Here is a 121,896-nt window from a genome sequence, read left to right as displayed (position 1 = left end):
AGCATATAGTCTATAAATGTCACCTTTAGGTCTCCTGCAACATATTCTTCTCTCACATCAAGGCAGTCTAGATGTTCAAAGAACTCCACGTCATTGGCTGGAGCCGTTATTGTGACGTCTTTACTTCCAGTGCACGCTTTGAACACAATAGGGCAAGATCCCACTGGAGTATAGGCTATATAACATCAGAGAGCTTTAGAAGAATAGCCACATTTATGCTTCCATATCTAGATCCAGTTGCCAAATGAAACTTGATTTGTTGACCGCATCAAATGGTTTCTTGGAAGTTATCGCTGCCCAACTTTCCAGTTTAACTGTTGGATTGTGACACATTTTTCAGCAAGAACAAGATGTTCTTGGAGGATTTATTATTCCCGCTGTCATGCTGCACACCTCATCTGATCGCACAAATGACCGCAGGGCTGTTAAAATACACTGTAAGATTATTAAATGAAATGTGGGAGGATAGGAGTTGAGGACTCAACGCCAATGCTGGAGAGTCTTCTTCTTCTTCTTTTTTTTAAAGGGATCATTAAAGCTGAAATCTCAGCAACCAGAGAAAAAAAATTTACGGTACTTTTTGTGAAACACATTTTTAAGGTTTCCAAGACTAAACTTCAGATGTACAACCTTCTCTATATTTTTTAACATAAGCATTGGCAGTGAGTCTATGGCCCAAAGTTTTCCACATACAAAAGTTAGTTATGGAGTTCCACAGGGTTCTATAGTAGGGCCAGTATTTTTCAACAATTAACTTTAAAAAAAAAAAGAATATATTCATAATGATCACTGGATTTTTAAAGCAGTTTTTAATTACCACACCTAATTCTAATCATAAAATCATAATTTCATCCAACCCTGTGCTCACAGTCCCTGTCATCTTTACAGTCTCCATCAAATATCATGGTAGGAGCTCCCTGTTTAATACCTCCATCGCCCAGCATCTCTGCAGGTGACAGACATACACCGTACCCACTATAGAGGAATGGGCAAAAGCTTGCAAATAGGCAGACTGTCTGCAGGCGTTCTCTGATCTAATCTCCTCCACAATCTGGCATTTGGCTTCTGCTGGGATGCCAGGTATACCATTCAGATGTAGGCAAAAGCAGCTCTTTTTGGTTAAGAATGCACCCAGCACTGGACTGCAGGAGAAACATGGGCAGTACAGATGGCTGTAGACTGCCCTCTGGTGGAGAAATATAATCAGTACACTTGTATATGACGCTGCAACTCAAGTAGTGTTTGTTGGGTATATTATTCGGCAACTGGAAATTGTATCCTCATCACAAGGTTCAGTTTTTGTTTATGTTTCAATGGGAAACTCCGTAAGTATAATCTTTCTCAACTTCACTTAATGTATAAAAGCTTCTTTGTCTTGCAGTCTCAGCTGACTGTTCTGTCTAGTAGCTGGTGTTTTGCGCCTCTGGTATTCTTGCCAATCCCCGCTCATGTATTGACCCATGTGCCTGTTCATCTTAGCCGATATGATGCCTGACATGTACTACATTCCATGTAGTACTGAGGCAGGTTATTGGTCGGTAGTTGGATGGGACCGGTCCCTTCTTGGGGTCCTTGGGGATCAGGACCGTCCGACCTTCGGTTAGCCATTCCGGGTATCTCTCGTCAACTAGCAGCTGGTTCATTTGTGCTGCCAGACGCTCGTGGAGTGCAGTCAGCTTCTTCAGCCAATAGGCGTGAACTATGTCGGGGCCTGGTTCATGCTCTTCATACTAGAGACCCTTGCTTGGATGTCTGCCACCGTGATGGTTACTGGACCCTGTTCAGGGGGAGGAGGTTGCTATGGTCTGCCCTCAGATCCACTTGCCAACTTCTAGCCAAGCATCTCACTGCTGCCGTATTGTAGATCAGTCTCGGTAAGCGTGGCTGTAGATATCATCCGTAGTGCTGCATTAACATTATCGAGCAGACCTTCTGAGGCCACTTCTGCTACACTGCAGTAGTGATGTCGCGGTGGGAAAGCTCCACTTTACACAGTCTGCATTTGTTTACTGTGAAATGTTTTCACTTTTTAAAAAACCTGTTAACATTTCCTTCCTTCTTCGTTTTGCCGTTCGCGCTAGTTTCTTCTTTGTAGTATTGAGTGCAGTCTTAGCAGAATATAGCTTACTGCAGTGTACTGCAAGTACAAGAAACACACTTGTGGGTTGTTTTTTGTTTTTGTTTTTTTAGAATAGGACGTGTGGACAATAAAATTCCGCGTCGTCGATTATAACGACGAATTGTTGCAGCCTTAATGTCATATTTTACTTTTGTGCAAATGTTATATTGTAATGGCAAATTATGTCAAATCAAGGACAGATACAGGTAATTAAATAAAAATTATTTTATTCATTTTTTTAAATAAATGCATTTTTACAGTCAGAAAACAGAACAGCAGGACATGCACTGCTACTCTTGACACTGAAGGCAAACAAAAAGTCAGAGAAATTAAAAATTAACAGAACAGTTTTCGCTTACCTCTGTTCTTTTTTTCTTTTTTTTTGCTGATTTGTCTCTCCTTCATATGGACATTATTTAATTGCACACTTCAATTGTGTCAAATACCAGACAAATAGTAAGTAGTGAAGTAACCTAAAATGGCATAGAGTCAAACTTGCAGCAAAAAAAGCACATCAATGACAATGTCAGTTCTTTTTTTAAATGAGCTAAAAATGACAGAGCTACAAATGGAAATGTAGAAGAGAAAGCAAAAATGGGGGGAGACAGGGCACAGTGAAAAAGGCTTGTGTATCTGTATTTTAGAAAAATATATATACTCAACAGAACTTCTTAACCAAACCTGGAGTTTGAGACTAGTGTTATCTTCATATATATTCACATATATCTTCATCTGAAACTCAGTAAGACTACAACATGAGCAGGCACATTTACTACACGTGTTGACAGATGGCTTACCTGCAAACCCCCAAAATGCAGAAAAACAAAACAAAACTGTACAATTCTATAAAAATGTTTGTGTTTTTTTTTTACATTAGTTACAAAAAAAATACTTCATTTACTGATCCTTCATACTGAGGACAGAACAAAAAAAGTTTGCATATTTATTTTTTAAACTCTGTGACCTTTTGCTGGTGTGTACTGATAATAACGATAACAACAACAACAATAATAATAATAGTAATAATACTATATGGTGTGACAAACAAAACAGCGTTAATGTAAAAGCCAGTACAAGGGATATGTGATAATGTCCCTCCTGTTATGTAGTGTACATGCACTACGCTATGAGACATCAGTGGTTTCAGATCTGAGGATGCCGTTCAAAGCTGACCTAAAACTGTGGTCAGAAAAAGAGCCATAAACAGATGTGTTAATGCTCTCTGGCATAAAATCTGTGCACTTTAAGCTTTGTCTAAACAGAAGACTGCTTACAGTTTGGAAAATATAAAAAGACATCATGTTTTAAAGGCATGTTAATTACCTTAGTTGAACATTCTAACTGAAAATTTTTACACCTTACTTTAAAAAAAAACTAGTAGGCGGTTGTAGTCAGCGCTACACTCTATCAACATTTCTGCAGCAAGGACATTTACATCAGCCGGAAACCAGATAACTCAAACCCACTTGATGCTCATGCTGTTGCACTGAACTGTAGTGTGCTCTCATTTTTAGCGGTCTATTAAATACAGAGTACATCTCACAATGTCAAACCTGTCAGCTAAAACATAATCAACAGAGAGACTCAACAGGAAGGACACGAGTTGTGAGGCAACGACAGAAATCAGAAGCAAAAAAATAAACGGAAAGTTCAGGACAGCTTATTCATAAACAGGACTATATACTGCACAAGTGCACTTACACGTGACTTCAAAGAAAAACCTTTCACAGAGTGGACAGGATGGACATGCAGATCTGATCGACTGACCTCTGCTGTTATAGATACTCTTGATAACCACCTTTTAGGATGAGTAACTGTAGGTCCCTGAGGCACTACAATTACATTTTTATCTACGTTGTTATGTCAGCCTCTTTAGTCCAGTTCCAAAAGAGAGAGAAAAAAGGAAAGTGAAAAAGAATAAGTGGGGAAAAAAGATTCTTTGGGATTTATTCTGATGTTTGAATGGTGTTAAAGGGTCGTCATGGACGTAAGTTGGTGGCCAGTCCAGGAGGAGAGGAGACAGGTGGTTGTAGGACAACAGACAAACTTAGCTTTCTGCTCAACCACTGGAGTTCATCTGAACTGCATCCACCACAATATTAGTGTTGCAACAAATGACCTTGTCAGCATTAATGCAAAAAAACCTCCAAAAAACTATGACCTTAAAAATAGCGTCAACCATGGCAATAGTCATGCTGCTCTGGGCTTTTCAGCGCAGACCTAAACAATTAAAAAGAAAAAGTAAAATAAATTCATATATTGAGGTTTCCCCCCGACCTCCAGCCACTCCCCCTCCTGGCCCCTGACCTACAATCATTGAACCCTGGCAGCCTGGAACAGCTCAGACCCAGCCGCTTGTCAGCTTATAGAACATTTCCTCATCTAGAGACTCATTCTGGTCCTTGGCACGCGTGGACAGGAAGATGTAGCCACCAATGAACTCGTGGACCACCTTACAGTCCACTTCGGCGCAGATGAATGAAAGACTGGGCTCGTCTGCAAATTCCACAGTCACCTGTGCACACAGAGCACGTCACATCAGTCACATCAGTCGTTTTTTGGCTGACATAGTCGTTTTATATGTGTGATCAGCTAAGCTAACATCACAACAAGCAATGCAAAGAACTTTCACTGTTGACTTCCACCCTTTTTACTAGATTAATAGATCAACAAATTCAAGTCATTCACTTGATTATCAAACACAATTAAACAAACCAGCAAAATAAATCCAAGAAGGTTAAAAGGAAGCTAAATTTGCCTCTTCTGTTTTATAACACTGTGTTAATTTTGTATCTGATCGAATCAGTGTGCCTGTCATGTTCCAATAATGTTTTTAAGAAGGTAATACTAAAGGTAAAGCAGTTATGTGGGTTTCCTACCATCTTGATCTCCCAGTTGACGTTCCACTGTTTCATGTTACTAAAGCGCCATGTCTTGATGGCATCTCCGGTGCTGGCGTCCATCCGGATCAAACGATTATAAGTGATACCGATCAGCTCCTCCCGCTTTCCACCCTGGAACCTGCAAAGAAGAAAAGAGTTAGAATCTATTGTGGAATGAAAGTGTGTTGATACAATGACTAAATATGTGACTGTCAGTATGTATGATGAGTTTTTTTGGATGAAGACACATCTTTAGTCAGTTGTTACAAACATACTTTGCAAGGAAATGAGTGATCCCAAACTCAGGAAGGGACTGCCATGCCTGGATAAAGCGCATCTTGGCCTCAATGAGACTCATTTGGGCCACATTCTGGTGGGCTTCAAGAATCCGGGCTGAAATCTGACAGAAACAAAACCGCACTCATTACACACATGACTTTTTTTTTTTTTTTTTTTAATGTATTTTTTATTTACTCCCACCATTTAAAGTATTCACGAACATACACACTAATGACTGTAAACAAATGCATCCCACACACCACACTCTAACAACCCAATGCACCAATTTAACACACGCTTAAAGTGTAAACAAGCTGTGGTTAACCCCATAAAGCTTTCAGAGCAGGGTGTCAATAACCAGTGAACGTTCACAGTGAATGTCTACTACGTACAGCTAGAAAACAATTATGAATCCGAGTCTGCTTTAGAACCCAGACTGAGGTTAATGAGCCAACTTAAGGAAGCTTTCAGGGTGAACTGTGTGAATTGGCATGCATGTATTCACACATGTGTGCCTCCCTCCAGTGGTGCTACATGATTCTTAAGGCTGTAACCTAAACCTTACCATGAGCACAGGAGCAGAAAGTCAAAATGACCACATAGCCCAAAACAAGGATTCTACCATTTCTGTCAGTACACTTAGAGAATGAGTAGTAAACTCCCCTAAAGATAAGTAATCCATCATGGACTGATCATTTTATACATTAAAAAGGTTGCAGTGAAGCTGCCTGAACATCACAGCTTCTCTAATGCACTTGAAAAGCTTTAGTGGTCTCTGCCGGACTGCATTACAATAAAATACGTAAATTAGATTTACCGTGATGGATCACTTATCTTCAGCAGTCTGGGCTCTGCTTTACATATATTAGAAATACATGAACTAAAATAAGCATCTAACTAAAGGCTAAACATATTATTAAAAAAAAAAGAAAGAATAAAATACATTAAACTATTCATCAGTCTAAAAACATTTTCACAAGGGTCTGCTCTATTACATCAGTGAGGCTAACATTAAATGCTGCATATGGACTGTGTGTTAAATGAGCTAAAACATGCAAAAGACCTGCATGGTCCATTTGTTTCACTCAGTCTGTATATTTATAGCCCCACACCACACAGATGCTCACTTGATACAATTATGTGTTACTTTCTTATCTTGTACACCCCAAAGAACACTGTTAGAGTTAATAACAAGTGACATACAGAAACTATACCATCTACTATGGCGGCCACTATGACTTGCTATAGTTATTGTTAGGTTTGATAACCCAGATACATAAATTGTTCAGAGTTCAAACAATCATGCAAGTATCTAAAGCTTAAAACAGCAGCCAGTGGACACAACTTACCAAGTCCCTGATATAGCCTGGCTGAGGAGGAGAGGTAGGTATGGGAAGATAGATGGGAATGAAGGAGATGCATACAGATAGAAGGAATACAACGTTTGGACAAAGAGAAGAAGACAGTAAGATCACTGTTGAGAGAGGAAAGATTAAAAAAAACAACAACAACAATGCAGGACATGACTGTAATAACAGAAAGCGGGGAGGAAGGCTGTGGAGCTAAAGGGGCATGCAGCGTTCAGCCAGGAGGAGGAAAGTACAGCTGCAATCAAGGAAATCACACATTTTCACATAAAGGAAGTGGGCAGTGTAACTGCAGATTTTAGGTCAGATCATGTCTGCCTGTTCTTTGTAAACACAATGAGCCATTAAAAAAAACAAACCAAAAAACCCTGAAGTCAGTTTCTATGTAATATCTTTGTCAGCCACAAGATGGCGATGTGTGACAGCAGCAGTGAAAGGTGTTGGGCTTCTCCAAGCTGCAGGTCTTTATTTTCTGTTTAAAATAAACCCATTTATCCAGAAACCACCCTGACTCACGTAATCACAAAACTCCTGTGTGCGTGTATCTGGCTGGAGATGCAGCACAGAAGTCTACTCTGACAAATCTTGCAACAGGAAGTCCAGTTTAAGGGAGGTGGGGAGGGGCTGCAGCTGGCCAAAGAGTTAATGGGCTTATCCCAGACAGTTTTCCCGCGCAACATTCCCAAGCATGGCTCATTTCCGGATGTCCCACGCCCACTACATATGTGTGTGTGTGTGTGTGTGTGTGTGAACAAGGGACTGTACACCATTACGCTTTAATGTTATGCCCAGGGAGATCATCTATTAGACTGTGTTTGAGTGCGAGACTGGATCTGTGCCAGAAAGGACCACAGACAGACACACATCCTGTGCTATTACTACTAATACTCAAAAAACAAAAAGGGGAAAAAAACCTTCCTATTTAAGCTAGCCCCAGTTCCATGCAATTATTTTGCTACAGAGTGTTTCTTTTCTGTAACCCCCCCCCAACAAAAAAAAAACCCTTATCTATTTCTACACCCCTTTTTTGTCACTGGCCACAACTGCAGCTCTGATTAAGTTATACAGCAAGCATGTAAGAAAAATGTAAAGAACTCTAAAATAGTGCAGGAAAAGATGAGCCAAAGTGAGCTAGGACTCTTCTCTGTCTCTCAGTGACATCAGGTAAACTGTAGGTTGGGCAGTGACACACATTTATGGCATTTTTACCTGACACTAAATCAACTCTTTGATTTTATTTTTTTTATCAGTAGGTTTTGTTATAGATGTGGAAGTAATTTCATGTGGGTGACCCCAAATATATTTAAGGGATTTCCTGACTAAACTAAGAAGATAGCGAGTCAGGCTCAAAGACAGAACTGAAACTTTAAATTTGAGCTGTTGTAATTTGGGATTAACTGCTGACTTTTAGTACTGCTGTGTGTTTGATCTCTTAACATGCACATTTCCTCTATGAAAGGAGCATTAAAGAGAAACACTGCTTTGTACTGTGGTAACCTATAGGAAGTTTGCAGCACAGACTAACAAAGTCTAACTTCTCCTAGAGTGTCAATAATTTCTATTTCAACTGCTTTTAATAACATTCCTGGTTTCCTATGGTTCAAACCTGCCTAGATCCTTTCCTGTTCTACGTCCATTTTTACCCCTTTATTCCCTCATTTCTTTGAGCAATTTTTTTCCAGACATCAATGATACTTAAAGTTATGCTTCAGATAATATTTGAGTCGTCACCTGCTGTACCAGCAGCAGCTTCCCAACATCATTCTAGCCTCCTAGCACCACTGTATTTTCCTACTACGATAAGAACAAATCCAGATTGAGTGAATAAGCTACGAGAAGAGAACCCCCTCCCTCACCCATCCCTGACCATGGCAGCTGTGTACTCAGCTGTTCCAGGGTACACAAACACACAAATCTACATAACACTTGAGAACATTCATCGTTAATGATTAAATGTTACACCAGATTATAACGAGGTCCATAATAACGGGTTTTCTGATCCATTGCATCTGATATGTATCCATATGACTCTCTGCTCTTTAAGTCCTTTTGTCTACAATCACAGAGCTGAGAACGTGGTGGGTAGAAATGTAGAGAGGAGGAGTAGAGGAACAGGTATTTAAACAACTCAGATGTTAGGAGGACCCCACCTGGAATGAATCAGATGCTTTTCAACCTTTCAACCATGTAATCAGCTTTTCTAAAAACACACACTAGACTAGATGATAACCCTTTTTTTCCCCTTACCAAACATTTCTACCATTTTAACCTCCACATTGCTGTAAACAGATCCTAACCTGGACTACATGGCTTACCTGTTTGTTCTTGTACTTCTTCAGGTAGCGCGGAGACACCAGGCATTCTGGGTTGATATCAGTAGCAACTGGTTCAATGGGTAGGTCAGGGTTCATGTGCTGCATCTTAAGGAAGGACAGAATGTTCTGGACCTCCAGGTTGTATGAGCTATCCGCCATGGTCTTCCCCTTGGAGGCCAAGCGGCATGCAGCCATCCAGTGGGCGTACTGTTTCTCCTGGAGATGAAAAGTCATAATTAACCAACTCTAAAAAGGAATAAGACAGCGCATTAAAGGGTGCACCAACTTCAGCCTCACCGTGTCACACCGAAGCCAGATCTCATTCATGCCATCAGCCACAGGGATTAGCAACTTGATGTTGAATTTCTGACCAGAGATGTTAACATCTGGCGTTACCTCACAGCCTACAAATAGAAAAGCATGGTGCAGGCAGGAAAAAGAGGTCAAGTGTCAGAGCCTGTTCTTTAGACATGCAACCTCAGATTTTTTTTATTTGCAGGGAAAAAATAAATGGGCATGACATTGAGGGTTTTTTTTTTTTGTGTGTGTGTGTGTGTGTGTGTGTACTCTTATGCAACTAGGGATGTCTCTGCACCTCTAAGATTCATTTGATGGGAAGGTGTCCCATGTGCCTCCTCTTTACTCTTGTAACAGGAAATTGTGATATCCTTGAATGTGCACCAGTACTGCTTGTAGCCCTTCAACGTCAGTTTCTTGGGTCTAGAGAGAAAAAAAGCGGAAGACATGTCAGAGTTCAGGTGGGAGAAAAAAAGAAAAAAGGAAAAAACAACCATTTTCTTTATTGGTGGTGAGGAGGAACAGCGGGGGAGGGGAGATCATAAGTACAAAGGAGGGGGAGGAAAAGAAGTAGAGCTTCTCAAGTGCAAAGTCAGCGAGATGAATAGGAAAGAAGCCAGCACTGTGGAAAACCATTAAAAGAGGAAATGCCTCTTGATATCATACCCCCCATTTTATGAGACAACCACCCAAGGGGCCACCTGCCTGTCAGCAAAAGCTTCAAGCCAAAAATGAATATGATTCGAAAGCTTGGTCCAACTATAATCACTCTAGATTTTTTGCCAAAGAATATTTGCAGGCTGAGCTTTCAGGTTGCCTTTTAAGCTCATAAAAAAAATAGAAAAACAGGCTTATTTGGCCAGAGAATGGTCCCGCCATAGTCAACAGCTTTTGGATAAAATGTAATCTTGCATAGACTAACATGCAGTGTTTAGTGGTTTTGCTAATAGTAAAGGTGCATTTAACCTCATGGCACTGGACTTACTTGAAGACTTTAACATAGTCTGCTAGCTCAGGAATAGATGTGATGTCACCCTAGGAGAAAGGGGAAAGCTATTGTTAAAATAAGCCTGGAACACTTTAACATACATACATATATGTGAATAAAAGGAAAGAAAAAAAGGGAAAGGATTAAACACAAAACAATGACCTCACACTTGACTTTGTACATTTTCAATGTCATTGCTCAGCACAGTAAGCTGGCTTCTTATGTAATATCTCAGAGGTCAGTTTCCTCTGATAAGCTAAATACATGTTTCAAGAAGTTGTTGTAACAGTAGAGACATATTTTCAGTGGGGCCTTAGAACCCCCAGCTCTTTGTTAGATGCAGAGCTTTTGAATAACTGTGAAATTTTGCACTTCCAGCAAACTGTAGTGCATTGCATTGTCTTTGTGCGTTTCCTGTCATGTTTATGAGTGCTGATGAAAGGAGACTTCGTCACAAGTAGAAACAAAAGCACCTAACTGATGCCAAGATTTCACAATTGGGAAAAACAAATTCACATAATGACGCCCATTTGGACAAAAAGGATGCAGGCAAGCCCAGTGCACACTCAAGCACCAGTGGTTTTGTCTCATACCAGTGTGTTGGAAGTCTTCCCTCCCTCCAAGGTAATCTCCAGATCTGACAGGGCTGCATCCACTTCATCCACCTCCTTCTCACTATTATTCATGTGGTTGTCTGATGACATGATTGACAGCTTGTTGATGTGGTACTGAGAATGAAACAAAGAGCGATGCTCTGGTTAAAAGCATGAAACCTGCAATCTATTACTAAAGTGTCCATTCCCTTAAAGCTTCCAGGTCTAAAATAAAACACTTGAGACACGGGGATTTAAAGAAAGTGTGAGGTGGAGATAGACTGTTAGCAGCTTGTTATCTGTTGCACCAACATGGTCAACAGTATTGCTTTTTTCTATAAAGTTTTGCTGTGTGCTACCGGTGCATAAACGCTCCAGCTACATCTTATAAAAAGGAAAAACAATCTGTGATAATTGCCATATAAATACTTTAAGATGTGATGGCATTTGTGTTAGCAAGTGCTGCCAGCATACACCACTGAGTTTACCAGCTATGCCGTTTTTTTTGGAAGAAGCTGAAGATAAAGAAAGTTGTCTAAAGAAGAGAAGTGTGCTAAAGTTACTGGTAAAGATTCACTGAGGTCAGGCTGTTATAGGCAATGAAATTGTTTTTACCAAGTGTATACTGAATGTAGGACTGGTGCAAGACTGTAGTAAGAGATTGTTCTCTATTACAAACCCCCCACAAACAAACCCATCAGTGAGTCACAGATACCAAATTTAGCTTGTAGATAAATGGTATTTATAATGTCACCCCATCAGCAACCCCCACCAATATATGAATGAACAGCTGTCAAGAAAGTGAGCGATACAATGCAGCGTTTGATAGAGATTTAGCTGATTTAGCTAGGATTTAGCTGGCTAAGGCTTCATATTGTAGGACAAAGAGCTTGCCATGATGTCCAATCCTCTGGCTCATCTTTAAAAAATGCAACTCTGTGAAGGAGTGTTTCCCATTTTTCTGTTTGTTTGTGTGATCATCAGAGTTACTTCTTTATCTGCTGAAGTACTGACTACAACCTGTGTCCCAAGTCCATGACTATGAGGTCAATCACTAATCTTGACCACTGATTACCTCATATTTGAGAACTACCATAGTGATACATCCGGGTGACAGCATGCTAAGTCCAGCCAGCTGCATACCAGAGTTGGACAATCATTGCTCTTTATTTAGACCTTAGTATCTGTCAACAGTGAAACCTAAGCTAAAAGCCAAGACTGAAACGCAGTAGTAGCTACTAAAGTGCTAAAAGATAGGCAGCAACAGTCTACCTACCGGCCCAAACACCCAACTTAGATTAGCATCTCTCCCAGTGCAGTGTAAGAAGAAACCAGTGAAGTGTAATTACAACTGGTCAGACGAAACAAACCTAACACCTCAGAGTGAAAGAGTGGGAAAAGGAATGTGAACAGGTCTACAAGACCTTGTCTTTCTGGGGTGGGTGGTCTGAGGTATGGGGTCCTGTGCTCCAAGATGCCCTATAATTACCCTCAGGGTGAAGACAGGGTGGCGTCCTCAGGTCTTGGCACCCACAGTTTATGGGGGTCAGAAATAGAAGGAACACCACCCCAATGGTACATGAGGAAACCTAGGGGTGTAAAAGAGCTTCAAATCTGTACATCACTCCCATTCGAGCCAATATCCATTCTAGCGACTGTCATTTCTACTGATCTACTTTGAACTTGTCTCAAAACCCAATAATCCAATGCCACCAGTGCCTTTAAAGTCCACCCAGACCAAAATTGTGTTTCTGTTTTACCGAGAGTCACGTAATAATTCTTGGGTTCAAACTGTTTGACGAGTACACTTCAGTAATAAGAACCTCTCTTTAAATCTAAAAGCCTATTTACTTTGTTATTAGTATGAACTAAATAGGAAACAATACACAATAATCAAGATTTAGCCTGCATGCTGCAACAGGGCTTTCAGCATTACAGCTTCACTCTGAGCTGCAATCCTATCCAATTCATTACCTTGAAGCTGAGAAGAAAGCGTGCCTTCCACCCAATAAAAAAAGGTCAGCGTTTCTTTAAATTTCATACCTTGCCAACTTAAACTGTATCAGTACGCAAACACTCAACCTTCTTACCTGGAGGGCAGCAAACATCATCATTTCCTCCTCTGTGCATTCAATTTCCTCCAGGAGAATGGCCCACTTGGCCTGTTCATAGAGCTGGTTCACTCGAATGGCATCATACTGTGGGCACATCAAACCATATTATTGAGCAAACTGGACAACTTTGAATACAGTGATGTCAAAGGTAAAGGTTGTATGAGATTAATGATACAAAAGTATCAAATAACTAGTCTTTCAAACGCCCCATTCAGGTCATCGGTACCAGATATAGAACGTAAGCTCTACAGGCCAGTGTTAAACAAATATTTTTACCCAAATCATGGCAACTAATGGCTGGATGTATCCCTGCTTACTTTATGATTATAATAACTTATATCTGGTGCTTTTAGGTTATGATGATACAGAGCTATTCGGCATGGCAGGGTCTCAATAATTATCTCAACTGACTACAATGTGCTGTGCTTTTTCTGTATGATTTACCTTTGGATTGAGGTCAAAGAAGCTGTGATATTTAAACCTCAGCAGCAGCACCTCATTCTCCTTTACATCCTGCTCCATGAGAGACCTGGACGAGTCCAGCCACCTGTACAAACAGGGATTACAGCTAATTAGAATATGTTATTTTTTCACACAACATGAAAGCAGTCTCTTGTAAATGTTGTCTGTTAACGACCTTTTTTTAACTAAACCACTAGGCAAAGTTTAACTCACCCCTGATTGATTTTGGCTTTGTCCAGCAGGGACTGGGGCTTGTACAGTTTGACCAGAATGTCTGGTGAGGAGATTGGCTGGCTCACAGCAAGGATGCTGGGATTGCCCTCTGACAGGGGACTGTCTCCGAACCAGGCGGAAGTTGGTGACAAAGGGCTGCCGTCCCTTGAGTCATAGGTGGGGGTCATGGTCTTACTGTATAAGCCTGGACTAGAGTAGATGCTCCCTGAAAAAAGATAACCATCAGTTACCGTATTCCCTTGCGGAGCCAGAAATACAAACCTAACACAAAAAACTTCCAAATACTGACACTCACAATCAAGTTAAGTACACATAAGTCACTAACACAGCATTGAGGGGGAAGAGTGAAGACTTCTCAGCACACGCAAATGCAGCCTAGCCTGACCAGTTAGTGGTCAAAAACACCATGTGACTACCAGCACAAACTTTGCAGATGAGTGACTTCAACACCACCCTCCTGCTGATGGTGGGGTAGATGTTGATCAGCATGCAGGTGATGCACAACATGATCAGGTTTACCCATTTACTTACAGACCAAAAGAAAAACCAGCAGGAATGCACTGCACACAGCAAACTACAGCACAATTTACCCACGAGAAAGAGAGAGAGTACAAAAATATTGGAGGAGAATACATTGAATATCTTTTAAACATGTTAAAGGAATATAACTAAATAAAAAAAAACCTTTGATAAACTAAGTGTCTAAGCAACTTAAATGCTGAGTTATATGTATATTTGGTCTGCAGTGTTTTAATTTGGGAGTCTGGCTACAAACAAAAGCCCCCAAAGTGAAGTTATTTGCATTTCCTGTTAGTCCAAGTTCCAAAGTATTTTCATTCCCCTCCATTCCAACTCTCCCTCTGTAGGGTCAAGCAACACTGGCTAAACCATTAAACCCCTTCTGAAATGAGGAAGTGGGCTTGGTTTCTGTATGTGAGTGTGCATGTGGATGTTTATGTTTGCAAACTGAGGTCATGAGAACATGTTGCTGGCTATGGCCTCCCCTTCCTTGTGGGGGAGGGTGATCAGTGGTTCTTTCAAGGTTTTCCTCCCAATGCAAAGTTCATCAGGTCAAGAAGACTTATCCTATCACCCGTAGGGTCCCCTGGGGAATGCCAAATATCTAGGGAAAGTGTGTATAAATTGAAAGCTGGAGTTCCATTAATAACACAAAGGAGCCTCCTCCATCCTGTTTATTGAATCTCAAATGCTGGTGCAAAAACAAAGAATGCTAACATGACTTTACTCCCTAATACTCCCACACTAGTGATTCATAGAGGGCTTAGATGGAAGGAGCAGGACCACCATCAGCTGTTGAGACTACAAGTAAACCATGGGATGGTGGTCAATAAATGAACTGTCATGGATTTGGTTTTTACAGCGCTCCTGTGTGGGCTGCTATTTGAAGCATGCAGATAGGATTATAAGCATGTGATTTTAATTCTGAACACAAGTTTATGGGTAAAAACACAAATGTCCTACATATAACTTGCCCGATAACAACCATCTCATATCTGCATACTCAAGCAAGTGATTGGCTATCCTGCAGGCACAGTGAGCAGGCCCCTGGAGTAGCTTTAAGAAAAGTGAGCAATGAGCTAATTGCTAAAAGGGCGCAAAGCCTTTGTCATGACACCACCCGAATCAGCTGACTTCCTTAGGAGGACCAGTCAGGTGACTCGGTTGCTAGTCTCAAATGCTACATATGTCATGTGACCTTAACACACCAGCTGTGGGGTGTAGAGAGGAATAAGGAGGCAATGCTGAGGAAGCAGTGCTGAAAAGAAAGGACAGAGGAAGGGGAAAGCTTACCTTTCACAGGTCCGATGTATATTATCTCAGAGGCTAGGATGAAAAGAGAAAGAGTAAGAAGAAGAAAGACAGGAAAATGTAGAGGGAAGGAAACGGGTAGAAATCAACTCAAGTGGACAGATTTAAGACACAGAAAACTCTACAGGCATAGAAGGAAACAGAGGAAAAAAGACAACAGTTGAGGAATACAAGAATGGGGTATATCTTTGGCATTTCCACAGACACTGCCAACTGCTAGCCTCAGAGTGGATGACTCAGTTTACCCTCTTCACAGAGGGAGATCGCCCTGGCATGACTAGTGAAGTTCTGCAGTTTCCATCCACCCATTCATAACCATCCAACGCAGCATGACTGATTGAAAACCCAGGCAAGGCGTTGGTCAGAATGACCCAGCCTTGCATGTATAAAGTGCAGCACATTTTTACAAAGTAAAGGCCGTTCGAGGTCTGTCATTCTCAACACTGACAAGACAGACGATTACAAACAGCGGGCATGCCAAGGCGTAGCCGCTCCACTGGGAGCTGCTGAACTGGCATCACAGGCAGCGTCGTGTCTATGTTCGTGTAACAACAACAGCTGAGGATGGTTTTTCTACCAAAAATGACCAATTACGTGAGGCAGGTCAAATGAGTGTGGAGACATTTCCTAAATAGTAATTTTAAATATAGAGATTGAGGTTTTGGAAAAAGATTGCCAGTCTACAAGTGGAAATAAATGGTCATGTACCCATTATGGACTTGTTGTTTAGACAAACACCCATTTCATTTGCTTCTGAGATCAGTGTGGAGCTCACTGTACAGTACACATAGGCTATTTTGCATGTGTTTAGGTACTCTATAGGCACACATTTCTTGTATGTATTTCTTTTACCGTTCTCGGCAGTAATAAATCAGTTAAAAAGACATTGAGAAAAAGGCAAAATGATCTGTTTAAAGCTTGAGTATCTCCAAAACATTCAATCGGACTCAAATACTTCAGAAAAGTGTTAAAATAACTGTCGCGTTCTTATGAATGGTATTATAATCAAATGTGTTGTTTTATCAGCTTATTGAGAAAATATAATAATCGCATTTAAAAAGGTGGATTGTGAAAAGACTAATAAAACTGTTGCATATTAATTTCCTGTAGATTGAATAATTGGTTAACTAAGTATTGCAGTTCTAAATGTGATAAAGGTCGTTCTGTGGTACTGATTGCATCTTTTCAAAGCCTTGTGATTTCTATCAGGAGATCTGGGCCAAGAGGCCAGCCCTTCCTCACGAGGGGACGGAATAACATCTTACAACTTGGCCATAAAATGTACTTTGACTGTAGCATGTGATCTGCGATCTGATCTGTGTGTGTGCGCTCACATACACACACACACACACACACACACTCTCTCACACAAGGAGACTGGTGACAGTAAACAGATTCTCCACATTCCTACTGAAACTCTGTTTCTCCTCACCACCTAATACTCTGACCACATTCACCCACTGGGAACAAAATGTATCTAAACCAAAGGCGTAGAGGAGTGTGTAGCACACCCCTTAAAATGTGGTGATGCAACTCTGGGCATGGTCGATGTGTTGGGAAGTAACTGCTTTTTGCAGTTTCAATCACTCATTACGTTTAAATATATGAGTGAATAAATACACCGTTCACTCTGATCCACATAGGTTTGTAATGATACTAGAATTTTAAACTTGATACAAAGTAATGCTCAATAGCATTCTTAGTACCATGGGAGAAAAATAAAATAAGACACATGACTCTTTTCTACAAGATAAGAACTAAACCAACAATAACATCAATGTTATTTTATATATTTAACAATATCTTATATCATTTTAAGCAGTGCAAAATTTGAGGTTGTCTGATGTAGTGCTGTGCATCTGGTGAGTTGGCACCATCCTTTCATTGTTGATCAAATCGTACTGTTAGGGGGTAGAGCAACACACTTTTTAGACACAAATAATTGTGCTAGTCTAACACAATTTACACAGCCTATTAATGTCGGGCAGGTACTGATAACGATTCCTGCCTAGTTCCACCATTAGCATCATCATTAGCACCTTAATGATAACTTAACAGCAGGCTAATGTAGCTACCAGGTAAATGCTAATAGTTAAACAGCAAACTTTTATGAGTCCAGTAGCCAGGTTAATGTTTCTGATAACCGTTTAAAATGTCTTGAAATTCCTTGAAGTGTTGTCCAGTGTTGAACTTACTGTTCATGTGTTCAACTAGTGAGGGGAGGGGCTGTGTGCCTGCCTATCTGCAGCAGTGCTTTTTGAAGGTCTGTGTCAACTAGAGGAGGCAAAGACAGCACTGCCGGGTTGAGTATCTAATCTGAGAGCCATTTTTAGTATCAAATAGTATCCGAGTATCAATTTTTTTGACAACCCTAGATCCAAATCTGTATTTCAGGAGAATTTGTTTTTCACAATGAGTGTTCAGGCTGCTATCCCTGCAACTGGTGAGTCTATATAGTCATTCAGTGCACACAGAGCTGACTCTGCAGAGCAGAAAAGACTAATCGCACAAAGAGTCTCATTCACCCTGTCTGATGGTGTTAGCAGTTCTGCTTAATGCTAACTCTGTGACAGCAGTCTGTTTTGTTCTGCTCCTCCCTGCTCAGATGGTTGTAAGTCTCCCATCAGGAGGGAGGAGGGTCAGTATGACTGCACTCCTGTAGCCTGGTTTGGGTTTAAAATGGCAGCGTGACCAACTATGTGTGGAATCTCAGCCATTTTTAGTCCTCCCTGCCAAGGAATTGAGAGCGAGGGCTGTAGATCCCATGCAGGCCTCAAACTCACACATTCATATTTGGTCACGAGAAGCAGGGCGCACCAAACTCGGGTCATCTTAGTGTTTTGGGTGGGTGTTTTTTTTTTTTTTTTTTAAATCGCAAGTGCATGAAATACAAAAAAGAATCTAAGAAGCTTCATGGGGCCAGCACAACCTGCCATACAACCTGCTGTCCCAGGAAAATAGGAGCAATTGTTTTTCACAACAAAAGAAAGTGAAAATTCTTCCTGATTACCTAAAAACAGATCAGAATGTAAAAACCTAAATGGTTAGGTTTATACAAACTTTCAACTCATGGGTTGGGAATATGAACTCAAAAATACCCTGGCTTTATTCATCAAGAAATATTTTTGTTCCTAACAACTCCAAACTCAGTTGGAGTTCTTTAGGAAACATTGTTAACGAGCCATAGAAGCAGCTCACCTGATCCAGGTGTTAACATCGGACCCTCCAGTTCCAGATCATCTTCTTCTGTCTCCTCCAACTTTTTCTTCTTCTTTTTGGGATCACGGGGCTTGCGCAGTAGAGATAACTCCTCTGGGTGGCGGATATCTTTTGGGGAGAAACATTAAGAAGATCCATTCAATGTCACATAAGCATAAACCTTGACTAGCAACAAAGCCATTTGGACACAAAGACAGACAGGCTTGGATGTCATAGAGTCCCCAAAACCATACAGTAATTTGTGTTTTTTCAACTATAGGCTTGAAATAAAACCACATGACCTCAATGACTTTAAGCTGTATAGTAGGTGAAAATAGGGACACTAAACCAACCCAAATCTCAAAAAAAAAAAAAAAAGGTGAGAGGCAGATGGGGGGGGGGGGGGGGAAAGAAGGACAAAAAAGCAAAGGGAAACAGATGCAGACAGCTGTGCACGTAAAGGGTGGAATACTGTAAATCCCTTTTCTCAGGGCTCTAACAAATCTTGCTTTAACTTTAATCCCCAGCTGAGACTGAGCAGACATCCTCCATCGCCCTCCTACTCCTCTTCCTTAGACAATTCCTCCAACACACATTAATAACACAATTCAGCCGACATTGGAGAATAGTAAGGTAGCGTTACTTTTACCCCCCTGCCCGCCAAAAACCCTCCCAAAACTATTCACAACAAACAGGTAATAAAGATGAAATGAACCAAACTGTAACTGCATGTATGCAAATGGAAGAGAAGTGTGCAAGATCCAACTCGGACAGTAAGACACCCGCCATATTGAATATAATGACTAAAACAGAGCAGTCTTTATTCCCTGGCTTCTCGCTCTTTTCCCTCCTTCCCTTGGGCCTGGAGGCCAGGGAACCATCACTCAGCAGCAGCAGAAATGATGTTTTAGGATGGCTTGGGGCGGTTCTGATATAGGCGGTGAGACGGCCAGAATGTGTCAGGACTAGAATAGATGGAGCTCAGCTAGAAGCAACGCACATCTGGACCCACAGCTGGACTTGGTTTTCTCGAGGATTCCATATTAACTGACGAGCACGCAGATACTTGAGAGCAATATTTCATATTTTTATGTAATCAAGTGCATAGCTATCCATTTTCTCATATCTATTGAATCAAATCATTTTTTTCAAGTAACTGAAGAAGGTGTTGTGGAAAGCACAGGCAGAAGGGTTGAGAGAACGTCTTGGCTTGATGTGCAAGCTTGTTTGGTTTGTGTAACTAAAGCAAAAGCATTCCAGGAGTTTTAAGAACTACCAGATGGGAGCTCACCCTTTCTCTGCCTCCCTCCTCCCCCATTCTCACTCTGCTGTAACAGACGAGCACAGTCCCCGTGCCCTTATACAGCCATGTGAGTTCCAGGCCTGCTGCTGCGCTTTAGCCCCCGAGGAGGCAAATATACACAGTAAAGTGTGTATCAAACGGCAAGTAGATGGATAGGACTGTGTCTTTTTGTGAGACATTGCAGAACCATGTGGCATTTAATTACAACCTAACTCTGTTTAATTGTTATGAGCCTATCATCAACACTGGGAACTTTTCCATATTATAAATATTAGCATGACAAACTCTGGGGGAGATAATGCATCTGATGTAATCGATCTCTATTATTTCAATGAAATGAGTTAACGCCATGTTTTTCAATTGTTTACACTACTTTGAGTTTGTTGTCAAAACCAGACAGCTCAAAAACTATTAAGAATTAAGAACTATAAACATGTACACGTATGCAGCAGTGTATCTGATTTCTGGAAAAATCTGTGGCTGCTTAATAACGTGCAAATTTGTTCCACTAAAATGCACCGACATCCAGAAAAATTATCTACTCAGGAGATCATTTATGCTGCTCGTATGCATGATTACATTCTTTAGGTCACTACCCACCACAGTTAGTGGCCATAGGTGGTAGGAATGTAGATTATCTCCATAACTGTTGAAACTACATCAATCACCCTGCTGATCTTCTGCTCAGCTCTCCTCGTACTTGGCAACCAGGCTTCAAGACAGCTAAATGCCTCCATTTAAAGAAATACTTCACTCTTAACTCAGAGCAGGCAGTACACCCTTTTCTGGCTGACAACCATGGTCTTGGAAATGCCAATTCTCATCCCGGGCAAGTGTTGTAGTTAATTTTTTGCTGACATATTCATACTCCTACGCTCACCACTTTTGGCTGGTGTCAGGAGGAGGAAAGAGGAGGAGGGTGATGGTCAGAATGCTTACAAAGGCTTGGTGGATTTTCATTTGCAGAAATGACACCTAGACAATAAGATCCCAATCTTCTGTCCTGCTGACTTGTGGCAGTAACCAGGCCTGAAGCCAGAGGAAAAGGATTGACTGGGAGCCAGCAGCGCATGCAAGATTTACTCTTTGGAACAGATGATTCACTGCAGTGAGTAAGACCAGCCGCAGAAGAATCACAAACATCATCACAGTCTAATTTTACAGCACTTAAGTTTGCCGTATAAACTGATATAGACCTACATGGGCAAAAAATTACAAAGGAATCATCTGGTTCCTGTGTTTCCCTTGCATACTCCTAAATGTTAAGAATAGGTGGTCTAGTTCCCACATATAGGCTTTACTTGGGCGGGCTGCCCAGGTATGTTAACAACAGGCCTAGGATATTTGGCGACTCGTTTTTTTTTGTTTTTTTTTAGTTCTGTTCTTTTTAGCTGCTCACCACCAAGCCGGGCCCTTTGCTTCACATGCTACCAGTCTGGTGCTGTAGCGGTCCTCCATATAAAATATGGAAAACCTTTCCCAGTGGAAAGGACTACAAGTGGCGAGGATAGTCCTTCAGCTCAGAAGATCTACTGAGCGCTGAAGGGCACTTCAAACCTGCACCTGTAACAGGTGGAGTGGAGAACTGGTTCATGCAGCTCCAAGCCAAGCTCACATGAGTTTCAGAACAGGCTCTGCTGTCACCACACATGGAAGCTAGATGTTGCAGTTGAGTCACAGGTCTAAAGACTCACACACACACACACACACACCATTTGCATTATATGTTTCAAGAATTGAGCTGATTACACATAAAGGAATGATAAACTTTTGGTGTTTATATTAAGTCAAATCATACTACGAGTTCATTCAGTTCTTAAAATGGCACAAGTCTCTTGTACTATTTTTCACTCTGGCTTTGACAATCTATACCAAACGGCCTTAGTGGCTTGGGAAGAGTGACAGTTCTCTTTCTCTGTCAGACATAAGGCTAAATATGTGCTAAAAGGCAACTCAGAAAGGATAATGATGCACTTACATTTAGGAGATGGAGCTGAGGCCAAACCACAGTACTCCTGTGTTATGACAACAGTTGAGAGCACATTTGGGCCCAGTCAAGCAGGCCACAGGTTGATGGGTCATAACTCTGCTGGACCAAAACGACAGAGCTAAGGTCCATACAAAAATCAGAAAGGTTTCTTGAGGACAAAGTGGTGGGACCAAAAAATTACAGATGTCTGCTTCAAAGTCACTCTTCATGTGAGGTGCTACTGACAAATTACTCATGAATCTGTTTTGCCAGACATTATTTAATGGCTCACTGTAACATTTCATTACTGGTGCGGCCTATTAGCCATTCCATAGAAAACCCTCTGTGTTGGTTTTCAAGCGCACAGTAGTTTAAAAGAGCTTGCACAGTTGCTCTGAGTGCAGCAGCTTGACTCTTGTTAGTCTGAAATGACGCTTTTCTAAGGGAGGCAGCAGATTTGCACCACCTCAGGCTCCAATGTCCCCAGTCATGTGTTAGTCAGTTATGAAGAGTACATTCTGTCTGCTGGCTCACAGAACAAATGGTGTTAGAGGGTGTGTGTGTGTGTGTGTGTGTGTGTGTGTGTGTGTGTGTGGGTGGGTGGGCTGAATATATATTTAGTCAATATGAGAAACCAGGTTGTGAAGATGGCACAGTGAGCAAAAGGAGGAGCTGGAATTTTGGTGGGGTGCAAAGCAGCTTGCAGGAAAGGCAGCTAACAACAGTACACCCTACTGTGGGATGACATTAGCTGATCCATCAGGATTGGGGAGTGAGTTGGATTTCATGACTTGTCTGAACTTTAATTACACAATATACCGAAGTTATTGGTTGCATCATTAAGCAAATGAAGATTCAACAATTTCTTCTGTTCTCTAAAACTTTAAGCTGAGTATCTTTTGGTGTGAATTGGGCCAGGAAATTGTGACAGAAGTTTTCCCTGTAGCATTGTAGTTGCATTTCTTCACAAAACAGAAGACATTACAAAAAGTGGAAAAAATATAATTTTGGAGAACTCTGAATTGTTTACAGAGTTCAAAATTGTTATCTTTAAACTAATTGTGGAAAATCCCAAATGCCTCTTTTTCCTATCAACTAAGCAGTAGAGGACACGATGTAAGGTCAAAACAGGAGTGGAACTGAGTGATTTTTGTGTATTACAGTACATCAGCCTTTTGCTGAGCCCTCTTCTCTTTTCCAGTCTTACCAGATGGAGTGCATTTGTCAAGAACAAGCTGCTTTGGACATGGGAGAAGTATGTAATGACAATGAGAGTGTTATGTTGATTTCTTATGCTGGATGTTCACTGACAGAATTCAATTGCTCTAGCGAGACTAAAAACCAGACAAAACATTAGTTTGGAGGAAAGAATAATGTTTGTTAATACTGCAAAGTAAAAGACTGTTGCATGAGGTAGTTGTAAAACTGTTTTCTCTTTCTGTTTTGCAGACTTGCACAAGTAACCCAATGACTGAAGAACTAAACACGAGAACTAGATCTGGTCTTAAAGCCAAGCTCATCATCACTGGAAAAAAAGAAGAATCAAATCTGGTTTCCGTCTTTCACTATACCTGCTCCTCCCTTTCTGCTGTCTGAAACAAAGGCCAGCTGGACAGGCCTCCACTCTTCCTGTCCACTCGTATTCACTATGCAGCTCACAGGCAGGCAGGAGAAACTATGCAGAGGAAACTGTCAAATTGAAAGCTGCCCAAATAACAAAAAATGCTTCCAGGTCACTGCAACTGTAAACTGTCATACATCTACAGCAAAAGGAAAAAAAACATCCCCACTCTCTATTTTTGAAAATAAAATCTTGCAACTTGCAAAGTCAGCTAAAATAAGTTTTTCTAAAATGTATGCTTATGTAAATGTGAATATAACAGATGTCTCTGCCCCGTATTTTCAAAAAAAGCTTCTTTGTATATTTACACTAAATAAAATGCTCTGCAGAAACTAAACTAAAAGCTAAGTCAAGCGATACCAAAAGGAGACCCTGTCACTGGAGCCCCGGATCCTACTTGCCGAACACAGTTCAGTGACCAGGACACAACAGGTGTGTTATGATCCTGTCTAAGGATACACGTGCGTGGGAGTTTTTTCAAACCTTCAAACTGTACTGTAGATAGTGATTGAGAGGCAGAGGCAAGGGGCAAGGGGCAAGGATTGAGATCTGAGCTGAAGAAAAGTGGATGTTAGTAGGTCAGGGGTTGTTGGAGTCCAGCATGTGACCTCAGTCATCTTTGGCAGATCAGCAAATATCTATAGTGTGTGCGTGTGACCTTTAGGCATTAGTTACGCCATGGAGGACACTTAAATTAGAACTGATGTTATAAGAAGGAGACTGTGACCAACAGTAGGAGTCATTTCTGTGTACCTTGTTGCACACCTTTGTTTCTGAGACAGATAAATAATCTCTGTTTACGAAACATTATTGTGAGACTGATTGGAGCCCAGGTTTCAAGGACATGACTTTAGATTGGGCTGAAAGTCAGGAGACACCACTTTGGCTCTGTGAGCTTAGACTGTGTTTAATAAACACAACAAATTGCCAGGGATAAAAACAAAGAGGGAGGAAGGGCATGATTAGCTATGTTTGATGTCGAGCATTTTAGACCTTTTCCAAAAATACTATCACCACAGGAAGTTTCCAGTTAAACAGGGTGTGCATAAGTAAACTGCATGCCCCATTTTGCAAGTGAAACAATTTCAAATACATAACTACTTGCCAACAACACCTCATCTCACACTGGCTTCATGAGAACTTTTCACATGTCCACTTAAAATAAAACTGTTCATTCTATTCCTCTGAAAAGGAGTCGATCGTTCACTCACTGAAAGTTTTGCAGATGTCCGACACGGCCTTGAAGACCCGGTCAGAGAAGTTGACCTTGACTTTCATGTGCTTCATGTTGGGGAGCTGGAGCCGTAGCAGTTTGTGCTGCGGCGTAAAGAGCAGCCTGGCGTCAGCTTGGATGCCGTACTTATCCAACGTCCAGTGGGTTTTTAACAGCCATGTCTTCTTCTTCTCCCACCAGAGAGCATGGTCCGACCAGTCCCTCTTTACATCTAAGAGAAGGCAGAAAAAGATGGAGAAGTTACAGTGATCAATATGTAAACTGAAAAGCTGCAAAGAAAACTAAGCAAAGAACGGAGCATTTATATTGCTGTATGGTAGAACACTGTATAACACTCTACTGATAACCCAACCAAGTATATCCCCTCCCAGCTGGAGGTCACACTTGATTGAAAAGGGGCACCAGCACATTATTGCAGAGACGGTGAAGTCAAAGACAGAGGAGGGGGGGAAAAGACTGAATGTGTGAAAGACGTGGCTGTTTGTGTGACGCTGAGGGAATATCAGGTTCATACCGCCCTCTTTGTTCCAGAGTCACACCGTGATCCCTTTAAAGCAGACGCAAGGCACCCAAAACCCTGCATTGCTTCCAGGCTTTTGCTCTGCAGGGGATCACCAACAATAGCGACTGACCTGTAGTCTCATGGTGTATGTGTCTCACTTCAAGGGGAAGGTGAAAACCACAGGGATTTGAGGGAACTCAAAGCATCTGTTTTGCAGATCACCTGGTTCTCGTCGGTATGTGAGCAGCTCAGCAATGTGCTGAAGCTCTATTTGAATTGCAAATCAAAGTGGTGAGCAAAACCGAATATTCACAGACATAGTGGTAGCTCTGTTAAAACCATTGTTCTCATGTATTAATGCGATTCATCAGTGACTGGGATACATTCACAAATTAGCCACGCAAGTTAAGCGGTTAGCTCAAAGGCTCATAACTTTACACGGTGTTTAAAATACCAACCGGCTATTTATGTACCCCACACTGTGCACGTGTTCCTTTATGATCAAGAGTAAAATTTAACAGTCTTGTTAGCAGACTGATAGTTGAGATGACGTGAATAAGCCTGAAGGTTTTTTTTGACTACTTTCAGATGTCCCCCGAGTAGTGATGTCATTATCCCGACATTATTTCAGGAAGGCATTTCCCAGATCGGTCTCATTTCCTCCACCCACATACCTCTTCACTGTTTCTCCAGCTTATTCTCAGTCTCACTCTGAGTCTCTCTATGCTCTTAGTGAGTCATTGCCCAGACAGAGACGTCAGTTTGCTCAGTCACCGTTTAATCAAATCATTCGATACTGATACTGCGGGGTCAGTGAGGGTGTTTGAAAAAGGTCTGTATGCTCGTCAACAACCTATTGTCAGACAGACGTTTGATATCCCTACAAAGATAAGAAACCAATAGTCAGATCACAGGAATATAGTGCAAATACAGTATATTGGCACATCATGATTCAGGTTTCAGTTAGAAAATACAAAAGCTCAGTAAAGTTTACATATGCAGACTAAGGGAAAGGTTTTACCACAAAATACCCCTATGAAGCTTCCAATTGTGCTATTTAATCTCAACTAACTCTAATTCAATGAATTATCGAGTCTGTACATTAATGGAAAAAAATATGTGCTTTCTTCCTCATTAAGGACACCGACCTAGTTTGCATTCAAGGCTGGTAGCACAGGAGAGAATACGTCGTCAGCTCATTACATCTTCTGCTGTTATGACACGAGGAAGGACACAGGTAATAATGCACAAACTGGAGCCATAATGGATTGCAATTACCTTCAAGTACACTGTGAGCAAGCAGCAGTTACACACAGAACAGCGCAAAACCTCACATCCATTTTCCCTTTATAATGTTGATGTTTGCTGGTAATTCATTCTATAAATTGAAAAGTACATCAAAGTGAAAGACTGCAAAGATGATCTTGAATGTTTCTCTTTGCGACCTTCTCTGTCAGTCAAACAGTTTGGTGCCACCATGGTGGGCTTTTGTTTCCATGTGCTGCTGTTGTTTTCCACGACCTTTACATACAGGCATCTATACACACTGTTGACACACTCCTGCGGACTCTGCCTAAAAGCTGAATGAATGGGATTAGTGGGTGAGGAAGTGAAACAACAGATTGTCTCTCCTTAGACCAAGGAAGCAAGACTGCTGAGATGTGAGTAAAGCAAACTGGGCTGAGGAAAGGATTACAAGAGATGGGGAGAACAAGTTTAAGGAAAAGAGTGGCCACCAGCATGTCAATGCAGATGGCATTGTGAAAGCCTAGGGCTCTGTGAATTCTCCTGGGGAGGGGTTGTTTGTCAGGCTGTTGGCACTGTTTACTCCAGTGGGCAAACACTTGGTACTTGAGTGAAAACATTCCAGGCTTTCTGAAGCCCTGTGAGAGTTGCTTTAGCAGCATGGGGTCTAGCTGTCATCAAGCAGTTCTGATGCCTCAGCTGTGCAGATAACAACTTCATATGCTACCTTTAGAGAAACTGCTCCCTTAAGTCTTCTACAGCTATTAAAGGCTGAAATAATGAGAGGGAGCACAGAGAGAAAATCTGAAAATAATCCTGAATGTATTTTCATAACTCTGCTCACAGTTTTTCCTCTTTCAACCTTGTAATTTCTGGTGTCTGGGAGCCCTGCAGAACAACTAGCATTAACGTTTGGCACTCAGGTCTTCACCACAGACCACATTCTATAGAAATATCCTTATACTCGGCATGCATGACCACCATACAATCTGTGGCAAGACATGAGTGCACTTTTTGGCTGGTCTCAGCTACCCTCAAGAAGCTCTCTACGGCCCCTGCTTCTGTTTCTTTGTTGCCATCTTATGCCAAAACCTTCCTGGACACGACTTTACCGTCTCGTTGCTTGTATCATTACGCAGTGGGTCGATGTGTCGTGATTGGATAAGGGCAGCTCGGGCAGGCCTCCATTGGACTCTTAAAGCTGTAACATGGTAACTCAATCCACAGATAGAGGGAGGGCCAATGGCATCTACCAGCTAAAAATGCAGTCTGCCAAGCCTGACGTAATACAGCAGCCAGAGGAATGGGGGGCCTAAGTAATTGGCTGCATTAAATGTGGACCCACAGCGCCTTAACAGAATGATGTGTGTGTGTGTGTGTGTGTGTGTGTGTGTGTGTGTGTGTGTGTGCGCGCGCGCACGTGCGCATGTGTACAGCTTGAATGACATGAGGAGGGGAAAGAGAATGGGAAAACCGTGTTTTATGACCTCTGCAGGATATGACAGATGATACAGAGTATGTGTGAGGAGGTGTGGGTATTAGTCTAGGGGAGGGTGGTCTTCTTATGCATGCACTAACTAAATTAGCTCCTTGTGTTATGTGCGTGTTCATGATTTAACAAGCGAAATTAATTCATAAATTGTGCCCAACCAACTTCTTTCCCCATTCGTCACCCTTACTGCCGCAGCTTTCAACCAAGACCACTTCCTCTGCTTTGTGCACCAGATACCACAACCAGAATTACTGGTTTAGAAAAAGAAGAGGACGGATTAATAATGCCATTGTTTTAGGAGGCATTTAGCAAAAAAGACAACAGACAGACAATGCTAAAATTGTACTCTAAAGGGCTTGAACTGCCACTCCCTTCTACATCCTGCCTCTTCATCCATTTTCTTTTAGTCAGCATCGGTGCAGTTTATATTAAGTGACTGTGTGTAGAGAGCCCGTCTGTGAGGGGGAGAGGACGGGACAACAGAGAAAAGCATGAGAAAAAGGGAATGAGAGAAAGGTCATGGAAAGGAGGAGTGGAAGAGGATGAGCAGAGGACGGGGAGGAGCTCTGTCTAGGGACACAATGTGAGAGGACAAGTGATAGGAAGCATCAGGAAGAGGAATTTCAAAATGAAGGTCTATCTGTGAAAAACACTAAATATACAGAAACATCTTCGATTGTCCTCATGCCTCCAAAAACTAAAACATTCATGTTTGCATCTGTTGCAGAACAATGTCATAAGCTCATAAATAAATCTTATCTGATCAATGGAAACCAATTCTCAATTGGAATAATGCTTCTATATTTCTAAAATGTACAGAATGACGACAAAAAAAAACAACCAGCAGTTCTGCAATCATGTGACCATGTTTTCAGCTAACAGTTATATTTATTTTCTGAACTAATCAGCTAGTCTTTAAAATGTCACAAAGTGTCTCTCTCAGTTTCTTGAAGCTCAACCTGAGATGATGAAACGGCCAATTTTCTTCCATTAACAAACCAATTTACCAACAAATAAGACTGAAAAGAGCAGGAAAAGCCCACAAAGGACGGAATTTTAAAAACATAAATGATCTGAAAATAGCTGATTATTTTTCTATTGATCACTAGATGAACAACCTATTACCTAATTGTTGCAGCTCTACAGTAGATGGGACGCCAACAACAACAACAAAAAAACCACACAAGTCATTCTTAGATGTGGTCTCTGTGGACTCAGTGACTCATGCCCTCTCTTTATTGGGTTTCAACCAGCACAGTGACAGTCAGCTGTTGCCTAAAGCAAAATCCAGGCTCATTTCTAGCTTCACTGATGGAGATGATTTAAGAGAAGACATGGTTACAGCTCTAGACTATTTCTTGTGTTAGCAAAGAACAAAATGATTGTGGCTATCACAACAAATCTGTTAGCTGTCAGTGATATCCAAAGCCACGCAGTGCAAGATTGTATCTTTTTTTTTTTAAGCTGCTGATAAAAATTAGCTCGGTCATGCAGTTTCCTTGGTGACTTCTGGCTGACGCCACGGGGAAGTGGTGCAGGGTGACAATTTGTTTTCATACACAACAAAGACAGTGCAGCAGGTTCGTCAGCCTTATATCTCACACACACACCCACACTTTCTCCCCCTGTACAAAGAGAAAGCCCTTCTAAATATATTCCACATCTAAAGCAGGGTGAAGGTTGGTATTGACAAGCAAAGATACAGCCAACAACTGCAATGCACTAAAATAGAGTTACAGCAAATGGCTTTTAGGTTCTTTGTAGCTCGTACGGTCACGCTGGATAGCATCAACATCAGATAGCCAACATGTGCACAACAGGTTAAAAAGAGAGGTGATGGCAGTATCTGTATGCAGGGCATCAGACAAAGTCACGGTGGATTGTATTTAAAGATCAAAGCGATACAATGAATTCAGCAGCTGGTGTTAAAGACAATGTATGGAGTTGTAAACAGTGTTAATCACTACACATCAGAAGACAGCCACACGATGCACATGTTCCATGTGATACACAACTAAGAAAAGTGTAAAGTTAATAAGACAAACATGCAGTGTTAATCCCTTTGCTATTCACAAAGCAACACTGTTAAAACTGCAGTGCTTTCCATTGACAGGCTAAGTTAAATTAGCTGAGATTACTTCAGCCTCTTTTGTTACGTAACACAGAATTCTTCCAATACCTCAAACATGCCATTTATCAAAGGAAAGAAATATGCAATACACACAGTGCCCAAAAACCATTTAAGTGCATTCTGATGTATTTTGGAATTTATAAATCCCCCCAACACACACACCCAGCCTAGAAGACTCCTATTTACACAACAACACTCGAAACTATACCATTACTGACGTCATCTTCATGACGGTTTCACCACGCCTTTAAAGGTCTTTAGTCTTTTGTCTTCCCACCTACATCACATGCTACAAACTACATCTTTTCAAGCATAAACAGGCCCTCTGGGTTTTCACATTAGGCTGGTATATACTTGAACGCTTGTGTACAAGGTACAGAGGTAATCTGGTTGGTTGTTTGGTCAACACCCTTTCATTCAACCAAAATTGCTAGACAATAACAAGTTTTACTTTAAAAAGGAGGAAAATGACCACAACAGTGGCCTTTAAGAACTGGTCTGTAATCACCGAAGGAAAAAGATCTACCCTGCATTTTCATGGCTGCTAGCTTTATTAAGGTTTACATTTACTGAACTCTTTTTTTATCGTTGGCTTAAAGTTTAATTGGCAGTGACACTGTCTAAAAGAACAGTACAGTAACTTGTCTCTGTTAACATGTTTTACCAGTGTTGGTGCAGAACACTTTGGACTTTCCATCTATCCATGGAAACTTACCCCACTTAGGGTCGTGGGTGTGAACACATCACAGTAATAATACTTTTATAATGAAACAGCCACAGATTCATGAGCCCCAGCATTTGTCAGCAGCAGCTAAAACCAGACCAAGCTGGTCTCTCCTGCAAACAGGAAACTGGCCGCGTCTGTTGTTATGATTTCAGTTGAAAATAACAAGTTCAAATAAGATTTCAGATACGATTTCAGCCAGGATAGTTTTTTTGCTTCAGTTAACCTTTGATTATATATAGACATGAATAGCACACCCAAGTACTTACTCCTATTGTACTTCTTTGAAGTACACTGCCTGCAGCGCGTGTGAACCATTACACAATCTATAGAAAAGACCCCAGAGTCGCATATAATTGGCAGGCATCACGGTCAGGTCTACTGATGGGAAGGATGGTGGTTCAATACCTGGCTTCGCCAACCTTAAAGTTGAAGAATCCTTGGGCGATATTGAGCCACAAATTGCCTCCAATGAAATAAAAGTGTGTGAATGTTAAGCAGCAATTATACTATCTGTGTCTGTAAGATCTTCATGATCGACTCAGGTCCCAGAGACATAAATTTTGTCATCAGACAGTCCTTGTGCCTGCCTGTTTTCTGTGACCACACCAACTCGTCCATGTAAAATTTACATTAGAATACACAAACTACGCATGTGCCCCAGGCAGTGGTCTTCGAGCGTACATCAAAAGACATATAACGCCTAGATTAGACTCCACTGCAGATGCAACAACAACAATGATCAAGTAGTCATTGCTGTTATACTTGTTTGACGTACGCTTGAGGTCCTCCACCTGATGAGAATGCATAGTTGGAGCATTGTAATGTAAATTTTCTGCAAACGAGTCATGGTCACATTAAAGTCTGCATAAACCCCAGCTCGTTGATTTCAAAATTTACGCCACTGGGACCAAAGTGGACCCTAGCAGACTCCCGGATGTGGAAAGTATAATTCCTGCTTACCCAAATGGCTACTCGTCTGTCGTGTATCTAGATGTCTATCGCTGCAATGCGGTAAAACCTAGGCTTTAGGTTAAAAGTGTTTAGGCATATAGGGAAAAAGCACTTGCATGAATGTGTATGTGTAAATGGGTGAATTTCACTTAGAAAAGTGCCACGTAAGTAGCCCATTTAATATTACCCCTCGTGCTCACTGCCTAATGATGAAATTTAGGTCACTCAGAAACCAAGCAGACCCTCGTGCACTCGCTGACACATGAAGTGAAATCAAGGCCTTACAGTTTTACATCCCAGTCTCATCTCAGCAACTTACAACTCTGCAGGACAAGATCAAGCAGCTTCAACTATAAATGAAGAAGACAATATGGAGGCCTACACGTAAGATGGTAGTGTAAGAGCTGCTGAACTAGGCTTTTATAACATTGAATGAGATATCCTAACATGAAATTTACTGATAGGAGTAAAAAGGGTGTAACAGCGCTGGCTTTGATACATTAGGAAAGGCCAGAGGGCTATTAAAGGAAAACTCCTTAGAGACAGATAGTTTGTATCCATTTGTGTCATAATCCAAACACAGCAAAACAGTGAGGGTACTCCTCCTCCACCCTAACACAGCTTTATGCAATTAAGTGTTCAGGGACCCGGTGGAATAATGACATTACAAAGTTACTCTGGGACTAAGATCAGTGGAACAGATACACAATACTCATTTGTCCTCCATGTATGAAACCTACCAGACGTGCCTTCAGGACTGTGATAAGCTGGCCCGCTGATGCCCCTGTGATTTGGATGGCAAAAAACTATATTGCAACATCATGAGAAATTCTCAGGAGAACAAACATACCAAAGTGAAAGTTCTAAATACTGGAGGCAGCTAAGAAACTCTTATTTCAGATGATTTGATCACTGAAACAAAACTTTTCTCTATGAATGGGAGAGCAGAGGGGAAAAAAAGAGGTGGGGACAGCTTTAAAATGAATGAATGTGGGCTGAGAAGCAGAACAAAAACTCCAGATCAGTTTACTCCATTGACACACAGGTGTGTGGTGTTACAACAACAATGTGGAGCGCTAACATTTCCTTCCACTGGATCCTTTGTGCTGTTTGTACTACAGAAAGGTCAGGGGGGGCAAAAAAAACAACAACCTGGCATCAGTGTCGCAGAGGAGCCAATAATATTTTGTTCCGGTGCATGTTTCAGATGCCAAACATAATTAATTAAATCATCCATAACAAACAGCAGTCCTTTCATACAAGTGCTTACAGAGAGAAGGCAATGGAAAACAATGATATTAAAATCCAACTGGATAATGGTGCACTTTTCAAATCTATATTTGTAAAGGGGATCAGATTACCAGCCATTTTCAGTGGGTAAATCATAATCTTGATAGCATTAAATTAATCATTATTAAATTAATCCACTAATAGCTCAAGCTCTGAACCTAGCACTCATGAGATTCTGGTTGCATCAACTTCAGCTGTATAATCAGCTGAATATTAAAAGGAAAAAAGAAAAAAGAAGTAGCTCAGCAGACCTAATTGGGCTGCCAAACACTTCTATATATGGCCAACACAGAGTATGTATAGAATTATACTGACCAATGGCCAGCATATGATCACATTTGCAAGTCTAAGTACAGAGCAACACAATCACAGCATCTTACTGGTGAAACAGGAAAGCTCTAGCCTGGGCAGGACCACCACTTAGGATAAGTACTTCCTGCCAGAGAGATTAGACAGTAAGATGAACACACAGCCTGCCAGGCCATTTCTCACTTCATGAGGGCAGACCTTTCGAAAGGCTCCACAGCCACAATCAATGAGTCTCATTAAGTATAGCAATTTGTTTAAACCGTGTGTCGGGTCACGATGATAGAAAACAGAACACAGGTGGTTATAACCACCTATCAGTGTTGTCCTTTGTGTACTGTAATAAAAGTAAAAGATGTGAGAGATGTGTTCGCTCTCCTCGGGAAAGCTATAACTGATATTGCAGACCCATCTCTCTCTCCTCAGCCCAAGGCGAGGATGCAAGGCACACAGGCAGGAGAAGGTGCATTTAAAAAAGAAAAACCATAGCGGAAGGTCAACATCCTGTGCTAAACGGCAGCTGTTTCCCAATGAAACCTGGACACCACCGTCTTAAACCAGGGCCTTCTGGTCACCACAACCTGCAGCAGCGGCAAGATCAGTTTTATTAAAGACACCAAAGTTAAATAGCTGACCAAATAAAGTATTATCTTGAAAACCAAATTTGTTCAATGCAAACATTACAGTCACTTGCAAATCAATCCTAATTCAACACTTAACAAAAAAAGAACATGGTGATCATCACAAATGCATTGAGGACATGCAGCAAAGGTTTTCTGTGGTGGGTTTGTGGTGAGGGATCCAAAAACTGCAGGTCACTCACTGGAAACAATCACATTAACTCTCAAAAATATGCAAGCTCTATTTTTGTAACACTTAACAGTCAGTGTAAATGAACAAACCTGTGTACCTCTGTGTTTGCTATTGATTATTAAGCCTTGCTACGCCAGAGAAGTGGATGGTTTTGAATATTCAGACACAATAATCAAAATATATTTGAAAAAAGTGGAACAGAGAAAAGAGGGTGAAGTCAGAGCGAAACATGGAGAAAGGAAAAGACAGAAACAGAGCAGTAGGTGGTTGAAGCAGGCAGCAAAGACTCCAGCAATGACGGCAGCGACCAGAGCAGCATGCCAAACCTTTGGAGTCATTTCCTGCTTCGTCGAAGACTTTTATGGAATTTTAGCAGCGTAGCTAACGTCACAATGAGGACAGACAGCAACAGGAGAGACAGTTCAGGCCTATACTCTATACAACTTCCTCTCCCTCGCTTTCTACTCTAATTTCTTCTTCTTTGCGGGAAAAAGATGAAACTATATCTTTTTTTCCTGCAAAGAAGAAGAAATTAGAGTAGAAAGCGAGGGAGAGGAAGTTGTATAGAGTATAGGCCTGCCACTTCTAAAACATTAATCGATTATGCACTTTACCCCAGTTTACCCAAACTAAAAGCTGCACAACTTCCTAATGTTGTTTGTACAATACTTGTTTTGCCTCCTAAATGGCGCAGAATTGCCTTTTAGAGAGGAGTGCAGCACTTTTAGAAAACATCAACAAAGTCAGAGAAAGCGCCAATGATTGAGCACAATGGCAGGATGAAAGGATTATAAGAGCAAGGGACGAGGGGTTGGTTAATCAGCTGGCTTTAAATACTGCTCTCCTGGAGTTTTGCAGGGAAATGGAAGCAGTGTCCGCTGCTGTGATCAATAGCGGAGTGCCTTCCTGGCATTTGTCTATTTAATCCATTATCGAAGGCCATCTGAGCCTGCACTGTGGATGGGAGACCTGCAGCACAGAGGAAGGGTTGAATGATGAAAGCAGGATGCATGCGGTGGACACACACCCACCAACCCACACAACCATACTCGCATGTGGAAACACATGGACAAATACTACTAATAGGAACAAATGTATAGCCTGTTGTTCTTTGCATAACAGGCAGACAACACACACAAACACGCTCATAAAACTATTATACGTACTGTGTGTGCAAATATACCCTATCACACATATTAACAAATGGTGCTGACAGCAAACAAAACACTGCTATCATCATTGTGGAAAGCAGCTGAAAAAACTGAGTCAAAAGGTGGTTCCTTCATTTTAAAATGCAAAAGACCAAAATACGAAAAGAGGAGGGAGTGTGAGACAGAGGCCTTGCTTGCAAACACTCTTACACCTGTGTTCTTTCTCAAAGCACCATGTGAGAAATGCCATCTATGTATAACCACTACGACCAAGCCACCAGCAAATCCAACAGCGAGTACCCGACAACACTTGAAGGGTGTTTAGTACGCAGCACTCTCACTACCGAGAGCTGCGAGATATGGAAACAGGTTACTGAAAACGTCTTGCTTTTCATTTCCCCCAAACTCAGAATGTAATTTGAACAAACAATTCATATTGTACACCAACACAGTAACAAAACTTCAACTAAGATAAGAAGTGCGTGTTCAAAGCAGCCAAAATTCTGTGTGACAATAATAGTGCATGCTGTCCTGCAAAGTGCAGTCATGTGGATAACTTATACTGTCTATTGGTTAATGATTACAGTGGAAAACAAACTCGTGTTTAGGGATAGAAGAAAGTCCCAACAGTCTCCATAAACATGTTAGAAAGCACAAAAACATCAAACCATCAGAAAGCAATTTAATGCTACTACACAAGCTCTGCTCTACCTTGAAGTATACTTGAGTAAGCCAAATTAACTGCAAAAAGGTTGCTTGCAACATGACAGTATGGAAAAGATTCCAATATATTTTATGAATGTAAACAAGGCTGAAGCTACAGCACTTTTTTATTGTTTGATGGGATGTGACAAAGGCACAAACAAATATGTGAACCCACCTCCTCCTATTTTACAGCCAACATCAAGCTTAACAAATCAAAACTATTTTCAGTTGTGGACGTGAAGACCTCAAGTCACTGGATTCTTTAGGAGATTAGAAGAATAAAAGAATAAGTCATCAATGACAACATCCTTACAAACAGGAAAACAGAAATTAGAGATGGTGAAAACAAAAGATAGACAATCAGCCTTGATGCGGCCTCTGATACATGATGATTTAACTGTAATAAAACTGGTCTAACCTAAAACACCTTTTATGTTACGATATAAACCTATCATATCCCATGTATGAAACGTAATGACGCACAAACACCAACAAATGTTTGATGTGCTTTCAGTACACTACATGGCCAAGAAGGTGAAGAAAAGTTAACTCAGAGAAAGTGACAAAGCCATGCCTTGAGCAGAAAGACCAATGAATTCATCTCGTCCCACGCTCGTCAGCAACACTTCCCTCTCCTAGCAGAGATGCCACTCCGCACAGTCGACCACAGCGAACAAAGACCTCAATTATGTGGAGCTCTAACAGGAGAGCTAAAAACAGTACCATGGGCAGGGAATAAAACCTTGGAGCGCTGCAGGAATTCTGAGCATTCAAGCGTCGTCAACACACAACAAACTGTCACTCCCAAATGGCACTGCAACCACCACCGCTACTGACCTTTCTGCAGACTGCATGAAACAGGGCTGTGTTCAAGTGGCTGGAACAGAAGACTCTTATGCTTACTTTCACCCAAACTTGTCAAGTGCATAACTGCAGCTACACAACAGTTCATGAAAGAGTGGGGGGAGGGAAACAGTGTATGGTTCATTTTATACCTTGGGTTACTGACCCATATATGCTGCAGGGTAACAAAGAGCAACATTAAGCCCCGTTTGAGCTGGTTGCAAGCAACTTTTATTCTCATTAAGCAATTTGCACAGGCGAACCAACAGGCTGCCCTTTATTTTCAAAAACAATAGCAAACTGTGTCCAGACTCTAAACTGATCCCCTTCCTCTGACTTTCCTTCTGATTCCTAAATCCATACTTTTAAGCTTTGCCCATATAGACTTTGTGCTTTCACAAGAAGAGCTGTGTTTCTGTGTGGATGCTCACATCTAATTTGAAGAGAAGTAGTATTTACTGCCCAGCAAACATGAACAGATAACACAAATCAGCCACACGTCAGAAATTCACCAGTGGCAGGATGACACAAGGAAAGGTTTATTACAACAGGAATACATCTAATTATGTATCTGCTTATTGACTGTGGATTGCTTTCTTGTGTTAAGACCACGCGGTGCCTGTTTATTACACTTTAGATTAGCTGATTAAAATAGTCACAACCACTCCAGCAAGCAGCACACTCGCATACCTAACTTCTCCACCAGTTTGAGCATGACTCCACCGATGTGGATTTCCCCAGTGACCCTCAGCGACACGTCCCTGTAGAGGTCGGTGACATGAATCTTCAACTCCCACGTCCCGTCGGCATAGCAGCCATCGGGCATCCGGATCCCATCCAGCGCCATCCTGCCAAACAGAGCCAAAGTTTGAGGGACTGAAAGAGAGAGGGGGGCAAAGGTCTTATCTAACCTTTGTCACACTGATGTGAAGAGAAGCATTTTGGCCACTGTAAGTAAATGCATGTGTCGCAACCCCCAATGCATGCTTTCAAGACCTTGAGTAAGAAGCCTGTTAGATGCCTCAAACAGAAGGCTGATTTCCTTAGCATGGGTACATTTACTTTAGTAGTTTACTAAAAACATGTTACTTGCTCATTTCTTGAAAGCACAAACCTACTGTGCTTTCAATTATGACATTATCATGTCATTAGGGTGAACAACACAGGCATTTACAAGGGACAGGGGGTATTTTGAGATACAATTGGTGCACATTGTGGGGAAATCCAGGATACAGTGTTTCCAGTGGAGTGTGCAAGGTCACTGTGGGAAGTGTTACCTTCTGTGATTAAAGAATTTACCGATTGCCACAAACATCTGAATGTTGGTATAATAGTTAACCCCCATTCAGCCACTTTTTAATTACTTCTTGAAAACACTTCCACGCTTATGGCAAAGCTGTAGTTCTGACAGTTGTGGTGATCATTTGACCCTTGGAGAATGATTAAGTGAAGCAGGACGGAATTAACCGTTTTTCCATCGCGCCACATCTCTCGCTGGGAAGAAGACGAGCTCTGCTGTTGGAGGACCGCCAAAAAGTTACAGTATAGCCAATTTGTCATTCCTTGATCGGAGAGTGTCCGACAGATCAAAACAGCCGTCCAATCAATAAAAAACAGAACAAAGGCTATAGTCCCCAGGCTACAAGTTAACCAGAGGCCTTTGGCAGCGGTTATTTACACAAAAGTGCCGGTTCACCTGTTAAAAATAACGGTAAAAGCAGCCTTACAAATAGGCAGAGAGGGGGAAATTATGTAAGCAGAGCTCGTACAACAAACTACCCGGCCCCGTGTTGCACATTCACCGAGTCGGTCCGTAAAGCGGTAAGTTCAGAAGAAAGTGTCTCTAAAAGCAGACAAGCCTCTTAAATTAGCCGGAAAAGTTATTAATATTGAACGTTTTATTGAACGCAGCACAGGCTGTAGGAGGAAAAAGAAAAAGGTTTTCTTTTTATGTATTTCACAGCAGAGAACGGGCACAGCTTTGAGGTCAGCATTTAACTCTGAACACTCACCTTCACAAAGACGAAAAAACGCTGAAGCAGTCGTCTACACGGTAGAGAATAAGTCCCCCGTCTTTAAATCATGTAGAAAGTCTGTAAAAGGAATAAAAAAGAAGAAAGAAATCCCCGAAGAACTCGCTGAAGAAGTGAAGTATCCCAAACTGTTTTCCCGCAGGCTTCGGCTTAATGGAGTCCAGCCTTCCCCTTTCCTCCCTCCCTCTCTTTCCAGCAGTATAACGTCACCGTCACTTCTCCAATCCCACTTTTCCTTTCATACTGGGAGCTTTTCTGGTCGCGTACTGGTCCCTTTGTCGCCTCTCACACACGTAACACTCGAAGCTTTCAAATGATTTGTGTGCCTCTGTGTGTGTGAGAGAGAGTCGCCTCCCTCCCGATACTTTATGCGACGTTGTAGAAATAATAATTAGCGTGACATTTAACTATTACTTAATTAAAATGCAATAAAACAGGACATTAAAAAAGGTAAAAATAATAGCATCAAAATGAACTCAAAAGTAAAAGTGCGGTGCTGATAGATATACCAGTAATGTATATCCCCTATATATAGTACAGTATTTTAATATTTTTAGTAAATCCATGATGGAAGAAAATCGTGTGTCTATGTGATTTTCATTATGTATTTCTGCCTACTTTATATAGCTACAGATTGGAGCTTTAAGCAACAGGAATGAAAAAAAAATGTACTTCTACAAATATATCATCTTCCTTATTCTAGATCTTAAATGCAGCATATGAGACATAAAATCCAACATAATGGCTCAGGTTTTAAAAAGCTGTCTGACAAATTCATACATTTATTTGACAATCACGCCATCTAAAAATATAAGTCATGTGTGAATGTGAGCTATATGTGCAAGCTGTTTTATTACAGCTTTGCTTTCTGGAATAAGAAATTCATCCGTTTCTGGTAGTGTTATTAGACATGCAGTTAAGATCTCAAGCTACCTTTTATGGCAATCGTGCTGCTGAGCCTTGCAGCAGCATCCAGGGATCTTTGGTTCTTTATTCATGGGAGTAAGTGGACAGAATAACAGGGAATTTTGGTTTCATCACTTTTCCAATGTGTTTTTCCAAAATCCCACTTTACTGATAGCCATAAATACTGTTATTTTCTTTAAGTGAACACTATTTCAGCCAGTCGATTAATATGAAGTGTGGAAATTAGCCAAGCAATGCAGATCCCTCTGTTCTTTGCTGACATTGAAACATTTGGCTGTAAAATTTGAGCCTGTGAAGAAAACTTCCTCACAAATATTTATTTTTATCTAATAGAAAACAATATACCAGAGCATAAGACGTAAAACTCCAGACAAGAAATCTAAAAAAGAAGAAATAGGTCAGTAGTGAATAAATAATCTTAATTAGATTATCAAATTCCACATCACATATTATCTTTTGTAAACTATATTTAACTGTCTCTAAGCCACTAATTACACTGTATTAGAAACTAATTGAATTACAGAAGCATCACATGTTGAGTGCTGATAAATCATCAGTAACTGCAGAGAAAAGGGAACACTGGGAGCTTTTAGACATGCTTTCTGTGAGGTGATCAAATGAAAACTTTGTGGGGGGGGGGGGAATCAGAAAGCCAGCCATCTCCTTTCTCTCCAGAGCAGCAGAACAATACCCGCTCTCCAAGTGAGATGCAGTAAAGGGCCATGAATCATCAGTGTTTCTGGCTCTGTCTTCTGATGAACTCACTGAGCTCCAATCCTCCAGCTCAGGAATCTGGGCCTTCAGACTACGGTCGGCATCAAAGCGATTTATAACCGCTCTCCTTGCAGCTCCGACCCCCTCGTCAGTGTCTGGCAGTCGACCCATTGCCTTTTATAGGCTGTGTTTTAATTGCAGAGTAAACATTTGAGTCAGCCAGATGCAGAGCAGGAGAGTCAGATGGAGAGCTGGCTTGGCTGCTGGTGATGTGGATGAGGACAGAGGAGGTATAGTGGAGGAAGCAGAGCAGTGAAGGAGGTAAGGGTAGGAGGTAGCGGGGTGCTCAGGGATTCACATTTATTGGTTTTTTTTGGCATTTGTGGTTGTAGATGGCTGTAGTACATTCCATTTTTCCTTAAAGGTATATAAGTGAACACAACAGAGCAGTCATGAATATATTTAAGCATATTAATACTGCCAAAAATAGCTCAACTAGGTAAGAGCAATAGATGGAAATGACTTAAGAGGAAGGACACTGGACAGCTGGTCACTGTGGTCCTGTTTTTTTGAGTATTATCATTAGATGACCAATGACTGACCTCTTGTGGTCAAACACAGAACAACAGGGCCTTTTGTGAGTCACCTCTAACTGGTCCCATCTGTGAGCCTCGCCTTTGCAGATGTTGCTAAACTGCATTAAACTCGCCCCCAGTGGAAGCCACAACAGCTTTAATACAATGCAGGCTATTCACAATCTATAAGTCGCCTTTGTTGTTCACTTCAGGGGGCGCCTCGGAAAGAATCTGGTCTGAGTTTCAGATGAACAAACGCTTCTTTTGTCCTCAGTCTGGAAATGAGAAATGAAAGCATCGTCCTCCTCCACAAAAAAAGTTTCCAATCTCAATATTTTACTCTGATTATTAAAAGTAAAAAAAAAAAAAAAAAAAAAGACAGTTAATGAAGTACTGATTACATCCAAATTGGAATACTTTATAAAAAGGACATTTATACAGTGTTTTGGATGGCAGTTAGAATCCAATACAGGCATGAGTTATTGCACAGCTCCTGGGACATTTCTCCAGATCACCATATCCCTCATCATCCCATTTCATTCAACACACCCACAGTTTAATGTACATCCATTTCCCCAAAAGCCATTTATAAAGGTCTTTAGTCTGTGGACACCTGTGCTAAACTGTTTAATTATGGCTTTAATCTGGTATTGACAAGAGTGTTGAACCTACAAAAAATGTACAAGCAGACATTTCCCTGATACTTGTGGTATCTTTGACAAGACAAAAAAAAAAAATGTATTGTTGTCATTCAAAATGTTGTACATCAAAATCTCATACAGTAAAACTTACAGCATATTTTACCAAAATTATCTTTAATGCGCTCCAGTTTCTTGCCTGTGACACATTTGAAAATAAGCCTAAATATGAAAATGTGCAAATTTTCACACAAGTTTTAGAAACAATGTTATTGTTACAACTACGTATTTGCTGTGTTGAAACTCACAATGTTTGACTCAATGAATGCAAAGTAAGAACAGCACTGTGTATTTGAAATACATATCCAGATTGTTTTATGCACCGTAACAGACGGGAAGTAAAGAATAAATAAAAAGTCAAAAACGGGCTGTGTTAAAATAGTTTCTGTGCAATTTATAGCCCATGAATGTTCAAGAGCCACCAGATCAAATACAGTAACACTTAACTACCCCCCTCCCTTATTAGACCCAGCTTCTGCACTACTTCCTGGTTACCTATCAGGTGATCTCCACAAGGCAGCCTGGTTTAAGTCAGTAGGCCTTTGTACACATAACACAGAAGTTAAAGAAACGACAGTCAGCGACAGCCCTTGTGTGGCACAGTAAAGCTGCAGCTTGCACCATAACAAATTCAAAAACAGCTGATTACTACATTACAATAAGCAGAACACAAGTTAAAGTTGACAATGACAGAAAGGCTCGTCTGTCACATAAATATTTACGAGGACAGTTTCATTTCATAATCTACAGCAAATAAAATCTATTCATTAGAAAAGCCAAAAGCAATCACACGTTTTTAGTCAGAATAAAGTTTCTTGGATGTGTGTTGGCACGCAGCATTATTCTTGTCCCAACAATCCATTTACTATTAATTTGACACCATGCAAAGTGAGTAAGCACTAACTTGTGCTGAATCAGTACTTGGAATTATAGCTACAATAACCCCCATCAGTACTACTATTATATTTTTATATATAAAATTTTATGATTTTCCATCATTTGTCATCTTTCTTTTCTATTTCAACTGAATTTGTAAGTAAACGATCAAGCTAGCAAAGTGTGAACTGTGGACAAAAAAAGGCAAACAAGACATTTGTTTTTATAATGAAGGTAACGTTTAAAAATTAAATAATCTACTCTACTTTTTTAACTCCAGGCCAACCACAATTTTGCCTTAGCATTAATTGAGCAGGGCATCTAATAAAAGGTGACACATACAAGTTATTTGGCCACAAGCTCAAATCCCTTTTTTTTTTTCTGAGGTAACATCCAGTTTAAGATCCCCAAAGTGTCCGAAAGTTACTAGGAAAAAATATTTCTGTATTTGTTTTAAGAAAAAATACATCTAGTACCAATGATTCATCAATACAAAGCCACGCGGGCAAAAATCATCTCCATAAGTTATCCCTAAAATAGAAGCTTGTATTTAGGAGGAAATAGTGATATTGTTTCGAGTGAGTATGTAAGATTTAGATTTTAGACTATGGTTTAGATCTCTACACTGTAAGAAAATAAGTAAATACAATTTAGTCACTGTGTTTGTAAGACACATCTGCCCCCTTGGTACTGCACTATTTATCAGTGACGATTAAACACAAAGGAAAATGTTATACTCTATTTGTGCAGTATAAAACTAGTGTTTTACTTGGGCTTTATTTGGTGCACTCTATTTCAAGACTCAAATAATTGAAAATTTAAAAAAATAGAGGGGAAAAAAGTACCAAAATAATAATTATTATAATAATTTGCCAAAATAATATGATTTAATTATAATGCATTATGTGTCTTTTATGTGGGAAAGTAAAGAAATATTATATATTACACATTGCCTTTGTTTGCTCCCATGGGTTTCTTAGCATGCAGTAGCTAAATATTCAACTTGAAGAAGAGAACTTTGCCAAAAATGTTCTTTTCTTTATGTTTGTGTGTGTGCGTGCATTTGTGTAACAGAGAAAAACAAACAAACAAAAATATCAGACATAACTTGACACCTTAGTGACTGAGGCTTAGTCAAATGTGCCCCAAAGTTTCAGACAGAGTCTGTAGCTGAGCAAATTGACTTAGGTATTGTTTTACATGAAATCGATGGACATGATAGACACAGTTCAGCTGTCGAAATTCACACTGGGAATGAAGTTAGAAGTCTCTTCCTCTGGGTGCAACAATCACCTATGCATCAGTGCTTTTGTTCCTAAATAAGAGTTCCTGGTCCACCGGATCCACCATCAGGGTAAGCAATTGTGCAGAACGTAAAAAACAAACAAAAAAGATGAAAAGTTTGGAAGAAAGTTCTGAGTCTGTAAGTAATGATTCCCAAGTATTAAAAGTGCTTGATCGGGAGCCAAACAAAGACAGGATTTTCTTAGCGTATTTAAGTTTGTAAGCAAGAAAAAGTAATGAACAAAGTCACTTTATGTGTCACAAGAGATGCTTTCACTCTTTCAGTGTTGTGTTCCGTTTTAAAAAGCATGCTGCCTCACTCTGGATCCGGGGTATCTGCTGGGTTAGAGGGTGTCGCCTTCTGTTTATATATGAAGGTCAACAAGAAGAGAGCTATGTCATGTGAGCACCAGTAGCTTGTGTGTGAGGTCACTGCTGACCAGTAGCGGCTCTCAACCAGACCCTCTCTGAGCTCAAAGTCAATGCGACGCTCAAGCTCCACTGCAAGACAGAAAAACAAATGAGTAAAAACAGGAAGTATCAAGACAAATGCATAATAATACATGATTAAAAACAGACACCACATGACATCAATAGCCTGCACATAAAAGATGTCCATAGCCACACTGACATCTAGTCGACCGAGCACGTAGTGAGTGAAAGTGTGAATCTGCCTAGAAACCAAGGGCACATCATGCTGATAGTAGTGCCTTGTTCATCACACAGCAGACATGCCCTAGATTACTCTGCTTTATCCAGTATCCGTTAACTTCACTTACTACAAATAAAAAATCATTTTTATTTAGTCTAAGGAGCTTGGAAAGAAAGTGACTGGACTTCATTACATTTCTTAAAAGACATATCACCTCTCATCCGCGAAGCTTCTTCAGTTCTAAAAAGAACTACCATGACCCTGAAGACATCATTTTTATTTATGTATTTTTTCACATTTTCATATTTTTAGACTAAACTCATTAATATCACGAATCAAGAGAACAGTAGGTTTATTTTCATAGACATCTACTCTATCCTCCTTCTTTATGCAAAGAGCAGTCGCCCCCTGCTGGCTATGAGAAAGAATGCAGGTGTAGGCCGTTTGTCACTTTCTCTGGAGGCTACAAACATCCTTTTCTTTTAAATAAAAACAAAAAACATTACTATATTACTACACTATACTATAACTATGTTACTGCATTATTTATTTATCTTTAAATCTAATTTAATTAGATTTAATCTAATCTTGAGTACAGTGAACCTCAGTGCCATTTCAAAAACAAAATACTTAATAAGAAAGTTAACAGATGGATGTGGATGATATACTTTTTTGCCTTATTTACAAACCAAAAAAAAAAAAAAAAAAAAAAGAATATAAACATTACTCGAGGGATAAGTGAACTTACAGGATGTGTCAGCAGTGGGTGAGGTGGGTCGAGTCAACATAGAGAGGCCGTATGCTGACTGACTTTCTGTGCGCTTTTGCTCCTCTTCTTCAACACTTGCTCCACCCTCAAGTCCCAGAGACACTGAAGGCTGGCTGTTGGAGCGGGAAAAACGTGAGAAGAGGATTCCTCCAATGCCCTTTCCTATGCTTGCTGCTCCTGTAGTGTCGGAATAAGACAGTAGATAAAGGTAAAGTGTCTATATTATGATTTCAAAGTATAAATGCATTCATTATTATAAAAGGAGCATATTCCTCTCATTTCCACTTGATGGCACTGTGGAGCTAAAACTGTGATTTAAAAAAAAAAAAAAAAAAATCTCATCTTACCTACATACAACGACCTCTTAGGATAAAATAGATTCATTAATTACAAAGTACAAATAGCACAGGGATTTTTTTCCCAGCTCTCATTCTGAGCACATAGTTGTCATCAGAAATTAAAAGAACAGTCAACAACCTGCACTGATCAGCGACAGTATTACGAACATAGACGAGTGACGTGTATAAAATTATCTCAGTACAATGCAAAGTTCAGCTGGAAATCCTTGGATCCTCGCATTCACATGGCTATTAATTCAACAGCGAAAACTCACTTAAGCATTTTTTCAGACTAACACATCAATTACCTTTTACCACAGTAGTCTGTTCCTTCAGGTTCATCTAATCTTATCCTGAAGTAGTGAACAACCACAGACACTTTGATCCTGAACAGTCATTACTCTAAACTTCCTTACAGACTATTTTTAAATTCTTTCAAAGTGTATAACTGATGCTGGATAACAAACACTTGTAATAACATAAACACATGTGCTCAGTTTGTGTTGGACTTACCCAATATGCTGGCCTTGCCCAAATTAGTGATTGACTCCCCATAGTGCCTCCGGGGTAGGACAGGTGATGTACTGGGGCTGGGGATGCTTTCTGTATCCGACGTGGGATCTTTAACAGGGTTGAGAAAAGTAGGCCTGATCTCATCATAAGTTGTGGGGTTAGTGGCGCTACACCTGATGAATACACAGACCACAAATAGTCAGAGAATAATTACTTATAAAATATTAAGAGTCCATTCAAGGAATAGCAGGGTGATAAAATTCAGATTGTTACCAGTGTATCTGAACAGGTGCAATGTTGCTATAATGTTTCAAGATGAGTGGCTCCAATCTGTAGGCCTAAAAAGGCAGTAAAACAGGAGTTATTGACATTGCACAGTGGAAAAAACAAAAAACCTAAACTCTTCAGAACAAAGCGCGCTCTAAATTCATGCAGACAAAACCAAATCTTGACTTAAGCAGTTACATTACATCCACCACATTTCATGTGCATTCAGAAAAAACGTGTGCTCACCAGCAGAGTTTAAGTTTGCTCTCACAGCTAACTTTTATCCTTTAAGTGCACTTTCCCAGACACAGAGCAGCCAAAGTGTCAAGATGGACTGCTGTAGGACTGTATGGAGATTGATCAACTTGAAATGTAACAATTTCATCAGCTAATATATTCACTTTAATAATTAATACAGCAAATGGAGGCCAATTCAGATTAATCGGAAGGGGAAAAATGCACCTGCTATAAAAAAAAGCTTTATCATCACTCTGGGATTTTGGCTAGCTTAGCATTAGCATGCTGTCTGTGCAGATGCTTGCAAAGACCCAAAGTGCTGTTAGCAGCAAAATGCCGTTGTTTTTGCTCTGAATGTAAATAAAAATTAAAGTATCGTCCATATCCATGCTGTAAACTGCGCCACTAATTTCCTCCTCAGACACACGAACTGAAATCAGCTGTTTTGTAGTGTAAATGGAACTGATAAGCCGACGCGATAGGTAAGCAGACCGATAATTCCAAAGAACTGAACTACTGGGAACCGGTTCTCGATTTCCTTTCCTGCTCATCTATAAAGGACAAGACAGTGATGGGTACAGTAAGGGTACTGACCACAGGGTCTGTGGGATGGAAGACATTGAAGAGCCTGCTACAGATTGAAGTGGGCAAGATGTGGTCTTGGTGAACACTGGTACCAGGGCGGATTCCTCTTAGTGCCAAAAATACTGCCAGAGGAGAACCCATGCAGAAGAAATTCTCTACCTGAGAAATGAAAGGTGCCAAGATTATTTACTGTAAATGTAGAAGTCTTTTGTATTTATACAGACAGGATTTATTTGTTGTGTAAATGCCACATTTAATTTCCGTTTTATTTCCTATATGGACATATATTCATTTATTTTAGGAGTACAGAACATATTAGTTTAACACCTAAAAGTTTGTCAAAGATTCTTACACATTACAGTAGTGATATTTTACAAAGCAATATAGTACCTTAAATTTCAGGGCTGGGGGGGCTGAGGGTTTAGAGGCCTCAAGTGTGGCGAGTTGATTTTCCAGCTCTTGTAACCTGCAACAAGAAGCAAGTAAAGAAGCCCAAACTACACCTTATAAAGAAATTTGAAACTTCTAAACTCCAGCGTGAAAATCTCTTTCAATATTGATACCCATTGCCCTATTAACAAAAGAGGCCAGTCATCAAAAAGTCCCCTTTTCAGTCAGATCAATAAACCTTATTACAGCATTTTCTTGTCTTACAAAGTTAATGGTGCACACAATAATGGCACTGTGCACACAGCGTGATGGGCAGTGGCCAGCTGATGTATTACTCTGCAGCCCACACACACACACACACACACACACACACACACTAAAAACAAACAAGTAAAAATAAAACTTTAAAATAGGGCACGAGAAGAGCAGCATGCAGCACATGGCGTATTTATTTTAAATAAATATATAACTGCTCACCCAACACACGCACACACACAAAAATATTAGGCTTGATGTTAAATTTAAGGATATAAACTGAGTGACAGTAACACTGAGCCACTGATGTTATGGCATAGATGATTAAGGGAAACATTCGGAGTAAAGTAAAGTTCAATTAATCAGATTTTTGGAGGCAAAATAAACATTTAATTATGAGCTTTTCATTAAAATTCAGTATGAGTGGCTATTTTTTAAAAATATTTTAATAAACATGTTAAATTTAACCTATCTAATTCGACTACAAAGCTGAATTGGGGAGGGGGTTGCCATTAAAGTATCAAAACTCAATTCTCAAGGCTCCTTGACATTAACCGCTTTAAACTCATATCTTTTAGGATCCAAACAGACACAACTGAACTGAACACAACTATACATACAGCGCAGGGTGTCATTAACCTACAAAGGAAAGCTCTACCTGTTCCTTGTTTGCCTCTGCTGCTCTAAAAGGTGCCTCTCTTCATAGGACATCCAGCGAAGGTCTAGGTCCTCCTCCACAACGCGATGCTCCTGCAAACAAAACCGCACGGGATCCCAGCCAGTAATGATGTCATACGCGATGACACAGCCAAGAGAGTGAGACACGATAGACACTTTGCCACCCTTTTTCTCGAAATCAGGGTTCCGTGAACAGAAAAGTGAGTAGAGCTTGTTCAGCTCCTCTGTTAGACCCTTGGTAATCTGGAGAGGGAGAGAATGTGAAATAATGAGAAGAGACGAAGAGAGAGCACCAGGGACTCTAATTACTGAATCTGTATGACTCTTACTTCATCCCGGTAAAGAGGGCTGTTGTAATACATGATATCCATGGCACTGCTGTTGAGAAGGTCTCTCAGTCCTCTCACTTTGTCTGGTGTGATCGAGTCTACCGTATCTGCAGAAACATACCCACATCTGAGCACAAAAAAAAGAGCTAACGACAACAGACTATTGTTCATATATGCAGTCATCAAAAATGTATTTCTTCCACAAAAGACAACAACATGCATGCACACCTCCGTCCAGTGTGAGTTTGGAGCGCCACTCGACAGGCAGGAACTCCACATGTTCCTCATTGTGCTCTGAGAAGTGTTTCTCCTCCATCTTCCTCACACCTTCCCGCAGCCTAAACATACAATAACAAAACAGCATATAATGTATTTAACAACAATATTGCAGATATACAACTGAAGGACTTAAGAGTGCATTTGGGAATATGCTGTTTAGTAACCATGTCATTGTCACTTTGTCTCAGGAGCAGTTTATTATAACGACAGATTCGAAGTCTAAATCTATATAGTCTTAGTCATACGACTGTCAGACAGAAAAGAATGATGCCCATTTTACTGATGCAGCTGCTTCCCTTGTGCAGCATGCATACAAAGGCTACACTGCTATTAGCCCTATATGGGACACCATTAGCTTGCAGGATACACTAAATACACAAAGAGAGAGGGGTGAGGCAGTTGTTGACATGGATAAATGGAGGTTGGGAGAGGCTTTTAAATGACTGCACTGTGAAAAGAGCACCTAATGCAGGTTTTGACAGGACTTTCAGTGCAGGGGAAATGCTCAAAGGTCTGAGTGCTGCTTTACAGCTTTCCCAAGTTTTGTAAGGTTTTCCTTGCTTTTAGATTGGCTTTAATGAAGACAGTCAGGTTTGGCATTTGAGGATTAGCAGGTTTACACTGTCTGATTTTGTTTTAGGACATTGTAACTGGAACATCTCACCACAATTTGCTTCATCAACATACATGTAAGAGACTGAAAAGACAAATACCTAATATTACTTCAGGTAAAAAGAAGCAACCAAAAATCAAACAAATACATCAGGTTTTCAGGATGATTGTTTCTCTTGGCTGAGAAAGTGTGTGCGCTATAATCTACATGAAGATAGAAGAAATGTTTACAATATGTTTACAGTAAACATTTACATTGCAGCTTGACTGTGTACTTTATCTGCTTTAACTCCTTAGTTTGTGACACAGTGACAGTTCTGCACAAGTGTAATTAAAGCTTCCACACCTATGGTCCAAGGCTATTTCAGTTATTCCTTTAGATAAAAACAGACATATGAAAGGACTGCATCTAGCTTAAGCAACATATGATCAATACTGTATACACAGCTGAACTCCAGTGAGTTTAAAAGAGAAATTGATGCTGTGATAACTTACTTTATCAGATTTCTATAGACAGAAGTGTCTATTGTGCACTGTCATTTTAAGCTCTACATAATTTACAATTTTCTAAGTTCCTCATAACCAGATGTAACTTTTGAAAGACAAAAGAAACTCAGTAGGTTTATTCAAGTAAAGTATCAACACAGCATCAAGCTGACTGTTTTGTTTTTATGTGTCGAGTGCTCTATAGAAGATCCAAATAAAAGAGATACATCTTCCCACTGGCATGAAATCTGGACAGATGAAGGTTATATAACCAATAAGTATATAAAACACTGAGACAGAATGGCACGACTTGATTAGGAACTGATTAGGACTGGAAACATGGGCAAAAACTGTAACCACATTTTTGCCTATGTTTCCAGTCCTGGAAACAGCTGGTTTTATTCTGCAACATGAATCCTGTCATTTTTCTTTACTTACTTTTATAGAACTGCATTTCCCTGTTCTGTTGTGTCTATGTGTGTTATTTTTAAGGTTTGGTACACTGTGTGATCACACATTAACAACGCAAGTGTAAATTAACAGAACGGCATGAGCAGACCAAGAGTGAGAAAGATGGGTAGAGAAAATCAGGCACGAGAAGAAAACAGAGTCTGCAGGAGTGGAGGGGGGAAAACTGAATGATTTAGTGGATACTGTTGTATGAGCAGTGCTTCAGTTATGCACTCTGACACTTCAGAAATGCACTAGCTACATAATTGGCAACAAAAGAAGACAGACAGGTATGTGTCAGGTTTATGTCAAATCCATCATATCACATTGCAAAAAAACCACAACAAAACGATGTAAGCTTAGTTAGGAGCACAGAAACGTTAACACACAGAGAAACTATGAATCTACAAAAGAGGAACAAGAAGTGAGACTGTTTGTTTTTAGCAGAGAGAACATGAACTGTGACAGTTCCAACATTACACCACAGTATGTCCCAGGAAGACTTTTCTTACATTGCCTTTGACTTCATCTATACTAGGTTTTAATTTTATTCCGGATTCCATTGGAATGAAATTGAAAGTACTGCTATCATAAAAAGAACAAACATACAGGTATCAACTCACATTCCAGTGTTTTTAATAATGCGCCCCTGGTCCATCTTCTGTCCAATGCCATGAACCACAAAGACAATGTGCGTAGTCTGAGGCGGTCTGTCCTCGGGTGAGGCCTCCTCAACATAACCCCGATGGAGCCGCGTACCGCTGCTTGAGGCTAAAAGACAAGTAAGGACGGGGTTGGAGTTTCATTTTACAAAAGCAAGCTTTAAAAAGAAAAAAAAACCCAGCTATTTAAACTTAGTGTTTTCTGTAGAATTTATGTATTTAAAAACACATTACAACTATGTTCACCAGAAAGCTATAAAAAGCTGCAGTGATGGAGTCCAAAGAGGCCAGTAGGTGAAACCTGGGAACCCTGCTGTGATTGTGGCTGCCAATGTGTCAATGGGGCCAAGTGTGTCACCTTATTTAGAATCTATAATCTAGTCTAGTCATGTGTTACACAGCAGGGTAATAGAATCTACTGGACTGCTGCCTGGTTAGCACTAAATGAACATCTCAGGTAAAATTGAAATAACCAGGTCCATTTTGTCCAATAACCTGAAAGCAGGAGAGATTAATGTGCTGTAGGGCTTGAAGACTGTAGATCAGAATAGAGTCATCCATCCGGATCAAACATCAATTGCTTTTTGTTATCTTTTCAGTAGCACATGGGCCCTTTAAGCACTTGGCAGATGGACACAGAGTGACCTCCTGGGCTAATCCAGTTAGGACACTGCGTTTAAATACCTGATGCAAACTACAAATGCATTAATATACAGGTCGTTGTGTGCACTGGACGCTTGTTCAAGCTCACGAAATAGGAAATCAATTCGATTTTCTGACTAAACACTTGGCTTCACACATTTTATAGGCATATCCTTAGCAAAGAGGATAAACTTTATTGAAATAAAATTTTTCTCCACCTATGCAAGTGTGCATGTCGAAATCTGTAAGGCTTGAGTCAGTTACTTCATGCTAACCTTTAGCAGATATGCTTACCATAACAATGTGTTAGCAAGCTGGTGTCGGCTGAATACTACACAGTAGAACACATGCATGTAAAGTCAAGGGATGCTAGTAATTGTAGTTTGAAATCATTTAAGCAGATATGATGCGTTTCTGTACCGTGCTTTCATCAGAAATGCTAGTAAATAAATAAAGGAAACCTTAAGTGGTTACAGACCTTTGGAGAAGCCCAGTTTCTGGGTGACTGTTCTTGCAATTTTGGAAGTTGTGGCATCGCTGTAGAGGTAGATCTCGTCCACGCTGTGCCAATCCACATGTGATCGACTCAGCTTTAGACTATGGATGGCTGCAGGGGGCAGTGAGAGAGAGGAGTGAGTACATGAACAATTAGAGGAAAGACAGGACACAAGGAGATTGGTCTTGGGAGGGATAGAAGGAAAACTTAGGTAACAGGAAAAATCAAAATAAATCAAATTTACAAAGCAGTAATTAGGAATGTGGTGCAAATTAGCAAAAGTAGGAACAAACTAGTCTAACGGCTTGATGAAATGCAGCACAGAGCATTGATCTGCAGACAGAAAAACACATCAAACCAACACAAATTATGTTTGCAGATTTCAGCTCTGGCTTGTTGCCCTCCTTGTGCATCATCAGCTGTAGATATATTTGGTACTGATATCTACATTTAGTTCTCTTACTGTTATTTTTTTTCCTCCTGGTTCTCAATTCAAAGTGTAATGCAGTGACTAGAGCAAGTAAGAGCAGAGGTAGACTAGAGAGCAGGCACCATTTGCTACAGAAGCTAAGAGCAATAGGTGAGACTGGTTCACTCAACAGTTATTTATGTCTCTGTCCTTTAAGTGCATTGTGCAATCAAATTAATTTGAACAAGACTGGTGGAAAACTCATGCACTGGTCCAGTGCACAGTCTATTGTCTGGTTCACACACTATTGTACAGCAGCTGAAGGTCACATTTCTTCACATTGCTCGGAACCAAACTGGGAATTAAAACCCTTAAGAACAAAAAAGTATAGTACTTGGAAAAATGCCATTTTCCAGATTGTGTTCTCTAGTTTCAAACTCTTTAATATGGTCACACAAACCCTGGGGAAAAAATGGAACTGCATTACTATTACGCAGAGAATCTAATTTCTTAAAGTTTAAATGCAGTTTTTACTTAATAACAGAGTACTGAAAAAAATGAACATGTGTCACAACTATGCATCATTTCCATATTTTTATTAATTAAACATTCCTAACAAAATGGAAAGATAAATAGTAAATAAGACATCTGTCAATAAATTTGAGAATTTACCAGCTCCCTCTAATACACCTGAATTTAAAATGTGCTGATGCATCTGTTAAACTGGTCTACTGTTGCTTGGCAGGATACTTTCACTGTGGGTAGGTTTGCTTTATGGGTAATGTGATGACAAGCCCTTATTAAACTGTACTAAAGACCTGTTCACTTTGAATGTAACCAGTCCCAAGCTGAATGACTGCCTCTAAGAAATGAGGATAACTTGTAGAGATTGAAAAAAGAAACGTTTGTTGAAAAGAACAGGCAAAGTGACAGGTTGTCACTTTTATTTGGCAGATAAAAAAATAGTTTGTTGTGACATTCTTTCCATTTGAGGCAATTCTTAGAAAGTTTTCTCTGTCACATATATTTCCGGTCATTTTAAAATTGCATCACCAAATACTGACAGTAATCAACAAGAAAGGGAAACGAGCAGTTCTTCTTAGAAGAGCGCCTTTTGCCAACCAGGCTGGTTTCATCTCAAACAGACTCCTTACCTCATATCTCTGTACCCAGAAGACACCATACAGGTGAAAAGGAGGGTGGCATTTGCTATAAGAGCTGCACAGTTCTAAACAAACTAGTTTGAGGCCAACTCAAACTGTTGAGACTTATCTGTAGCCAAATCCACAGTAAAACAGGAGATACTTAATAACAGGAAAAAACTAGGAAGTATGCCTAACTTCTCCACTTTACTGGTTTTATTAATATCAAAAGTTTGAGTGAAAATTGTTGACTGATGTTTAGTGCTGTAAAATAACACTTCCTGTTTTACAGTGAAAGGCAGCAGGTAAGGAAATGAAGGTAAAAGAGGAGGGGATCAAAATGTACACAGGGACAGACAGACAACCCAAAAAAAGAACTCACTGAGCTAGATCTCTAACAGCCTGTCAAGAATGACCAAGAAACACAGGATGAGAGTATTTGTTATACAGGGATGGGCAAGGAGTGAAGGAACTGGGGAAACTCTTGAAGAAAGAAACTTCATGTATGCAAGAATCTCAAATCTGGAGAGAGGTAAAAAATAAATATTGGGAATAAGAATAAAAGGCAAAATTGAAATAAAATGAAATAAACTGGCCTGGGACTGTGACATTTGTTCCTGACGAAAAGTTTCAACTTTTTTCTTGACTATGTCTTGACAAAAATAACAGATTCCTTTCATCCAGGGCCACCTCAGAGCAGCAAAGACAATCCAATTTTCATGTAATATAGCAGCTAGGCTTTAGATCGGCTGCTTCAGATTTACTAGAAGATGAGGACACAGACCCCAGGACTTCTCTATTCAATAAATCCAGAACTAGGACAGTGATGGACTTGAAAGAAGCTGTTAAGGGTTATAATAGTAACTGTTCATAAATGGCTTCTCTGTTTGGCTCATCAATTGTGCTTGGGTCTCAACAAAGAGCTTTGTTCATGGCCCTTAAAGTGGGAGCTTATGATGGTGGTTCATTAATGGTACAGTCATACTGCCAGAGGACTGAGATAAAGAGAGCAAAGAAAGAGTGAGTAAGAAATGGAGAGGAAAGGAGTTTTTTCGTTTTTTTTTTTTTTTTAAAGACAGCAGAAGCCTTCAAAAGGCTTTTTTGAAGACTAGCTTATTTATTCCATGTCTACTGGCATTAGGGATCTTGCTCTGGTAGTTGAGTGAACCCTGTTGTCTACTCACTATTCCAGCAAGGAGATGAAAAAGACATATGCAGGATTCCCCAAAAAGCAGCAATGCTAACAACTATAGCACAAAACTCTTAAGTATATGCACAAAGGAAGATGTTCTAGCAACTAGGCCCAGTTAAGGCTGCAGCACAGAAAGCAGCCTAAATTCCCTTTAAAACAACTGCTAACTGAGCCTAGGTCTAGTTTTTAAATAGTCAAATTATTTCAAAAGTTTGAACCACACAAGAAAGAAAACTCAAGTTTCAAAGAGACCAAGCTGCTATAAGAAGGGGATACAAGCTAGATCTAATACACCAGATTTTTTTAGGGAGAAGAAAAAATAAAATTGTATTTTACAGTACCTTGGCAGCGTTTGCGCTTGTGACATGTAGGTTTAGTACTCATCTGATATCCACTCCATTTGAACAGAAAAGGGAGGTAGAAAGGGGGCAGGTGGGAGAGAACTAACAACCAACAGTGAGTGAGTAATGGCCATTACCCTGGTGTCACACAAACTACTGCTGTCATCACTCTTGAACAAGTAGCTCTATCAAGTAGTGCTGCAGTCAGGTTACCACTTTAACCAGGACAGACTAAGAGTCTGCGCTGGTTACCGCAGCGACCTGGTGGCTATAGGAAATGTCCTGATACAACGCGAACTTATTGTGAGCCTTCAGGCCGAAAATGCAGCACTGTTTGACATGTGCTATAGACGACATTTTTACACTTATCAAAGAAATACAGAGAATATCTACACATGGCATGACTCTGACTATACAGGCTACAAATCCCCATTATTTCTTTTTGTTTACGTGTACTACATAAGTTCATGTCTAACAGCATTAACAGTACTTATTTTTCCATTTCACTTAATGAATAATTCATATGTTCCTATTTATAACCATTTTGAGGAGGTGATGCTGAAACCAACTTACTGACTACATTTTTACAAAGAGCTCTGAATAAGTATCTGGGAGATTATCTCCAATGCCTCTCTTACCTGGAGCACAGATTAGAAGATGTATTTCTTTCCACTGTGAATAATCTAATTGCTTTGTATATGATTTAATTAGTTAGAGATAAGTAGGTGTTTTAGTTTAATTGCAAGCGCTTAGAAGTGGTGAGAATGAGGATAATTTACTGCCATATCTTATTGGATGACTGATCTAATTTCATTTTCTCCTTCAATAAATGAGTGTCAAACCACACACATATGTCCACTGTTCGATAGAAACTAAAACTTGGTTATTCATAATATTTTATCATGACTGGGTAATTTTTTCTCTATTGATTTTATTACTAAATTTATGCTAGTATTTTAATTAGTAAGAAAAATGCTACGTGACAAAATCAGTTCCACAAACATGTAGGCTTTCTCAAATTTGTTAATCAAATCAGCAAGTGCACAAGACATGTCTCACTAAAACATTCAATCAAAGACAACACAGACATCAGACTTGCAAATACTGGTAGAGGTGAAAAGCTGTGGAGGACAGAACTGCTGAGTGTATGGGAGGGTTTTGTTATAAAAGCTACCAGTAATGTGCATTTGGGTATTACAGCACTGATGGATCCATTCATAACTAAGTGGTTCCTTATGATTGAGATACCGAGTATGAGAGGAAGCAGTCCAAACAGGTCACAGTGAACTGATAACCTTCATCTGTTCTGCATCATATAATATAAAACTATCTTTGCGGATAAGATAAAACAAATCCCTTTACCAACTCTTTGTTACAGTAGGCTGTGAATGTAAACACTGTAAACCTGACTCTTCCTGCCAAATGACTTCTTTGTTTGTATCCTAAGCACAAGTCAGTACCATACATCTGTCAAATGTACGCTATGTTATTAAGTGTGAATTTTCTGTTTCTTTTAAGTATGTATCAGTCATCAATTATCCCATGGTGTTCCTACACTCTGGTGTTTAATAAAATGTAGCAGAATATGCAGCACACAAACTAACTTATGAGGCTTGCCTACGTCAAACGACACACACTGCATTGCTCAAAGATGACACAGTGTCCAGCCTGCACGCTTTGTTTTTTCCCTGACGTCTTTTAAGGCTGACATACTGGACACGCCCTATAGTTTTTACTACTGGCTTACACCAGTGATCACCATCTGTGATTCCTGTCAGCTTAAGACTCAAATGACAGCAGGCATTCCTTGAAGAAAGTGTCAAACGATAACAATAAAAAAATTTAAAAAAAAGGAAATAGGGGGTGACGCCATTGTTTAATTTTCTATAACAGTAAAAATCACAATGAATCTTCACTTCATAAAATACACCATATCACGCATGGGTGACACATCAGATTTAACTCTTCCTTGTTTATTATTTAAGAAGAACCAGCAGAAGCAGTATATCAGCCCATATTTTGCACTTGCACCACACTGATGACGATGTACCTGCAGAGCATACTGGTATGCCTACCATGTCTTCTGCTGCACTAACATTTAGTCTACGCTAGGGAACACAATAAAAATAGTAGCAATAGGTAAAGGAGACAGCGATATCTTGGGGAATGTATTTACTGCAGTACTGTCAGGGATTGCTGCCTTATTGAATGACGCATTTATAGATCGTGGTGCTAGCCCTTATTGTTGTCAGGGCTTCAAATGATTAGTTTCAAGATAAAACATATTTCTTTAAAAGCTGCCTGAAGGAGGAACTCAAACAAGGTGAATTATCAGGAGCTACCATTCACTTTCCCTTCATGCTTTTACAAATATAAGAGGAAAATACTTTTTTTTTTCCCATGCAGATCTTGAACGTTGCTAAGATACGCACTACATGAATGCACATGCAAATGATGGTTCTTTAGGTTTTATTAACATATATATCTTACGTATGGCTTTCAAAGGGTGAGTAGGTTATTCTCCCTTGCAATAGTACATTAGACAAGTTAAAGTCTTATGATCTGCGCATTGAGTAATGGAGAGTCTGCCAAGTGTCACAAAACCAATTTGTGTGGCCTTGTACATTATTTCTCTCACCTTGCAAATAACTGGACTTTGAGCCTTCTTTCCACTAAGACTTTATACACTTGCATCCATATACTTCTAAATCTCTTAGCGTCCGTGTACACAATGCGTGTCAAACATGAGCGACTTTATATCGTTTTCTCTTATATGTCTTGAGATTAAATAAAAATTGAAGAAAAATAGTGACATGTAATGTCACTAAGATTGAAGCAAGGTATGCAATGTAGTACACAAGTCCCAGATTACCTTGGTGATATTGTGAGTCTTGTTTTTACAATAAAGACTAAACTTTTCCCACCATCTTTATCAGCTGCTGCATGCTTTTCTCTCTGCTTTTGCTCTATTTATCACACACCCACACACTTATCACCAGTGAAGGTCCTGTAGATCTGGCTGCGTAAAGGAGACTGCTGAATCAAAGAACCCCTTTCTTATTGCCTTTCACAGCTAAATGCTGCTACATTTCGCTTGAGCCAGCCCTCAGAGGAGGACCAGCCAGAACGTACGAGTTGCACCTGCTATATACTAGAAGGGTGACATGACAAAACCTACACCCACATGAATGGACACACCTGCCTCATTCATTTCAACTGAACGTGCATCTACACTAGCAATTTTGAGCTGTCTCAAAATTGCTCATTTATGACTCTGGTTACTTTTATTCTAGTTTCACTGTTTCACAGATTTGGTGCGTTTTTCACTGACTTACTTTTTAAAGGAATTTATAACCAGCAATGGCTATGAGAGCATTTAATCTTCTCACTTGCATTCGCAGTCATCAGTAGATGCATTGGAAGGTTATTACTCAAAGACATTCTGGCTAATGCAACAATCAGCATCAGATTAAGCTATGATCTAGTTAATAAGTTCATTTATTGTGTTAGTTATAAGAATGGATGCTTCAGTGCTGTGTTCTTTAACGCATTTTTGTCTTTAAACGCTTTATATTACAGAATTTACTGCACCAAGGTTAAGGCTGTCCTGCCCTTGCCCTTCCCCAGAGCTCACCATCTTTACTATCAATGGTCCTGGGAACCAAATCCATCTCAAAGGTATCCTGCACGTGTTGCCCACGGAAATGGTTAAGGTGCTCCCGTTCGATGAGGTCGCTTTCGTCTTCATCTAATGGCAACCAAGTACCATCGATAAACCACTGGCCTCTCATCACTGGGATATGGTCTTGTTCTGTAGGACAACAGCCATTATCTAGTATCAAATCCAAAACAAAACAAATAGCTCCTGCATGGATGGGAATCATGAAATTTCAATTTTTGGCAAGGAATAAATATATTGTTTTATTTAGCAAGTAGAAATGAAAGTAAGTCGGTTTCTGGAAACTGAATCCTTTCGTTGTAACTCAACAAGTCTGACAAATCCTGGGGGGCAAAGTCTCAGTGGTTAATGCAGAGAGGCCATGTTTGATTACAGTCTTGAGTGACATCATTAAGTAATTCTCTGGTGGTGAATAAGAGTGTAGGATCTTAAATTAGGCTGCCTTAGAAAGAGAACTTCTCTCTCTCTACAGAGTGAGCCTGTTCAAAGTCTGTCTATTTCTATTTAAAGACAAAGTGTTCTAAAGCTAATGTAGACACATAGACTGACAGTAGGTACAGTTCAGTCAAGTAAGTTTGTTAGGCTTGTCGGCAATATGCCAAACTAAAGCTAAGAACTATTTAACACAACCTTGATTTTTATTTTTTTATTTTCTAAATATTCTGATGTTTTCTATCTTATAGTATATCAATGACCTTTATACATGTTCCATTGTGTAAACTAATCTCTCACTTGTGAACTGATATGCTTTGGATGACTATTCAAACGTCCTCCTTTAGTATCTATTTCACATTCTTAACTGTTAACGTAGCCGTCAGACCACACTGAAAGAGTACAGAGAGGGTCTCAATGCATCCACAGCATCAACAACTGTGAAAATAACCTCTTCTGTAAATGTCATTTGAAATTAAGCTTCAAAAGACCCAGTTAACCATGAACCCTATTCATTCAGGTCAGGTTTTCCGAAGCTCTATAGCAACTGCCTTCCTTTGTTCCCTGCCTTTTCCTGGAAATATCCACGAATTAGTTAATGCAGATCAGCTGAGCTCAATACACTGACATCCAGAAAAAAAGGCCAGATGAAGTACTTAGCTTGCAAGAAAAAAAAGAAAAAAAAAAGAAAAGACAACTATGCAGTCTACAGTAAAAGTCTACAGAAAATGTATACTCAGCTACAGGTTTAACATTTAAACTAGAACCTTTTACAGAACAGTGTGAAGTGTTTTGTAAGCTAATATATTGCAGATCTCTGTAGTTTTCATAACATCTACGTGAGGTTTGACTAATAGAAGTTGTGTTTCTTATTCTCTACCAGGAGCTACTTTACATGTGACTGATGCAGAGGTGATTTAATTTGGGTTGCATTGGGGTGATTATACTTACGTTTCCAGTAGACAGGATAGCATTGTCTCTGTATTATATCAACCTGATAGAGTCCTCCTCGCACACACACTGACTCTACATTGAGTTCAATGCTTTCAGCGTCCCTCTCATCAGAGGACACGGTGGATGTGTCCAAGGACCCGCGGCCTCCGTGCACACTGCTGGTCCTCGTTTCTGCTGGCACTGCACCGTTCATCCCTGTGCTCTCCAGCTCTCTAGTCCCGCTCTCCTCCTCTCTTCCACTGGCCTGGGGGCATGCTGCACCGGGGTTCAGCTCGCAGTGTTTCCGAAACATTAGCTCAATATTAAGTGAATCGTGGCCCAAAAAGGGCTTCCAAGTTTTTTTGTCCTCTTTGTAAAACCAGCGCACTTCCTCCGGACCGAGCTCCGTGACCACCTCGTTGAATCTATGTCTGGAGCTGTTGGATCTAGATCTCTTTCTTCTCTCGAACAGAGGACCGGTGTTATTCCCATAGTTGTCATACTCAGGAGAGCTACTGCTGAGGTAGTCTTCCTGGGAGTTCAGATCCAACACCAGACCGCCTTGAGCGCTGTGATGTCTGGCGTGTAAAAGCGGCAGCTGCCCTTCCAGTCCCGACTGGACTGAGGACATCCCAGCCTGCAGTGTTTCATCGTCGAGACTCATCTCGTGACAGCACGAAAACACATCGCTTCTCAAAACTCACTCTTTGTTGCCGGTAGTGTCAGCGCTGACCTTTTAGTATAAAAATAGCTTAATTGAGGGATTTTAGTTGTAATGTTGATGCTGCTCATAACTATCCAAGAAACCCGACCTCAGCGCTGTGCTCACTGCACCTTCAGAAAGCGGTTACTGCTCCGCGGCAGCTATCGTCAGGCTTCATATTAGTCCAAAAATGAAACTTTCATAAAGAAACATGCCTAGACCAACTTCCATCACATTTTCTGAGCGCACCACAGCGGTCGCTACATCACCTTGTTAGCCCAGCTTGCTAGCTGGCTAAGCTAATACCGGCTGGAGAACTCGGAGAATTGCGTATTAGCGAATCTGCAGCGATAAAACGAGAAACGAGTTTTCTTGCCCTTTAAGTGAAATAAAAACATGTCAAACCACTTTCCTGTTATCGACTTGCTGTAACGCTGCTTGACAAGAGTAAATATTACCGTCACTATACTTTGAGTGTTCCGGGTCACTGTGGAATTTCCGATTCATTCGTTGACAAACAAATCTCGCGTAGTGCGCTAGCATGCGTGTGCTTGACAGCAGGTCACGGGATCCATGAACGCGCACGTAGAAACTGTGAGAACATTACGTCACTCCGCCCTCTGTTTAAAAACTGAATTGTTCTTATCGTGCACTAGATGGAGATAGAAACCTATAATAGCCGTTGGGCACGAGTCTATTGCAATGATCGTGACAATGCTCTAATTCCCACTAGATGACAGTAAAGACTTGTTCATTTTAAAGAGATTCCTAATATCACCGCTTTAGGAACTGTTTAAGGAACTGCAAGTTTACACTTTCAAAACACATTTCTATACACAATTAACTATTATAGGGACATATTAATAGAAACAGTTGACAGTGTTGAATGCCCTTTAAAAGTCTGACACATATGACACATTAATGCAAAAAAAATAAAAAATCATATATAGGTGTTCAAATGACTTGAGATCTGGTGACTGAAAAGGACATAGCAGGTCACCTAATTTTAAGATCCATCAGACTATTCTGTACCCCTCTCGTGCCTTGTGGATGGGGCCATTGTTATCCTGAAAGAGGACCATCAGGTCATCACTCTGAACAAGTCTATGCTAATTTACACTGACTCTGAGTTCAGATGTTGCCTTATTTGGTGTCTGTGCAAAATATAGGTTAATAAAGTAATTACAACAAAAATGGTGCCTGCTGACTGCCTTTCAGTCATCAGATCTCTAGTCCTTTGAACACCTATATATGATTTTTTTTTTTTTGCATCAATGTGTCAACAGCTATCTCTACCACCATCTTCAAAATAATACATGTGGGAATATCTTTTAAAGGTATGGTGTTCATATCTCTTTTTAATAATATAAAGTATCAGTGATCCTGACCTTTGACCATCAGTTCTAATCACTTCATCCCTGAGTTCAAGTCAGTCTTAAAGCTAAATGTATCTAATCAGACATCTTGGTACCATGCTGTTAGTTTAGTTTTTGTTTTTTTGTTTTTTTTAATTTAGCTGCATTCTTTTTCTTTTAAAAAAAAAACAGATATCACATTGATGAGAATGAGATGAATGCACAAGGCCTCTGGCCACATCTGTTACCAGAGTGGAGGCAAACAAAATTACAACCTGAAATAAATTCATCCATTTTTTAAAATGCTTATGCAATTCAGGGGAATTGGTGGGCTGGATCCCTGCTTTCACCAGCCAAGGGATGGGGCACACCCTGGCCATGTTGCAGGGAAATAAATGCAAAAGAAATAAAATCAAACACCTATTTATTTATAGGAACACGAAAGGAATCCTAGTTTTAGTTTTCTGTACTATGTCCATCAGGCAAGCATGTCCTTCTAGCCAGGTAACTTCTCTTCAATGGCTTCTCTGAACATTTGCTAATGAATAGCCCAGCAGTAAGCAATACTTTTGAGGAGTTTACCCATTCATCCACATCTTCACTATGTGAACACTTAGTGCCTGCCCTTTTGCACATGTTCTACATAGTGTGGTGGTGTCTGCCAAGATGCACTGCCTGGGCATGTCTTCATGCCTTTATGGTCAGTATCATAACAGGCGGAGAGGGCGGGGGTTGTCAAAGACAGTTAGATTACATCAGAGAATTAATGCTAAAGCAAATAAAAAATAATAATAATAATTTTATGGCCCACAATAGCTTTTCATTTCAGTGGTTAACTACATGAAAACAGCAAAAAAAAAAAGAAAAAGGAGTTGAACTATTTGGACTGCTGGCTACTTCCCAACGTGGATTATAATATATCTGTTATAGTGCTAACTGGTGTGTTTGTATGAGAGTGCATCAGTGCAGTGTGAGTTTGTATCTGCCTATGCGTGCATGTATGCATGTGCCTGTTTATTTAGGCAGAGTGCGCGTGTTTGCACAATGTGTGTTTTGTTTAGCAATACTTGTGTGTGTATACTGCTGGTCCAGGTGATCCTGGGGCCGTGGTGCGGTTTGTGGGGAGAGAAGCGAGCGAGAGAGAGAGAGAGAGAGAGAGAGAGAGAGACAGAGAGAGATAGGAGAGAGGCCCATGCAGCTGTATTTGGAATAAACAGACATTACCCTGCTGTGTTCTAATTTACTGCAGAGTGGGAATTAAACTTTAAGCTCGTTCCGCCCCTCTGCACTCTTTTCTTCTGGCCATCAACAACTACTTGCACAATGTGAGTTATTAAAGTGTTACTCCACCCAAATTCTGTCTTTTTAGTATCAAATTAACAACCCCTATAGGCTTGAGAGGTGGTTGTAAAAGGGGGGGCATCCGCACAGAAACAGCTTCCGGAGGAACTGTGGATTTCCCGAGTGCAATAGAGACATATAAAAGCAGCATATGAAGACTATTTGAGCCACGACACATTGTCTTATAAAACCATAAATGTGTTTTACTTCTTTCTGTCATTTTTGTTGCTTACGTATACATTGCATTATGGAAAATTGCCCCCCCCCCCTCCCAAATTATAGTCAACTCCACATGAGCATTCTCATATTGGTAATAATCATTAAAAAATTGCTCAAACATCGCGTAATCATAAGTGCAAGGATAATTCCCTTTGTGGTAATGTGTATGACCAGAATAATTACCAGGTTAAATATGCAACCAGATCTTGCCAAGAGCTTTCTCTTACTGCAGGTTTACACTAGAGGATGACATGTGGCTTTCATATAAGAATTAGTCTAAACAGGTTGCTCTTTCTCTCTCTCTCTCTTGCTCTCTCTCCCCCTGTCTTGATGTTTTGCAACCACCAGGCCCACCACCTGGATGAGTGGATGACAAACAAACTGCACATTTTCCCTTCCAGTAACTGACCAAATAGATATTTATAACCACCTGGTCACCTCCTCTACCCACTGATGCCCCCCCCCCCACACACACACCCAACAACCCTCCAGCCATGGCTCCCTTTAAAGATCAGTTGTGTCACTTCTGGCTTTGTTCTTAAACAAAGAGAACTGCCCCTCATCTGCCCGTAATTGGGCCTACTCTTGGAATGTGCTTGATGTTTCCCGCGCGGGGACACCGCCACTCCAACAGACAGGGAAAGGTTTCTGGGACATAGCAGACAAATGAGTGGAAGCTCGTCCACTGATCTCTACTTTTGACCTAATTTTTTTTTCTTTCTTTTACTTTTTTCATCCCGTCCCTCTTTCTTTTAAACTCTGTTTCACACTGTTAGCCACCAACTGCATCATAATGATGGATCCCCCCACTGAAATAAAGAAATCCCACGCTCACACTAAATGGAACGGTCTGCAGATTGCCCTCCCCGGATCTGCTCGGTTTCTCTGAGTTGCACCACCTCGCTAAGGTGGAGCAGTTGGATGCGCTACAAGGCCAATCTTCAGCACATGTCACGAGCAGTTACTGAGGTGATGTTGACCATGCACAGATGGTTGAGAGAGGATTGGAGGGTGTTTACTGCATTGTTACTAAAGGGAAGCAATTTGGAGAGCTCAAATTCCACTTGCAAGGAAGGAAAAAATGTTAAAACAGTAGTTGGCATCCTACCAAAAGCCTGAGCCCCTAATTGTTCTCATTAATAGCAAATAATCTCAAAGTGCTTACTCTGTATTCTGGGAAACATTATGGGGTTATGTTTAAAATGTGTACATCTGGGAAGTCTCAGAGGATTAGTTTAGAAATTTGTCTGCAACAATCACATGAAGCTCAAGTGAAAAGTTTTAGCGCTCTTACGCTCAAACCGCAGATACGCCAGAGTCTTTGTGTCGGTGTTGTGCGCCTTTTGGTGTTTAAGCAACCTTGTCCCCAGAATCCAACCCTTTGGTTTTGGTCATGACTCATTTACTCCTGAATCCTTCACCTTTCACCCCCAGCTCCACTCTCCATGTCACTCGCTAGCTAACCTGGATAAGTAAATACATGATGTAATGTGTGGTTTTTGCCTCCACCCCCACCATCCTCCACACACACATACAGAGGTGATTAAACTGGAGCCCAGCAGTTTGAGGTGGAGCTGGCAGTAGATGAGCAAAATGGAAGGGAATTTAACTGGGCTGATTTGGGGTAAATATAATGGAAAAGGTGGGCTCATGCAGGTCACCAACAGTGCAGGACCTGGGCTCAGTTTGAGAGTATTTTCAGAAATTCTGAGAAAGTTGGCATCCTCTGATATCTGCCTAAAAAACTACAAAGTGCTTTGCTTGTCTTAAGAACTATTCATTTGATCCGTTTCATACCTGGCGGACATATTGCAGGAATCAAAGTAAGTAGTGCATTATCAAGAATGTCAGCTCATAATGACATCTGTGACACTGGGTGCTGCACTAGTTGCTGTCAATTTAAACAAATACGAGCAGTCTTGGCGAAATGCTTCTTGGAATTCAGCCCAAGTTCAACTAGAATGTTATTTAAGCAGTATCTTAAGTTTTTGCATTAGAAAAAAAATGGTAGGTAGTTCTGTTAAAGTTCAAACACATTAATTTTCTCTACTGTGAATTGGAATTTCTTCTAAAAATGCATATTCATGCAGATTTGGGATCATGAGCTGGGAATGGGTGTGGTGATGGTCTTTTAGACTGCATATGCAAAGGGAGTTCACAGGTCAGGTAATTGCTTTCCACACCCTGAAACAAAAGAGATTTTCTCTGGCATGACGTTCCTCCTCTATTAACAGCATGAACCAAAATTAACATTTGAATAGGGTTGCAAATAGGGAGGTTAGGCTAATGCTGTGCTGCAACAATTACAGTCGTGGAATGAGTAGTTAGCTTCTTTTAGGTATTATTTTAAACAAAGATGTTTTTGTTTTTCATTACATTTATCATTCTTTTCATGGGTAAAGAACTTCGAGGTCTCTCTTAGTGCTAATATGATTTATTGGGAATAGATCTGTGCCAGAGATGCTGCATATTATACTACAGGCTGTTTTCTCTGGGTAGGGATTCTCCATCCAAGCAGCCTGTAGATGAAGTCAGGCCAGCGGCTCCACCTTTCCCCCAGTTGTCTGGGCTCAAGGTTTCAGGATTGGGCTTGCTGACTCCAGCACACGGCAGGCACATCTCTCTCCTCTGGGGTTCTTTAGGGTCCATTGTCATTCAAATTCCCTGCTGCAGTTTATAAGTCTGATGCCTCAGTTCACTGTCACCTGACTTCTGTCATTGTGTTTGCTTGTGTGAGTGAAAGTGAGCTTGTCGAGAATAAGACGTCTTTACATCATGTGTGATTTTAATTACAATGACAGAGCAGTGACACCTTTTAATATTCAAGCCTCTTGTTTGTTGTTGTGCCAGTGCTGGTGTCACTTTTGTTATCTGACTTGGAAAACTTAGTTCAAAGCTTAACTTTAAGTAGGTTTAATGCAAGCAACGTTAAAGAAACAGTGTGACAATTTGAGAAATACTTTCTTCCTCTCTAGTCAAAATTATTTATGTTGGAACCGAAACAAAGTGGCTTAAAAAGAGGGAAAACTTAGCTCTCTATAAAGGCAGGAAAGAGGGGAAACAGCTACCCTGGTTCTACACAAAGGTTAAGAAATCTGGCTCTTAACATGTATAAAGGGCAGGGATTCTATTGGTAAGAAACAGAGTGAACATATTACCTTAAATGTCGAGTGACCACCAGTTCCTTAAACATTTTCCTTTTACAGAAAGCACCTTTTTACATATTTGAACGTCTAAGCCTGCCTGGTTTGTGTCTGCAGACAGAACCCTTTTGGTGTGGGTGAGTCAGCATACTTCACCGAGGCTGTCTTTAGACGATGAAACTTATCAAGAAAAGTTTGGATATACTCTCTTAAGCATGTCATGAGACTAGCCTCACTCCTTACCAAGCCAAGAGAATATAGATTATGTGTCCAAACATATTGGAATTCCTTATTCCATTTTAAGATACAAGTCCAATGCAGAGGAAATGGAAGCATTCAGAAAAAAAGAACGCTGGGTAAATTACAAACCGTGTAAGTTATTACTTGTGGGTGACGTTGGACATTTCGTGTTTTAAGGCCGCCGTTTGAGTATCTGTCACTTTCACCTCCATGTAAAAGTAAACTTACTGGTAAAATAGACAGCCTTAGAGAGGAAAGTGCCAGAAAGATTAATGAGGTGTGCCTTTCGCTCATTCGCTCTGTTTAAGTGCGCAGGCCATGGGTCGATGTGTGTGGGGGTCCATGTAGGGTGGGCGTAAGGGGTAACGTGCTGAAGTAAACAGGCAGGGAACACAGCAGGGTGATGTTTCTCTCACTTAGCTCTATGCACATCAAACAAGAAGCTTGTGTTTCCTTGTTTAGACATCTTTTCTAGCTTATTTTTTCCAAGTGGTAGCATCTTCAATCTGCACCCTCGCTATTCTACCTTATTACACACTTAGTGTAGGTTTAGTTAAGTGAAGAAGATTTAAATGGAGAAAGTTGACGTCATTAAAATGTTGGGTAGAAATGTAAGTGATGTAATGCATTAATTTATTGGACTAACAATAACAAAACTGCTTAGTATTCACCAGACAAATACATTTATTCCCCAAATTAAATAATTAGCACATTAATAATTTAATATTTTGGTACATTGTCTTGAGTTGGGTGTGTGGCAGGCAGGACTCAACAGATGGAAGCATACTTAAAATCACAGCTTTATTTATGCTGGCAAAAAGGCAGAGAAAACAAACAGTAACAGTAACTGAGAAGGATTGTAACAGACTTAAAAAAAAGAAAGAAAAGAAAGCCAAATAGACTGAGAGATAAAAAGACTGCCGGACTAAAACTCTCACACCATGAGGAAGAATACAACAAAAGAACACACACACACACACACACATTATATGTACAAGAGGAGAATAGGGCAGAGTGGACACACCTGTGGAAGACAGCTAAACAGAATCTGACTGATAAGACAGGGGAAGCAAAATCTGAACAGCACATGCAGGAGACAGACAATCAAAACAGGAAATAACACACACTGAGACCGGACTAAGACACGTGAACTTCATATGGCGGTTGGAGATAAACAGACATGAAGACACGAGTGAGAAAAGGATAAAACATAGATGATTACAGAAACAGGAAGGGAGAAAGACGGGGACCAGGACAACAGACCTATAAACATGACATGACAGGCAAACCAGACAACCACAGAGACAGGACAGGGAGAGACCAGACAGACACAGGGGACTGACCGGGGAGACAGAAAGGATAACAAAACACGGAGAACAGACAGACTACAACAGGAGACACAGATGACAAGATACAGAGACGAGACAAGGAACAGACTGGACATGAAGGCGAACTAATGTAATAAAAAGGAACCAGGAACTAGAGATAACAAAACTCAGATGCACTAGAGAACACAAAACTCAAGACTAGGTAATACAAAACATGATTGTAAACTTTTCATAAATCCAAAGAAGTGAGTAGGAGTCCAGAACAAACTCAAAAACAGGGTCGAAGACCAAGGAGCGTGACAAAAATGGGCTAATTTTTACTCTTGCTAACAGGTGTAGCACATGTCTGTTGATCAAAATACCACAGCAAGCAGCCAGTCCAATAGAAACAGTGAAATATTGATATATTTACAGCTTCAATGTATGTTTTTTTTCTCTTATTTGTATAAAGTACATTTAATAAAGCACAGTAATTAATCTGCGGCAACAGAATATTGTGGCAGATCATGAAATACTCAACCTATAGTTTATTATTTTTGTGTTCTTTTGTGATTGCTCATCTTTTCAGTCTCATGTGCACCAATTTGTCTCTGTGCACACAAAATTTATATTTTCCACTTACATGGAGTGAAAAAGGTCACATTTGGAGGGTGAAGAAGTGGTGGTGGAGTGAATTATTTAATCACTCACACCAGGCAATTCAGTTCATACATGTAACAGATCTTCATATTACATATGTATTTATTTTTAATACATTATTAATCACAAATGCAGTTCTAGTTTGAGAATTAGAAATAATCTGGTTAGGATTAGGCAATAAAACTACTGTGTTAGGTTTGAAGAAAATTTTTTTTTGAAACCCTCTTCACGATACTGCTTTTTTGTGATTATTTCATATTTTGCTATGATACTTTATTGAATATATTGAATATGTATTCCAAATTCACTTGTACTTGTAGCGATACACCCTAATACACACTTCAGGGTGTATTGCTACAAACACAAACACAAACACATTTTTTTCTTTGTTACTGTCTGTACCTGCATTAAAGTTTAGGGTTTGTTACTTCCAAGAAAGTGCCTGTTGTTTTCTTCTCCAGCCCTGATTATGACTCTATGAGTGCAGAAAATGATGCCTATTACACAGTCCATGAGTAAAATTTCTCTGGCTGTCATTTACAAGGTGAGTACTTTGCCCTTTGGACCTCTGTGGACCTAAACAGAGACCTACATGTGTTTGACCAACCTCTGTGTTTTTAAATGATGTTTCACACTGTCAGGGTTAACTTATCTGAGTAGGGAAAAAGAACCAGGGAATAGACATATCCTCTGGAAAGGTTTGGAATGTTTTTACTATGGCACGGGGATCACAATCAGGGCAAGAGTTGTGTTGTCCAGAAGATGTTTCTTAAGTTTTCTCAGTTATCATTTTTAATTGTCAATTTAAATATTTAACCTGATAATCTCAAGTAGAGTCAGACCACCTAATCTTGGCGTGATGCCTGGTAAAGCTGAAAAGACATGCCAAAACAATATTCGTTTCCCCTAGTCTCATGGTCTGTGCTTATGATGATATGATAAAGTGTTTATCTTAATGGTAAGTAATGCTGTTTTCAATACAAAGAATGTGAATTGTACATATCTTGGTATCTAAGCATGGTTTGGAAACATATGCACATGTTGAATTGGTTGGATTCCTGTTCAGAGGAGAGAGAGACGGAAAAAAAACCCCATACACAGTCCAAGTTTGGATTGGTTTCCAGTTGTCAGAAATACCCCCTTCTTTCAATCTCCTTCGTCTTCCCCCTTCCTTTCTTTACTTTTCTACGAGAAGAGCTGAGAGATGGGACCGCAAGTCCCCTCAGAGGCTTGGTCCTCCATCACAGTATTTTTAATGGATGTCAGATGTGTGTGAGAGGAGGCCATAGCGTGAGTGCACTCAAAAAAATAAAACATTAGATTTACTTAAAAAAGTTATGTCAAGTGGTTCCACACAACTGCTTTAAGTAACTTTTAAGAAATGTTGTTACTTAGTTTGAACTCAATACTGTTAAGTTAGATTTACGTAAGTGTATTGGCTAAATGTAACTTAATTGCAATGCTTAGCTGATACTTATCTTTGTTGCTTTAAGCCTACATAACTTGTTTAGGCAATATCTTTGTAATACTGTTACTTAGCTGGTACATAACTTTTCTGCTTTAGAAGGACATAACCTGGTTAGGTAGTATCTTTGTAAAACTGTTATGTAGCTGCTACATAACTTTGTTACTTTTGAATTATATAAAATTGTTAAGTAATTTCTATTCAATACAATTACAAATAAATCATTTACACTGGTTACTTCCATACAAAATAGCAAAGTTTCTTAAAAGTTACTTAAAGCAGTTATGTGGAACCACTTGACATAACATTTTTAAGTAAATCTTAGGGAGATCTTTTAGGAAGAAATGAAGACAGCACCCAAATTATCAAACACAATCCTGCCTTTAATAAGCACATTCAGTGCATATAAAATACTTTTTTCAAAGCACAACAGCTTAACACAAAGTGCAATCAATGCAACTTGTTACAAATTCCAAGTGAATATTTTGTGCAGAAAATGTAGATCAGTATAAAGTGCTAACCAACTTGTCGTCAAACTAAAATGATTAAAAAAAATGATCCAACAAAGTCCTGTCTTTACTAAGCACATTCAGTGCATATTAAATACTTGTTGACAGACCGAAAAGACTGTAGAGCCGTAGCTTAACACAAAGTGCAATCAATGCAGACAACTTGTTACAACTTTAACTAAATACTTTGTGCATAAAACAATATTTTACTTCAAAGATCAGTGAAGTGCTAACCAACTTGTCTTTCAACTGGTCCAGAAAGCATCCAAATTATCAAAAAAAAATCCTACATTTTACAGGACGTTTCAGGAATTATTTTCAAACACTGATAAGCATGAAAGAGCAAACTAAACTCATTTAAAACAGTGAAAATTGGCTGTTTTGTTCAAAAACTGTACTGTAAAACAGTGCTACTCAGTTTTTCAAGTTATGGTTACATCCCAAGTTGCAGACAGCTGCCAAATGTCACATTCTTTGAAATATCAAATCACAGCGGCCTAACCGCTAGAACTTTTTAAAATGTCTGTCATTTTCTGTATGTTGTCAAGTAGCAGTAGAAGAAGTGCAACACCAATTTTTTAAGTAACAGTATTTTGCTAAAATGCAAATGAACATTATTGTTCTCTAAAACTGGTGAATGTTCCCAAGAAACAGTACTGACAATGAAAAAAAGTGTTTATGAACAACTTAACTATACCTGAACGTAAAGCATTCAAACTAAGTTAAGCAATAAGGGCCTCCCGCTTCCTCCTCTTTATTCAAGGAGTTTGTTTCTGAGCACTTGAACTTTGTTTGATAGCTTCTTAGCATCAAGTCCCATCAGTACTTTCTGAAAAAACTCAAAAGTGTACCTGAGGTTGGATGGGTAGCTCATGTTTAAAGTGTAGATCAGGCCGAACAACAACACAACAGCAGTGGCAACATCAGGAAGATCTCTGAGCACAGCGACACCCTCAATTATGATACCAATGTCTTCTGCCGGGTCAAGGTCACGCTCTCCTTCTGGTTTGATGACGTAGATGCCAATGAGCGTCTTCTCCATTTCACTTTCGGCCTCATGGAAGTCCACATCCTAAAAAAATTAATAAGTAAATAAACATAATAATACAAGTTGCAGGGTTTCATATCAATTAAAGGGATATTCCACCCAAAGTGGAAATTTGTCTATTACCATAAATTGCCAAGAGTTAGATAAGTGAGAAAAAAGCATTTTGTAACCAGCACAGTACATTTCTGATCTTATACCCATTGTTCCTGGTGAGCTCAATAATCATGTCGACTGCAAATGAAAAGTAAAAAGTAACACGACGGATTTGCAGGAGGAGGCGATTTAGACTTGGGCCTACATTACGGTTACGCCAAAGCACCCTGTAACCCGCCATGGCATAGCACTTGGATACAACAACAGTGGTTGAAAAAGCCTCTGGTTTCCATAAATAAACACATATTCGAATATCCATGCACCATGCAGCGGCGGCTTACAGTGTTGTATGTGGTAACCATAATGTATTCCCAAGTCTAAATCTACTCCCCCAAATCCTTCAAGTTACTTATTACTTTTCATTTAAAGTCGACATGATTATTGAGCTCACCAGGAATAATTCGTACCATTAAAGAGTCATTTGCAACCAAAATGCTTATAGTTCCCCATTCACTCCATTTTTTAAATGCTAGGCAAAAGCAAATAGACTGCTGCCGGATCAGGAGAATTATTGCACTGGTTACAAAATTATTTTTTCTCACTTATCTTACTCTGGGTAATATGGTAATAGACCAATTTTCACTTTGGGGTGGAATATCCCTTTAAGCTGCAAAACAGTAGACAGCTCAGAGCGAGATGAGAGGTGTTGGTCCATCATCTAGATTACACGGCAGAACAACAAAGCAGAAAGACAGTACACTCAGCCCACATTACACCCCAACTGTAATGGCAAGGGTCACTCCCGCATAAGCTTGTGCTTTTATATCTCCAATAATGTTCTAATTTTAACTTTTTGTTATAATCTAATGAATGTGTGTGAGGAAAAATTACCGTCAGTTAAATTTTTATTACTGGAAATTGTTTCTATTTGATTACTTGCCTGATATTCTTTGATCAAGCTGTTCGGATCTTCATTGAGGTAGACTGCAAGTCCTTTCAGCGTACACACTCTTCTCATTGCAACTGTGTCGTTCTGTAAAACATAAAAGCAAATTTTACTTAGCTAAACTTTAAAGACATTTTCAGTTAACTTCAGCAAAATAAATGTATATAATGCTTTGAGAAAAAAAGTCCATGACACACTACAGAAGAACAACAAAATTTAAAATAAAAAAAATTAAGGAAAGAAGGAACATTATCATTTGAAAAAATGTGACGAGCAAAAAAAGGTAACCACAGGATCCCAAAAAAAACAGAAACCCGACCAAAAACAGCAGCATGAAGAATCCAGTGAGGAAGAGGATGAACAAGAGGTCACACCAAAGCCAGCCTGAACAGAGGATTTTTTTTTTTAAAGTAAACCACTGAGTCCACTGATCTAAGGCTTAGGAGGAGAGTTCCAGAGTTTGGGGGCCACAGCAGCAATGATCTGTCACTTTTGGTCTTTAGACTGTTGTGCACTACCAGGCTTTGATCACTGGACCTCAGGGACCTGCTGGGGGTGTTGGGACTGAGAAGATCTCCATTGTATGATGGTGCTTGTCCATGTAAGGCCCTAAGGACCAGAACCAGGATCTTGAAATGAACCTTGAAGTTGACCAGCAGCCAGTGACGCTGGAAGAGAAGCGGGGTGACGTGGGTGTGTTTGGAGGACTTGAACAGGAGGTTTTGCAAGGACAAATGAAAAAACAGTTGTAGTACTAAGCTCAGAGACCTCCCTTTATCCCGTCTTGGTTTGAAAGGTGCCTGATGGCAGTTTATTCTAGCTTCAGCTTTTCTACTGTAAATGCCAAAATTCTCCCCAGGGAGCCGCGGCAAATCCCGTTTTGGAAACGCTACTGTCCTGTAAAAACAGCTTTTAATTCTGGCAATTTTTTTTATAAAGTATCCAAATCAACTTAAAACTTTATTACTGTGACAACACTATCATGAAAAGGACAAAGAATAAACAATCCCATAATACCAACATTAAACTTTACCTTACAATAGAAGGAGACAACAAAATCATATGTATTAAAAGAGGGAATGAAGCATTGAAAAAAATTAATTCCAAACCTCATCAATTGCAGCCATGATTTCTGTGATCTTGCGTCCAGATGTTCCTCCCTTGTTTCTGAAGACTTTGGTCAGTTTGGTTGTGTTGTTGTCCAGCTGTGCCATAAATGTGGATGTTAGCGGGATCGTAGTGATGCGCTGGAATTCAGCATTTATCTGTAAAATAAACAAATGTTTAGCGTGATGGGTTTAAAATATTGCATGTGGAGTGCATTTGCAGATCAACTGATTCAGTTACCTCACGTGGAGAAAAAAGAGCTGGCCATCGGCTTTTAAAGTCAGCTACGAAGGGCATGTCCTGAAGAATTTCTTGCCTCCGGTGAGGAAAGGTTTGGGCCATTTTTGCTTTGATGGTTTCATTGTTGTTCTTCTTCTTGAACTCTGAAAGCAGCACCAACCTTTCTTCTTCCTGACTCTCTCGGGTTTCTCCAGCTGGATAATCAGGGCAGAAATTCACCTCTGCTCTCCTGGGTTTCTTGACTTGGTTGGGATGCACATTACTGTTCCCTCTTCTTTTGAGAGAATTGATGACCAACTCACTACACCCTAAGTTCTTCAGTTTTCCACGATAGTTTGACATTTTATACTTCAAACTGATCTTCCATGCAGAAAATCCAGTTTCTGAACCCTTCTCTTTCAAGCATGGATGCTTTACAACCAAAGCTTGGCAAACATCACTAAGATTGCTGTCTGAAGGGTAAGCTTTGTACTTCATAATTTCTGAAGACAAGCTCTCTAAAATGTCAGACTTGAGCTTTGGTTTTAGGGTTAAAAGTGTTCCATTGGCTTGGAATTCCTGGTTGCCTTTTGTCAATTGCAGCTCTACATCGAAGCTAAACTCAGGTATGCGAAAGTCCAGTGGCCAGGCTTCTGATCGCAGCGTGGAGTTTGCTGAGCTCGAGGAGCTTGATGACCTGGATTCTGGCGATGACAGTATATCTGTGTCATAATCAGGGTTGTGGCCAGAGCAGGGGCTACCCAAGTTAAATGAGGACACACTGCTTTCATTACTACCAGTGGATGTTTCTGGAACACCTGTTTTAATCACTTTTATTTTGTCCATGTCTTTTAGATCAAATGTGGATGTCATGTTAAGGAACTGATTAAAATCTGTGTCCATGTACTGCAATCTGAACTGTTCAGAAACTCCGCACTGATTTTCAATCTCCGCTTTGAGCTCGTTAACATTCTTTGGTATCCCCAAAGGAAGGGTTAACTTGAGTGCGTTGTTCTCCCCCAGGATTATCAGAAGCTTTGTTGGGGCTGTCATTTCTGATGTCCCAATCTCCAACTGTTACTCTAAAAAATAAGTGCAAGAACATGAGCAGGTGGTTCCCAAACTTCAGTACATGTTACATTTTTTTAGTGGTATTCAGAATTTTGCAGCACAATTTTTTTTCTAGTATTTTTACAAGGCTTGAAACATATCCGAGTAGATTTAAGTTCTGGTCCAACTATTTTTAAGAACCAAACTTTGAGAAGAACTGCTATACAGCACAAAAATTAAATCGGCAACATGGACATTAAAATTACCTGAACAGTGTATGTATCTCTTTAATGTAACCATGCGAGAAGCTCTGACTTGGTAGTCACAAAGTGGATAACAATCCACCAGATCCTCATGTGCAACAAGAGAAATTTCCTTTGGAGATGGGTCAATTTTGAAGGATCCATAGTGTTCAGTGTACCACGAGCTCAGTTTTTTTACTATAAACACCAACGAATCTGCCAAAATACACATCTGCAGGATTTCAGCAAACTCTGGCAGACCCCCCAGTGATCCATGTACTATTAACATGCCCTTCCTGTAGTAGATGCCTGCAACAGACACACTCTGGGCAAGGCTAACTACAGCTGTGTCAGGGTACTTTTCAGCAAGACAATGTGCAATTTCACGTTTGAGAAGTTCTACTGGGACTGCCGAGACTCGTGAAACCTCAAAAGTGGCTTTGCTACAGCCTGATGAATGCATGTAATGGCCAATCATGAGCTGGTGTTTGGTTGACAAAGACAGGGTTATGTTTTTGAAGCAGTTTGTGTGTCTAGCAACTTTTTTAAAAAATGTGTGCTTTGCCTCGAATCTGATTGTCCATAATAAGGCAAGTGGACCAAAATGGCGAATTATTGAGGGATAATGAGCCAGAAAGTGATGTTTTGGCAATGGTCTTCTATCTGGGCATACTTCTTTGTACCTTTGATGGTGGTCTAAAATCTTACTCTCCAGGTATGCAACTGAGTCACTGTTATGAACAGGACACACAACAAGCTCAACAATATCCTTCAAATCTAGTAGAAGTTCCCAAGCTGGTTCGTTTTCAGGTATGTGTTGTCCAATAATAAGTGGCAGAAGTCTTAGTAAACACCAATTTTCATGTGCATTGCCACCAACAGTTTTTTTACTAAGAAAATTGTGAGGCAATTTCTGAGGGCGATTAGTCTGATCCCCTCCTTTGTAGGGAAATGACTGAACAAGTCTATTTAGATTTTCAAAAGTGATGTACTTCTTGCCTATTAGTATTCGAAGGCACTCAGCTATCTCAAAAGGCACAATACCTTCAAAAAGGTCATGTGCAAGATCAGGGGGGAATCCTGTAGTGACCTTGAAGAAAGACAGACTGTCTGCTAAGACACACGAGCTTTTCACACCACAACAAGCTACCCCTGTCTCACGTGCAGTTGCTATGTGTACACGATGGAGCTCCTCAGTTCTCAGAGAAAAGTCACTATTTGTAGCTTTTGATTCAATTTCTGAGCGTGTAGCAGTACAAAACCTGCAAAAGTAATCTCCAGAAAAACTTTCCACAAAACCGGCCAATCCATGAGCTCCGAGGCTGTCTGCCACTACATATTGGACAGTGCCTTTAAAGTTGACCCCTAAATTGTCAATGAACACTCCCTGCTGCTCTAAAATGACAAGGTCTTGCAAAAGTGGCTCAAATATTTTTGAATAGCCAAAGGTCCTAAGGTCCTCACTTTTGCACAAGAGAGCCAAATAAATAGAAGAGAGGGATGAATGACTACCTGGTGGCAAGTTACCTAAAATCCAGTAAACTGAGCAAAGTTTATGCTTTTTCCGTGATGTCCCCAATGGATTGCAAATTTCGAAATCATCAACATAAAGACAAATAGAGATTCTTAGTTCACCGCCTGAGAAAAACTCATTATTTTGAAAATGTAGACCATCTTTATATGATGTATACTTTTCCTTATTTACAAAAGGATTCTGATTGTGGCTAGTGACAAATTTGTTCAGTATGTTTTCTTGTTTAAATATCTGCTGTAATGATTTTAGAATAGGAATATACTGAAAGGTCCTCTTGCTTTGGGAGTCGAGAATGTATTCAATTGGATCAATTACTTCAAAATGTTTTCTGTAATACTGTCTGCGTTTGAAGGCAGTGGCAAGTGTGCCGTCCTTTTCTATGGCTTTTAACAAAGGGTTAAAAGAAACTGCCTTTGTCAGTTCTTCAATAACAGGCTGGTCTAGACAAAGGTTATGATTCTTGAGTATGTCTACAATTACTTGATTTGTCAAAGGCACTGATGCACAGCTTATCAGGTAGTGCAATTCTGAAAGCAACTCGTCAGTTGCTATGCTGGGAACATGAAAATAGTTTTCCAACTTAAGTAAAAGAGATGCAAAATTAAGTTCTATTACATTTGCCAAATCTTCAGTCTCACTTGTAGTTTTATCGTGATCAATATTTGCACTTATGTCCTCTTCTACAATAGTGTCTGTACTGTCATCAGCTGATGTTTGGCCTACAATAGTGTTAGCAATACCGATTTTAAAGTCTTTTAAGGTATAAGGATTGTGTTTCCTATTTCGATGAGACTTGAATGTACCATAGATATTTGTTTTGAAAGAACAACCCTCAAACATGCAATGCACAGTCTCGTTACATTTTAGATGGTTGTTAATGTGAGAAAAATACTCCTGCTCCGAAGCTATGTTGCAGCAGGAACACAAATGGCAGTTAAATGTTGCCAAACTCACAGACTTGTCTAGAGTTCTTTGGGTATGTGATCTGCTTAAGTGGCTATGTAGAGCATTCCATGTTTTGAAAACACAGACACAATCAGAATAGGCACATGGATACTGCTGTCTACTATGAACTAACCTGTAGTGTTTTAATAACAGAGCTCGTGATGACACCACTTTTTTGCACAATTTGCACTGCCACATCAACGTATCTGGGGGAGAAACACAAAAGACATTTTCATTACACTGTCCCTGAAAAAACTAAATAATTTGCACATTGTTAATGTTTCATATTAATCAGTTTTATTTTTAATATTGTATGCTACAACAATGAATTTATTGATCTACATCATCACCACTGCATATTGTGTAAATGTGTGTGTAATCTGACATTAAAAGTCGAGTGAGAAATCCCATGGACATTGTACAACATTAATGCAGTTCATCTTACACCAGCTTACTAAATGCTTTCTGCAAGCTACATCAAAACGTAAGCTGAAATATTAGACAGAAAATACACCCTAACCTGTCTGCTAGCGAGGAGCGCTTCTCCACTGTTGTTGGCTAAAGTGCAACGCAGTCAGGCGTCCGAGTATAAACTTGGCGCGAAAGTGCGTGCCGGACCGAATGCGCTGCCTGTACCGACGCATACCGACGCTAGCGCTACACTACATTTGGGCTGAAAACAGAGCTTTGCTATTGCAATGGAGTCCCCTCCAAAATCATTTGGAAACTCACGTGCAGCAAGTCCACGTTAGCAAACCTTTACCGGGCAAAACCCTGCCTGTACTCTTTTCTTAGTAGCACTTGCGACATTAACTGACGTGTGAACATATATATGTAGACGGGCTTTACAAGAAAAATGACTTCTTACCTGATTTTTGGACAAAAATGCGGCTGAACCAGTCCACATGGCGAAGAAATAGCAAGCTTGAGAAAGAGGGTGGTGCGCATGCGCATTGGCCCTTATTTAGGCGGGCTCTGCACGCAGCAGTATGTGCAGAGGGACAAACCTGTGAATTTACTCAACAATGTTACGTTGACACAGTTCAATGACTTTGTGTAACAACAAAAAGTAACAACATTTCATTAAATTTGCACAAACACTTTAAGGATTTTTGCAAAATCGAGTTTATTAAGAACAAACAACAAAATCTACTTTAGTAAAAGCAGAGATAGGCTGAGTTCATTTTTTTGAGTGTGTGTTTCATGTTAGTTCTCAGCATGATGAGCAGGGAAGCAGCTGGAGATGAACAGAAACCGCCTCTCGCCCCCAACAATACCTCCATTTTTAATCCCTACTTCAGTCCTTCCAAGTAATGTTCTCCTGCTTTTCACACTGTAATATATTGGCATTAATAAAGGCAAACAAAGGCAAACATTCTGTAATGGGAGAGGAAGATATTTTGGTTTCCTGGAGAACCAGACGGCAGTCTCTTTAGTTTTTCTCACTATAAATCTTGTGGCAGTTTCAATGGTTGGATAGCCATGCACTGTTTCCCTCAGTTGATTACAAAGGAGTTCAAGGCAAACTGCTCTGTTATTGCTTACAGCCACAGTACCTAATAATATGCTACAGTGAAGCACTTCAATCGCATGCACTCTCATACAATATCAATTTGGACCTCTATGGGAATATGTTATTCACCAAAGCTACTCCTGAAGAGAGGTTGTTTTTTTTGCTTTTGCTATGAGTGGCATCCAAATGAGCTCAACTAAAGGCCATCCCCTCCCGACAATGGAGCTCACATCCCAATTGCTTAATAAGAATTCAACTTTCCCACAGACTTCTTTGTTGGAACAGCACTCTTTTACCACAAGCATTAAACACTCCAGCTCACATTTCTTGTGACTTCTCAGTAACTTTTTATTTGTATCGCTTGAGTTTTTTTTCTTTCTTTGCAGCATTGTCCTCGGGGAGGGCTTGAGGATAGTGCTGGACTGCTAAGCTAAATGAGGGAAAAATACAGCATGGGGTGTTTGTTGCATTTTATAAGGTGACTGAAACTATGTGTTTTGCAATTGAGTACCAATGAGTCAATATGAGTAGTTCTCACTCATCAACAAACCGAACTGCTTACGGTGAGTAAAACCAAGTGGGGGGATGGTGCATGGGCCAAACCGCTAAGTGGTGTGAAAGGAGATGAAAAGTGTTTATTTCAGTAAGGACCAGCATGGTCAAAAGAAAACTGTTATTTCCATCTGCAGCAATTTATATTTGGAGGTAGGGCTCTGGTTTGAAAACTCTTCCCCCTTCCATTTTTATAATGGAAAGTCTGAGAAAAGGACAGGCATTGGTGATGACAGAAATTACAACTAACAACTAAGTCAAACATAGTGGAAAAAGGAAGAGACGGGTTGCAAAGGGGCTTTCGGAGTCCACACTAGATGACATTCTCTAATAGATGTGTCAAAGCATATCAGCTAAACCCTTAGACTACTGTATGTCGACTGTTAGTGCGATCAGGTGATCTGGCACACTAAATGAGCCACACTAGTGTTTTCTGATTTTTAGAAACAACCTCTACTTTAATAGGCGGTCTCTTCTTCTGTCCATACAGATATGAGTACCTACTTATATATGTGATCACCTCTTTTAACACAGTCAAAGCACGTAATAATTTTCCCACTCATCCGGGTTTTCTCTGTGTGACAGAGTTATTGAAATTTGATTTGATTTGATTTAACCTCTGTTAACCAGGTGAACAGTTTATCATCATAAATGCGTCTTAACTTGAACAAACACAAATGGAAATAATGTAAAGTAAACAATAACGATGTGTCATTAGCTTACAATAAGTGATCACACAGAGGATCAGAGGTGGGTGTAAAAGTGAAAAAACAAAGCAAAACCATTAACCAGTTTTTGTGTAATGCCACATGGCTGCTGGTGGATGCCATAGTTTTCCAAAACTCTCCCATGCCCAATAAAGCACAGTTTTTGTTGTGTTGGAATCTGCTCCGACACAGACTTCTGTTTTCCTCTACTTCAACCTGAGCCCAAATTATTTCCTAACCAAAACCAGTCATTTACTGTAATGCATGTACTCAATCCAGCCTACCCTTAATCTAAACCAGTTATCTCCGCAGCGCTCAGTCATAACCTTTTCAATAGACTAACATAGCCAGAAAGAGCAATGTTACAGGAAACATGCACCAGACTTCTTAATTACGGAAAGTTTAGTGTAGACAGAATGCCAAAACCAAAGGAAGAGGAAAAATATGCTCATTTTAAAACCCGAAACAGAGAAAGAAATAAGTACAGACAAGCTTAAATCAGGAGAGGGTAATTTCTGAAGGTGGAAGGTAAAGACCACTTGGGTTGATGCAGGTTGCCTGATCATTGGAGAATTTGAGCAGGCAGCCAGTTGGTAAGCTCTGCAGGATGGGGGCGGAGGGCCTCATTATATCTCTCTCCATGTCGGGCCCTTAAGTCCGTCTCCTCAGCGCCTGCTCTGTTTGTTTAGAGAGCCAGAGCCTTTTAAAGCTACGTTTGGCCTAATGAGCCCATTATCTGCCAATGATCCACAAAGAGGCCCTCCTCTCACTTACTCCCTCTCCCTCTTCCTCTCTGTGTAGTAGCTTGCCCTCTCATGCTCTCCTCTCACCCTATTTTTCTGCCACTTACCCCCCCCCCCCCCCTTTTTTTTTTTTTCTGGTGCAGTCTACCCTCTCCTCTAAGTTTGCCTTGTTTAGCTCATTTTCCCCTCCCTGCTGCCCTGCTGTTTTCCCAAACCTGTCACACACTGTGCTCATTTCATTTCCTCAGGACAGCAGCGTAACCTCCTTCTTTTTTTAAAAACACCCGCCTCCTTCTCCGTTTTATGCTTGTTGTTGGGAAGTACTTTAACTGCCTTACACCTGCAGATAACGTTGACTCTCTTCATCACAGCTGATGGCATGAGTTACCTGTAGGAACAGAGAGTAGTTTATTCCAGTGAGTGTTGAAGAAGATTTGTAGGGACCCCTTGTAAGAGCACAAAATCGGCAGTATGCTAAACCCCTCTTTGGGAATTGAAAGTGTTATCTATGCAGCCTTTTATATCTACTGTAGGTGTTACAGGTGTGCAGGCACAAGAGGCTGGTGTTGATCAGCTGTGTTTTCAGGGCGTGTTCCACCTTTAACACCAAAAACCTTATTACGGTGATCTGGCAATAGAGGAGAAAACAGAAGGAATGCTGTCCTCATGGCTGTACCCACAGCAGGATTAACTGCACGAGCTGCACTCTCCAACCTCCACAAGCTTGACGGCCCCTCTCACAGCTGCTTTTGTCTTGCTCTCAAAAGAAGGAGGGTGTGAGGAGGTGGGAGGAGAGGAAAGAAGAAAAAGACAAAGAAAATTAATCTGCTGGGTGCAGGATCTTAATTCGATTTAATGAAGGGAGCTTGAAGTCTGAGAGGCTTTATGCTCACACACTTCCTCGGACACGTACGCATGCACACACACACACTCAACGCTCACTCATGTAGGTCTTATTGATCTGTTGGAACAAACCTATTATGGGCAATTATGTTATTCGCCAGCCGTGGCAAATCCATTCCTTTGCTTTTATTACTTGCAAATACATGGAAAGGAACTCTATTAAGCTTGAACGTGATGCTTCCTGTTCACTTTGGGTGTGAGATCGGAAATCTGTGTTTCCGTCTGGCTGTAATACGTCTGTCCCACATCACTTTGAACCTTTCAGAGGAAAAGACTGTAGAAGAAAAATGGCTCAACATTTGTTGTTGTTTCTTTTTGCTAAATTGTTGAGCCGGAAATTATTTGACTAATATGATTTTATGCACTCCCGCAACCAGAGTGTAATTTAATATGCTAACTGCTAGCTCACTTTTGAATGCATATGTAGCTGCTTGGGTTAAACTCGTAGAGCTAAAAGTCATGTGGCACACCAGACCTGGGCTTAAAGCAAAACAATCACATAAGAAGGCCTCTCTTTGCACCACCTTTTCAGCCCAATCCCCTCCCTTAAGAAAGAACAAGCAAAACCAGTCTTTCCATCTCTCAACCAGTGCAGGAGAAGCCTATTACTATGTTCATCTTCTCAACATTTGACAGGTGGAAGTAGAACTTTGGGGTTTATGTTTTAATTATAAAGAATTCCAGATGTGGAGGGGGGCTCATAAATTAGAAGCAGAGCTACTCAAATGTCTTTTTTCAAAGGGACCAAGAGGGTCAGCATCTGCTTCTCATTGTAGCCAATGTTATTAAGGGCCCTGACTACAGAAAGGCCCAAGTCCCCTGTCTGGCCCCACAATAATTGACACTATTAAATGTGCCTAAACAGATTTAGAGCGTCCAGAAAAGTTACATTTGTCTTGCAGAATGACTCTAATCATCTATTTTAGATTGAAAGGACCTGAAGAGGAGGAACCAACCACATAATCTGCAAAATGATAGAGGGGGAGAGAGAAAAGGAAAGAGGCAAAACAGAAAGTGGAGATGATTGGGGGGAAAAATGCACAAATACAAACAAATTAGAGCAGAATGGCTCTATGTAGGAATGCCAGGGAGGGTGGGAGGGAATGACAGAGAGGAGGACCGAGGTCTGAACTTTATTACCGCACTCCAGATCTTGCTCTACAGGCTGGAGCTAGTTGAGCTGAATGTACATGGATAGCTTTACAAAAGCACCAGTCATGACAGACCATCTGCTCCACTTCTCTGGTGATCTTTTAAACCTACATAAATGCAGTTTTTTTTTCTTTCTTCACAGAATGATGCAATACACTGAGTGATTTTTTAAAAATTTTCTCTGGGGCTTGATTCATTCTATTGGCCGGTGTTTGGGAGTGGACATACTTAACAAGGTACGGGTTTGATTCTTAATACATTAGTCTTATTCTGGGGGGACATGTTTGAAGCCCTTCTGCTGCTGCCGAATTGGGAACGGAGGCAGAGGGAGGTCCTGCGAACTCATTGGCTGCGGTACTCATGTTTGTAGTTTTGGCCAATGGATGAAACAGGGTTGCAACTGAGGGAACAAGACAAGATGCATGGGGAGGGGTAAGTTTGCGCTTGGGTTGGTGTGAGGGTGTGATGTTTCTCCACAGTGTGCAGCTGGGGGGAAAAAAAGAAAAAGGAAAAGAGTAAAAAAGAAACTCCTTCATCCAAAAAGTGGAGCCAGATCAGCAGAGGTAAAGTGGGGCAAGAATTCTCAGGGGTGTGATTGAAAGGGTGAGAAGTTAATTTGGCAGCTTTTCCTCTTCGCTTTGCTAATGTTTCCTCTCAGGACTAAACACCCTCAGCACCCCTCGCCACCACCTCGCCTCTCCAAACTCTGTAACCCCCCCTCCATACACCCCACTACTTCATCACACAATCACCCAACTTCCACTTCTGGCCCTTTCCAAACACACACAAACTTCTGCCACCCTGCCTGTGCTGCAGTTTGCTTCTTCAAACATCCACAAGTTTTGTCTCTAATTCTCACCGCGCCTCCTCTTCCTCGTTTCCCTCTCATCGTAAGCTGACCGCCTCCCCCCCAACGCGCCGCCTCCCCCGCTCCCCCACACCCTCGTGAAAAAGCACCCTCCATCACAGCAGTGCACACTGACCTGAGACGAAACCTTTTCTCCCCAGGAAACATCCTGCTCTGAAACACTTTGGCTCAAGTGTGTTTTCTCCTGGGACTCGAAGAGGAGGACAGGGTGGGGGTGTCTGAGGTGATGGTGGTGTGGTACTTGAGCTAAATGGAGACCATGTTGGTGTATCTTCACGGCCTGTCAATCAGAAGCCTGCTGATGTGTAGGGGGGCTCTGCTACAGCTCAGGATAGGATGAAGGGTCACATGGAGCACTTGTGGAGATGGTGATGGGTAATGGGGTCGATGTGTACATAAATGTGTGCGTGTGCATGTGGTATGTGTGTTACACAGCAGAGAACCACATGGTGTCCTTGCTCTCCTCACTCACCACACGCAGGATCGCTCACATCAACAGGAGCGTGCTGCTGGCGTGGAAAAAGGGAAAGATGTTGGTTGAATAGACTTAACCTATCTTGACTTTGTTGCTCTTTTTCAGATTTTAAAATAAAATTTCAAATTAACCTGAATTAACCTGACTGAAAAGATCACAAATCATTGAAAAATGAGCAATGAAATCTACATTATCTTACTCACAGCTCTTTTAGGTTAGATGACTTGTGCTTGTGTCATTCGGACACCTGCTTTCTTACAAACATAAAACCTGAGAAACACCAGAAGCTACACGCAGGGAAGAAAAAAGGCTTATTGTAAGGCTTATTGTAACTCTTACTGTAACTGACATGTAGTATAATACATTTTGGTGTTGCTTTTACTGTCATGTTAAATGGAAAAGAAACACAACAGGGTGGGGTTTTAGAATGAAAGAAAAACTCTACCTTTGATCAGAGGTCTACTTGGCATTCCTGTTTATTTAATGCTGACATGGTGGGCAGAGATCAATCAAAGGAAAACAACACAGAGAGTAGAATGACTGAAAACTCTGGAGCCTCCTGCTTTGCTTTAGGCCACACATGGTTGGGAACATAAGCCAAACGTATTTGAGATCTTCACTTTTTATAAGTTACAAATGAACTACAATATATAAGTAATTCTGTAAATACTGATGTACACAATGTGTGATGTGGGAGAGTGTAATAACAACGACTCACCCTGAAACACTGTGATAAAACCTCAGGAAGATAAGAGTAATTAGAAACTGGCCTAAAAATGGAATTTCAGTGAAGTATCTGATGGATATACAGCACCATACAGAAGGCATCTGGTTGGTTTCACAGCAACCATGTCAAAATCACAAACTGTACATCAGGAAATATAAAGAATTGTCTCCTGAAACAACATACAAAGCAGTCCAAAACACAGATGTCCTGAGCCCTAACTTGGTTGTAGATAAGTCAAGGGACAGAGGCAACTGAGACAGGCTAAATCCACAGAAGAAACTCAGCAAAGTGCTCATATAACTGGCCATTGTACTCAAGTTCACCTCAAATAACTGGTGCTGTGTCACAGCTAATCATGGTCATACCATTTTTCCCTTTTTATGTACTGTTCTCTGTGCAAAAAATAAAAATATTTGTGGCATCATTTCTGAAAGGATTCTTACATCATTTTGGTGGCTAAAGCTGTTGTGAAATCTATGCACATCTATGAACACTGTACATGTTCAGCTTAAGCATGTTAGTGCAGCAGTTTGTTTTTTCTTCGTTCTGACATAGTGGTTGTTAAGTGTAGGGAATCTAAACCTACAGGATTTAGGGTGGGGTTGTACCATTGGGTACCAATAGGACTGACATCATTTTATAGCTCTAACTCATTCTGTTACCACTAACTGTGCTGTATGTAGTGAAACACTAATCAAACATATTTGCACATACGCCCATGACATGCACCTATATTCACAAGTGCACACTTACACGTCATTGCATACAACAAAAAGCATGATCTCACACATCCAAGTACGTTCAACCTGTCATAAATTTCTAGCCGCCTCCATCCCTCTAAGTACCACTGGGGTCCCCATTGCGTGAGCACTTCTTTTTAGCTGTATTATTTCTTGACATTCCCAGACAATGTCAATGGGGGGATTACAGGACTCTAACAATGATGTAATCACATATCACTGACTTTTGATTGAAGTGTGAAATGCATTGTTATCCTTGTTGGATGCTAAAGCTAATCTTACAGAGTCAAAGTGAGCATGTGCTTGTGGTGTGATTGGGACCTTGTACTGTAAAAATAATAATATACTGTATGTTTTAAGCCTGCAAAGATCCACTTGCTAGCATAAACGTTAAACTCACAATGTTTTGTATTGTATACACCGCCATGCTTGCCTGCAGTTTGTATGTTTCAGTGTGTAGGTGCAGGACTGCATTTATGTGTCTAAATACATTCTCTTTCCCCAAGGACTGCCATGGGTGCTGAATAAGAGGACACGCGGCTAACACACAGGTTGCGGTGTGGTGTGAGACAGGCCAGGTCGGCTGGTGACAGTGTGCAGCACCCTCTCCTGCCTCATTTATCTGCTATGGCAGTGGACAGAATGCAATTTCCTGCAAGGGGGAGGCCCGGGGGATGGAGCGGTTAAGGGGGATGCAAAGAACATCAAAGGCCCCTGAAAGCTATCAGGAACTTGAGTACTGCCAGCACTGCGTGCCAACTCGCCAGTCCTCGTTCACCCTGTGGTGCATCAGCCATGGATATGCACACAATTCACAGTGTTTGTTAATATGTGAGTGAGTGTGTGATGAGGATAAAAATACCCCTCCATTTAGAGGCTCAGACACCTTGAGCTGTGGCACTCAGAACAGCCATTAGGCATGTTGCAAGTATGAGGAGAAGGTCGCAGTTTATCATTCCTGCCACCCTACCTCTCCAACACAGACACCCTCTTGGTATTTCCTCTGTCTCTTCCTCCACCTTCAGCATCGGTTCCGCCGGCTGGCTGAGAGTCCTTGAGTTGCTATCAGCAGAGGTGAGGGGAGAGCAGGAAGGTTTGGTGAAGACCATTTGGTGCAGATGTGAGAGTGGAACCTTTAAATTTGAATCCAGTTGCATCAGTATGCTGTGGCTGTATACTTGTGTTTAGCTTCTACAACCATGAATGCTCACAATCCCTTTTGCTGTATTCCCAGTGTGGACAAAAAAAGTACTAAAAATCTTACATTCATCCAGTTACGTTGGATGTTTATGTGTGGTGTTTTGCGATGTGATGTGCAGTTACATACATTTTAGTTCACATTTATGGCAATACACAAATATGTGTCTGTGAGGACGGAGGGACAGCTGTTATGACAGGAAGTAATAAGGTAACCCGAGGTGGATTTTATCTCTGCCTTCCCTAAATGCCCGCCTTCTTACTTCGTTTTATGTGGTATTAAACAAGTCATTTTTAAAGACTAGAGGAAACTGTCCATTCATGTTCTAGATTAGATTAATGTTATAATGATTAATGTTTATATACAGATTTTATACAACTATAATTTTTGACTTTGTGTTTAACAAAAGTTGATGTTGCAATGTAAGTCAAAACTCATTAGACCAGGAAACATTTTCTTGTATTGTCCAATTTTGTTGGGCAAATTGAGCCTCAGTTTCCTGTTCTTACTTGGCAGGAGTGTTACCCAATATGGCCTTCTGCTTCTGTAGCACGTCTGTGTTCTGGAGATGCTCTTTTGCATACCTTGGTTGTGACGACTGGCCATTTGAGCTTCTTGTTGCTCTTCTATATCAGATCAATGCAGCCTGGCTATTGTCTTTTGAGTTGCTGCAATGTGATTGGCTGATTAAATATTTGCATTAACCAGAAGGTGAACAAGTGTACCTAACAAAGTGACTAATGACTGTATAGAAGTCATATTTACTACCTCAGTTAAGATAGTTCAGTTGCTATATGTCCATGTTGTGTACTATACTCTATGTACAAGTTATGAACTTATCAAAAACATGCCTCAGATCGCACATAATACAATTTTTCCTCTAAAATTTAGATGACAGTTTAACACACGTAAATACTAAAATATGTCACAGCCCATTTAATGTGATATAAAATCTGCCATTGTTAGCTCGATACCTGTTGACATCATTCATGCTGACAATATATTCTACTTCTGATGGATACATATTTTTTGGTGGACCCTCCCTTTCCATGTGTGGCGAAGATGGCAGCTGCTGACTGTGAAACGTTTACAGTGTTTCATACTGAAGGGTTTGACTGTTTTGTGTATACAGTACCTTCTGGGTACACTTCATAAAGCTGTAGCCTACCTGAAAAATATTCACTCTTATTCTCTCAAAACAGCAAATGGATAAGTATGGCAGTAGATGATTCAAGACACAGCCATTTAAATCGCTTGCATCAATTTGATTGTTGTTAGGCCTCAGAGAATCATAACATTTTCTCCATCCACTAGCCAGCTGCATACACTGGAGTGCTCAGTGGTTCCTATCTAGACCTATCACTAACAGGATGCCAATGGAATGCTTTTGTCGTAGTCTGTGCATTACTGTGTGTGGGAGGTCATATTAGTGACCTCCACTCGTTGCCTTCCGCTTTCACTCAGTCTGTTACATTTGTGCATTTCAGCACAAGACCACCTTACTTTGTCTGTCAGTACCTCCACCTCCTGATGGGATGCTTAACCTGTTTACTTGAAAGGATGGAGCTGGAGGTCTGGTCAAGGCTACAGAGGTAGGACACCGGGGGTGGGATATCTTATCATGGCCATCAGAAATGCCTTGTCGGCAGCCATTCATTGGGGTTGGGGAAAATAAACCAAACTGCCCCAGATAACCGTAGACCACGGGGGTCCCCTCTCCCCTTTCCCCACCCGTCTATCACTCTTGCTCCCCGTCTCTCTCGCTTTCTTTCTGTGGCTGGTTTTATTGGAGAGGAAACAGAAAACAGAAAGCCTCAGTGTGGGAAGCCACTTGTTATCTGAGAGTCTTGGGAATCGAGGCCTCGGCAGAGGCTTCACTCAGCGCATTAATGAAAGCAGGACAATTTGGCCGCTTTCGTTCCCAACATAGTTAGACCCCCATCCTCATTTGAGTGCAGGTACTCCTGCTTCTATTTGCCTCCCATCCGCAGTGTTGCTTTTTCCTGTTCATCTGCTCCACATCTTCTATTCTGGTTCCCTCTCCTTCTCCTCTCCTTTTGGGGCACAGTGACCTGGTAATCCCACAAATTGGGCAAATGTTTGGAAATGCTTAACAGTTGCCGTATTGCAACAGTTGAGCATTTCCTGTAAAACAGTAACTTGTGAATGTAATGAATAGCAACATGGACATTTAACAATTTAATAATTTCATTATTTCTGCATGTGAATATTTTACTCAGCATCAGCTCGTCTGGCAACAAGCTTTATGGTATCATGGAAAACTGAGAACATTTTGTGTAATTGCTATTGGCTATTTCAGAATATGTCCTGTATGTATTGCACACAGCCTGTTTGTTAGGTCTGGCTCTGTAGAAAGCAGGATAGACGGGCTTTTGAAAGTCACACATGGCCCCTTGAACCATGGAAAATCCTCTCTATTCAACAGTTCATTAAGGCTAGAAGATTTAAGTTTCCACAACTAAACAATGCAGCAGAGAGCCTCTAAGTTCACCTTTGTTTGCCACATAGCTGAGGTTTACCATCCCCAGGTGAGCAGCTGAGAGCTCCTCTCTGTTCTGATTCCCTCCATGCTGTGGCTTTCCCAGTGGAGCCAGGGCAGGGAGGCAGCAAGACCATGTGAATACCGTATAGTAAGGTAAGACTTGGCCGCCGGGCATCCGGGGAGAGGGCTCAGCTCCCTTTGTGGTGGATCCCTGACAGGTTAGGGTGATGCACAGGCCAACCCCTCCCATCCACTTTCACCTGTGATATTGTCCCAGGTGGAGGGGTTGGAGAGGAGGCACTGAGATGTGCCCATAGGGCACAGCTCCTGTGAAGCTCGATATCCCAATGGACTTTGTCGACCTCCAGAGAGAGGTTAAATGAAGCCATGGCTGTCTGATGGACAAAGGCCGCAGGTCAGTACCCAGTCCTTTGATCCATTCCTGCCCTCTTCAGACCGCAGAGCCAGACCTTTTTATTTCACCTTGCTTTTCTATCCCTAGGGCTAGTCCCCTTTTTTCCTCTCAATCTGCCCCTAACAATGGAGTCACTTACAAAGCCCTGTGCGTTGTATGGTCTGCCAGTCACCAGAGGGGAGAGGTTTCAAAGGGAAGGTAGTGGGGCTCAGTGTCTCCCAGGTCCCCAGTGACGAGATAGAAACTGATTCATTCAGTCTCCTGTATTGGGCCACAACCCCACAGCTGCATCCAGCACTTTAGAGGCCTCTTCCAACAAAGACTCAGTGAGGGAAGTTCATTTATGGGGTTGAACAGTTGAAAAGAGAAGCAGGGAAATTTGTTGACACATGCTTGACTGCAGCTCAGCTTCTCGCTGTGAGACGAGTTGTAATTTTTTAAAAACTTTTAAAAAACTTTGTACAATAATGACAAGCAGACCTAGGACAAAAGTATTTAGAGGGTCGTAATTCTGAGAGCTCAATGCCAAAAGCAGCTCACTGAAATATGACTTTCATTTTTTCTCATTTCTCTCTAATGGTCAAAATGGGAGAAGAAAGGATTTATCTTGGAGCAGCAGCATCAGCAGATGTAGAAAGACACACTGGATCTAACAGCGTATTTCGGCAGCCAAAACCCGCAGGTGTAGACCCGCTCAGAGACCACTGTGGTATAAAAGTTCAGTCATCCTCTCCTACCTGTCCCAGTGCGCCTATAACACCTTGACGTGTCAGGACGTCACTGCCTCATCAGAATGAATCTCCTGTGTTTTGAATAAATAAAAAGTGATTTATGTGTGATTTCACAAAAACCCTGAAACAAATTTGCTCAATGAGCGGCTTCAATTTTAACTAATGTGTTTTGTAAAAAGATACACACTTAGCTCAAGGACGACGAAAGAATAGAAGGTGACAGGTGCAACCAACAAACTAGATTTTCACTTGAAGGAATGTATGATCTTAATTTTTGCTTATGAGGATAGGTAGCAGTTTATTAATGTTCTTGTTATTGTTTGTGTCCTTGATAAGAATGTTTGGGCTATTTCAGCATCTCCCATAGGAGCAATAGAAGTGTGTGTTTGTGTGTGGCAGGGGCCCTGAGTGAGGGCCACAGGGGTAGGAATGTAAAGACTGCACTGGGGGCCTCTGTGGTGCTAATGGATTAACAGGCCGGCTTGGCATGCTAATGGAGATTGTCTGTGATGTAATGAGCTTCTAATTAGGTCACCTCTGAGTTTGACCCCCTTGTAATGAGGGGGGTGGGGGGGTGGGGGTGGGGGGGCAAAGGGAGAGGAGGGGCCGGGGCTGGTGATAGCACCCTGACCTGCAGGTGTGAACCGGCCCGAGCTGTAAACAGGGTTGGACATTCCTGGCATTCTCAGCTCAGCATCCCCTCCCCAAACTCCCCTCCTCCTGCCTGCCAATAACCCTTCTCCAGCGCTATGGGTGGATACACACACAGAGAAACAATTGGAGCCACATTTCATGCTCCAAGGTGCTTCCCATTTTGGTTGAAAGAAAAAAAAAGTTCTCCTAAGTCCAGCTATTATTCGATTGTCAGACACTACTTTTCTTTATGATATTCCTGTCACATTGGGGTTCCGCAGCATTACGCTGAAACCTGGATTCATATGCTAAAGAGATCTGTAGGAGGGGAACTATCTAATTAAATGTGTAAGAGTTTAATCACCCTGTGTTATTTTGGCAGCTCATTCCCACCTGACAGGTCTCTGCTTGCAGGACAATCATTAATCCTTAACTCCTCTCAGGCTCTTCTTCAGCCTGTCTCACTTGCTTTCACTTTCTTTTTCTCTGCTTTGGCACAAAGTGGCGCACTGATACCATCCCTAATCCATTCTCTCACAGAACAAAACACCTCGTTATTTTGTGGGGAAGAGAATAACACCCACCGTGCCACCAAGAAAGTGAGGAGGCAGAGACCTATCCATCTGCGCTCATTACAAATGTTCTGTGAAAGGATTCCAGGACTACTGCCAGCAGTTTTATTGCACCATTTATAGGCATTACATTATTATAAGTATTGCTTGATTAGTCTGACAGGGATTTTACAATGTGGTCTCAACAATAGTGCTGGATTAAGTTTAAAAGAGGAAAACTTTGTTCGTTTTTCTCGCTTTCTTCGCTTATTAAACAAATTAAAGCTATTCTTAAAACATCTTGCTAAATAGCATTTTGTTCTCATAAAGATTACAGCTGTACGTGCTTTGTAATTGCCTGCGTTTAAGCATCTAAGTACTTGTGCGTGCTTACAACAGGTGTGTACGCATGCCCACGCACATGGGGTAACTTGATGGGACATGGTATCAATATGTAGCTTTTATTGTTCTTGGGGGGACAGATAGAATCAATGCGGGTTATCAAGTCATGGAGGGCGGTGACCAGGATGCATGGAGCTTAGGGGGGAGTGGTATGATGAATGACCTACAGGAGCTTATCGCTGTGTTTGTACTGTTGAACTTATCAGATGTTGAGAACCAATCCAGTCGCTTGGTTGAGATTCTTTTTTTTCTTTGTGTCTCTGTGGGAAAAAATGTAAATTGTTGTGTAGAGTTTTCCAAGAATGATTAATTAAAAGTAATGTCTGATGGCTTCCAGCGAATTTTGATGATTGAACCTGTGAAGATTACGTGTTGGAGAACTTAACAGAGCAATTAGTGGTTTTGATTTGTCACCAAGAACAGTTTGTCACCCACATAACAAGTTTTTACGGTCTATTCATCCTTTTAGTACATTGTGTTATAAGCCATTAAATAACAACTAGTGCTGTGGCCATGTTCATCCTTTTTTAAATATGGCACATACAGCAGTTCTGTTAAAGTTATGCTATTCTGTCATTCGGATCATGTTCGTTCTAACTAGTTACACGTTGCTCTCTCACAGGCTCCGAGAGACAGTGCTGAAAATGCATCATAGAGGAATGTTTTATTATTTTCTTTACAAGACACAGTTGATCAGACATGAGATACAGCTATGTGTAATCCTGCAGGTGCCTATCTGCTACTCTGACTAAATCCAGTTTTGACTTATGCAGCATTAAAAGTGATACAGAAATGTTAAGTCCAACCTAGTTAGATCGCTATCGCAACTTATCTAGAACGGGTGCTCATTCAAGCATATAATGCACATGCTCAGGGCATTTCTGAGAGAGGTTAGGCTCACACACTTTGATGAGAACCTCTAAAGGGAACGAATTGGGTAAGGGTGTCTTACTGAACATAACAAAAAACAGCCTACCTCCATTCTGAGGTAACGATCCTAACTGAGATAGACAAAGATTACAGGAAAACTAACCTTTGCTGTGTCTGATTTTCACTCATGTTTGTGATTTCTTCGACAAGACCTCCGAGGGCAGGGAGGTGCGGAGACGGGAACCTCAAAGTAGTATGTGGACACTCTATCAGTCCCTCATTCCCTCTATTCTTTTAGAGACCTAGACTCATTAAGCCATCTATAAATGGTCTAGTCTTAATGAGGAGGCTTTTATAGGCCTCTCTCTCTGGGCCTCGAGGGGATAATCAGACTGCAGTGGTAGTAGGAAGTCGTCTGTCTTGATAGTCTGCCCCTTTCTCAGTGGTGGTCTGGCCAGGTCTAGCCTCAATCCAGAGCGGAGTCACAGCACTTATCAACTGTACCGCTATTCCCCATTTCTTTCTCTCACTTCGTTTTCCTCCACCTCTGCATCTACTCATATCACAGCAGAAAGAAAGTCAGCTGGTGCACAGCGTTCAGGCCACTTGGAGTTCTTTTAATTGCCTCCTTCCTCCCCCTCCTTCCTCACTGGTGGCGGCAATTTTATGAGCCCCAGGGCCCCGGACCCACCGGCTGCTGCTCACCCTTTCAAGGGTCTTCCTTCTCCCCCAAGGCATGTCTCCTAAAGCATGTCTTCATTTTCAAACGATAGATAGCTATGAATGAACAATTCCACTGTCATTCTAAATATGACAATAGTCTGAATTTGATATACGTCAAGCAAACAGCATATTCCATTTGGATGTTTGATTTATCTTTTTTTTTTTTTCATTCTGTTTTTAGAACTTTTAGGAGGTTTTTTGGATGTATTTAGCACATTTTGGATATGCGTCTCAAATGGGGGTTTTACCACAGCTTTTAGCTCATGGATTCTTGTTTACAGTCAGCTCTGAGCATACACAAAACCAACACTTTCCAAAGCTGTGGTAGAGATGCATGCCGACAAGAATAACCCACATTTCAGATTAAAAGGAGAGTGATCTATTTTTAAACATCATGAAAGACCTGGATAGCAACAGGTTTTGGATACATGCAAATATTGCAACACTGTCCTTTTCAAGAAGGCAGTTGAAGACATAAAAGAGGGCAGGCTGTGTCAGACAAATCCTTCAGTGGCGGAATGTGGGAAAAGTATCATTTTTTGACATAAAATCCAAAATAGCACAAGAGTCTCCATTCACTCTACTTTTTAGTATTTTGATGTGATAAGCAAAACATCAGGACCTCATTTCCTATTAAAGAAAGCCAAGAATGCACATTAACCTGAGCGTGCACTGTTAAACAGGAGTATTGGTGGTATATTTGTTTTCAGTACTCTGTATAAAGCACAGTAGTTGCAGTTGTGTCTTCTGAAATAAAGACAAAATAAGATTTGAATAATTTGAGTAGTTATACAGATGGTGGCATCCCTTTTCCTCTGAGCTGATATTTGGAGCTCTTACAGATCAGAGACCTAACAGTAAACAAATCATAAGCTTGAAACCTCAGTTTCTTTTGCAGTGGATACTCGTATTACAGCAGGCCTCTCCTTTTCTTCTTCTTTTAACATAAAGAGATAATCAAGATTCATTTTATGTGTAACTTTGGGTGATTAAAAGTAAGTTTGTCAATGTCAACTCAGGCAGTGCTTGAACAAGAGTGAAAGCCTATCCTTGAGCAGATGTTTACCACTAAGGTCAAAGAGCATGCCGTGTTTACATCAGCAGGTTTAGGATGGACATGTTTAGAATTGGAAATGCTGCTGTAGGCAACGACTTTAATCAGATTACTTTATTCCTTTCCTGATCCCCTCTCTTTCAATCTGCTATTCCTTTTAAGAACTTTCTTTTTGTCTTACAAGATTCAAAACAACTGCTGCTTAGCATCATGAGTATGTCACTTCCTGCCTTAGGGTGAGTGTGGCCTCTCCACTTCCTCCCTTATTCATTCCAGAGGTGGGCTATGAAATGCTGCTCCATTTGAGCGAGCAGTGGGCCTTGGGGCTCTTTAAAAGGCATGCAGTTTGTGATTTGGAATAAGATATGTAAATCTGGAATGGTCTTTTAGTATGTTTCTGAGAGGAAAGTTACTCAGCAGCTGCTTTTTGTAACTGTGTCTAAAGTCATGCCTTTTAATTCTTGGCAAGAGATACAAAGAGGGGCTGAGAGGAGAGAAGGGAGAGGCATGGCTTATGGGAAATGGAATGATAGCTCAGACCAAAACAAATTGTTTCTGGTTTCACTTGGGCCCGACCCTATTATCAGGCCGTGTCAGATCAGACAACTGTTGAAGCAGAGACAGTCCAGATGGAACAGTGAGAAAAGAAAGACCATTTCAAAATAGTTTGCACTTGTGTAAATGCGTTTTCAAAATTCAAATGACGAAATGTATAATGCGTGTTTGTGTGTGTCTGTGCGCGTGTATGTGTGTATATTGCGGAAGCCCGGCAGGCTGAAGGTCAGGTCTAAGGTCAAACTTTCTGCGAGGGATGGGGGTTGGGGTTGGGTGGCCATTACCTCTGAGCTGCGGACATGAGGGAAAAGTGAAATACGCTCCCAGATCCTAATGATGTTTTCCTTTGGAGTAAAACATCTAAACATGTCCATTGCTCAGTAATGTGACCTGATGTGGGGTCACGGTTTGGTCACTGCAGGAAAGGGTTTGCATTTCACTTACCGGAGCTTGAAACAACACATTTTTCTTGGGGAAACTTAAAGAAAAATAAAAGGTAAGGAAGCATCTTCAGCATGTAGACGTCCTGTTAAATCATTTGAAGCAAAGCCATAAAGCTATCAGAAAAGAAATAAGACAACGGATCAGTGCATGTGTCCAAGTTCTGCGTCCGACACTCAGTTCCAGCGTGTCTGCATGTCTGGTGCAGATGAAACAACTAGCTGTGATTACTGGGATGGGTGGGGCATGCAAGTAATAAGTCATGTCAGATACCAGCCAATGACGATAATTTATTGCATTTTCATTGGGGTGTGTATGTGTGTGTTGGGGTTTTTTTTGTTTGTTTTTTTGGGAGGGGGGTGGGGGTGGGGGGGGTTCTTTCTAAAAAACCCTGTGGTTTTAACAAGTGATAGTCAAGCAAGAGAAGGAATCACTTGAGAATTTTTCCCATCTTACTCTGTTTCCCCTGTCCAGGTTTACTCCTGTAATTGCATCATCACACCATGTCTCCTCTTCCTTCTTCTTGGTTCTCTAGTGACACCTCTGCCTGACTAACATGGCGTTATTATGGCTACTGAGCAGAGCATTTGGGTGAGGCCCACTCTTTGTTGTTGACAGGATAGCAGTGATTAACGTGCCTTCTCCTGACCCCAGCTGCAGCCTGGTCCCTCAGCCCTCCCTCCCTGGTCCCTGCTGCTCCCGATGCCTCAACCTGCAGCCCTAGAGACAGCCCTTTCTCAGCCTCCGCAACATGTGTTTGTGTGCACATGTGTGCTGCTTTGTCTGTTTGGGAGGCAGTAATGATGTGTGAGAACGGTGGGGGTTTGTTTAGGCTGCTTAATTATCAGGTAATCGCTTCCTATAACTTTATAGTGTTTCCACTGCTTTATAGAGAATAGCTTCTTTTTTTCTTACATATGGAATTTGCCTAAATGCTGTGATGTCACCCTTCCCCCCACCCCTTCCATCCCCATCCAACCTGGCTCGAGGGCATCGCAGACAAGGAAAATTAGAGGGGAACTTTCACATAAAAGACCAAGGCTTGGCCGGTTTAGAAGAGAGTCAGGTGATGTAAAGGAAAACAGGCATTCACAGGCTGGGTTCATTTTTTTGCTGCTCAGTTGTGACAAATTCATTTTTAATTATAGAAAAAAAAAGCATCCTGGAAGTCATTAGATTTTTTCCAGCCAGGCACTATAATCAATTGCTCTTCAGCATGGACTGTTGGAATGGTAGTTGACCACAAAGCCTGCTAGTTAGTTAACCGCATTAAAGTCGCACTGTTGAGAGATGCTGGATTAAAGAACAGGGCTAAGGGGAACTCTCCATACTGCCCCTGAAACCACCCACTGTTTCATGTGTGGTTCAACTGCATGAGGGTGGAGATGTGCATGCAAGGTGTGTGTGTTTGTGTGTGTGTGTGTGTGTGTGTGTGCGCCTGTGTGTTTTTCAGCGCTCATATCGACGCAGACGTGTCCTAACATTCAAAGCCGGTGTGTGCACATGAGCGCAAAACACTGCCACTGCCCCAAACCCGCCACAACAGGCTGAGCGCTGACTTGCTTTTCCATCAGCCGCTCTTCCCTCACTGTTTGCACAAACACAACCCGAGCTTTATATTCCAGCAGAAAACAAATATTAAGTGCATGGCTTTCTGCATTACCTCTGCTACTGTGTATCTGCCTGGCTCTTGCTTGCTTCTGTTCCTTCACGTCCCAGATATAATTATAGCTGTCCGAGGGATGATTATATGTTTACTCTGGAAGCTGGCCGACTGCCTGTCCCCAGTCCCTGAGGAGCTGCCTCTCAAAGGGGTTCCTCTTGAAAAGCACCACAGAAGTGGCTTCAGCGCCGGTCGAATACGTAATGCAGAAGATCGAAAGACTCCAGAAAGACAAGAAGCTACAGCGAGAAAGAGAGAGAGAGTGGCGGTGCCTTTGTGTTAAAATATCTATTTAAACAGGCATATTCAGTACCCTAGCTCCTCTGCCTTTTCTCTTGAGAGGGCTGGTTAGCAGTGTCTGGCCAGCAAGCAGCAGACAAATGGTTGAAGGGAGGTTTTAAGAGGCACCAAATGAATGCCTTTAGAAGGTAACAATGCATTTATATTTATACAGACATCAATCCGTCTAACGTGGCTTCTGCTGGAAGATACATGTTATTGTTAGGATGAGGCTATGAGAGACAACAATGAGCTAAGGCTCTAACAATACCTTTCATTCCTCATTTGCCCAAATACACTCTGTTATCTTGTTTAACATGCAGTTACTTTTTGTAGGCAAAAAGAAGCCACAAGCACAAACTATTGGAGCCTTACATGTCACTTATTTTGGATAACCTAGAATTAACAGAATTCATGCCGATAATTTATATGGATTAAATCATAGCTTTAAGATCCACATCTAAACCCTCTGTGCAGCTTTTTGGTGTTTGCATGGTCAAATTAAGTGTTTGTAATGACTTGAGGCAGAATTTTCAGACCCCACATTCATGTTGCTTAGCAATAGCTATTAATCTCTCCATGGCTGCTATGCATAAGGGTCCCTTTAGGCCAGGCAAAGGTCATCATTCCACACCTAATTAACACTCCTCACACAACATATGCAGGCACAGAGACTCACAGCTCATTTGCACTATAGTGATTTTCTTTAAATGCAATCATACAGCAGCATGTTTGAGGGTCTACTAGAACCCAGCTCTGCAGAAAAGCTGGACTAAAATGCACACTTATCTCATTCTTTGACTTGTTTATAGTTTGGCATTTCTGAAGGCAGGCATAGCTGACCTGTAGCTGTTAGTTGACTGGTAATCCTTGGGAATTTGCTACAGTTAATCATTTCAGCTCTTATACATGCTCAGAACTGTGGGTCCATCTGATAGGAATGAGAACAAAAGTTACACACAAAGAAGCAAAAGCAGGAAATTAAGTGTCTGCTATCAAATAATTTCCAACAGTGTATAAATAAATGAATAGTTTGTTGCTGGGCACCGGGAGGACGGAAGGACAAGCCAGTGGCTGACTTTGCAACATTATTTTTATTGAGCTGTGATCCACAAGATTGTGTTTGCCTGAGGGGTCTACAGAGTACATGTTGGCCCCAGTAAGGTTAAAAGTTGGATGTGCACAGCTTGTATATTTGTGGATATTTGGTTCTAAACTGCTTTTGGTTTCCAGTTACCTAATTTCCTGAATAAGAACAAATAACTAAATACACACTTACATAAAGAGACTTTAGACGGTTAAGTATACTCTGGTTTTATGGCCATAATTTTCCTTCCCCTTCCATCTTTTTAAGTAGACTATCATCAATGAGTAGGCAAGAACTCACACAAGTCTACACAGAGATACTACTTTTAGCTGCAGACATGCTGAAGCCCACGCATCCAGGCTCGCCTTCAGTGCTGTCCTTGTAATGGCCGGTATCAGCGCTCCCTGAGCTCAAGAAGGACGATAAAAGCCAGAGTAGCTGCGTTTTATCGGTTCTGCTGAAAGTCAGCTATTGACACTATGCACTTTAGAGGAAGTATCACTCAGTAGGAAGACCCATCAATCCTCTCATCTCCTCAGTGACACGTCGCCTTTCTGGGCATAGATCAGAATTAACTTAGCATGTTTATTCCATGATCATGTAGATGATTTATAAATTTATTGGTTATAAAGTCTTGTCTGACACCTCATCTAATTTACATTTTTTGCAGAATGAAGTACAGAATGAAGATAAGTAGACTCCTGTAGACTAGCTCAGGAGTCTACTTGGGATCACTTGGATCTTTGCAATACCCAAACATGAAAATTCTTAGTTTTCAGCCTCTTTGTTCTTAACTTACTTGTGAGGTTTCAGTCATCGACCCTGAAATTTACCTGTAAAATTTCTTCATGCAATTATACAAAAGTTTCCTTATTTTTCCATCTATCAATGAGGCTCATAAAGCCATAGTCACACAGGTCTGGAGATCTGTCAAGGACTATCTGGCAACCACCAGTCAGCAAAGGAGATGTGAATATTCTCTGACCAGTTGTGAGTGGTTGCTGCCAGTTACTGTGAAATTGATCGCTAAAGTTCCACTAGTCACTAAGTGTATATTTTTTGACTGGTTAGGGAAGATTCCTGGCATTAGCTAGTTGAAATTCATCAGAAAGATTCACATAATAGCATGTGAATCTATGCAAATGTCTCCTTGCAATTGCTTTGGATGCTAGCAGGTGCTAGCATGGTTTTCTGTAGTTTGCATAGAACAAGCTAACCTGTCTGCAAACACTTGAAAGCTGCTCACCAAACAGTAGCGAGACTAGGTGCGATGCAAACTGGACATCGAGCCCATTCGCTTCAAAGTAATAGTTGCACCTTTTGAAGTGTGTTAGTTGCAGCGGTAAGGCTCCAGTCACTTTACACTTTTCTTTCAGCTTGCACTGCATTTTTTTCTAATTGTCACTATAGTCCGGAAGGTAATGGACGAGTCTTTGCAGACAAGTTGGTGTTTTCCATGCAAACTGCGAATAGCTGTGACGAACTGGTAGTGACCATAGAAATTACAAGAATTGTTGCTGCAGACTGAGGCTTTACTGAGAAAATACTTTTTTAAATTTTCTTTTACATTCTATCAGTAATCATTGAGATCACAAACTTTGTTTTACAGCCCACCTGAATCTCTGAGTGTGTCCTTTTTGATGATGATGTGTTCTCAAATATCTTCAGTCCATTTAATGTTACGGTGATCAACATGAAAAATGAGACCCAAACTGTAGTAAATTACCATAAACCTGTTTTTTAAGCAAATATCAGACAATTGAATTCCTGGCTGACATGGAACTGTGTCAAATCAGAAAGACCAGCCATATCTATGGTGTCCACACTGATTCGCTTGTAGCCTACAGTGACTCAGTATCTCTCTTTTTGGCTCTTTATCCTTCCAAACTTGCTGTTTTGTGTTTGCATTGTCGTGAATTTAATTCTTTTGCACTCATTCACTTCACCAGTGGCAACCTCAACAAAAAAAGTCAATCACGGGCAGAGTCTATTTTTACTGACGGACAATAGGAACAAAACCGAAGTCGGTGGGTTTGCCCACTATAATTTGATTGCTGACAAGTGAGGGGAAAAAGGTCTGTCAGCCTAGTGACGATATCTAACAAAGGGCAATCTCATTATAAACGTTGTAGCACTCAATTGCTGGACGATGGAGCGCTGTACAATGGAACAGCAGGCAGTGCTGGGCATAGTAAGGACCCTCCCTGTGGCTATTTCAGTAATAACGGCCTAAGTGCCAACAGCAGGTGTCTTCCATTCAAGGCTGGGCAGGTTAATAAAGTTTCCCCCTGAAAGTCAATAAACAAGAGCTTGTTCACACACTGGCTAATTGTACTCATTCTTGTCCTTCCTCTCTCGCTCTCTCGCTCTCTCTCTCTTTGCCATGGTCCCTTTCCAAATTTCCAGCGTGTGCTAAGAGGACACACAAGAAAAAAGTGAAGGACGTGATATAAAACTGGATCTTTGAGCTTTTATCCCAGATGTAGGAAAACCCCATTTAGAATTATACACCTGTGATATAATTTCCTTAACACGTTTCACTTGATTTGCTTAGTAATGATATTATCATTTATTTTTATATGCATAATAGCAGTCTTTAAGAAGCACAAGTCCCAGACTATTAGAGGTTAAACACCACAGTACTGACTGCAGCTTTTGTGCTGCTCTTTTACTGTAAGTTTCAGCGTCACTTTTGCATCATCATCTTTATCGTCGTCATAAGGTTTTCAAATGGGGCTAAAAGTGTTGGAGGTTGTACGTGTGAATTAGAACGAACAAGGCAGACAGTGATGACCTACGGTGTGGTCACAGTTCCTGGCTTTGGTTTTAGTCAATATTCTAGTGTTCCCAGAAAGGAAGCAGCTGTCTGATGCCATTCACAGCAACAAGTCATTTTAGTCGCAAGTTGTGGGTAGCCATGTAATACATTTGGGTCACATCATACACCTGCTATGTTTCTTTTTGGGAATCGTTTTAGCTGCTTAATCTGACTTTGGTCAAGATGTAGTCGTGTGAAAAACTAAGCATACCAAAGTATTTTAGCCCTTTAAAGCCTGAACCATGAAATAATTACCAAAAAAATCATTAAAAAAAATGGAGTATATGTTGAACCTTCTGATGAAATAAAAAAGATTTCTTTTTGGAATTTAATGCTTACACATGTATTGCTGAATTAATTTTGTTTTTTGAGGGGAGGGAACATCACACTGATGATGTGGAAGTCTTAAAAACCCACAAAAACTCAAGTATCAAATATGATACACTTGGCTTTACAAGGCCAGAGTCAAATGTGAGCCATCTGTCTAACAGCTAAAACTTGGCTGAAACAGGACAATGCTGAGCGAAGCAGGAACTCTATAACAGAATGACTGAAAAAGAAAAGAATCAAGGTGTTCAAATGGCCCATTCCAGGACTGTAGACGATTCCAGCTGTCATAGGGTGAAAGGTAGGGTACACAATGGACAGGGGACCAGTCTGTCACGTGGCTAGTACAGGAAGACAGACACTCACATTCAATTGATTTGCTTGGTAATATAATTATTTATTGGTATAATAGCAGTCTTTAAGAATCATTCAATTTAGAATCACCAGTTAACCTAACTCCCTTAACAGCATGTTCTTGGATGGGTGGAGGAGGCCAGAGTGTTCAGAGATCCCATGCACACATGAAGAGAACAAACTCCACATGGAAAGGCCCAGCCAGATCGCATATTTGAACCCAGGAGGCAAAAACACTGTGCAGTGGTGGTGGCAGTTGTTAAAAATGCAGATATATGTAGGAAAACTTAACATGGATACATTTCTCCCTTCACTAGCAACGGATGTTGGCATGGGACTTACACTTTGAGATGTGGAATCGCCCAACGTGGACGTAATACCTCGGGGTCTTGAGCTGTTTTCTCCTGTTTAAAACGACGAAGAATTTCAAACTATGGTTTGGGAAGAGACACAATACATCTTGTGTCAGCTTAGTCCCTTTTTCTGCTCACTGCCCTTCCTCTGTGTGGACGGCTTCCATGTACATGTTTATACCATTTTTTCCCCCTGCATCACTTTAACTAACTCAAGTCTCGGAGGCTTGTGTTCCCTGTTTAATGGGATCCAAGTAAACAACTCCTCATGTTAAAGTTAGAAAAAAAATGCAAACGGTACAGCCCACAAAGTCAGTGGAAATGCTTTTCCTGAGAAAAAGAAAGAGAAGAATAGAAGAAAAAAAATATCCTACACCACAGTCATGCAGTAAATTGGTTCAGTGCAGTGAACCTGCGTTCTCTGTTTGGGCAGGCAATAAGCAAAATGAGGGAACATGAAATGATATCTCAGCACATTTATCTCGATAAGAGCAGAGGATGTTGAGGCGTAATAGGAACAACATGGCTGGTAATGATAGGAACAGGACACGATGGAGGAGTAGACATGGATTACCAGCATTCCTCTTGATGGGGTTTTATGGAGGAAAAAACAGAATAGAGTTCCTTCGTTTATTTGATTTTAGGGCCTGTGGTTGGGAAGGAAAAAAAAAAAAACACTAGATAAATGCATGTTTCATCAGGGCTAAATATTTCCACCCTGTAAAAAAAATGCTGGAAAGCAAACACAAGCCAGATTGTGGACTAGTGGTAGGACGATTGTGGGTATTTGTTTACATGTCTCTCAGTGTGCATGTGTGTCTGCCTGTGTGTGTGCATGCATAAATACCAAGTCTAACCACCCTAAATTGGCATAGCAGGTGCTTCTGAAACAATTGTAACCTAATGTTACTGTTTACCAAAGCCACTTCCCCTGCTTTTACTCTGAAGTGTTGGGCAAATAAAAGAGAAGAGGGACGAAGGCCAAAAGTGAAGAGCTGCAGCGGATTGTTTGAGTCCGAATTGAACACATTCATCGCTGACAGGTTTGCTAAAAGGCTTCCATCAAAGTGAAGGATTTCTTCATAATCTTCTCTGTCTCTTCGCATGCCAAAAAATCCAGTGCTCCCACTGCTACTTTACTTTTTTGTCTATTGACTGCAGATCCTCAGACTAACCTCAGCCCTTCAGTGTTTCCTATGTCCAAATCTTTTTTTGTCTTTCCACTGTTGGCATCATCTTTGCATCACATATGTTTTGGAAAAGAAAATATATGAGTGTGAGGTCAGACAGACACAATGATGCAGTTCAGTGGTGCAGCGGTGTGTTCACAGTTCCTGGTGTTAGGTTTACTCAGTCTCCTGTTGTATCCACAAAGCAAGCAGCTCCCTCGCATTTCTGGAATGGCTCACATTTCTTCTCTCCCCCTCTGTCATCTTTTTCATTATTGCCGATCTCCAAAATAGAGCCAAGATGTTTTGGAAATCCCCCCCCTCTCCCTCCTTCTTTCCTTTCTCCCTTCTGACTTGTCCTTTCACCGTTGTGTCACTGTCGGAAACTGAGGTGAGATCAAGAGAAAGCAAATCCACCAAGCTGCGGTGAAGGATACTCCCTTCTTGGTCATCTGGACTCCATTTTGTTTCCTTTAGATGTTATCCTCCTGTCATGCTGCTTTGCAATCAAACAATAAAGTGACAAGATTAAGGGAGAGGAACCCTGTTATGTGAGTGGATTAAACAGCTTAAAATAAACAGGGGTTGTAAGATGAGAAGTGCTCATTTTCTCAACACTAAAACGAAGCGCCAAATCTTTATTTCATAAACAAGATTAAATGCCACTTCATGTCATCACTGAAACATGTTTTCTTTTCCCCATGCTCCTTGTCAGCACTGCTGGTACACAAGAAACAGACACATAAGATTTTATCCTAAAATGCTGCTCGTTTAAGAAGAGATGCAGTTGTTAATTGAGACGTAAAAGCTAATGATACCAACAGTAATGTGGTTAGAGTGCAGGGATCCATCGCCGTACTGTTTACATCTGCTAAGTTTTAATATCAGTGTTAAACAACAACAACAAAAAGCACAACTCTAGCACAGCTCATTACCATTTTATCAAACAGCCCAAGGTGTGATAAGGCACATACGAATTTAAAATTCAAGCACCGTGCCTAATTCTCATTTATCTCTAAAAACAATTAAAGCCTACTTGGCATAAACTATGCCATGATCCATCATCTGCCACAGTTGTTAGTTCTTTCTCAACTGGAGGAATGTATGAGCTGCAGCAGAGGCTGATTAGCTGTAATCTCACCTCCAGATTTATTTTCTCAGAGCATAATGCAAGGTGATGCAAAGTAACTCAATCCTTTAGCACACATATGTATCATCACAGAGACACTTAAATCACTGCCATAATGGCTGCCATGTTTTCCCAGTTCACCGGCTTCATCCCTCTCTTTCTCTCCCTCCTGTCTATCGGCCCCCCTCGCGGTGTGTCTCTCAGTTTTTGTTTTTTTCTTGATTTCCTCTAGTCTGCCCCATGGAGACCGAGCCAGAGCACCTGCAAGTGCTCACTTTGAAAGATGTTGCAGGCTCAAGAATGTGCGCAGTAAACACATGAGAGCTGTATTTATAATAAATCAGCTTTATGGCCCTCTGATGGAGGTGATATCAGTGAAATTTATGCTGAGAGACCTCGCCGTCCTTAGCGAAACAGCTGCGAGATAGCACTACACCCCCACAACCACCACCCACCTACACCACCACCTTCACCCCCATCACCACCACCGCCCCGCCCCACCCCAGCAGCTCGCCTGGTCTGACTGGGTTTAGAGAGCCCAACACAGTCCTCTCTATGTGGTGGGGCCTGTGGTCTCTGGAACGGTAAAGTCCAGACTGAAATAGAGTGTGGGCAGGGTGGCGGTAGTGGGTAGCTATGTGTGTGCTTGTGAGTGTGTCTCTGTGGTTGTGTGTGTGCAGTTATATGTGTATTTAATGTAGGCAGGGTTGCATAAATAGCATGAGCCTAGTTGAAGAGGCCGGAAGAGTGTCAGAGAGTTTTAAGGTGGATCATCTCTTAGCGATTCCAGACCTGTGTTATCACAAACACCAGTGTTTTTGAAATTCACCCAAAACCTGACATCCCTGACAGTCCTATAAATCATAGTCCTGCAAATACATTAAAGGTGCAATGTGTAGAATACATTATTTCAAGAAGAGATTGCTATTGTTTTGTAATAGAACTCTTTAGTTCTATTTTTGTCTCACATGGGAACCAGTTCAACAGCATGTTCATGCTCACAGGCTTCCAGACTACTCTTGATGCTGGTAGCTAGAGAGAAGCCATTCCTGTCACGGTCCCTCAGTCCTCCTGACCTTTATTTTCTCTCTGTGTCTCGCTCTCCTCTCTCTGTGCTTGTGTGTCTGTATCTGGATTCATGGGCAGGACTCATCGCAGGTTCCCGCCTCTGGCTGAACACACCTGCAATAATCAATCACCTGTTGCCGATGATCTCGTCAGCAGGTACTACTTAACGGGGCGGTTGAGGTTCATTCTTTGTTGGAGCATTGAACTGTGCTGTTAGTAAAACCTCAGCTCTTTAGTCTAGTGTGGTTTCCCTGCCTTTTCCCCCTTGTGACTAATCTCATTGTTCTTTCCTTCGTGTACAGACCTTCCCTGGATTTCGCCCTGGAGTGCTTGGAGAAACTGCCTGAGCTGAGTGAGGAGAGTTTGGATTGTTTAGGTGTCCCTTTCCCTGGTTCCCTGGATCCCCTGCTTCCTGAATCACAACCTGTATATATCTCCCTGGTTTTTCATTGTAAATAAATGCTCTAAACTTGACCTCTCTGAGTCCTGCCATTGAGTCCTCTGTCTTCTTGATAATTGAAAGAGGTGTGATGAAGGATAAGTGAACTAATTGGACCTTTACCAAAGTCTAACCCTAGCTGATCAGTATTAAATCACATCATGAATAATAGATATATTTACCATTTCATTTGTTGCCTGTCCATTAGCATATTTGAATACTGAGTGTTTTTTAACACATGCACTGTGGCCATGGGTTTTTGGGGTACGTGTGTGAGCAACCATTAACCTTAGTCTTCAAAATGCCTGCTCCCTAGAACATTTTCCAGAATTCATGTATGGAACCAGCTACTGATGCATAAAAGAAAAAAATGTAACAACTGGGTGCAGGCCTGTGTGCTGGTAAGCATGCTAACCTCAGTTAGAGCTGCACAATCAATATCTGGCACAGTATCTTGAACCAACTTGTCACTTGGAACAGATCATTAATCTGCTGTTTGGAAATATTTTGGAATTAGCAAAAGGGAAAGTTAACCAAGACTTATTTAGCTGCCTGAAAACGCTGCAGGCTGCAGTATAATAATGTATTAAAGCCAATCAATACAGCACAACTGGTCCATAAAAGCGAACCTGTATAAAAACTTTGATAGTGTCAGTACATGTACTATATGCAAAATGCTACATAGGAAACAGAGGGATCTCACAGCTGTCAAGTAATTTACTAAGTACTTAAAGTTTGTTTTTTTTTTAATTGTATTTATATTTCTTTTCTAACAGATCCAATCATTTTAGATGCTTAAGGTAGACCAGTTTTATTTTATTGCAAAGATTTGTACATTAGCACAAATGCAACACAATATGGATGCAATGTTGTGTTTATGTGAAGGTAAAGTAAAAACTTTTTTCTTAACTTTTGTCACTAAAATCAATGAATATTCATTACAATAGTTGTGATCACAATACAGGCCAAATTAATCGTTATAATCCTTTTGGCCACAACCATGTAGCCCTAAACTCAGCAGCAATACAATACATATATGTCAGTAAGATAAAGTCTCAGCTGTTGCTTATTCATGCGCTGTTAAGAAAAGTATCTCGTAGTTAAATATGGGTTAGAAGTGTTGAGGAAAAGTGAGCCTCAAACATTCCATATTGCTCTCCATGCATTATCACAAGTGCAGAGGCACAAACACATGCACACGGTCACAGTGCTACTCCATTTATCATCCAGCCTTCTCTAACAAGCCCAGATGGTTCCTGTCTCTACTAGCCAGTGGACACAAAACACATTTAAAAGCAGTGATGTCACATCCATGCTTGCATTGTGTGGTTTTACCTTACAGAACCCATTCTCATCATTCCATGATGAAAGGTGACCACCCGCCATTATTTGGTTTTCAACAGATGCAGGCAATAATAAGATCTGCCGAGGCTCCAATGGTTAAAGTTTTCTTAAAGCCTCTAAAACATTGTGGAGTCCCACATAATCAAGCCCCAAAAATACACCACATAAACAGTGAATTTCTGTGTTTTTCCCCCCTCTGATGTCATCTCCTGCTCTTCTTGCCAAGGAGGGTGCAGCAGCTTCTGTAAATGTTTGTTGTTCTTTTGTCAACAACCCCTCTTGAGGACCTTGTATTCAAATATGTTTGCTAATTTGGTATCGTGCCGAAGTGACACGAAGGTGGATCAACTAAATTTAAGCATGAGTCAGCCAAGTGTATGCAATACTGATTACACAATGGAAGGAGATTAAATCTTTACTGGAAAAAATGACAATTTTGTTCTTCTCTGCCATCCTTTAGCAACCCCGCTGAAGTGTCTTTGAGCCTGCGGGGGCAAAAAATTAAAAGAAAACATCTGATATTCTAAACACTTTACAGCCTCAATAAAAAAAAAAAAGTTTAAAAAAAAGATAGGATGCTTACTAAAATGCAAATAATATGGCATTCACAATAGAACATATCAATTTATAAGTGAGAATATGTACCATTGCTGGGAGAGGAACGTTGTCCCGTTCTTGTCTGACAGAGGATTCTAGCACATGCTCAGCAGTCCTGGATCTTCTTTGTTGCAGCTTTCGTTTTGCGATGCACCAAATGCTTTCAGATTGTAAAAGTTCTGAACTGTAGGCAGGGCAGTTCAGCAACCAGACTTCTACTATGAAGCTATGCTGTTGTAATGCATGCAATGTGCGGTGCTGAAATATGAAATGCATTCCCTGAAAATGATGCCCTCTGGATGGGAGTATTTGATGCTCTAGAATCTGAGTATATCTTTAAGCACTGATCGTGCATTTCCACATGTGCAAGCTTCCAATTTCATAGGTGCTAATGCACCATCATACCATCAGAGATGCAGGCTTTTGAACTAAGTGCTGATAACAAGCCAGATAGTCCCTCCATCTATAAGATGTGGTGGGGGCATGTTATCCAATGTTATCCAATGTAATGGGACCACTTTGCTTTGTGGATAAATATGTTTCTGGATCACGTTTAGGTCTTGTTTCTTGGCAGATTGAACCATGTTTACAGACAATTTCTGAAAGTGTTCCTCAGCCCGTGCAGTGATTTCCATGACAGAATCAGGACTGTTTTTAATGCAGTGCCACCTGAGGGGGCCCAATATTGATTTTTGGCTTCGTCCCTGATGTCTGATCTTTTATGATGTTATGTACTGTAGATGATGAGATATTCAAAGTCTTTGTTGCGGAACTTTATTCTACATTGTTCCCAACTTTTTTTAGACATATTCCTGCCATCAGATTCAAAATGAAAAATTTCTCCAATACATTTTTTATATGTTTTCTGTGTTCTATTGTGAATAAAATATGTTTTTGCAATTTGCAGATCATTTCATTTTTATTAAAATTTCACACAGTGTGGCAGCTTGATTTGGAATTGGGGTTGTGCTAAATTTTTGACTAAAGGAAAAATGACAAAGACACATAATCCAGCAGTCTTTTTGTGCCAGAGAGAAGTACGAAGTGTGATTGGACAATTAAAATAAATCATACCTTATTTCACTAGCTGGGCCCACGTCCTCATTTTAGGTTTGACAGCATTTTAGTAGGTAAAGGTGAATGATTGGACATGAACTGAGCTGCGGTTTGGGGAAGGCCTCGAAGGGGACTGGCGACGGCTGCTGGGCCTGGCAGATCCCCTTGTACTAAATAGGAGTGAAGAAGTTATGGAATTGAGAACAAGGAGGGAGGGAGGGTGGGGCACGTAAACGAGAATGAACAGCTTGCAGAACTGGGGGAACCTATATAGATGACAGCCGGAAGGAGCGTGTTTGGAGGCGTGGTCCCGCTCCTGAAATTCCGATACATAATCTCCAATTAAATTTCCTCTTATGGGTCATCACCTTCAGTGCACCACTTCCGCCACTTATTCTGTTTTTAGTTTTTAGCTTTATTGAAGTTAAATTCAGATTACCTGAAATTGTGTGTCTACAACTCCTTCCCTTTTACGTTGAATTTCATTTAGGTAAGAGGATGAGGTACTGGTGTGGACAAAAAAAAAAGAAAAAAGAAAAGAAAATCCTGCATTTTCAGCATAGTGTAAGTGTGCATGTTGATGAGATGATGAAACGCATAACATTTCTGCTTATTTTCTGCTGCAGTCATTACAGAAGCAGTTTGTGTTGATAGCCCTGCAGCAGAAGATGGTTCTTAGCACACAATCCCCCCACCCCATGGTATGATCCAGGTTCCTGGAGAGGAAACTGGAGGAGTAAGGCAACAAATTTGGCAGCAAACCCCAAACCAACCACTGGCATGTTTAGGTAGCTGCCATGGTAACCAGTGTTATCCCACAATAGATTTTTTTTTTTTTTTTTTTTGCACCTACAGCTCCAGAAGAGTAAAAGCAGCTTGGTTTAAAAGGTGTCGGTTGCACAACAATGAGGAAGGGAGGGAGGAAGTTTCACTTGCATTCACTGTTTTTCAGATTTGTAGTTGTGTTCTGGTTAAGATCAAATTTTGGAGAAGATGTTTATACATATCTTTTTTAGATCCTGCCCCCGGATATCCACACACACATAAATAAACAAAACATTTCAAATGAGCCCTCATGTACAATTAAAGTGAGCCAAACCACTAAAGACAACAACACATGGAATAACACGGACACATGTATCATTACTCTGGCTAATATCACTAAAACTGTGGTGCTTTTATTTAACTTTTTTCCAGCAAGCTTTTATTTTGTGGCTTGGATGTGAGCACATTTGGCCTTTTGTTAAAGGAATACGATGTTTGCATGCGTCAATACAGAAGTGGCATATTTGTGTTTCCTGGATGATAAAGGGTTATTGATGTGCACACAAACACACAATCTTTATAAGTTAGATTTTCCAAGAAAAGGGACTTTGCAGAAGTTTTTTTTTCTTTGAGATCCTGGAAAAGAACATCCGATTCACAAATCGACGTTATTCCTTATAAAAGTAAGGCTTTCAATTAAAAGAATTACACCCTGGGGAAGCTAGTTTCTTACACATAAAAAAAGCTCACCACATACATACTACTTACCGTTCTGTACTAATAGAGGAAAACAGGAAACGTTATAGAACCATTATAGAAAAAAAAATGAACACCCGTCTCACTGATGTCAGTGAAAGTTTTAGAAACTTTTGATCTTCATTTAAATTCCTTCTCAAAGGATTTGTTTAAAATTACCATTTGGAGAGGAATCGTTTATTTGAAGAATTTCACTCAGGATTTAGAGTGAATCATGGCACAGAAACAGCACTGGTGTAGGTTACTAATGTCCCTACCCTAGGCATGGTTCTTCCTGTTAATAGGGAGTTTTTCCTTCCCACTATTGCCAAGTGCTTCCTCGTTGGGGGTCATCTCAGTGTTGGGGGTTATTGTAGTCTTTATCTTACAATATAGAGTATTGAGCTGACTGTTGTTGTGATTTGGTGCTACATGAATACAACTGAATTGAATTAATACAAATTCCATTAACTTGGAAAATCTTGGAGAACATTTTCTTTAACTCACAAAGCTCCCAGTTTGGGATTGAGAGACAGACACTGATCCTAATTTTAAGATTAAACTTTCATTTTAATGAAACTTATGTTTACAGCTGGATCCGGTGGTCTAATTGTGGGGATTCTTGCACTAATATTGTAGGCTCTTTACCTTACATTATATAGCAACTGTACCTGGTATAATATGAAGATAACTGGATTGAGTTGAGGTGAGAGGATGGACCATCTCTGCCTAAGTCGCTGTATTTTTGAGATCATCAGCGGCAGCCCTAATGCAGATGGAGTACACAAAAACGTACTACTACTCTTAATGCTCTTGACTCATTTTAGAATCACCGACCCATTGTTTATTTATTTATTTATTTTACTGTCCACGGAAAATTTGTGTCATGTCAACCAGCCCCAGCGGTTAAGCACCGAGAGGAGAAAAATGTGGCTTCAGTTAACTGGATCCATTAAGATGTCTCCGAAACTCCAGCGAATAAATCTGCCCGCTTTGTCCTCCTCTCTTTAGCTTTATTTTTGTTTCAGTTATGTTTGTTTGCAGAGATTGGAGCATCTCTTTACTACACAACCAAACTCCCTCTCACGTTCCATCGCACTTGCGTCACAGGCTCCTCAGAAGCTTGCTTTCACCCTAAAGCTTGATTTGACGTGAAAACAAGTAATATGACTAAGCACGTATTTAAGAGCTTCCCAGCACTCAACAACTCAGCTTACATCCGGCCTCATAAATTTCTGACTCGCGCTACACAAAAGGATGCTAGAAGTGCAAACCGTAAATTTAAATCAGGAAATTCAAACATCACCTTATGCTTAATTCCCAGCTGGGATTCAGTTCATCATCATCACAGATGTGGCATTCCTATTCTGTAGGCTTGATGCTTTTTTTTTAGTACTAAACGAAATGCTAATTCAGTATCATGAGCATGGGTGCAGTTATTTTCCTGTGAGTGAATCGTCCTGTTGCCATAAATAGTCAGTAGCACAACTAATTTGTGTCTGAAAATAGCTCCCCTGCAGATTTACTATTTACTCATGATTGGGTAATGTTTGCTAAAACATACAGTGTTATTTGCTTTTTAAATTTGTAGCCTGCATTTAAAGATTGAATCTTTACAGTAGAAAAATGTGCTGGGAGTGAGCGCAACAGCAGGCTAAGAAAGTGGAATGAGCCCTGCCACAGGATCATGTGTCTTTGCATTCATACTGTGCCGTATGCTATGTTAGCCAGTCTGTGTGAGTGTATGTGGGGCAAACTGTATCCCACCCCTGAACTTCAGCTCTCAAATCAAGGCCCTGAAAGTAAACACTGCACTGCCAGGGGATCTTGTTTATCAAATCTGCAATTGCACTCATAGAGCAAAATGACCTACAATTACAGGCCCAGCTAGAAATTAAGTTTTCAGTCAGCCATCCAGAAAAAGATCATAGGATATCCTACAAAAGAGAATTCTTCAGTAGTCCTCCCCTTCTCCTTGTACCTTTTTTCCTAAAATTCCATATCCTATGACTGCTTAAATAACGTGCTTTTTATGTTTCTGTGTATTTGCAAAAGGGTTTATATAGCTTCACTTCACACTGACATGATGTTTGAGAATGTTTATGTCACTTTATGGTGATATTTGTAGAATTTCCTCCCAAAGCAACCACAACAGGCTGATGCTTCCAAGCATCAGAGCTTTGTTGCCACTGGCTTCGCCAAGATATTCCGACCGCTCCTAAAACGTCAGCAATTCCAGCAAAAGCAATTACATGCTGCTGCCCCCAAAGTAAAGTTGAAAGGTTCTCTCTTTAAAGTGTGTAAAAATCCCTTTTGGTTTAGAAATATGGTGCTGGGTGGAACCTGGAGGCTACTCTGCTCTAACACAAGCGTGTGGCACGAGCATGCAACATACTGCTTCTCACAGAGAGATCATAAATGGAGCAGATCCCAAAACCTGGGTTACAGCATTCCTGGATCTCTAAGCAGTGCGGTGACCTAATCGCCTCACCACCTACTTCCAAATCCCAAGCAGCAAGCCAGACACCCCTGAGAGTAACATCTGACTGCACCATGAAATATTACGTCAGGAGTGAGTCATTGGAGACTGAGCCTCACTCAGCCTTATAAACTCACAAACACAGGGGCTTTGCTCAGACTAGATTAAACTGGTGAATATACTGTATCACTGAAAGGAAATGTATCATTTCTAGCTTCCACACTTTTCAGATAAGGTCCAAAATAAGCGGTGTAAACATCCAGCGTCACGTTATATGAGTGAATAAGCCGATCGCAAATACATTTCTTTGACATGCTGCACTATGATTCAACATCCAGCTTTTGTGCACTGTTGACATTGCAAACAAATTCACTTTGACAAATATCCAAGTTTGATAAACAGATCGGTCTCTCCTAATAAATCAATTGATGGTGCTTTTATTAGTGTTTTGACATATCAGTCAAGCACATAATCAGTCAGTGAGCTGACTACCCAACATCTGCAGATTACTTGGAAAGTAAAGCCGTGGCTAGCAACCAGTAGTCCACTAAACACTTTGACCTGTGAAACATATAATCAGGAACTATTTTTTTGGAACAAGACACTAAAATACACAGATAAAAATCATGTAAACAGACGAAATATTACAAAAGAATTTCTTAACTGATGGCATGAACAGGCCTGTAGGGCAAACCGAAAAGAAGCTTTAAATATTTTGTCCACATTTAGAAGAAAAATGTTGTGAGTCCAATAGTCTGTTAATATTAACATGGATCAGAAATGATTATTTGCTAAACTAAGAACATTAATCACAGCTTAATATTTGGCAAAATATCTTCACAGACAAAGAGGTGAATACTGATCTCTAGTAAGAACAAAAGTTGACATTTAGTCTCTTTTTTAACCAAAACAAACCAGAAAAAGTTCAGGAAATGACTTGGACAGTGTGTTTATTTGCCCAGAGTAAGCTGTAATAATGAGTAAGTCTAGCTATTTAACTTACAGCAACAGCCTACATTAGTAGAAGGTTTTTACCCTAGTATTAAGAAACATACAATGCTGTGCAAAATTCATAAACCACTCCTCATTTATTTACACTCTGGATCAAAGGAGCCAGACTTTTACTTACTTACTTACCTTACTTACTTACTTAAAAGTATTTTTAAAGTGGTCTTGAGCAATAGTTTCTTTTCTTCCCTCTCCCTTTTTTTTGTTTTTGGTGTGTCACTTAAAATTGACCTATGAATCATCTAAACATTAAAAAGGCACCTAACTCAAGGGATAAACCAGTGTTGTGTCTACACATAACAGACGATTAGCAAACAACCAATTTATTCTGTATCTTTATGGCACTTTTTTATGAGCAGCCTGTTGCAGAAACACATCTTACCATACGAGCTTCATTTATAAAGCTCTTTAAGATAATAAAAAACGTGCTGTGCACAAGAATGAATAAATAAATACACTGAAAAGTAAAAACAACACCAATAAAAACAGTGCGTCTTCCTGAGTTGAAGACTACAGAGTACAAATGTGTTTGAAGATGAGATTTACTAAGTCCAACATAATGTGTGTTGCAGTAATATAGCTGAGACCTAATAAAGGCATATATTACTTTCTGAAAATGCTGCCTAGAATTAAATGAAAAAAGCTAGACTTATTCATGCAGTATTTAAGAGAGAGAAACATCCCTCTGCTTTAATGACACATTGATCTGATTGTCATCAGCATAGCAGTGAAAGGTGATTCTATGCTTTCTAAGAATGGATACAAGTAGAAGTAGATAAAGTACAAAAAGCAGTGGCCCTTAAATTGAGCCCTGTGGAACCCCGTGTAGCAGGGGAGTGGAGGAGGAATCAGAGCCAGCAGAAATCCTTCCAAAGCACACGCACGGATACTCTCAAGATGCTGTAAATGAAATACCAGGTCCATGTATCACAGTTAGATCAAGCAGAAGAAAAATCACGTAGTCACCAGAATCAGATACCAGGAAAATATCATTAAAGACCTGTAACAGTGTAACTCTGTGCTAGGAAGGATTTCAAACCTCAGGAGATCATGCTTTTCCAAAAAACAAAAGTCTTCAACTGAGTATAAACTATATTTCCCAAAACTTTTGAAAGAGAATGCAGCTTAGAGATAGGGCATTTGTTCAATTTCTTCAACTGAATCTTTTTTAGGTAGCACAGTTTGACAGGCTTAAAATCCAAATGTGTAATTTAGGTTCAAATAATCAAAATCAAATCAAATCACTTTTATTGTCACATTACATCATCACAACGTTGTCAATCATCAATAAGTGAGTGTCTACAGCCATCTGTAAAACACGGTGAAGGCTCTGTTATGGTTCAGGGCTTCATTTCAGCCAGTGGTGTTGGAGATCTTATCAAGACTGATGGAATTATGAACGCAGAAAATTATGGCCAGATTTTGATCCACCGTGCAAAATCATCTGAAACGCTTCTTTTTTCAGCATGACAGTGATCTGAAATACAAGTGATCTCTTTTACAAGTGATCTCTTTTACTGCCAATGCAGTAAAAGCATAGCTCGGTGGAAAAACACACAACAAAACACTATCGGTCATGGATTGCCCTCTCCAGAGCTCGGACATCAAAATTATTAAAACAATGTGAGACCATCTTGACAGAGAATGGAAGAAAAGGCAACAAATAAAGGGAAGCTTTGACATGTCTCAGCCTGATGAGTAAAGGTGGCCACACCAATTGTTAGAAATAATTACAAGCGTGTTATGTTTACACATGTTTCAATAAATTTCTATCAACCATTTGCCTATTAAAAGATAAAGAAATGACTGTAACTTAAGACTTTTGCACAGTACTGTATCATTCGTAGATTATAAATAATTAAATGAGGTGGTGGGATTGATGTCTGAGGGTCTCTCCTACCACTGTGATCTTCACTATTTCACAAATATAGTAAACCCTCAATAGTAGTATTTGACATCTATGATGAAAAATAGAACCCAGATTCACGATAATATCGGTGAATGCAGCATTGATTACCTTTAATTTTATATTTCTTTCAGTTTTTCCTTCTTTCATTTCAACACTATCATGTCTTCTTCGCCCACACAGGGATGTTAGCATATCCCAACTGCTTGGAATTCCTTCCCTCCGTCTTGAGAGCACACACTGCATTTTAAAACTTGTCAGATCCTTTTAAGTTTTATTTGAAAGTATGTAATTACATTCTTAAAAGGACAACAGGTCGCCGGAGTGATTTACGCACTACATTAAATGTCAAGTTTCGAAAAGATACTGTTAACACTCGTGTGTTTTTGGAGCGAAAAGATAACAAAGTGGAAACATTTTAAATTAGAGCAGAAGCTTTGAATGTACTTCACTTCTGGTAAGTTTTGAATTTTGTGTTGGTTCATTTGGGGGAGCTGCGGCTCTTCTGTGGCCCATTTATGATTTATGAGGTTAGGCTCTTTGTCACTGATAGAATTAAAGAGTAGATAGGCAGTCTGATTTGTGTCTCTCATTTTGATACAGCTTTCTGCTTTCAGCCGGGGTCACTGAAGGTGGTACGTAACTTTCTGAAAAATGGATTAGTAAAGTTTTGGAAAGATCTGCCTTTCTTTTTATTATGGCTTGAGAAAGTAAAATATGGCAGCAGTTTTCTTGCTGAATGGCAACTTTGTACGGTGACCTCATAACTTGATTTGGAGAATATTACACAGTCGTTCTTATCCAAAAAGAATCCTAGATATTCAGTTTTGAAACACTGGTCACAGGATCTCTCAGGGCAGTGTATCAGCCTTCTGCATCCATGTTATTTAATTATGTTCTATTCCTGGTTGATTTCCATCTATTCAAGCCTAATCTATTTTTCTCTCAAGCTCCAGAACATGACACTTGTGAAGTTCTCACCACTGGAGAATTTATTCTGCTACCTCTTTGCTTGGCCTCTTAGGGGCTGCGGTGTGGCCAAAGTCAATTCCCCCTCTCAGATTAAAGGAGTATCTTCAAGTGCCAATCCAAATGGTGATAAAAAAAGCTTTTTAATCCATTGAGAAAGTTTCCCAGCGTTACCCCCCAGAGTCCCGGCATCAGGCGTTGCTGCACTCAGGCTGTGTCTGGACAGTGTTGAAGCCCAAGTGTATCTTCCTGCACCCTGACAGAGAGAGGGAAAGGCTCAAAAAGCCCCCCTTCTGCAGCTCACTTGACCAGGTCTCTTTGATAACATCTGGCAGGGGCAGGATTGCACCAGTGACAGCATGAGATGGACAGACATTAAAGTCCTCTCACTCACAGCTCCACATCATTTGACACACAGAGCCTCAATCTCATATGCCCGAGTGTCACTGATGATCTCTCTTTGTTACGGGTCTGATGATATTTTCCAGCAAGAGTGCCAATAAGAGGTGACTTGGCATGGCTTATTTTTATTGTGAACTCAAAAGGTCACTGATACTGTCTTTGCTAAAGTTTTTGTGTGTTTCTTTGACTACAGAAGAACAAAACCCCAAGTGGGTCGGCAACTTTTTGCTTAAACATTCTTTGTAAAAGGGGAGTTGTAGGGTTTATTTAAGCATGACATCTGTTGAACGGGGTGGGCTGGAAAAGACGCTGGGCCACCTTTGTTCTCGTGAAAGAGACTGGAAGCAGTTTGGTGGGGGAAAGAAGAGTTTCAACACAGTTATCCCAGAGAGGCTCAGATCAGTTCAACATCCATTCTTCTCCATTTTCTTTTTGTTTACTTCTAGGTTCATGAGTTTACATGCCAATTCCATTACAGGGATTAAAATAGTTTGTCCAATCTATCTTCAGACTTTGCTTCCCTTGTCTGTCTCCCTCCCTGAACCCCCCACACCACTTACAGACTTTTAGGTCTCAAGGCTGGGTTAGGGGATTACAGGACAAGCAACCCTCAGCCCGAGAACCCAAAGAAACACGAGGCAGCTGTGCTGAAGAATGTTCCAGTGAGAAATCCAAGCATTAGCAGTGAAAGCTGAGGTTTGATCAATGGCTGTGGCGCGTGTCTGCACTAGTGAGCACTTTGCAGAGCCTCTGAGGTAGAAAAAAAGAGAAAATTAAGGTGTGTTATGACATCAGGCTGGAGGTCTAGGTGCTCGGGTCACCTTTGAGCCGCTGCTGATTAAGGGCTGGTGTTCACAGGTGAGCAGCTCCGAGCAGGATTTAGTGACACAGGTAGGTGAAATCACTCCACTCTCCCAGCTTACGTTAAAACAGCAAAGCTGCTGACCTTTCCCCACAAATAGCTGCAGGCAAATGTCAGAAGATAAGTGAGCTCTTTGACCTGCTCAGTTTAGTCAAAGAAAAGAAAAACAGGGTGAACTTTCCATGCAACTTCTACCTTCCTCAATAGATGTTCGCGCTACCAGAATGCTGATGTTTTTACATGCCTGAATTTGACATTTCGGGACTTTTTTGCCATCTATAGAAAACTTTGGACTCAGAGGTGCAAGCAGTGGGAAAGCTCCTCACTGACTACCTGTGGTTCTAAGCCGCCCACATTTGATAATCTCCTTCGTATCTGAGGAGCTCAAAGAGGCTAAACCCAGTCAACAGCTTGGAATGGGCATCCACCACATTACTTGCACTCAAGACAGTTTTGAAAGTTAACCTTTCAGTCCACTTTAGGGTGACTTGTGGTGTATTTTGGATTTTAAAAAATCTCACCTTTAATGTAAAAGGATCACAAAGAATATAGTAGAATATTTTTTAAAGTTTGAATATATGTGTGTTCATACCCATACGATGAGTATGAGTAAAAAATATTCTACATAGTAATAATAATAATAATAATAATAATAAAGATCTTAGAGCTTTACTGAGACAACTGTTTTTTAATCATCTAAAAAAAATGAAATCCACTCTCATGCAGGCAAATAACATACTTTACATCTATCATATCTGACAGGTGACGTGTGCTTGAACTGTTTAACTTTTCTTTTTTCACTGGTACAGGATGGATTGAGTTTTATCTTATCTGTCCAAAATAAATTGCGCCATAATTCAGGTTTTGTTTTTATTTTTTTCCGCTTGTTTGTGTTTACGTCACTAGTTTGAAGCTTATCTTCTGTTTAAAACTTGCAATACAAAGTCATGCTGGTGTAATCTTGTTTTGATGGATGAGACAACCACAGGTTACGTACATCACCCTGATGCAGCCTTATACGTCTTTGTATCTTTTGACCTCACAGAAACATCCTGTCCATTGTTAATTCACCTAAAAACACCGAGAGGATTATTATGTTGGAATTTCCACCCGCACATTAAATAAACTGTCGAGAAGGAAACACACTCTTTTTGTTGGTTTGTCTTTTTTTTTTCTTCTTTTTTTTTGCTTTAATTAATCATAAAACCTAAAGTCAAATAGGACTGAATCTCTGAATGGCAATCAACATGATGAAGAGGGCTTAAGGACTTGAGAGGAACCAGTTTAATAGCGAAAACATCTCTAAAAGGGCAATCTGTAAGATTATTCGTTTAAAAACTAATAAAAAAAAGTAAAGAATTTAAAGCTATTAACAATATGGAAAAGATGTTTGTGTTGCATTACAGACATTGTATCAGCACGGACTCATATCATTCCACAATGCAACTTTTAACTCAAGATGTGATATAATGTACCATCCAGTATTTACTTAGTCTATCATGAGAGAGGGAATTATTAGTGTGTATTATTCTGACATGCTGTCAATCTTAATGTAAGTGAATCAGAAAACTGGATTAATGTGAAAGCCATCCAGCTATAAAGTCTGTTTTAGCCTAGCACCACTTACTGCACACAAGCTTGCTCACGTAATTCTGATTTCTATGCTGTG

The 121,896-nt window shown here is 40.6% G+C and overlaps 3 protein-coding genes across 10 annotated transcripts; all 3 read right to left on the bottom strand.

The window, feature by feature from the left end:
- Positions 1-2,329: 2,329 nt before the first annotated feature.
- On the bottom strand, positions 2,330-39,205 carry fermt2 (FERM domain containing kindlin 2). 4 transcript variants are annotated; one of them, XM_086274115.1, is made up of 17 exons: positions 38,974-39,205; positions 37,652-37,809; positions 24,783-25,016; positions 18,679-18,807; positions 15,463-15,495; positions 13,630-13,855; positions 13,399-13,501; positions 12,931-13,038; positions 10,841-10,975; positions 10,245-10,294; positions 9,558-9,682; positions 9,260-9,366; positions 8,963-9,178; positions 6,630-6,650; positions 5,277-5,401; positions 4,999-5,140; positions 2,330-4,634 (listed from the first exon to the last, which is right to left on the bottom strand). In XM_086274115.1, exons 2-17 carry the CDS (start codon positions 37,806-37,808, stop codon positions 4,461-4,463), a joined length of 2,085 nt encoding a protein of 694 aa, XP_086130241.1. In that variant the 5' UTR covers position 37,809; positions 38,974-39,205; the 3' UTR covers positions 2,330-4,460. The 4 variants fall into 4 exon arrangements, with proteins under 4 accessions (XP_086130241.1, XP_086130242.1, XP_086130243.1 ...); XM_086274116.1 differs by lacking the exon at positions 6,630-6,650; XM_086274117.1 differs by lacking the exon at positions 15,463-15,495 and having other exon boundaries at positions 38,974-39,203.
- A 2,624-nt stretch (positions 39,206-41,829) lies between these two features.
- On the bottom strand, positions 41,830-62,170 carry ddhd1a (DDHD domain containing 1a). 2 transcript variants are annotated; one of them, XM_086274243.1, is made up of 14 exons: positions 60,855-62,170; positions 59,427-59,603; positions 55,793-55,894; positions 52,691-52,819; positions 51,532-51,679; positions 49,310-49,419; positions 49,082-49,188; positions 48,733-48,995; positions 47,820-47,895; positions 47,439-47,588; positions 46,614-46,678; positions 46,341-46,513; positions 45,469-45,666; positions 41,830-44,569 (listed from the first exon to the last, which is right to left on the bottom strand). In XM_086274243.1, the coding sequence occupies exons 1-14, from the start codon at positions 61,498-61,500 to the stop codon at positions 44,385-44,387; spliced, it is 2,529 nt and encodes an 842-aa protein (XP_086130369.1). In that variant the 5' UTR covers positions 61,501-62,170; the 3' UTR covers positions 41,830-44,384. The 2 variants fall into 2 exon arrangements, with proteins under 2 accessions (XP_086130369.1, XP_086130370.1); XM_086274244.1 differs by lacking the exon at positions 55,793-55,894 and having other exon boundaries at positions 60,855-62,163.
- A 9,313-nt stretch (positions 62,171-71,483) lies between these two features.
- On the bottom strand, positions 71,484-80,009 carry LOC147307099 (uncharacterized). Of its 4 annotated transcripts, none has more exons than XM_086275446.1 (6): positions 79,831-80,009; positions 79,096-79,168; positions 75,213-75,389; positions 74,975-75,130; positions 73,860-73,952; positions 71,484-72,850 (listed from the first exon to the last, which is right to left on the bottom strand). In XM_086275446.1, the coding sequence occupies exons 1-6, from the start codon at positions 79,914-79,916 to the stop codon at positions 72,533-72,535; spliced, it is 903 nt and encodes a 300-aa protein (XP_086131572.1). In that variant the 5' UTR covers positions 79,917-80,009; the 3' UTR covers positions 71,484-72,532. The 4 variants fall into 4 exon arrangements, with proteins under 4 accessions (XP_086131572.1, XP_086131571.1, XP_086131569.1 ...); XM_086275443.1 differs by having other exon boundaries at positions 71,485-72,850; positions 75,213-76,273; positions 79,831-79,890; XM_086275445.1 differs by lacking the exon at positions 73,860-73,952 and having other exon boundaries at positions 75,213-76,273; positions 79,831-79,890.
- Between the last annotated feature and the right edge of the window lie 41,887 nt (positions 80,010-121,896).

This window comes from Aulonocara sp. 'chitande type north' Nkhata Bay, linkage group LG19 (genome assembly GCF_057382095.1).
Source record: "Aulonocara sp. 'chitande type north' Nkhata Bay isolate Kocher_YH1m ecotype deep benthic linkage group LG19, A_spYH_male_GT1.1, whole genome shotgun sequence".
Taxonomy (NCBI): domain Eukaryota; kingdom Metazoa; phylum Chordata; class Actinopteri; order Cichliformes; family Cichlidae; genus Aulonocara; species Aulonocara sp. 'chitande type north' Nkhata Bay.
The sequence above is the reverse complement of the archived record's forward strand: the minus strand, read 5'-3'. Positions and strand labels throughout refer to the sequence as shown.

Excerpts from the sequence above, each read along its gene's own strand:
- fermt2 (XM_086274115.1), bottom strand. The coding sequence starts at position 37,808 with ATGGCGCTGGATGGGATCCGGATGCCCGATGGCTGCTATGCCGACGGG. Across the intron at positions 13,039-13,398 it reads TCTTTGACCTCAATCCAAAG|TATGATGCCATTCGAGTGAA; the intron begins GTAAATCATACA and ends ATGTGCCCACAG. Across the intron at positions 10,976-12,930 it reads TGATGTTTGCTGCCCTCCAG|TACCACATCAACAAGCTGTC; the intron begins GTAAGAAGGTTG and ends TTTCATTCTCAG.
- ddhd1a (XM_086274243.1), bottom strand. The coding sequence starts at position 61,500 with ATGAGTCTCGACGATGAAACACTGCAGGCTGGGATGTCCTCAGTCCAG. Across the intron at positions 47,896-48,732 it reads CAGAGGCAAACAAGGAACAG|GTTACAAGAGCTGGAAAATC; the intron begins GTAGAGCTTTCC and ends TTCTTGTTGCAG. Across the intron at positions 46,514-46,613 it reads GCACCTGTTCAGATACACTG|GTGTAGCGCCACTAACCCCA; the intron begins GTAACAATCTGA and ends TGTATTCATCAG.
- LOC147307099 (XM_086275443.1), bottom strand. The coding sequence starts at position 76,244 with ATGACAGCCCCAACAAAGCTTCTGATAATCCTGGGGGAGAACAACGCA. Across the intron at positions 75,131-75,212 it reads CTCTTTTTTCTCCACGTGAG|ATAAATGCTGAATTCCAGCG; the intron begins GTAACTGAATCA and ends TTTATTTTACAG. Across the intron at positions 73,953-74,974 it reads TCATGGCTGCAATTGATGAG|AACGACACAGTTGCAATGAG; the intron begins GTTTGGAATTAA and ends TATGTTTTACAG.